The sequence below is a fragment of the Sciurus carolinensis genome, chromosome 2 (genome assembly GCF_902686445.1).
Source record: "Sciurus carolinensis chromosome 2, mSciCar1.2, whole genome shotgun sequence".
Lineage (NCBI taxonomy): Eukaryota > Metazoa > Chordata > Mammalia > Rodentia > Sciuridae > Sciurus > Sciurus carolinensis.
Window position 1 is genome coordinate 155678571 of NC_062214.1, and position 141015 is coordinate 155819585.

The 141015-nt window shown below is 39.0% G+C and overlaps 2 protein-coding genes and 1 long non-coding RNA gene across 3 annotated transcripts; 1 reads left to right on the forward strand and 2 right to left on the reverse strand.

Moving 5' to 3' along the window:
• Nucleotides 1–399: 399 nt before the first annotated feature.
• Atg14 (autophagy related 14) lies at nt 400–45798 on the reverse strand. Its single transcript, XM_047541752.1, has 10 exons — nt 45571–45798; nt 32097–32159; nt 29674–29716; nt 18717–18798; nt 14858–15095; nt 11406–11635; nt 10258–10375; nt 8685–8775; nt 8516–8601; nt 400–3146 (listed from the first exon to the last, which is right to left on the reverse strand). Exons 1-10 carry the CDS (start codon nt 45789–45791, stop codon nt 2840–2842), a joined length of 1479 nt encoding a protein of 492 aa, XP_047397708.1. The 5' UTR covers nt 45792–45798; the 3' UTR covers nt 400–2839.
• A 100-nt stretch (nt 45799–45898) lies between these two features.
• Nucleotides 45899–59331, forward strand: LOC124977742 (uncharacterized). Its single transcript, XR_007107251.1, has 4 exons — nt 45899–46023; nt 46650–46787; nt 52307–52398; nt 59133–59331. It is a non-coding gene; the product is annotated as an uncharacterized LOC124977742 (long non-coding RNA).
• Tbpl2 (TATA-box binding protein like 2) lies at nt 47545–68769 on the reverse strand. Its single transcript, XM_047541518.1, has 7 exons — nt 68719–68769; nt 66293–66738; nt 65681–65768; nt 63560–63651; nt 61318–61485; nt 56677–56771; nt 47545–47621 (listed from the first exon to the last, which is right to left on the reverse strand). Exons 1-7 carry the CDS (start codon nt 68767–68769, stop codon nt 47545–47547), a joined length of 1017 nt encoding a protein of 338 aa, XP_047397474.1.
• Nucleotides 68770–141015: the final 72246 nt, after the last annotated feature.

The window sequence follows — 141015 nt, forward strand, 5'->3', positions numbered from 1 at the left end:
GAAAGCATCAGTGAGTGGGTGGGGACGGGAATCCTCCAAACTACTCAGTCTCTTCTACATTTTTTTCTTGCTGGTCCTATGTGAGTACCTTAGAGGCCCACTCCTTTCCCAGGGGTCTGTTGTAAAAAATCAAATTTTTGCAAGTCGCACACATACTATGGTTACCAAAGAAACTGGTAAGAAAATCAGTTTTCTCAGCTTGCAAAGGATGGATCATTATTAGTACCACCATGATCTATAATGAATGTATCACCAGAACACTTTGCCTTACCTGGCCCACCCACAAAACATATATATATATATTAATATAAATTAATATATAAGCTCCCCAGGTTAGCACTCATTCTTGCTGACCTCAATGTAGCAGTGATTTGAAATTTGAAAACGCCATTAGCAAAGTACTGTTAAAAGATTTATTGCAGTAATACAATAAAAGTTTAGAAAACATTTGTATGACTCAAACTGGTTTGGAAGTCACAGAGCAAAGGGAAATTCCTGCCACATGACACTGAGAGAAGATTCTTAGACACTAGTTCTTTGAACAACATGCCACCAAATGTTTTCCCAAATTACAAGTCCTTAAGTGAGTCCTGTCTACCATACCCGGTGGTGACATACTGTTTTCCCCCTTCGTTTACAGATGTGCAAAAACTTTTAGTTTTATTCCATTACATAAAAATGTCTTTTGCAAGACCATCTAAAGCAGCCTATGTGGTGCCTGTGGGTTTTTAGTAGTATTACCTTGTTTCAATAAATCATTTAAAAATGGAAACATGACCAAATTCTATGGCTTTTTGTTTAAAAAAAAATACCAGCTTTAATTTTTTATAAAGTTGTTTATATATATGATTCTGGCACCTACATGAAAGACTTTAATGAGCAGCAAAAAGAGTAGAAAAAAAGTGGTTGAAATGTACATTTAAGAATATTTACAAGGTGGATCCAGTGCAAAATAATGAAACCCAAAATATTTCAGCAGTGTAAGCCAGTATGTTGGTGTTCAAAACCTTTAAAGGGTTTGATCACTTAACCCAACGTAAAGTGCCTCTAGTTGATATTAATATATCCTATCAATCCCCAGATTTCCCACATCCTTGTTTTGTTCAATTACTCTAGACATGAGTTTATAATCTCTGAATTCTATTCTTTAGCTTCATTTCATTCATGGTTTCTAAATTCATTTGGTATTTGTTCATTCCACCATATCCACTCTATGAATTCCAGAATTGGATGGTAAAATACAAGCCCAAGAATCACAAAGCTGAGCACTTAAAACAGAGAGACCAGCTGTATAAGAACCCTCAAGAGGAAAAAACCTGTTTCCTCACAAGTGGAAAATTCTTAAGAGCCAAGGAACTCCAGACTCCTGAACAGGAGTGAACTCCCTTCTGCAGTTCTACCCAAAACTCCAACAAACACTAAATATACCGATAGCCAAGGCTAGAAATAGCACCTCGGACTTGGAGGCAAAGTATCAACTATAATAATTGCAATGAGAAGCTAGGGCATGGTGAACCTCCCAATGATTTATCTGAGGTACTATCATGCTAATCACACCAAGATATGGTAACAATGTCTAGTAGGAATCTGATAGGATTTTTTGTAGTTACATAAGATTTTTTTTGCAGTTATTAAAAATAAACTACTTACATATTTGTACATAATGCCTCTTTCATTATAGTTTTCTGTAAGATTGTCACTAGGAGAATGACAAAACACCACGTTAGCTGGAAATGATCTCTTGGTGAGGGCAAGTTCTTTATTGAGCTTTCCTCAGGACAGAGAAGAGCAGCACCAGCTACAAGGATGTGCTCTGCATTCTGAGCAAAGGCAGTGCCTTCGAGGCAACACACACACCTTGGAAACAAGCAGGATGGTTTTCCCTGGAAACACTGTGGTGCTACCTACTAAATCCTTCCAGAAACAAACTGAGAATAACAATAGACTTCTTAACTAAGTGGCTTTTAACCTGTGCCTAAATAGGCAGTTAGCTCACACAAGGGAATGAATGGCCTTTATGACTTATTTTCAGTCACAGAAAATAAGTTCCATTTAAAAATGCACATAGCATGGATGGCAGGATTCAATGACCTAGGTAAGAATGAGCTTAATTCCACTCAGACTACAAGAAAATAGTTTAAACATGTTCTAAGACATTATTGCAGCCAGGATTTCTTCTGTTCACGGATGTGGGTCCTGTAGAACAAAAACACCTTAGTTTCTTTGGTGTGGAGGGAAAGAAAAGCAGGAATGTGAAAAGCTACAACAGAGCAGCACAAATTAAATAAACTCCTTTCCCTGAAAAAAAAAAAAAAAAAAAAAAAAACCCTCTATACAAGAACCAAAATCCTTGATCTAAAAGCCAAAGATGACCAAATTATAAAGAAAATATTTCAAATTACCTACAGATTCTCTGCACAAAAACTGATGGCAGAAAAACTCAGTTTTTCTTTCAAGTTCTCATCAGGAATCAATTCCTTGTGGTTCGACTTTAGAAAGTAGTGTCAGGAAAGGTCTCAGCATCACAAGGACCAGCTCACTGACCAGGTCTGTGGGGCCTGGGACCAGACGATGCCCAGAACAACAACTTCAACACACACAACTGACCACGTGCACAGGTCTGGGCAGAAGGACCTTCGTGCCCTCTGTTCTACACCATAAGCATGTCAGTCACTATCACAAGCTACCTGACAAGCAGAAATGCTCCTTTCCCTGCTTAAAACAATGGTTTAACCTCCTTTTGGTTCCAGGCACTATCTTAACTAAACAGACGGGGTTCCCTAGAGTGCAGTGGGAGAGCTTTTGTGGTACAAATCTGGCATGTTTGGCTCCATGCTCATTAACGGTGTCCGGTGTAAGCTTTGAACCAGGAGGTCACTGAGGCTGCAGCAGAGGAGATCATCCCGCCAGCACTGCTGCTTGCGATGGGTGGGGACACCTGGGTGCTCTGGCTCTGGGAGACTTCCACAGGCTGGGAAGGGATATCACAGAACCGGGGGCTTGGCAGGTTCTCCCAGTCTGTGCCCAGATCGGTTTCCTCATCACTTATGTGCTCGTCTCCACTCTCATCTGATTCTCCAGCGACTCCAGGATCCACGAATTCCATGGACTCCTCAAGGTCAGCTCGCACTTCAAAAGGTCCCGACCTACATGCACACAGTGAGGGACCACTTTAAGACAATCACCATTTCCCCAAGATTAGATGTGGTCTTCCCTAAGACCCTCCCCAACCGGACCAGGGGACCCAGAGCCCATCACCATACCCAGTTTCCTAAATTAATACTACACTCGAGGTTGATCTGAAACTGTTTTTGTTTTTGTTTTTTTTTTGGTACCAGCAACTGAATCTAGGGGTGCTTCACGACTGAGCCAGCCCTCTTTTTATACTTTAGAGACTGGGCCTAAGTTGCTTAGGGCCTCACTAAGTTGCTGAGGCTGTACAACTGTTTTCTTTACCTAAATGCCAGCTGCCATCCAAGTAATAAAATCACAATATTCCACTTTTCCTCAATTTTACCTACTATATTTGTGGAGACCCTTGGTTGGAAAGAAAACCCATCCACTGATATAGTCCATGCTGGGGGTCCAAACTATGGTTTCCAGCTTTAAATAAGTGCAGTATACATGGATGACACAATTCTGACAAAAATAGTCACCTGATGTACACTCCGGTATATTATTTAGTGTTATACAAAGGAAACTATACAGACAGTCCCTGCCTTATGGAAGCTCCAAAATATAAAATCTCAAAAAAGCTAAGTGGTGTGGTTGTATACAGGTTAGCAGCTTCTCTGGATTGTTGTCAAGCTCCTGCACACGTGTGAAAATATCAGATCATGATTTTCCAGAGACATTTTGTTAAATAGAATGACAAAAACTATTTAGAACATATTCATCTGCAGTTAGGCCTACTTCTATACTGTATTTCAGGAGAAAATTTTCCCAAAGACCCCTCCCACCACCAGTCCAAGAGCCCTTCCTTAGAGCTCATCCTGCCCCAGCTCTTTGATGCCACACAGTGGGACAGACCTTTCTGCTTCTTGCCTCCTTTCAAATGCCCGTCAGCTCCTGCTTTAGAGGAGCTGGGCAGCCACCCTGTCTCACAATCCCTGGAGCCCATGAAGGGCAGGACCGAGTCCCTGCAGCATCCCACATCTTCCTGCTATTGTCAACAAGCACAGGAGGCCTCAGTTCATTTAAGGGTTTCACTGATAATTACTTAGGGGGAAAAAATAGGTTAACAAAAATGAGAACTATCCAGCCATATTTTGTCTGTGGTTCAAAACTCCAGTGTGGTGTGATAAAATGTTGGTATTTATCTCTAGTGTATTGGCACTAGAGCTGAGCTATACCTTCTGGCTTACTTTCTCCAGAGTCTATAGCCCTTATTCTTGTAAGACAACTTTGCTTCCCAGTCAAAATACAGCAAGAACAGCTAACACTGATGTTTCAGGCAAGTGTTTTTAGGACAAGTATTCATTAAATAGAAGATGTACCGTCTTCTTGGTCTCCTGTGAGTAATTCATAAAAAAGCTCTTCAAAGCAAGTTTTCTAGGTTTTCACTTGCCTGGAAGTCATTTTGCAAGGGGTGAAGGGGGTGATCAGGAGAGGGGTTTCTTAAAACTTTCCCTGGCTGGGCATGGTGGTGCACACATGTAATCCCAGCAACTTGGGAGGCTGGGGCAGGAGGATCACAAGTTTGAGGCCAGCCTCAGCAACTTAACAAGACCCTGTCTCAAAAAATAAAAAGGGCCAGGGTGAGGATGTGCTTAAATGCCCCTGAGTTCAATCTCTGGTATTCAAACACCAAAAAACAAAACACCTTTCCCTCACTATATGAGCACTGAAGCCAGTACCTTAGCTCTGCAGATCTGTTTCTTTAAGGTTCTCCTTACACTCAAACTCCTCTCCTCTCTTCCCTCTTTCTTTGGTAAACAAGTCTCCTAAGCTCTACTCCCAAATATGCCATTGCCCACCCAATCTTTCAGTCTGAGGGTTACTAATCCCTCAGACTGATGTTCTTAGATATCTGAGCCAGTCAACCAATCTCAAAGCACAGGCCAGCTGGGACTTCTCCCCTCTCTACATTCTCAAAGGTCCACCCTAGCTCAGGGCTCACCTGATCACCTCCTACCTGCCTCACCTGGAGAGCTGCCTCCCTCTCATGGCATCTGCCTACTAAAATGTCCACAATCTGAACACCTTTTCGGGCTCCCCTCCCCCCTTGTCACTAGACCTTGCCGTCTAAGGGCCCATGGCACTTGCTGCTGGGGTCAGGCTCACAGCTCCCCTAGGCAGGAGCCCGAATTAACATCCTCCCATAGCGTGCTCCTTCTAGCTTTGGAGCCTTAGCCTGTTCTCTGCTCCTCCTTGATGCTGCCTTATCTAGTCCTGAGGTCCTCTCAGCCTGGGACGGCCACTGTCCCTAGATCCCTTCTTCAAGGGTTCCCCAGGAGCCAGGCAGAAGTGATACAAGGGAGGAAAGGGCCCTTCTTTCAGTTTTCCCTGTGGGAGCCTTGCTAGACTCCAGTTCTCCACCTAGAATCGCCCAGGGCACAGAGTCCACTTGGCATGGAGCAAGTGCTCAACCAAGTACTTAAAGTGATAAACAAATGGAAGATCCATAAAGCAGCCAGTTTGGGACAATTTTGGTTCCAACCAGTAAACTATGTTCCTGAGAAGCCAGAGGAGGAGGACAGAGCCCTTGCCAGGGTCTCTACACAATGCTTCTCCCCATCACTTCTCGGTTAGAGGAGTGTCTGCTGTCTGACATGCCCTGAGCTGCAGATACAGCACACAGGGCCGACCAGTGAAAGAATGAATTCTTCTTCCCTTAACGTCTTAGGAAATAAAGACTGTAAAACTGTTTAACTTGTGTAGTTGAATAATTGCTATAATTTTATTCAAGACCCTGAAGCCAGACTACTCATGTTCTCATGATGCTGCTGCAAAAGGGAATTTTTCTATCAAGTAAGGCAACAAACTGATCTGTTTGGCTTTCTAAAAGCCTCTTATGCAAAACATCTTATTTGAAAATGATGTGTTAATGTCGGCACCACCATGGTAAGGATGAGATCAGGTAAGACCCATTAACTGACAAGTCCAGGGGGAAATTCTGGCAAGAAGTGTTTTCCCCACGGAATGCTTATTAGCTGCAAGGAAGGAAAAACACGGGAACTATACAGTGGGGAACTGGAAAGCATCTTGACGGGATCGAGTGACTCCCCAGTGAGGAGCAGGTGGATGCTGCCTCTGAAGTGATGTCCTGAAGGAGACACCTGCCCAGGCAGGATGGCAGCCTGCAATCTAATTTTGAGGAAACATCAGAAACCCCCGAATGAAAGCTCTATTAAAAAGGAGGTGGGGGACTCTGTTTAATAATAGGTCAATCTGGGTAAAAGGCACATGGGTCTTCACTATTTTTAGTTTTTGCAAGTTTGAATTTATTCTAAGACAAGTTTAATCCTGGATTCAGAATAGGACCCTTGGTTCTGCGGATGTGCATGGAAACAGGAAGTCCCAACAAGGCTCCATTCACATTCCTGTAGGCCTTAATTCTGCCTGGGACTTCAGTAGCTCTACTCCCTGACCACGGGTTCAGACCGTGAACTCAGATGCGACTGTCAGCCAGCTGTGTGTACTTTTGCAGGGTATAGCCCTCTAAATGGAAGAGGTGACTGAAAGGCGGTACCCCACAGGAAATTTTAGACCCTCCAAAGTAACCATGGGTGGAAGTGTGCCTACCTGTTCCTAACTATTCCCATGTTGGATATTATTAGTTCTTTCTGTTTTTCAAACTGATGGTTGAAATATAGAAACATTTTAATTTGCATTTATTTTTTATTTTTTGCAATACTGGGGATTGAACTCAGAGGTGTTCTATACACTGAGCTGTAGACCCAGCCCTTTTTAAAATTTTGAGACAGGGTCTTGTAAGTTGCCCAGGCTGGCCTCCAACTTGTGATTCTCCTTGCTCAGCCTTCTAAATCACAGGGATTATAGGCATGCACCACCTCCCTGGCTAGCATTTGTTTATGCTTAAGTCTGAAAACTTTGTTACATCTCTCTTGTGTAATCCTTTGAATTCTTTGTCTACTTTTCCTATTTCGTTGTTTACCTTGTATTGATCTGTAATCTAGATTTTAATCTATTGCCTATTTCACAGATTGCAAGTGCAATAGACATTTGTCTTTTAACTTTGTTAATGATATCTCTTTTACTAAACCTTTACTTTTTAGTGAACATTTAGTGCAACGTGTTACTCCTTTCCTTTATGTTTTGGGTTTTGTGGCTTGCTTGGGAATTCTCTCCCCACCCTATGATTATAGAACATTGTCCTTTCCAGTTTTTATAAAACTAAGATCTTTTATATCATCTGGAATTTATTTCTGTATATGGAATGTGGTATGAATCCAACTTTTTCCCCACTTGAATATCAACTGGCCCAATACTGTATCTGATTCAACTTGCCACCCCTATTACATATAACCTACGTATACAAAGATCTGTTTGGGAACTCTTCATTCTAATTGCTATACCCTTTTGTATGCTAAAAGTACCTTGTTTTGATTAGCTTTATATTATATTTTGAAAGGGGCCAAGCCCATCCCTCATTCTTTTCCAAATTTCCTTGCAGACTATGATTCCAGCTGAACTTTAGAATCAGCTTATCCAAACTCCATGAAATATCTGTTGAAATGCTGACCAGTTTTCCTTTTGGGGAGAAGTGGCATTTCTGCAATTCTGAGTCTTTCTATTCCCGGAAAATCATAAGGGATTTCACTACCTCGAACCTTCTTTCATTCGGACCCACTCTTCATGCTGCCTAGTGGGCAGTCAGGAAACACATGCTGAGTAAAGAGTTCATAATTTTCCTTAAACACATGTTCAACTCACAATGGAGTTATACCCCAATAAGCCAATAAGCTGAAAATATTGAGTCAAAAATTCATTTAAGACACGTAATCTACCAAACATGATAGCTTAGTCCAGCCTACCTTAAACACTCAGAGCACATAATAGCCTACAATTATGCAAAATCATCTACCACAAATCCTATTTTTCTCTGAGTTCCCTTTCAAAAGTGTAATACTTGTTATATCCTATCTTGACAGAAATGAATGCACATACTGCTGGAGCAAGAAAAAAGGGTGTGAACCCAGAGCAGGGGTAGCAAAGATGAGCCTCATCTATTCCAAGTTCTTCGAAGCCCAGAGACTTGGTCCTTGGAAAGAGCACAAAGTGGCCCTACCCAGGAATATTTGGGTTCTTCCACTGCATTTTGGTGGTACATGTGTTTGATGCCAATTTTCTCTGAAAAATGATTTCAAAAGGACTATAAAAGTTCAAAGATGATTAGCCAGTGTTTCCTTCAGTATAAAACTACACAATTTTTGTCTTTTTTGGAAGACCTGGGAAGAGGAACAGCGAGTACTCTGCCAGTTCACAGGATACCTCTACTTCAATGCAGTCACAAAAACAACACTTGAAGAAAAGGAACATGCGATCTTCTTACCTGCCCAGGTGTTCAGAGTTTGAACTGACCAGGTACATTAAATTCCTGAGGGTATGCAGTGGTTGTAACTGATCTAAATTTACATGCTAGAAAAAGCAAAGAATTGGTTAATATTTTCAATTATGCAACAAATTTTATAAAAACCTAATTTATAGCACATTTTCCATACCTGAGAAAAACAAAGGTAAAGGATATTTGTATTGAGTTTCTTCACTGCTCGAGTAAATTTCTGTTTGCTGAGATTTTCTCCACAAAATTCGCTGTTAAAACAAACAATCTGTATGTGTCAAAATGCATTCTACTGTCATGTATAACTAATTAGAATTAAAAAATAAATTTAAAAAATTTGTAAATTATTTTGAGGAAATTCTATGTTCAAGTGTTCATTTTGAAGAGTTCAATATAGCACATACTGTGTCCTTTGCCTCCTTATTAAATTGCCCTTAACAGAAACTTTAAAGAATAAGCTACTGTCCTTATAGATAGCAATTTCTCTGCATTCACACAAAATTACACATGTGTGGACCCTTTGATCAAGTAATTCCATTTCAGGAATTTATTCTATGCAAATACTTGCATGCTCAGGAAATGACAAATATATGAGATATTCTTTGAAGCAGTAACAGGGCACTGGTAGGATCTTGGTACATACAGAGAAGGAAAACTTGGCAAGTGCCCACCTGATGCAGAGTAACAGCCCAAGGCTTACAGTAGCTCTCCTCTGCCCTCTGCCTTCACTGCTGATAACACTGGTGCCTCCCAGGGCTTTGCACCTGCCACCTCTGCCTGCAGCATTTTTCCTTAGGGGTCCCCATGGCATGTTCCTTTCCTCCCTTAGATGTGCATGTGCCAACACCCCTGCCCACTCAAATGAAGAAAGCCCTTCCTACTGCCATTTCCCCTCTCACCCTGGTTCTCCACGGCACATACCACCATCTCACACACTGTTTATGTCTATGGCTTTCATTAAAATGTAAGCTCTAAGAGGGCAGGGATTATGTTTTTGTCATCAAGGTACCCCCCCGCCATGCCCAAACAGTATCTGGCATACAGTAGGTGTTCAATAATTATGTGTTAAATAAAAACTTACAAATGCAAAACAGTTTGGCATACTATCTTTGTGTTCATGAAGAGATAGTAATAAGAAGTTCATATCTGCTGGAAATGAAATGTGAGAGTAGATTAACTGCAGGATGGGAGGAAGAAGTTAATGGGAACTGGGTAAGCTGTATCTTTAAAATACATAAACATTTTAAACCACAGAAGTTTTTTCTTTTCCAAAAAAAAAAAAAAAAATCAAAAAACTCCCAGCTTGGGGGTTGGGGATATAGCTCAGTTGGTAGAATGCTTGCTTAGCATGTACAAGTTCCTGGGTTCAATCCCCGGCACCACCGAAAAAAAAAAAAAAAAAAACAAAAAAAAAACCTCCTAGCTTTTACAATTTATCCAGTTCTTATTTATGTAGATATGTATATATGAGGATCTCAGTATATCCTGTGACTACCTGATTTTTCCTTTTGTTATTTTTTTCAAGTGGAAGGATTCTCTGTGGTCTTCAGACTTCATGTGTAGTTGTAAACAAATTTGTATACAGAGTTTTTAAATTAATCAGTATTTCTGTCAAACCTCTTCTAGTTTTATAATACTTAAATTCTTGTTTCTTGTTTAATTAGGATAAAAAAAAATACAACAAACTCTAGAGAGCCACAATAAGGATGACATCACCACCTTCAATTACTTGCCTGTTGCACAGCTTTTTGGGAAGATTGACATCAAGTATATGAGACAAAATGTTGACCAGCTGTGTGGCATAACACAAGGCAGCACTGATGGTGTGAGCAGGGTTATTATGCTCCATGTCTAGAGGACAAAAGCAAGAATCATACACAACTTCAATCTCATGGCCAGATAAGTGGTTCACTTGTTTGTTTTTTCCTGAATGGAATGCATCATAAACAATTGAGTATAACAGGCCAGGCATAAATAAAATTAAAGTCTAAACCACTTGGACATGATAATGTATCACCAAAACAATCCCAACTTAAATGTCACCTCAGAGAGGACTTTCCTTCATATACGCCCCTCTGGCCCCATGCTGCTGGCTCACGATGGCACCCACTCAGTGTACAGAGCCGCTGACCATAGATGTTTCCCGTCTTCCCAGAGAGGGGCAAAGGGCCACACCAGTCTTAGTCACCTTTTATCACCAGTGACTGGCACTATGCATGACAAAACCCTCCCTCACTAAATGTGGGCTGAATGACTAAATGAACAATTCTCAACCAAACAGAAGCTGCAGGATTTTTCAAACTATTAGTATATTTCAATTTCCATTCAGGATTATTAAAACAAAACGGTACAAAGTTATAAACTAAAAATGGAACTTAACGAGCTAAATACACTTTTTGAAAATAAGGTTTTTTATATAAATTAAGCAACATTAATCCCCAAAAGGTGAAATATCTAAAAATATACACACTTTCAGACTAGATCAACAAAATCTAGTATAGTCATACAATGGATTATTTTGCCATAAAAAGCAGTCGAGTACTGATATACGTCCTAATCTCATGAATCTTGGGAAAGGAAGCTAAGAGGAAGCAGTCAGACACAAAGGCCTCACGTTCTTTGACTCTGTTTGTGAGCTGTCCAGCACAGGCAGTCTACAGATAGAAAGCAAATCAGTGGTGGCCTAGAGCTGGGGGAGGCGGAAAGGAGAGTGACACCTTCATGCCATGAAATGAGTGTGAGGTGATGAGAATGTTTTAAGACCTAAACAGATTATGGTGCCACAAAGCTGTATGTACTAAATGCCACTAAATTTTTCACTTTAAAAAATTTTACATCAATGAAGATACACACAGGTTTTCAAAGATATTTTGCTTCTCACCAGGCCCCTGTGTTGTCTTCTTCTCTTCCACCCAATTATAGTAGGCAGAGTAGTCCCCGTTGTTAGGGAGGCTAATCCATGGTCCTGTAATGCTAATGCTGGTGTCCCCGTTGTGATCATCGCAGACCCATCTTCCAGAGAGGTAAGTTGTCCTCCGGGCTTCGGCAAGCTTGCTCACAGTGCTGGAGGTCATGGCACTGTCGCTCTCTGAAGACACATCTGCAGGATCTCTAAAATTAATCAGGAGACACGTGGATTTCAAGAGAAGCGGTTTTTGAGGGCAGGCAATACACTTGCCACACACACCAGAATACTGAAAAGTTGCATGTGAGCGCAGGAATTTAACTGAAATACAGGCAAGTATTTATCATCCGAGAGGAAGATCCAAGTGGCCATGGCATGGAAGGTCACACAGTGTGATGAAGACAGTGCCTTAGCTAGGACCCAATATTTGGTTCTCAAAGTATATGGCTCGTGGACCCTTTCCATGCTTAAAAACTCTTAGGATCCCAAGTAAATTTTGCTTATCTGGGTTAGAATATCAATATTTACTGTATTAGACATTAAAACTGAGAAAAGTTTAAATTAATTCATTAAAAAGTAGTAAACCCAGTGACAACAAAACTGATACACACTAGGAAATACTAAAAGCTCAATAAATACTCGCTGAATTAATGGTTGCTTGAATAAATGAATGAACTATAGCTGAAAAAAAAAAACATTACATGAGAGTGATTTTACGTAAAATCTTTTTCAAAACAAAAAATTAGTAAAGTGACATTACTTCACATTTTTGAAAAAAATCTCTTTACTATTCAAGTCTTTCAGTTGTTCTTTCAAGTAAAAATAGTATCCCAGGACAAAAGCAACTCACTCAAGTGCTTTCCTCCAAGTCAACCCTATTTACTCAGTATGCAATAAGAGTGCTTTATGCACACTTCCCATTTCATCCTATTGGACATTAAAAAGATATGCCCTGAAGGGTCAAGATATGGTAACAGTAATAATTTTCACTATTGCATTGAAGACATTAAGTGAAACTATCTGCTTTTTAATAACTGCAAGTATACAGCAGACTCTATAATGTCTATTACTACAGTGTCCCTGCCAGAGGTTTTTACACCCACCATGGCAAATGGCAACATGATGAAAAAGGAAAATATATTAGTATTACTATGAAGATAGTTTTGATAGCACAGACTCCCTGCAAGAGTCTCAGATCTGCAGAGGTCTACAGACTATCTTTTGATAACTGTTGGCCTAAAGGACAGAACAGAAATCAACCATGAGAAGTCACAGCAGGTACAAATGCAATGAGGGGAAAGAATCCAGTGCACTTGGGGAATAGAGCCATTTGGACTGGGTGGTGTGTAAGAGGCAAAAAGGAAGTGCTAAGAGATGCTAGGGGAAAGTAATTAGCCAGCAGCCTGACAAGGGCCTCCTGAGCTAACGTTCTGTCCTTGTGGCCAGCGGCTCTCAATCTTTTTTCCTTCTGCTGTAACACACCACCGCGTTAACTCCTACTGGCTCTCACAGATAAGACTGAGGGCTGGGACACTGCAGCCCATTCTAAGTTATACTTTTTCCTCTTTCTTTTCCATTCAAAGAAGTATAGAGAAATACAAAAGAATAAGAAATTTTGTGAATGGATAACTTCAAAATCATCATAGCTCCATTATATATAACAAACAGTAAAAATAGTATACCTACATAATATGCAGTTTAAAAATGATTACAAACCAGCACAGGCACCGAAGAGGAGAAAGTTCTTCTCCATGTTTTCTCTTCTAGTACCCAATACAGTCATGTGTCACTCAACGAAGGAGATACATTTTGAGAAATGTATCACTAGGCAATTTTGTCACTGTGCAAACATCAAAGACTGTACTGAAACTAAGACAGCACAACATCACTAGGTGACATAATCTTATGGGACCACTGTTGGACATGTGGTCTACTGACTGAAGAGTCATTATGTGATACATGATTATATGCACGTTTTCTTCTTGAAAAAATGTCTACCTTATGGAAAAGTTGCAAGGATTTTAAAGTTTGTCAGTATGCACTTCACTTGACTTCCCAAATTATCAACACAGGAAAATTCAATAATCAAAACTGGGTAATTAACACTGCCACAATACTATGAACTTGTCTAACAGACAATTCAATTATGTAGCTCTGATTACCCTTTGATATTGTTTTGTGGGCCCAGGATCCAATACAGGATCACACACTGCATTCAGTTGTTATTCTCCTAAAATCTGGAACAGGGCCTTAGTCTTTTGTCTATTGTAACATGTTTTAACATTAATCTTGTTGACCCATCAGAATATCAATTGGCATAAGATTCCTAGTTAGGCAGCTTTTCCTTCTTGAAAGCCTGGCCAGCTGTCCTTGTACCAATTTTTAGACAATCCAACTTTTCCTCACTGATCCAAACTGCCCCTATAGAGTTTGCTTCTGAACTTTCTATTCTGCTCTACTTAAAATCTGCCTTTTTATTTTTCTATTTGTTAACTCTTACTAATGACAAAATACTTGGAAGCAAACATCAGACCTCTAGATTTTTAGGAAGCCGGTTATGGCAAGAGACCAAAGGCTAGGCTGAAGTACCAGCAAGAAAGAATACTTTGAAGATTAACAATAGTTCACTGTCAGATTCCAGGCAAAAATCCTGGAGACTGAGTAGCCAAAACAGACAGAATATCCTCAACTGGAAACAGCCTCATGGTTAGCAAGAGCACAGAAAAGCCTTCTAAACCTGCTGATCATCAGCAGCATCTACAGAAGTATTATGAGATGGATTAGGAGACTGGAGGTGTGCTCTCTGGAACCTCAGTTTTCAAAAGCCCATTGGTGACTAGGATGAAGAACCAGTTGGGGGGCCACTGTCCATCCCTGATTCCTGAGTATTCCCATGCACTAGTACCTAAGAGTAAAATAAGAGTATTCAATTGACAACAGTTAATATAATAAATGCCAGTTATCAGGAAAAGGTAAGTCAACATGTGTGCCCACCATCTACGAGAACCCAACACCAGGTGTTTTCCTACATGTCAGTTCATGATTTCTCTGCAAAGTAGGGATTTTTCCATCTCCATTTAAATAAGTAAGGAAATCAGATTTGGATGTTCAAGAATGTGCCTCACAGCAAACCACCAGTGGTCTGGCTGGGAATGCAACTGACACGACCCAGCAGGTGAGTCTTAACCAGGAGGTGAGTCAGCGCATCACTTGGAAGCTCTGAGAGCACACTGAGGGCCGCACCCCTCACTCTGGCTCTCTTCCCAACTTTGCTAAATGTACTGTTTGCTGAAGCAGATAAGAATTAAATTTCATTACCAGGAAAACCAATGACCTTAGAATGATGCTTAATATATGAGGTGCCGCCATGCTTAAAAAGCAGTATTTGGAGCACCTATTCCTAGAGTCAAAAGCCTTGCTCACGGTACCTCATGCCAGTCTTTACTTCATCAATTGGAAAAATGACAGAGGTTAGCTCTAATATATGGGATCGCCGAAGACTTGCCAGACGCTCATAATGACTTCTTAAGTCATTCGTTTTTTTTTCTACCAGGTCACCAAGTTTGCGATTATGCCTCTGAATCTTCTCCTTTTTCTCTTGATGCCTTTGTGCTCGACTATACAGCTTCTGGTTCTTTTCCTTGGTTTTCAGAAGGCCTTCAGAATCTAAGATAAATGAACACCACACAATTAACTCTGCAAATAGTTCCTGTGTGCTGTAGAAACCCCCCCTACAAGCATTAAGTGTCTCTCTGAAGACTTCTGAGCCTAGGTGTTTGGTTGCAGGTATGAGATTTCTAATGGTTTTGCTTTTCCTTACATCCATCTCTTTACCATCTCTGCTCAATGTGAATGTTTTAAAGATTCAGTCTCATGCAGCAAGTTTATCCCTTTTCATGATCTCTACTGAGATTTTACAGGTGTACAAAGGAATCTGTTCAGCTACAGTGCTAAGTCAGACTTCTTTTAGGACAGCTTCAAATCTATTATTATAACCCCTCACGGGTGGCAAGAAATCACCATGGTCACCACATCTGCAAACAGCGCAGATCCACAACACAGAGCTGTCTTTTCCATGTCCCTCAAAATGGCAAAACCCTTTTTTCCTTCTTTTTGGTACTAGAGATTGAACCCAGGAGCATTTTATCAATGGGATACATCTCCAGATCTTTTTAATTTTGAGTCAGGGTCTAAGTTGTCCAGGCTGGACTTGAACTTGTGATCCTCTTGTCTCAGTCCCCTTGATTACAGGCATATGTCACTGAGTCCGGCAAAATATGTAAACATTCTATCATCTACTCTTGTGTCTTTAAATAAGTAACTGACTACAGCATAGATCAACTCAACTCTGCAACTGTTTTACAATTTAACTTCTCTATCTATGCCAGATATCTGTATTATACTGTATCATGAAACTTTAAACTGAAAAATTGTGAAGTAATTCATCAGGCTTTGTAGTTTATAATCTGTGCCCTTTCCTTAGTACCTGTGATACTCCAACAACACAGGTTAAAAACAGACTGTTGGGTAGCAAGGTCTTAATCCATGAGCTAAGACCAAGATCACTTCTGGAAACCACTCCTTCAAAACTTTTCATAAAATTCTGAGAGTATGGCCTAGATGGTGGGAATAAGACCACATGTACCTTCTAAAGAGCAATAGTTCCCTACCCTGGCAGGTAGATACACTACTCAAAATGAGGCCCATGGATCTGGGATGGGCTGCAAACTGTACCAGGCATGGCAAGAGAGCAGGGCTTGCAGCGTAGCTCACTGAGTGCTTGCCTAGCATGTCCTAGGACCTGGGTTCCATCTCTAACACCCACTGGGAATGGGGGTAGGTGGGGAGTACATAAATCCAGAATAAGCATGTAGAATCTTTATTTCTTCAACAGGGTAACACAACATTGCCACGACATTCAAACGTGTGATCATTTTCCTAAGTCTAGGGTGGATCTCAGGATTTTCTCTCTATAATTTCACATGGTCACCAGGTGACTGATGATTCGCTGGGAATGGAAACCATTGTTACAGACTGCATTGCTTTAGAACCATGTTTTTTATTTTCTGTGGTGGGTGTTTTTGTTTTGGGGTTTAGGAACCTGCTAAAAAGAGCTGATCAAAGCTTTCATCTTGCTCATCAGAGAAATGTGCATGCTCAGTACATTCTATACTTAACAAACAGATGGCTGGTGGCAAACCCTATTCTGAACACTATGGGAGGATGGGGAAAAGGGTGGACCATTGTTAAGTAATGAGTTACTGTGCTGCTATCGAACCCAAACCTTTGGGTTCAATACAAAGCCAAATGCAGTGGATCACTGGCTGGCTGTAGTTCTGAGCACCTCTGCCCCATGCTGCCTTGCTTCTCTAGCTTGCAACTCCACACAAGTTCTTTACTAGGACATTTTCAAAGGAAGCTTTTACTCCATTACATACCACTATAAAATACTTGCTTCTGAAAGCAACATAGACAAAAGGGATTCATGAAGCAGGTGACTCATTCTAAACTTTAAAATCTCATCTTCAGAAACATAAGTTTCTAAGAATGTAGGATTTCTAAGAGGACTCAAATTTTGAGATCCACTTAAGAATGAAGTATTTAAATGTAATGTAAAACCAGTACAGATTAAAATATGTAGGAGATTCACTAAAAGGAGGTCAATATTCTGCGCTTCTGGCATGAGCTAATGATTATTGTAAGTGAACACCAAGTTAGACTGAGTTTATTATTAACTATGAAAAGTTAAGGAATATTTGCTCCCATTTGCTTTTTCATTTTGTGATGCTGGGGGTCAAACAAAGAGCAAAGCGTGTGCTCTACCACTAGGCTACATGCTTAGCCCTTAACTTTTTCTTTCTTTTTTGTGTACTGCGTACTGAACCCAGGGGCTGCTACCACTAAACTACTACTAAGCTCCCCAGTTCATCATCATCATCATTATTATGATTACTATTACTACTACTATTATTATTATGGGGATTGAATCCAGAGGTGCTTTTAAAAAAAAAAAATTGTAGTTGTACATGGACAGCATGCCTTTATTTTATTTATTTTTATGTGGTGGCTGAGGATTGAACTTAGTGCCTCACAAGTGCTAGGCAAGCACTCTACCACTGAGCTATAACCTCAGCCCCAGAGGTGCTTTTAACAACTACATCCCTGGACCCTTTTGTTTGAGACAAAGTCTCACTAAGTTACCTAGGGCTGCACTAATTTTCAGAGGCTGGTCTCAAACATGCAATCCTCCCACCTCAGCCTCCCTAGTCACTGGGATTATAAACCTGCCACCCACCACATATGACTTATTTTTAATTTTATTTTAATTCATTAAGTTTATTTATTTTTTTGGTAGTGGGGATTGAAACCAGGGCCACTTAACCACTGAGCCACATCCCCAGCCCTTTTTATTTTGAGACAGGGCCTTGCTAATTTGCTGAGGCTGGCTTTGAACTTGCAATCCTCCCGCCTCTACCTCTGGAGCTGCTGGGATTACGGGCATGTGCCACTGTGCCTGGGGTAGCCCTTCCTTAACTTTAACTGGAAGAATAGCAGGTTATTGAAGGGCTCTAAATGGTATGTTTATATAATTCCTTAAACAAGGAGAAGGAATATGGAGAAGGGAATGAAAGTACAGGTTGAACATACCTGATAGGAAAGTTTGAAATTAAAAATACTCTATAAGAGGCTGGGGTTGTAGCTCAGTGGTGGAGCGTTCGCCTAGCACATGTGAGACACTGGGTTTGATCTTTAGCACCAATGGGGATGAAAGAAAAGAAAAAGGTATTGTGTCCATTAAAAAACAAAACGAAACAAAAAAACTCTACAAATCCAAGACTTTTTGAGTGTCAACTGACACCACAAATGGAAAATTTCATACCTGACCTTGTGAGACAAGTCACAGTCAAAAGTCAGACACCCTAGAAATAATGTATAAAATCATTTCCAAGCTATGCATATAAGGTATATATGCAAAATAAATGAATTTTGTGTTTAGACTTGGGACCCAATCCCAAGATATCTCATTAATGTATATTGTACGTATGTAAATGTATGCTGTATATATACACAAATGTATAATGTAGATATGCAAATATTTTTAAAAAAAATCTGAAATCTGAAACACTTCTGGTTCTAAGCATTATAGATAAGAGATGCTCAATCTGTAAGCTTTTCCAAGTGGATACTGCTCTTACCCTGCTCTCTTTCACCCTCTAGTTTATTAATCCCATGAAATTCCACATAAACCCTTAATTAGGAATGGAGAAAAGGGGGAAAATTACTTACTTTTCTTCATTTCTTCATTTCCTTTACATATAGTTTGTTTCAGCTGTTCAATCCTCATCTTGCAGGACATTATTTTCCATCTCTGAAAAAAAAGCATGTAACATACATAAACATTAATCTCTTATGATTAATATGACAACCTAGGATCACTATTTTCATGCATATATTAGAAAACAATGAAAAGATAAACAAAATTATATCTAGTATAGGTACTATAACTATGGTAGATTACAAAAAAGAAACATTTTTCTGGCTCAATACAAAAGCCACTAAAAGAAAGAAATTCATATAGTTCTTTTGCATGTGTCAATAAGCACAGAAAAATCCACTTCTGTCAGTCATTCTTCTCTTTGTGAAAGAACAGAAGTTTGTGGATGTACCTCCGAGATCTTTAGATATCCTCATATTCTGGAAATCAGCATATTAAAGAATATACTAAAGTTAGGAAGCCACTAGGAAAAATCATTAGTTTGGGATATTATGATCTTATAGCTAATGACTGCTTAATGAGCTTTGGGATGTAAGGCAAGAAAACTTTTATAAAAACTGTAACCTTATCTTTAAAATAGGGTCAATGAAGCCAGGTGTGATGGTGCACATCTGTAATCCCAGAGGCCTAGGAGGCCGAGGCAGGAGGATCGAAAATTCAAAGCCAGGTTCAGCAACTTAGCAAAGCCCTAAGCAACTCAGCAAGACCCTGTCTCTAAATATAATATAATAATGGGTTGGGGATGTGTCCTCCCCTTCCCCCCCCCACCAAAATAAAAAAGAATGGATTCAGAGGAATTGACAAGTTCAGAAATAAATCAGAAATGAGTTATCTTCACTTCTGCTTTGTGTGTGTGTGGTGCTGAGGATCAAACCCAGGTACACATGCTAGGCAAGTACCCTACCATTGAGTTATACCCCTGGCCCAGAGAGATTTTCACTTCTAAAAGGTGGTGGTTTTTAAGAATCAATATTGACTAGAAATTCCAGTCAGAGCAATTAGGCAAGAGAAGGAAATATAAGGGATAAAAATAGACAAGGAAGAAATCAAATTATCACCATTTACAGATGATATGATCTTATACACAGAAGATCCGAAACACTCCACCCAAAGACTGCTATAGCTAATAAACAAATTTGGCAAAGTAGCAGGTTACAAAAGCAACAGCTTTCCTATATACCGACAATGACTCCGCTGAGAAAGAAATGAGAGAGACAATTTCATTCACAAAAGCCACCTCCTGACCCTGCAAAAAAAAAAAAAAAAAAAAAAATCTCAGGAATAAATCAAACCAAGGAGGTGAAAAAAAACCCCAAATAGCCAAAGCAATTCTAAGCCAAAAAAGCAATGCTGGAGGCATCACAATACCTGACTTCAAATTAGTCTACAGAGTTATAGTAACAAAAACTGCATGGAACTGGCATAAAGACAAGACACATGGATCAATGGTACAGAACAGAGACACAAACAAACCCACTCATCTACAGTCATCTGATCTTTGACAAACATGACAAAAATAAATTGGAGAAAAGACAGCCTTTTTAACAAATGGTCCTGAGAAAACTGATTACCTATAGATACAAGAATGAAGCTAAACCCTTATATCTTACCCTGCACAAAAATCAACTCAAAACGGAACAAAGATTCAAAATTAGATCAGAAACAACGCAACTCTTCGAAGAAAACACAGGGTCAACACTCCAGCATATAGGCACAGGCAATGCTTCCTCAACAGGACCCCTAAAGCTCAGGAAATAATGCCAAAAGTTAATAAGTGGGATGGCATCAATTTAAAAGCTTCTGCACAGCAAAGGAAACAATTTGGATTGTGAAGAGAGAACCTACAGAATGGGAGAAAAATCTTTGCTAGCTATTCTTCTGAAAGGATTAATATCTAGAATATATGAAAAACACAAAAAAGCAAATAACCCAATTAATAAATGGGCAATGAATTAAACACTTCTCAAAAGAAATACACCTGGCTAACAAATATATGGAAAAATGTTCAACATCATCAGCAATTAGGGAATGCAAACCAAACCTATACTAAGATTTCACATCAATCAGAATGGCAGTAGTCAAGAATACAAATAATAATAAATGCTGGGGAGAATGTGGAGAAAGAGAGAGACTTTTACACTGTTAGTGGAACTGTAAATTAGTACAACTGCTAAGGAAATCAGTATGGAGGTTCCTCAAAGGACTAGGCATGGAATCACCATATGACCCAGCTATATCACTCCTCAGTATTTATTCTAAAGAACTGAAGTCATCATTCCATAGTGATACATGCATACCCATGTTTATAGCAGCACAATTCACAATAGCCAAACTATGGAACCAGCCTAGGTGTACATCAATGGATGGATAAAGAAAATGTGGTTATATATACACAATGGAGTTTTATTCAGTTATAAATAAAAATGAAATTATGTCATTTGCAGGAACTTGAGAACATTATGTCAAACAAAATTAGCCAAACTCAGAAGGTCAAGAGTCTTCTGTTTTCTTTTATATGTGGAAGCTAGAGAGGAAAAAGGAAAAGAAAGGTGGGGGTTGAGCATCTCCCCAAAGTCAAAGGGAGATCAGTAGAGCAAAGGGACCAGGAGGTGGGAAGTGGGGGAGTGTTGGTTAGTGACACTGGCCAAATTATATTGTTACATTGTGTGCATGTACAAACACGTGCAACAAATCCCATCATTTATAACCAGAATGCACCAATAAAAAATGTGGAAAAATCAATATTGAAGTTTTTGACAGGCAAACTAGAGAAAATTAGAGAATTTAGAAATATTTTTTCCACAGAACAGATTGTTTACTTATAACATTTACAGCATTAGCAAAATTCACCTTTATCATAAATATTCTTTACGTGTAAAAAATCATGCATGTGTAAAAAAAAGTATGCATCATAAAAAAATATTATTGTGTGTGGTGCAGGGGGAAATCAAACATTGCAGAAGGAAGAAAAGAAATGTGATTATTGGCCTGTTTCACCTTCCTTGGTGTAATCCTTGTGTTCACATATGCACATGCTGTGCTAGGACCCAGGGCCTCTTGAATGCTAAACACTCACTCCTCCACTAAGCTTAGCCTTGCCCTAGCTCCTGCGAGGTCAACCAGCTGTCCCGACCTGTGGTGCCCTCTGTAGGGACTGTGCTCTGGATATCTTTTCCTGTCTCTTTTATTTTCTTTCTTTTTTCTCTCCCTCTCTCTCCCTTCTTTCCTTCTTTCTTTCTTTCTCTCCCTCCTCCCGCTCCCCAATCTCCAGCCCCCAATCCCAAGAGGTTATCTCCAAAACTTAAGTTTGATGTGTATTTTTTTCTTTTTAGAGCATATTTATGTTTAAAATACACACACAACAAAAAATAAATAAAATACAACAAACAATCATACTTTAGCTTTGCCTTAAAAATGTCTTAGATATACTTCCATATTGATACATGTAAATTCTTTTTTACAGAATGCATTTTGATTCATTGTACACAAATAGGGTACAACTTTTCATTTCTATGGTTGTGCATGATGTAGATTCATACCATTCATGTAATCATAACATGTACACAGGATAATAATGTCTGTCTCATTCCACCACCTTTCATACCCCTGCCCCATTCTCCCTCTCATTTCCCTCTATGTAATCTGAAGTTCCTCCATTCTTCTCTTACCCCACCCCATTATGCATCTTCATCCACTTATCAGGGAAAACATTCGGCCTTTGGTTTTTTGGGCTTGGCTTATTTCACTTAGCATGATATTCTCCAATTCCATCCATTTATCTGCAAATGCCACAATATTATTATTCTTTATGGCTGAATAATATTTCATTGTGTTGATCACATTTAAAAAAGAAAACTTAAAGATTGACTGACATGGTCAGTATGTATTTATGGGGTTCAGTTAAAATGACCTTTCAATACACAAATACAAAGATCACATTCTTTTTAACAGCTTCCTAGTGCTGTAGCTTTTTACCTCCTACTGATGGATGAACATTTATTCACATATTAACTTTACCATCAAGGATGCAGATAATGCACTTCTTTACCCATAAATCTCTGCCTTTATGTGCATTTCCTTAGGAGGAAAATGGCTGGATATATAACATGTACTCTTTAAAAATCACCACCAAAACTTAACCTAGCAGGCGGCTCTGCCAACTCCGGCTGCAGGCTCTCTTCACGGGGCATCCAAGATGGCGGCCTAGAGGGAGACTGCACCCCCAGTCGCTCCAGAACCCTGGAGTTAAGAAGGGGAGGCATTGAGAGACTCGGACTGAAATAGAGCCACGGGTGAGTCTGCCCACTGGGTAAAGCTCGGTCCGGGTGGCAGGCCCAGATAGAGGTGGCTTATCGGAGCCGGGCAGGGCAGCTAGAGTCATCCACAGGCAGCCCTGCGCACTCCGGCGGTGGGCCCCGCCCACACAGCCAGCTTCTCCAGGTTCTCGGAACGGAACTGGCCCGCTAGTGAGAGCCTTTCTGACCAGAACAAACTCCGAGTCCCGGAGCCCCTGCAGCGCAGCGTACTCCGGCAACGAACCAGCGGAGAGCCGCGATCCGCAAACAGCCTCTGGGATTAGGGCAGGGCAGCCAGAGACCTCTTCAGGCGGCTCTGCCAACTCCGGCTGCAGGCTCTCTTCACGGGGCGATCCAAGATGGTGGCCTAGAGGGAGATTGCACCCCCAGTCGCTCCAGAACCCTGGAGTTAAGAAGGGGAGGCATTGAGAAACTCGGACTGAAATAGAGCCACGGGTGAGTCTGCCCACTGGGTAAAGCTTGGTCCGGGTGGCAGGCCCAGATAGAGGTGGCTTATTGGAGCCGGGCAGGGCAGCTAGAGTCTTCCCAAGGTAGCCTTCCACACTCCGGCAGTGGGCTCCTCCCACACGGCCAGCTGCACGGCGCAGGCCCACAGTGAGAGCATTTCTGCACAGAGCCAGTTCCAAACCGTGGAACCAGTAGGGGGCTAGGGGCAGTTTTCTTCGGATGAGCTGCTTTATCAGATTCCTCCAAGACATCAGGCTACTGAAGGCTGGGAGGTGATACACTGGAAATCTACCGGAACACTATAAGCCAGTAGCGGAAAACTGCAATATCTCAGGGTCCCACTGACAACTGACCAATATGAGAAAACAAGGGAAGAAAATGTCCCAAACAAACCTAGATACTACATCAATAAAACCCAATGACAGCACAGCAGAAGAAATGTCAGAAAGGGAGTTCAGAATGTACGTAATTAAAACGATCAGGGAAGCTAATGAGGAGATGAAAGAGCAAATGCAGGCATTGAAGGAGGAGATGAAAGAGCAAATGCAGGCATTAAATGATCGCACCAATCAACAGTTAAAAGACCAAATACGGGAAGCAAGAGATCATTTCAATAAAGAGTTAGAGATACTGAAAAAAAAACAAACTGAAATACTTGAAATGAAGGAAACAATAAACCAAGTTAAAAACTCCATAGAAAGCATAACTAATAGGATAGAACACCTGGAAGACAGAACCTCAGACATTGAAGACAAATTATTTAATCTTGAAAGCAAAGTTGGCGAAACAGAAAAGATGGTAAGAAATCATGAACAGAATCTACAAGAATTATGGGATATCATGAAAAGGCCAAATTTAAGAATTATTGGGATTGAGGAAGGCTTAGAGAAACAAACCAAAGGAATGAACAATCTATTCAATGAAATAATAACAGAAAATTTCCCAAATCTGAAGAATGAAATGGAAAACCAAGTACAAGAGGCTTATAGAACTCCAAACATACAAAATTACAACAGACCCACACCAAGGCACATTATTATAAAAATACCTAACATACAAAATAAAGACAGAATTTTAAAGGCCGCGAGAGAAAAGAATCAAATTACATTCAGAGGGAAGCCAATAAGAATATCAGCAGATTTTTCAATCCAGACCCTAAAAGCTAGAAGGGCCTGGAACAACATATACCAAGCCCTGAAAGAAAACGGATGCCAACCAAGAATCTTATACCCAGCAAAACTTACCTTCAAATTTGACGATGAAATAAGATCCTTCCATGATAAACAAAAGCTAAAGGAATTTACAAAAAGAAAGCCAGCATTACAGAACATTCTCAGCAAAATATTCCATGAGGAAGAGATGAAAACAACGATGCAAATCAGCAACAGGAGGCGCTAGCCTAAAGGAATAGCCAAATAAAGGAGAAACCAAATCATGTCAAAAACAAATATGAGTCAAATGACTGGGAATACAAATCATATCACAATAATAACCCTGAATGTTAATGGCCTGAATTCATCAATCAAAAGACACAGGCTGGCAGATTGGATTAAAAAGAAAAATCCAACAATATGCTGCCTGCAAGAGACTCACCTCATAGAAAGAGACACCCATAGACTAAAGGTGAAAGGATGGGGAAAAACATACCATGCACACGGACACAGCAAAAAAGCTGGAGTATCCATCCTCATCTCAGATAATATGGACTTCAAACCAAAACTAATCAGAAGGGATAAAGAAGGACATTACATGCTGCTTAAGGGAAGCATAAATCAGCAAGACATAACAATCATAAATATCTATGCCCCGAACATTGGCTCATCCATGTACGTCAAACAAATCCTTCTCAATTACAGAATTCAAATAGACCACAACACAATAATACTAGGCGATTTTAACACACCTCTCTCACCACTGGATAGATCGTCCAAACAAAAATTGAATAAAGAAACTATAGATCTCAACAACACAATCAGCAATTTAGACTTAACGGACATATATAGAATATACCATCCAACAAAGAATGAATACACTTTCTTCTCAGCAGCACATGGATCCTTCTCTAAAATAGACCATATTTTATGCCACAAAGCTACTGTTAGCAAATACAAGAAGATAGAGATACTACCTTGTACTCTATCAGATCATAATGGATTGAAATTAGAAATAAATGACAGAATAAAAAACAGAAACTTCTCCAATACCTGGAGACTAAATAATACACTATTATATGATGAATGGATAACAGAAGACATCAGGAGGGAAATAAAAAAATTCTTAGAAGTAAACGAGAACAAAGACACATCATATCAAAATCTCTGGGACACTATGAAAGCAGTACTTAGAGGAAGATTTATTTCATGGGGTGCATTCAAAAAAGAAGTAGAAATCAACAAATAAACGACTTAACACTACAGCTCAAAGCACTAGAAAAAGAAGAGCAGACCAATACCAAAAGTAGTAGAAGACAGGAAATAGTTAAAATCAGAGCCGAAATCAACGAAATCGAAACAAAAGAAACAATTGGAAAAATTAACAAAATAAATAGTTGGTTCTTTGAAAAAATAAATAAAATTGATAAACCCTTAGCCACACTAACAAAGAGAAAGAGGGAGAAAACTCAAATTACTAAAATTCGGAATGAACAAGGAAACACCACAACAGACACGAGTGAAATACAAAACATAATTAGAAGCTATTTCGAAAATCTATACTCCAACAAAACAGAAAACCTCGAAGACATCAACAAATTTCTAGAGACATATGAACTACCTAAACTGAACGAGGAGGACATACACAACTTAAATAAACCAATTTCAAGCAATGAAATAGAAGAGGTCATCAAAAGCCTACCAACAAAGAAAAGTCCGGGACCAGATGGGTTCTCAGCCGAGTTCTACAAAACCTTTAAAGAAGAGCTCATTCCAATACTTCTCAAACTATTCCATGAAATAGAAGAGGAGGGAACCCTACCAAACTCGTTCTATGAAGCCAATATCACCCTGATACCTAAACCAGACAGAGACACATCGAGGAAAGAAAATTTCAGACCAATATCCTTAATGAATATCGATGCAAAAATTCTCAACAAAATTTTAGCAAATCGCATACAAAAATATATTAAAATGATAGTGCACCACGATCAAGTGGGTTTTATCCCAGGGATGCAAGGTTGGTTCAACATTCGGAAATCAATAAATGTCATTCACCATATCAACAGACTTAAAGTTAAGAATCACATGATTATTTCAATAGATGCAGAAAAAGCATTTGATAAAATACAGCATCCCTTCATGCTCAAAACACTAGAAAAAATTGGGGTAGTGGGAACATTCCTAAACATTATAAAGGCCATCTACGCTAAGCCCATGGCTAATATCATTCTAAATGGTGAAAAACTGAAAGCGTTCCCCCTAAAAACTGGAACAAGGCAGGGATGACCTCTTTCACCGCTTCTATTCAACATCGTCCTTGAGACTCTAGCCAGAGCAATCAGACAAACCAAAGAAATTAAAGGGATACGAATAGGAAAAGAAGAACTCAAACTATCCCTGTTCGCTGATGACATGATTATATATTTAGAGGAACCTGGAAATTCCACCAGAAAACTTTTAGAACTCATAAGTGAATTCAGTAAAGTAGCAGGTTACAAGATCAATGCTCATAAATCCAATGCATTTTTATACATAAGTGATGAATCTTCAGAAAGAGAAATTAGGAAAACTACCCCATTCACAATAGCATCGAAAAAAATAAAATACTTGGGAATCAATCTCACAAAAGAGGTGAAAGACCTCTACAATGAGAACTACAGAACACTAAAGAAAGAAATTCAAGAAAACCTTAGAAGATGGAAAGATCTCCCATGTTCCTGGATAGGCAGAATTAATATCGTCAAAATGGCTATACTACCTAAAGTGCTATACAGATTCAATGCAATTCCAATTAAAATCCCAATGATGTACCTTGCAGAAATAGAGCAAGCAATTATGAAATTCATCTGGAAGAATAAAAAACCTAGAATAGCTAAAGCAATCCTCAGTAGCAAGAGCGAAGCAGGGGGTATTGCAATACCAGATCTTCAACTCTACTACAAAGCAATAGTAACAAAAACGGCATGGTATTGGTACCAAAATAGACAGGTAGATCAATGGTAAAGAATAGAGGACATGGACACAAACCCAAATAAATACAATTTTCTCATACTAGACAAAGGTTCCAACAATATGCAATGGAGAAAAGATAGCCTCTTCAACAAATGGTGCTGGGAAAACTGGAAAACCATATGCAATAGAATGAAATTAAACCCCTATCTCTCACCCTACACAAAACTCAACTCAAAATGGATCAAGGACCTCGGAATCAGACCAGAGACCCTGCATCTTATAGAAGAAAAAGTAGGTCCAAATCTTCAACTTGTTGGCTCAGGATCAGATTTCCTTAACAGGACTCCCATAGCACAAGAAATAAAAGCAAGAATCAACAACTGGGATAGATTCAAACTTAAAAGCTTTCTCTCAGCAAAGGAAACTATCAGAAATGTGAAGAGAGAGCCTACAGAGTGGGAGAATATTTTTGCCAACCATACCTCAGATAGAGCGCTAATTTCCAGAATCTATAAAGAACTCAAAAAACTCTACACGAAGAATACAAATAATCCAATCAACAAATGGGCTAAGGAAATGAACAGACACTTCACAGAAGAAGATGTACACGTAATCAACAGATATATGAAAAAATGTTCAACATCCCTAGTAATAAGGGAAATGCAAATCAAAACTACCCTAAGATTTCATCTCACCCCAATTAGAATGGCGATTATCAAGAATACAAGCAACAATAGGTGTTGGCGAGGATGTGGTGAAAAAGGAACACTCATACATTGCTGGTGGGGTTGCAAATTAGTGCAGCCACTCTGGAAAGCAGTGTGGAGATTCCTCAGAAAGCTTGGAATGGAAACACCATTTGACCCAGCTATCCCACTCCTTGGTCTATACCCAAAGGACTTAAAATCAGCATACTACAGAGATACAGCCACATCAATGTTCATTGCTGCTCAATTCACCATAGCCAGATTGTGGAACCAACCTAGATGCCCTTCAGTTGATGAATGGATAAAGAAACTGTGGCATATTTATACAATGGAATATTACTCCGCAATGAAGAATGATAAAATTATGGCATTTGTAGGCAAATGGTTGAAATTGGAGAATATCATGCTAAGTGAGATAAGCCAATCTCAAAAAACTAAAAGTCGAATGATCTCGCTGATAAGCGGATGAGGACATATAATGGGGGGTGGGAGGGGCTAGCATTAGGTTTAGGGTTAGGTTTAGAGTTAGGCTAAGGACAGCGGCAAGAATGAAGGAAAGAAGGACTGTGTAGAGGGAAAAGAGGGGTGGGAGGGGAAAAATAAAATAAACATCATTACCCTATGTAAATGTAAAAAAAGAAAAAATTAAAAAAAAAAAAAAAAAAAAAAGAGAGGAAGGAAAAAAAAAAAAAAAAAACTTAACCTAAATCAAATGTGCTCAACAGGGGATGGAAGTGTTAAGCATTGTCACTTTTATCAAACTCCTTATTTTCCTATGTTGTACTTGTTTTTCTCAGTTTGTTAATTTTGTTTAGTGTTTTTAAACAGAGCTTTCTAACTTGTGTATGATGCATCCAATTACCTTACCCTATGGCTTATAAAGATCCAATACTTGCCCAGGTTATATAAATACTCTTGCATACTTTAATATTTTTATGGGTTTAAATTTTACATTTTATCATTAATCCACTTGGAGTATGTTTATTATGAATAATTTTCACAAAAAAGAACAGTCCATTGTTTTTGTATTTCTATATCTACTTCACAGTTATCCTTTATGATGGCTCCATAATTATTTGCCCATACTCTGTTTTGGGCATGTAGGTGAAATGTCTGAGACGGCTACACTATAAACATATTCAAAAACAGGACCGCCAACCTTGAGCCTCTCTTTCTCACTCAGTCTACTCCGTTCTACCTTATGGAGTGCTACTCTCACCTCCAATTTGAATAAATCTGTACTTTGTTTAAAAAAAAAAAAAAAAAAAAAAAAAAACTGCCAAAAGTGATCAAAAATAATATAAATTTAAAATTACTTTTAAGTTTCACCAACTTAAAAACATGTGGCCTCAAGTATAAAAAATATTAATATAAATTCTTCTTAGAACTTACCAACTGATCTGTTATCCATTTTCCTTCCATAGCTTTTAATACCCTGTATGGAGAAAAGACAGAACACAATTTCTTAATTTTGTGAAACTTGAAGTGTAAAATCAACTTTTTAGAATAAGCTGGGGCCAGTGGCACATGCCTATAAAACCCAGTGACTCAGGAGGCTGAGGTAGGAAATCACAACTTCCAAGGTCAGCCTCAGAATCAGTGAGACCTTGTTTCAAAACAAAAAATAAAAAGGACTAGGGCCAAGCACAGTGGCCCAGCCTATAATCCCAGAGGCTCAGGAGGCTAAAGCAGGAGAATCTCGAGTTCAAACCCAGCCTCAGTCAAAGCAAGCTGCTAAGCAACCCAGTGAGACCCTGTCTCTAAATAAAATATGAAATAGGGCTGGGGATGTGGCTCAGTGATCGAGTGCCCCTGAGTTCAATCCCCGGTATCCTCCCCAGCAAAAAAAACGGACTGGGGATGTAGCTCCACAGTAAAGTGCCCCTGGATTTTAAGTCCTAGTACCACAAAAATACATAAGGCCTTAGAAATGGCTAGAAATACTAAAGTGGGACTTGGCATTTCAAGTGTTTCCCCAATTCCTTGTTCTCTGCAGTTCTCCTTTTTTTTTTTTCTTTCTGCACTTCTAACACTGCCAAGAGCTTTACTATAGACATCCACAATAAACTTCCATTAAGTTCCTATTCTTCTTTGTCTTCTGTCATAATCAATAATTCCCAGTCATAATTAATAATGGCAGCTATAAAAACAAGTACAATTATAGAATTCATAATCTAAAATATGATGGTTCCTTCCCAAACAGCACAAACCAGCAACTCTAAAATTGTGTCCTATGGAATAAAGTACTCCATGGGAAAAAAAATAAAGTTCCTGTGATCCAGTAATCTAATAAATTTGTTGAGTTAGTTAAATAAATTCAAGCAGGTTTCTCTAATGCAGGATGTTTGTTCACAAATGTATTTATTCAGACATGGCAAACTCTGAGAGGCTCAGACCCCACTTTGGGATTCACTGGCAAAAATACCAACTGTTTTTATCAGTAGAATTAAACCTCCATGTTGGCCTAGTTTAGGAGGTCTTTGGAGAAAACCCCTGAAAGGGACAGTCACATTCTGAGATACTGAGGGTAGGTTTTTAACATCCAAAATGGGTAGGAAAATAATTCAGCCCATAGTAATGAAGTAAAAGTAAGACATCACAGGTTAAAGTTTGATGTTTAAAATCTCTTCAAAGAAGCTGGGCGTGTGGTGGTGCACACCTATAATCCCAGCAACTCAGGAGATTGAGGCAGGAGGCTGGAAAGTTCAAGGCCAGCATGGTCGATTTAATGAAATCCTGTCTCAAAAAGTTAGAAAGGACTGGGGATATAGCTCAGTGGTAGAGTGCCCCTGGGTTCAATCCCTAGTACTGCCAAAAAACTAAAAGTACTAAAAGTCTATTGAAAAGTGGAATAAAATACTTGAAATTGAGGTTGTCTTGAAATACATGGGGCATGTGGAACCATGTTTACCTAATAGCTACTTCCCCAAAGTACTGGAAACAGCTAATCATCAACCTAGTAACATCAGAAAACATTTTAACTCTATTAGCCAAGATAAATGATGGGTAGAGAGAAGAAATTATGTCAAAAAATCTACACTAGGTTGGGTATAGTGGTACATGCCTATAATCCCAGCTACTTGGTAAACTGAGGCAAAGAGGATCACAAGTTCAAGGCCAACCTGGGCAACTCAGATCCTTTCTCAAAATAAAAAAAGGACAGAGAATGTAATTCATTGGTAGAGCACCCCTGGGTTCAATTCCCAGTTTAATAGCAACAATAAAACAAAAAAGAAAGGTTCTATAGGACCATTCTCAAACCTAGGAGGTAAGAGATTCATTAGACTACTCATTAACGTCTCAGATTCCCAGGCTTCACCTCAGACCTACCAAATCAGAATGGCTCAGGATAGGATTCCAAAAATCTGCATTTTTAAAAAATCATTACCTCAAATGACTGAATTCTGATAGAGATGATCTGCAGACCACACTTTGCCCAACACTGAACAGAAAAGGAAAGGTCAACAAAAGCAATAAGATCCTATGGAAGCCACCAGCACCAAATTAAGTCTAAGCAAGACTACTATTGTGAGCCCACTTGCCACATGCCAGTGAGCAAGGCTAGAGGTTTGATTCTTTCATCCACTTACTTACTGAGAGCTTACTGTATGCCAGGCACCAGGTCTGGGGCTGATGTTTTCTAGAAACCTGGTATCTCCTGCTTTACCTTTCTCAGATACACTCCTTTCTCACACTTTAAAAGACTATGCACTAAACTCAGTAAGTTAACCCATATATCTGCATAGTTTAGCAATGAATTAAACCAAGTGGTGATAGACATCCTCCACAAATCAAAAACCAAATTAAAAACTCACTCTTTTTGAAATTCTTCTTGCTTGCTCTTAAGTTGATTTAACCTTTCTTTCTTGTCAATAAACCTGTAAGAAAAAAAATTATTTATTTATTTATTTATAGTTCATTGAGACTATATAGGTTCCTGAGAGTTGATCATTTCTGCAGATTTACGTGATAATGACACAGTTCTAAAAGTAAGAGATCCTCAATGGGCTGCACAAAGATGCTTCCTGGGTTTATAAAATGTTTATAGATTCTTTCTCCCAGCAGGTTAAATTATTTTTCAAAGGATGCACATGAGAACACTAAAATAAATTTGAATTCAAGGAAACTGAGACTTTCATTTTTTTTATTTGTTAATAGTACTGGGCACTGAACCCAGTACATACCTCTGAGCTACATCCCCAGCTCTTTTTAAGTTTTCTATTTTGAGACAGGGTTTTGTTAAGCTGCCCAGACTGGTCTTCAACTTTTTGTTGTTAACAGGATTGAACCCAGGAGCACTTAACCACTGATAAACATCCCTGCACTTTTTTATATTTAGAGACATGGCCTCGCTAAGTTGCTGAGGCTGGCTTTTAGCTTGTGATCCTCATGCCTCAGCTTTCCCAGTAGGTGGGATTATGTGCTACTATGCCCAACTGGCCTTGAACTTTTTTTTTTTTCTTCTTTCTTTCTTTTTTTCTTTTTTTGGTACTAGGGATTGAACTTTTATTTGGCAGGCCTTGAATTTTTGATCCTCCTGCCTCAGTCTCCTAAATTGCTGGGACTTCAGGGATGTGCCACCATGCCTGGCTTGAAGGCTTCCATTACAAAAATAATTTTAATTACATAATTGTTTTCTATAGTCATCCCACAGTGCAACAGCACACCAGAACTTCTTCCTCCTATCTAATTATAATTTAGTACCCACTGGCACCCGCTCTCCATACCTCCTTCCCCGCCTACTTTCTCTGGCTCTTGTAACCACCATTCTATTCGATTTCTACGAACTAATAACCTTTTTAGATTCTACCCATAAGATCATGTGGCACTTTTTTTTTCTGTGTCTAGCTTATTTCACTTAACCCAATAATCTCCAGCTCCATTCATGTTGTTGTGAATGCTTTCTTCCTTTTTAATATAGTTTAAAACTTCTCTCTGCTTGTTTAGCTACAGCCTAAAATTTCTGATATATTTTCATTATCGTTTAGTTTAAAATTCCGAATTTTCCAGCAGATTCCTTCTTTGCCCCATAAGTTATTTGGAAGTGTATTGTTTAGTTTCCAGATATATAGGCTTTTCTTGGTAATTTGTTGTTAAAGTTTTCAAGTTTAACTCAGATGTAGACACAGTGTACTCAGACTTTAATGTTTTGATTAGTGTGTCTCAAGGCGCTGCATATGGTCTGCCTCTGTGAAAGTTCCATGTGTACTGGAAACAATGAGTGTTTCACAGCTACTGGGTACAATGTCTAAATTGTGGGTTAGCTGGCAGTGTCATTCAGATCTTTCACATCTGTGCCGTTCAATATGGTGGCCACCAGCCACATGTGACTACTGAGCCCCTAAATGTGGTTTGCTGCTTAATTAGGACTTGGGGGGATAGAAAGGACAACTAACAGCATGCAACTGATTATGAACTGAGCCAGGAGTGGGTCACTATTTTCAAGGGAACAGGGTAATGACACATGCCACAGTGACAAGGTATTGAGTCCAAAAATAGGCTTTGGCCATCTCCTGAATCCCTAGTATAAATAAAAGCAATTTAGCAGGACCATCACATCCCTAAAAATAATCTGGACAAAGAATCTCTCTAAAATACTAATTCTATAATCCTCACTTTGAAATATACCAAAGACATCTATTTCTTAATGTAAAGGATAAAATGATCTAATTGTGACCCTACCATTTAATAGTCACTGAAAACACATGACATATCAAAAAAGCAAATCAAGTAATATGTGACAGAATTATAAATTTATAATGTGACAATTTAAATCTTCAGTTCCTCGGCTGAACTAACCAACAGGCACCCCCTCTTATTGAGACAGAATGGACACAGAACAGTTCCATCACTGCATAAAGTTCTACTGGATAGCACTGCAATGTCCAAAAGATGGCAACTGCATGAAACAGTATTAGAAAACTCAGAAACTAACGCAGAATGTAGACAAGCCCACAGATTTATAACTGGCTTATCAGGCATTTTCTGTGTGCCTAACAAAGCATCCTCCAGAATATTTCCTAAGAAATCTAATCATGTATTCTTCTGCTATTCTTGTATTCTCAAATATATCACTTGTTACATACTCCTGTTTCCTTGTATCAAAAATGAAAATCTAATGTGGTATTTTATGTCTAAGACAACATGGTGATTTGTGTTCTAATACTCTGAAGGAAATGACAAACTCAAGACTATCCAACCAAGCAAGGGACACACACAAAGGATAAAATCTTGCTCTCAGGACCTATAAAAGTTCTTTTGGGTCTGCTGGAAAAGAGCCACTTTGCACTAAAACCACCTGGGATGAAAGACAACTATGTCCAGCTTTACCCTGAGCTGGCTCATTCTCATGGGCTTTGTTAGAAACACGCACACTCGCGCACGCATACACACCTTAAAAACAAACATACAGATGACAGTAGGAATAACAACAGATAATGATTTCTACTGGATGAAATACTTCCTGAATCATGTTAACCCTCATGAAGGAAATTAAGAAGAGGTGGCACTAACAAAGCTAACCAGCAGATGCTATTATGAAGGTAGCTGGATCCACATGACATGTCAATTGCTCACTCTGTTACACTCATCCATTCTTTGCATTCTCCATCCCACCACTCATGGAAATGGACTCACCTCACCATTCTCTATTTTCAATATGGTTTACAAGAAAGAACTGAGAAGACGGTCACTACGTTCAAACATATTTTATCTTAAATGGTAGGTAGAGAGAGGTGGATTCACATTTTACATACTGTTTTTCAAGTTGGATTTGTCTCAAAATATCTGTACCTTTTTCCATGCCAAAACACACTGATCTATCTTTACCAGACTGCATTTCACTGAATGGATATCATTAAAGTTACATAAACCCTTACCCTTTTGTTTGCTTCTTTCATTATTCTAGTTTTTGTGATGTCTTCTGAAAGAAATCTACCAGTGAACCTGTTCCATGGCATTTACAACACTATTTCCTATAGTTTCTCTTCCAATTAAAAAATACCTTCCACCCGGGTGTGGTGGTGCATGCCTGCAATTCCAGCAAATTGGGAGGCTAAGGCAGGAGTTGTGAAGGTTTGAGGTCAGCCTCAGCAACTTAACAAGACCCTGTCTCAAAATAAAAACTTAAAAGGTCTGGAGATGTAGCTCAGTGGTAAAGTGCCCCTGGGTTCAATCCCCAATAACAAAAACAAAACAACAACAACAACAAAAAAAAAACCCTTCCATATTACATACTAAGTTCCTCCATACTTAGAAGATTTCAGGGTTTTTTAACTCCCCGAAAGTACTCCCTTAAATTGACTTTGTTGTTTCCTAAATTCTTCCATATTTTCATGATTTATTTTTCCCATTAAAAATAAATTACTCCCTTAGGCTGGGATGTAGCTCAAAGTAGAGCACTTGCTTAGCAAGTATGAGGTCCTATGTCTGATCCCACCATCACCCACAAACTACTCCAAATGACTTTCACAGTCCCCAACCCCCCACCCCACCCCACAGTAGAGACTGATGAGAATTAGGAGAGGATGTGGTCCAAGAACCTAGTGGTAAGAGAGAACATACAACCCAGCTCAGGTCTCAAGAGGGAGCTTTCTGGGAGTGAGATCTTTCCAAGTCGAGCTGTAAGTTATAGCTGGCCCTGTTAAGGGAAGGAAGGTATTACAGGCAGAGGGAACTGGGCTTTGAGAAAAAAAAAAAAAATTACTTTTTCCTAAACACCAAAACATTTCAACACACCAAACGGGTAACAGAGATAAAGTGTGCTAATGAGGCAGTGATTAAGACTCTAATTCCACTCTGCTCCCTAGCTACAATCACAGGGACTGAGTGGATCTATCCACAGTTCAGACCACTCACATCAATCTGTCCCATACCACCAGAACAACAGCACTAGGGCATGCACTTTATTAGCACTCCATATTATTAATTCTGTACTAGGAATAATTAGAACTAAAACACCTGCAACTTATTGAGCACTTACTATGTACATCCCAAGCAAAACACCCTTCATAAATGATTCTAATCCCTCTACCGGCCTGCTCAGTCCTTTCACTCATACTAAGACTATATGTGTATAATACTTATCTGAGAGATACTACTAATGTATTTTAAGAAAGGCAAAAATGTCTTGACACATTATATACATGTACTGAAATATCACACTCCATAAACAAGTACAACTACATGTCAAATGGACAAAAATGTATTTTAAAAAATTCCTCTGAGCTAGGCGTGGTAGTGCATGCCTATAATTCCAGGAACTTGGGAGGCTGAGGTAGGATCCCAAGTTCAAGGTCAGCTTAGGTAACTTAAGAACCTGTCTCAAAATAAAATATAAAAAGGTCTGGGGATGCAGCTCAGTCGTAGAGTGCCTCTGGGCTCACTACGCAGTATGGTGGCGGAAGGCAGTGACTTGGGAGAAAAAATGAGGACCTGAAAAAAAAAAAATTCAAAATCTTTGGCACTGTATTGCCTTTGAAGGAATCAAGGAAACAGATCAGAAATGAAAAAAGATTTGTTTGAAGGTGTCAGTCATAATAGCAAAATACTGGCAACAATTTTAATGTTCAGCAGGAATATTATGATGGCCATGAAAATTAAAATATTTTATAGGCAAAGATGAGTATGTTTTAATGACATGCTTTGTTTCAAGAAGCAGAACTACATACATATGGTATGATTCCAAATATATATGAATACACCCAACACTGGAATTATAACAAAATATTAAGTTGTAAAAATCTGAGTAAAATCTATTGCCTTCTCTATGTGCTTCTGTGCAAGTTTTCTATATTAATCATATATACCTTTATAAAAAGGTATTAAAAAAAGAAAAAAAGACACCAAACAATTAAAAAGTACTCATGCTCTACTTCTGAGGATCAACCCCACTATAAAAAAAAAAAAATAGTTCCTCCACTGTATCTAAAGTTCTTGAGACACATCATACCCCGGGTTCTTAAATATGGGGGTGGGGAGAGATTAACTTTCAGATCAGAGGGAGAGAACTTTCCCAGTCCCTGATTTTGGCACAAGTTGTGGTAGAGCATTAAATGACACTTTCTCTGCTTCCTGGACATCACCTCCTGAGCAGTTTTCCTCTGCCATGTCCTTCTGCCATGATGTTCTGTCTCACCTCTAGTCCACAGGTACAGAGTCGACCAACCATGGACTGAACCTCTGAAATCAAGTTATTGAGACTCATTTGAGAGATGCCCTCCCCACACTAGGAGGACAGGAACATCCTTATCTCTGAAGACACAAAGCCACAGAGAAGAATCTGAACAAACAGGTCTTACAATTTCCCCAGTTTATTTCCATTAGAGCATACTCTGTCTCCAATCATATTTCTGACTAACCATTCTTGATCAAGACTAAGCATAAAAATAGACAAATTTAAAAAGAACAGAAATCATGCAGTAAGAGCTGGGCACAGTGGTGCACACCTATCATCCCAGTGATCTGGCAGAGGAGGCAGGAGAACTGCAAGTTCAAGGCTAGCCTCAACAACTACTAAGAAAACAGGATCATAACTCATGAGGGTGTGTAAGGAACAAATAAAAAAAGAATTGGGGAATGTAGTTCAGTGGTGGAGTGCTCTTTCCAGTACAAAAAAAAAGAAAGAAAAACAAAATTAAAAAAGGGAGAAAAATTAGGCAGTAAGCAGAGCTATCTCTACTACCAAGTTATGTGCCAAAGCGGCTTAAAAAATAAATTTAAATAAAGATGGCCAAAGAAGTAAATATTTATTGAAATGGAATACTAATATGTTAACAATTACTCGCCATCAAAGTTTTCTCATTTATTTTTGGTGCTGGGGACTAAACCCAGGGTCTCTCAAATACTAAGCACACACCCTGCCACTGAGCTACACCTAAATCTCTTCATTCTTAAATCCTTAAGGCATACAAAAAACCGATGTTTTTAGGCAAATAAGATATGCAACAAACATGATCCTTATCAGGATATTTCTTTTACTTTATACTAGAAGATTCGGGATATGACAAAATATAGTACAGACATTCTCCACTGGTAAGAAAGGTTAATAAAATAGAAATAAACCACTGTACAGTTTACTCACTTGTAAGAGGAATAATGCTTATATTCAACTTGGCTATAGGGATTAAATACGAGAAATCTGTAAGTATCAGGTTCAGATACTTGACGCATAACATATGCTGGTCTCCCATTTGTCCACTGCAATGAGTTATTTTGTATCTTACTATGTATTAAACGGAACTATAGAATCAGACCATGAGAAGAGACTAAGTGAAACCAGGGTAAGACAGTCCTACTACGTGTTGTTTCTGCACATGGAAAAAGAATGTGTTTTACAAACATCATTACCCTATGTACGTGTATGATTACATGAATGGTGTGATTCTAAATCATGTACAACCAGAGAAATTAAAAGGTGTACTCCATTTGTGTACAATGGATCCAAATGCATTCTGCTGTCATGTATAACTAAATAAATACTTAAAAAAAGAATGTGTTTTAAACAATGCTATTTCATCTTACTCTAAGGCATCCTTTAGAAATGGAAATAGATTCATTTTTGTTTACATGATAGTAAACAGAAAAAAGGGAACATAATTTGTGTAACATTTTTTCATGAAGTGACTGAATGAGTCTAACTCTAGATTTTAAAAAGGAATTTTACAGTTGTAATACAGTAAAATAGATGTGAAAAGACAGATGTGAAAGATGTTCACGTATGTGAGATGCAAAATAAAAACCACCCTTGCAAAACAGTATGTATTGTGTGGTCTCATTCCGGCACAGATAAGAAAACATTGAGGAGTAATCTTACCTAAAACAGAGGTACCTCTATGTTGTAGGACTGAGACTTTGTTTCTATGATGTTTGAACATTGTAAAATTCCAAATGCCATATTCATAAAATTGTGTTTTCTAAAACACATGCGTTTTACATGTTTCATCAATATAAAAATTCAAACTAATCAAATTCAATTACCTTTTGAAGAAAAATAATGCTCCCCCCCACAAAAAAATGTTTTAAAAATTTAATGGGAAGCAAATTGTCACAAAGTTACTATTTCCCAAGTGGAGGACCCACCCAAATGGCCTTCTGGGATTCAGGGTTATACTGTTTATTTGGGGGAGGTCAGTTCTGGAAGAACTCATGAGCATCTGTTCTAGACAGATTTTGTTTTTTAAGAGAACTACATTTTCAGTTCTAAGGCACAACGAATTTACCTGAAAAATATTTTAAAGGATCAAATCTCCCTTACTTAATCACAACACTCAATAAAATCGCACAATAACACCTTTCCTGCAACCCAGATCTCTAAAGCACCCTGCTCCTTTCTGGCAATTTTTAAAAGAAGCCCAGACCTCTGAGATGTGCCACTGGCTGCTCTGCCACACTCGGGTGAGCACTAAGCTTGTAGCAAGTGTCAATTTCATCAACACATCAATTCAGTACTTTCCCTATCAACGGGAAACAGCAAATCCCAGGATTATTTTTATAATCACATTTCATTTTCTGCAAATGCTGTATGGGCTTTGGTGGTTGAAGGAGACTTTAAATTATGAAAACTCTTTTGGGTTATGACAGGCTTTGAAAAAGTGTAGATATGCTGGGCAATGGGGAGAATCTTCTGAATGTTGGGCCTAGGAATAATTAGAACCTAGCAAAGTAACAGATGGCACTACCTGGAGGTAAGCAAACCCTGCCCCAGGAATCTTCTCACCTTGGTAGGGTGCATAGGCTCAGGGCATTGGCTCTCTGGATTCAACCCCAGGCCTTGGCTTACTAGAGCTTATATGACCCTCTGAGATATAGCTCAAGCTGTGTAACAACATGGGGTGTTTTTCTTTCCTGGTATTGTTAAACTCAATTTTAAAATACAATTCAGATTTAGAACTTAAGAATTAGTATAGACCAAGAGTAAGTCAGCCTCCAAAATGCTAAGCCTCACATTTCTATCTTTAAAATAGGATCATAACTCATGAGGGTGTAATAAGGAACAAATGAGCCAGTAAATGTGAAAGCTTTTATAAATTCTAAAAGATATCCAGTGATACTGACTAAAAAAAAAAAAACTGTATTTTCCCTGTAATCCCAGTGGCTCGGGAGGCTGAGGCAGGAGGATTGCAAGCTCAAAGCCAGCCTCAGCAATTTAGCAAGGCCCTAAGCAATTCAATGGGTCGACCCTGGCTCTAAATAAAATATTGAAAAAGGATGAGGATGAGGCTCAGTGGTTAAGCACCCCTGGGTTCAATCCCTGGTACCAAAAACACACACACACCACCTCCACCAAAAAAAAAAAAAAAAAAAAAAAAAAAACACTGTATTTTCTTATTATCAAATCCACATTTATTGGTAGAACTACTACTGAGATGTTGCATGGGATGTGATGAGAACTTTCCTGAAATACATGATCAGACAGCAGTAAGTTAATTACCTCTTTCTAAAGATGAGGAGCCCAGCCACCCTGTAGGGTTTTTTTGCTGAAGCAGCACACAGAATTGAATTCTCAAGACAACAGATTTTTATAGGTCACAGTAAGTGACAACCAAAAAGATACAAGAAGGGGAACAGCAATATTTAAAGGATACTTTCTGAATATTGGCTGAGACCTCTCCTACAGAAAGAACAGCATCAGCACAGAAATTTACAGTAACATCTAAATTTCTTATCATCCTTTATCCTATCTCTCAGTTTGTTTAGTGCCTGAATTTCTGTTTCCTGGCAAAAGTGTAATCACAATACTCGATAGTCCTAAAATGTGTCTTTTTAATCCATACTTGAAAAATTGATGGTTTCTAAACCAGCAGACAGGCTGAGCTTGGTGGCACATGCCTGTAATCCCAGTGGCTCAGGAGGCCAACGCAGGAGAATCACAGGTTTGAAGGCAGCCTCAGTAATCTAGCAAGGCTTTAAGCAACCCAGTGAGTACCTGTCTCAAAATAAAAAAATAAAAAGGGCTAGGGATGTGGTTCAGTGGTCAAGCACCCTTAGGTTCAATCCCTGGTACCAAAAGGAGATGAAAAAAGAAAAAGAAAAAAACAGCATACAGATTTCTCTGGGTTTCCTTAGATCATGTTCTTGGCCCCATTCCTCCAACTATCTTGAACTAGTAACCAATTTCTTCCTAATTTGGGGTGGAAAGATTACTCAATCTACCAGTTATCTATGCTGATAATATCTATTTTGAGTCAGATAAAGGTATAATCCAGAAAATTATACTCCTGTTAAAAGGTCTGTAATTTTAAACTGTCCAGAAGATTATACTGGGGGTAATGACTGATATTCCTTTCCCTTGTTCCCTAAGAGAGCCTAAGTTAAAAAGTGGACAAAAAAGCAGAAAAGAGAATATTATTTTAAGAGTGGGGGCAAGGAGGAAGATAAGGAAGGATGATGTGGGTGAGGATACCAAGTTATGAGGTTATACCACAAAACAAAGTAGTATTAAGTTTGGATATCTTTCCAACCAATCTATATACCAAACTCATACTGTCCACAGAAGTATATAAAGACATACGCTCCCTTCTTGGGAGTCAAAGGAATTATTGTGACATGAATTTATTTGATATTTCATTTTTCGTGAATTGCTAAGTCATTAATACTAGCAGTCAGTGTAAATTCTTGAGAGCAAAGACCCATCTTTCTCCTCTAACTTGCCAGATGTTTTATGCATATAATGGTACCCAATGAGAAAACATTAAAAATTAGTTGGCTATTAGGACAGTGGTTCTGGATCTCAAGAGATTCTTTCATCCTATTAGACACTGAGCAATGTCTGGAAACAAAGAAAACCAAAGCCCTACTCTAAAGGCATGCGGAGTTCAGAAACAGGAGATAGAAGAAGGAAAGCTGCTGAGCAGACCTCTGTGGCAGTCCTTTTACCACTGAACCCCAAACCTCTCTTTTGTAGCTCTAAATTATGAATGGTTGGAGTATTTGCTCTCCATTTTTTCTTCTTGGTCAGGAAAAGAAATCCACTATAATAAATCCCTTTTCTGAATATTTACCTTAATGCTAAAATTTAGCAAAGAATTTACATGTAAGGGTTTTTGTTTTCGCAGTGCTGGGGATTAAACCCAGGGCCTTACACATGCTAGGGAAGCACACTCTACCACTGAGGTACACCCCAAGTCCTAAGTTTTAAAAGTAGTTTTGCTTTCCTTTCTTTGATAATAGTCTATGTGCCATTTCCTGCTGCTGAGAAGTCATGCTTTCATGGAACTACTTTCTGGACGCAGACATTTTTCTCAAAGAATATTATGCATCATGTCTACCAACACACAAGAAATCAACTAAGTGTTACGATGGCAAATGATGGTGAGGATGGAAGTAGAAACTTACCTTATTGAGGAAGGTCAGGGAAGGCCTCACTGAGGAAGTGACATTTAAGTTTGGAGATTAAAGCCAAGGTGCCAGTCAAGAAGAAAAGTGATGTAAGCTGAAGAGACAGCATGTGTTTAAGGATTTTACAGAAGGCTCATGACTGTGGAGCAGCAAATAAGGGGGAGCACGGCAAGCATTTTTTTTTTTTGAGTGCCTAATATTTGCTAGACATTCTGCTACGCCCTTTAAATGCATGCTTTTGTAAAATTATTACCAGACACTTGACACCCAATCATTTTCAAAATGAAAAAGGCATAAGAGGTTAAGAAACTTGGTCAAAATCACATAGCAAGTTGTGGGATTTGGATTTAATTAGATGCAGCATGAATGCAAAACCCCCATTTTTAAACTCAACATTATGGTCAAAGTTAGAGAAGAAAGCAACTGCCAAATCACAGGGGGCTTCATATGCCCTTGCAAGGAGATTGGATTTTATTTTAAATGAAGTGGAATGCCATTGAAAGACTTAAGCAACAGTGGCATTATCTGCTTTACATTTCTACTGAAGCCGCTGTGAGAAGGGGAGGGGGAGTCTTGAGAAAAAGATCGTCAAGTAATAATGATGGAAATAATGGTGGCCTGGATTAGAAATGGACATATTCAAGATATATTCTGGTGTCATACTGAATTAGACAAGCCAATGACTTAGATGTAGGGAATATGAGAAAAGTAGAAGGCTAAGCTAACTTCTGAGCTTCTGGATCAGGATGAAGATACTAAAACAGATTCGTTCAAATCATTTCCTAAATCTTTATTGAGTTATGTGAAGGTAGAACTGTGTACAACAGATAAAGTCTTGCCCACATATAGTTTTATGTCACTGGAGTGGGGTGTGCAGTTAGACAAATTAACCTGTGAACCATCTGATGATGGTAAGTGCTAAGGAATAAAGCAGGTTAAGTAGTAAAGAGGTTACTATTTTAACTGGAGGGTCCGAAAGAGCCTTTCTAATGCATAAGCACAGGTCTAAACAAAGCAAAGAGTCCTGAATATTTTGGGAGAAAAGTTCTTGGCAATCTGAATATGACTGCAAAGGCCCTGAGAAAGAGTTTTCTTGGACTGACAAGGAAACCCCAGTGGTATAAGAAAGCAGGGAAAAAAAGAAAATGATATTAAATCAGAGGAGGAACAGATGATACAGAACTTTGGTTGAGGATTTGGTTTTTACTTTGGGTAAAATGGAAAAGTGCTGACAACTTTAACAAAAGAATAAAGGAATAGCATTACTATGACTACAAGAAGGAAATTAAATAACAGGGCAGTCAAGGATGGAAGTAGAGACATAATGTAGAGGCAATAATCTAGTGGATCAGACCAGGTGATGGGTGAAAGGATCAGATTTAGGACAGGTTTTGAAGAGTAGATAGGGTTTGTTGATGAGATTAAAAATAGTGGATTAACAAAGGAGTCAAAGAGGACTGGAAGATTTTTTTTGGCCTACATAAAGGAAGAATGACATTGCCGTTTACTGAGTTGGTATGAATGATGAGGAACAGATTTATAAATGTAAAACCAGGAGTTCAGTTTGCCATATTAACGTGGGACACTTATTACAAATTTAAACACACATGTTGAATAGGCAGCTGTTTTCTGAATTTGAGAGAGGTCTAGGTTGAAGATATATGACTGGTAAACTCCAGCATCTAGTGGGCATTTAAATCATGGGAATAGATCTAAGAAACAGTATAGATGGAGGGAAGATCCAGAACTAAACCCTTGATAAACTACATCAATTAGACATTTCCATCTCACGCCCAATATTCTTGTAATAAAACTGGTTTAATTTCTAAAACTATCACTTATGACATGGGTGGGTCCTAAAGTCATCCAGTACATCAATGTAAACTAAAAAATGATGTGCAAATCTCCTCAAAAGAGAAAAGAACTCCATCTATGATCACAAGAATACTAGAAACCCAAACCATTCCCAAAGTTAGAGGTTGTAGAGTCCAGTAATTAAATGCATGGGTATGCGAATCCACACTGGGTTTTAATTCTGATCCTTACCCTTATTGTTGGTATGATGTGAGGCAAGGTACTTACTGTGTTGTTTTCTCAGTAATAAATTGGGGATAACTCTGGGTTATTGTAAAAGAATACACTGCTAACTCTTTGAATGTGAAAGTTCAGATATGTTACTGTCACTGAAACTAAAGTGTTTGAAAGAAAGTATGGGAATGGAAGACCTTACAGCTAATCATGCTTTTTCAATTATCATAGCTGAGGGCTTGTGGCTCAGTTTAGATTTCCAAATGAAGCCAAAACACGTTGCTAAATGCAATTTTCTTCTCCAAAGGCTTGCAGTTCCTGATCTGAATTTTAAAAGCCAAAACACTACTCCCAAACCGTAGGCATCCAAAATAATCTTCAGAGATAGGGAGTAGGGAAAGGGAACAACCAGCTATCCTTAGTTCACACGCTGGAGTAAGCTCATCTGATAACAAGGTCCATCTGTGACCCGGACTAACAGGGCCCAAGTATCTCTCAGTTATTTGATTCTCTCCTCATCCCTCCTCTTGAGGATGATGATGATGATGAATGTGCTTCCGAAGACAGAAAAAGGTTAAACCAAGCTTTATGAATGGAGTATAGCAAAGAAATAGGACTCCAACTCTGTGGCAGCAACAGGGGAAGACTTCTACAGAGAACCATCTTCTATTCCTCTTTCCCTAGTACCCAGTAGTACCGTGGGGTCAAACTCTCAGGTGGGTGATGGAGGAACAGCGACCTTCTCTCACCTGACCACCCCCGACTCTGTCCACTGGCAGTCAAGCGCCGGCGCAGAGCCACTACCCCTCCCCCGACGCCCGGCATTAGGGTCAGTACTGGCGGCCCCGGGCCCTAAGCTCCAGCGTTTGATAGCCTGGCCGGAGAGACAGAGAAGAAACAATAGGGCCGTGGCGGCCGCCGTACCTCTCCCGGTCGCGGCCGTCGAAGTAGACGAAATCGCCGCTCTGGACACACTTGGCGCAGGTCAGCCGCCGGCGGGTGGTGTTGCAGAGGGGACACCGCTCGACCGCCACGTACAGCCCCTCGGCGTCGTCCACAGAGTCCACCAGGTCCCGGGCGAGCGGCCGGGGCCCGCAGCCAGGAGTCTCGGGCGCCCGGGCTCCCTTCCCACTGGGAGACGCCATGATGGCCTGAGCGCAGGGCCGGTCACGTGGGATTTTGTTTTCAACCAGGTGCATCCTGGTCGCGGAGGAGGGGCCTGGGAGGCGCGCAGGGCGGGCGTGGGTCGCGACGGACCCCGGCCCCGCCTCGGCTGCCGCTTCGCCAGCCCACCCAGCCGCAGCCGACCTGGCAGCGCGGCAAATTCTACCGCGGGCGAGTCTGCCAAACAAGCATTGACCGCTGGATCAGACCAAGGTTGCCAGCTACTGCCTCAAATTTATGCAAAAAGCAGCAATACGATGCCTTAAGGATTCTGAGGGAAAGGAATGGGAAACGGAACAAGGGAATAATTTTCTTAATGCTTTTCAGTTTGGCTAAAACTACATGAAAAAGTTGGGCGAGGGGTTGGTTCTTGAAGCCAGGTAAAAGTTTGGCTCACCCACCTACTTAATAACCGCGTGATTTGGAGCAAATTCTTTAACCTGTGTTTTTTCTCCTCATAAATGGATACAATTACAGCACCTGCCTAGTGCCGTAAGAATTAAGTAGATACATTTAATAATCTAATAGTTTGCCTATCCTAAACAGTGAAACCAAACTGAACATGCAGATCCAAGTTAGGTGTTTCTGAAAACAATTTTAATAACTTGGCCAATGTCCCTTCCCTACCCCATGTTCTGAAAGAATTTGAACTAGTGAGATGGTTAGGATTTACCTTCCAGTGAGTTTCTGGGGGACGTTAGGTGGTGGGTGAGAAGGTTTGACTGTTTCTAAACTAAAGGGTAGAAAAGAAAAGTAGGTTTGTGGGTCAAATCATCTAGACGGATTCTCAAAGATTATTTCAGTAGAATTTCCATTGACTACTGCCCTGAACTTTCTAGTTGGGAATTCTCTCCAAGTTCCACAAGCAGAGACTCGGAATTGCCTCCTAGGGATGAAAAGATGTTTTGAAGCCATCATCTACATACTCTGCATTCGAGAGACTGAAGTCTATCTTGAAGGACATAATCACTGACCAGGTAGGGTTAGGTTAGCTCCCTGTTAACCGCACATTTCCATCAAATGCTGGTGATTCTACAACCTAATTAGGTCGTCAGTCTGAACCCTTTGCTCCTCCGTCTTCTTACTCTTACCTGGTCTGCTTAAATACAGTTACTATGGAGTCTAAGGAGAAACAAAATTTCTTGTATTGTTTTAAAAATAGCTTACCCTAAGCCTGAATGGTTCCTAAAAGTTTAAGATTTTTAAGTGAATTTTCTCTGCATATTTCAAGCAAAAGGATCTTTCAGGTTTCAGACTTGCCATGTTTTACTTGCATTCTGCAGGATCCTTAGTAGTGCCTTAATGGTCATGATAATCTTTTCAATATTTTAAAAAATATTTCTGTGCTGCTAAATGATATTACAAGTATCTAGTTTATGCAGTTATTTGCAATTTCTATGTATTTTGCTTCATATTCAGAAACCACATGCTAAATGTACTATGTATTTAACAAAAGCAGAAAATTGAATATTAATGATGCTATAATATTCTAATAAGGCCCCAAATCTCTTAAATCCTGATATTGGTTGTTCAGTTTTGAAAAGAAGATGCCAAGAGTCATTTTGAGCAAGAAATTTTCTTCATTTCTTAGGCACGGTTACTCACATAGAATCAATCACCCTGTGATAAGTCAATAATGTACTTGAACATCTACAATTAAAGGTGCAAGAACTCAGCTGTTGCTATGCTGGACTTATGCACATATTCCAATCAGTATAATGTTGAACAACAGACTCAGGTTTTTTTAAAACCTTTTAGAATAGGATAGATGTTTTCAAATGCTTCATAGATTTCAGAACGTTCTTTGGCACCTACAAAGAAAACCAAGTTTATACAATCTTTAATATAAAAATATCAAAATTTTAACATTAAAATTTCATTATGTTATATGCAGTTTCTTTTCATATGTGAAATCTCTTGGAAGTCTCTTCCACTACATGGGTGTCCTCTTTGGCCACACAAAGGCTAAATATGAAATGTATGTCAGGAACACAGTCCCAGAGTGACTTCTTCAGCACTTGTGAGCACTTCATTTGATCTATTCATCTCAAGTTAACATTCTCATTCCCTAATTTGATTAACAGATTTAGACATAGTGGAGCTGTTTTAGAATATTAGTTTTCAGTGTATGGGAAGGAATTGGAAAATTTGTACCACCATCAGAGTCTTAGCTTTCAAGGGATCTTTGATTATCACTACCTAGAAGTTACAGGGATAAAAACATGAATTAGTCTCCACCCTTGAGTAACAGTCACTACTCATCTCACTACCTCCCCTCCACCTTCCGAAGTATATGCACACATGGTGCTGTCATGGCAGCACTTCTCATGTCTGTATGGGGCTTCAGCTAGTCAGGAAACTTCTGACATTTCTGTGGGCAGGAATTCAGGAAAGAAAGTGGTTAATGAAAGTAACAAAAACTTGAGCATAAGGAGAAATGGAAAATAGCCAAAATTGGTACTTCTCTTCCTTTAGCTACAAAGTTGGAGAGACAGTGTCATCATAAGAGAAAGTCAGATAAGTTTTCTGGTTTACAGTACTAATGATGGAATTCCAGAATAGAGCGCTGATAGATTTGAGAAGCAAATAGCAGTCAGGATTCAGAATCAAGGATGAGACTTTTCTTAAGAAAAATTATGGTAAGAATGTAGAGAATTAGTTCTCTGGTACGTTGCTGGTGGAAGTGCAAAATTGTTCAGCTCCTGTGGGGAAGAGTTGGGTGGTTCAAGAAATTAGTTAGGGCCTCGCATGGTGGCACGTACCTGTAATTCCAGTGGTTCAGGAGGTTGAGGCAGAAGGAAGGTGAATTCAAAGCCAGCCTCAGAAACTTTGAGGCACTGAACAACTCAGTGAGACCCTGTCTCTAAAAATACAAAATCGGGCTCGGGATGTGGCTCAATGGTTAAGTGCCCGTGAGTTCAATCCCCAGTAGCAAAAAAAGGAAATTAGGTGTGGTGGTATGTATCTGTAATCCTAGCACTTGGGAGGCTGAGGCAGGAGGATATCAATTTCCAGAACAGCCTCAGCAACTTAGTGAAACCCTGTCTCAAAATTTAAAAATAAGGCTGGGGATGTAGCTCAGTGGTCAATCCCCAGTTCAAAAAAAGAAAGACAACACATGATTCAGCAGTTCTACTCCTGGGTATATATCCCCATACAACTGAAAACTTTCATTACAACACTATTCACACAATAATCAAAAGGTTGGAAATAACCTAAATGCCTATCAATACATGGATAAAAATTTTAACACATACATGTAATAGAACATTAGCCATAAAAATGAATGAAGTACTGACATATGGATTGATGTGCCTCTAAATAAAGCCAGATACAAAAGATCATCTGATTATATCTATATGAAATATAGAAAGTAGGTAAATCCATGGAGACAACTGAGACGTGATTGCAAGCGGTCGGCAGGTGGCTAATAGGGGGAAAGTAAAGACACAGGATTTTGGAACAATGGAAATGTTTTAGAACCATAGAGAGGTGACAGTACATTCACAATGTTCAATTTTGTGAATATATGAAACGCGACTGAACTGTCGACTTTAAAGTGGTTACCTTTATTATGTGAATTCCACCTCAAATTTTTCAAAGATTAAAGAATCAAAGAGAAAGTTCACATAAGCTTAATTTTTTGAGAGTCAAGAGTAAAAAGTTACTTAGTTACTGCCAAGGAGTTTACCATTTATGTCTCCACCCTGAAAGACGTGGGTGTGGAGGGTTGAGAGTTACGATAAGCTCTGTACCAAAAAAACAAGTCTCAGCTGATTTTAGTTTCAGTACTTAAGTTTGGTTTTTATAAAACTAGTGTCTTTAGAAACTAAGTGAGTTGGGGAAGAAGTAAAAGATTACTGTAAAAGAACCTCTTGCCTGTGACTTTATGCACACGTGTCTGGAAAAACCTCCTTAAAGTAGAGTGAAGAATACATATGGCAAACCTAACACATGTCCCCCGACCAATAAGAGCCACCTAAAACCAAAGTTGTCCTTTTTACATTTCACTGAGAAATGCTGTGTTCAGGTGCAACAGTTCAAATAACATTTTTCCCATAACACTTTAAAAAACCATGCCTGAGAGCATTCCATGCAAGCACAAAGAACATACCATCTGGAGTCTCCTGGGAACCAGAAACACCCATCACCAAGAGGGAACCGACACTAAAGTGCTCACTATTTTGTAGCATAGAAAAATGTCTTTAAGGGGCTGGGGAGATAGCTCAGTCGGTAGAGTGCTTGCCTTGTAAGCATAAGGCCCTGGGTTCAGTCTCCAGCACCCCCCAAAAAAAAAGTCTTTAAAAACAAAAGGGCTGTAGGAAAACTGCCTTGTGCAATTTCCTCATTTTATAGATCAAGGAAATGAGGCCCAAGAAATTGAAGTTACATAAATCAAAATAGCAGCTGTGGGAAAAGAGATCATGTATCAGTGTTCCTTCTACTGGTAACTGGATGTTGAGAGGATTTAGTTAATTTAGTCAAGTTTTTGTAGGGGAGACTCTAGGATTAAAGCCAGAGTCTTGGGCATGCCACCTTGGGTACGTTCTACCACAGAGCTATGACTCCAGCCCAGTTTGGTCAAACTTTTGGCAGGGGGTGGGGAAGAGGGGAGGTTTCTGGGTATCAGATCCCAGGCTGAAACATCCTAAGTAAGTGCTTCACCACTGAGCTACATCCCAAGCCCTAGTCAAACATTTCTCACTGAAATACTGGCATCAAAACTTTAAGGGAACTTTAATTTGTTCCATAGTCCCATTCAAATCAAATCCCCAATTTGTAGCACCAGACTAATTATACAACCCTTGCCCTTTAAGCAAATCTTACATTGTTTTTCTGTGGGCAGTAATGCTGCCACTGTGGGGAATAAACACTATTCCTGACTTCAGTGACTGAGGTGGAGAGGCAATTCTGTGGCCTGGTACACTGGAGAAAGAACTGGCTTTGAAATCAAGTAAGGGCTCAAATGCCAACTCTACCACTAAATGACTGACATATCAATATTATTTAACCTCCGAGTTTTAGTTTCTTTACCTATAAAATAGGTACAATAGGCCATATAGAGTTGTAATAAGGGTTATGTGATCCATCGTTTATGGAAGGTCCCTTGGAAGCCAGAACATTTTATAAACCTTAAACCTTTTTGAAGTTGTTCTTGAATATATTTCAAGGTAAGGTAGACTGGGAAGGCTGGTCCAAGTACATAAATTTGTATGTCTCCATCAGGACTTGGTTCCTGCCAGATACTAAGTTACATCCTCAGAACCTAACAGTACAAGTAAGTACCTGGTAGGCACCCCAAAATAAGTATGTCATTTGTCATTTAAGGGTTGTAAGCACATCTTTACCCCTGAGCCAGCCATGTTTTAATCTCTTATACTACTTGGATTTCCAAATGCTATTCTTACCAAGAATAGAACTATCCACCTTATTTTCCCCAAGTGATGCCTCATTTGTGTGCATACAAATCCACACAATTTTAAAATTTTTAAAAAATAGCACTAAGCCCCTCCAAGTAGGAATTCATTTTACAGTACATACCAACTTGTTGGTTGTTTCCTAGTATGATTGACAGGTATGCTCTGTTCCCTCTGACCCACTCATTTATCAGCCCTGTCCTTTTCCTGCTGTTCTCTGACCTATTTCCCAAGAACCACTGAGCTGACTGAGGCTGACCCTCAGTAATAATGACTCAGCTTCTTATTCCTTTATTTTGGAGAGAAATAAGTAAATGTGAACATTTTACTAAATCCTCTTTAGACTTCCTGTTCCCATCAGTGCAAGCCATCATAGCTAAATTCTAGTCTTTTTCAATGTTATGGAAACAACCAGGATAATAGGTGTTTTTTTGGTTTTGTTTTGCTTTTGTACAGGGGATTGAACCTAGGGGCTCTGAGCCACAACCCAAGAACTTTTTATTTTGAGACAGGGTCTTGCTAAGTTGCTTAGGGGCTAAGTTGCTGAGACTGGCTTTGAGCTTGTGATCCTCCTGCCTCAGCCTCCCAAGCTGTTGGGATCACTGCTATGTGCAACCACACTGGCTAGGTTTATCAAAGATACTAACAGCTAATGTTTATACGAGGTGTGAGGTGCCATTTTCTGCTTTCTCTCAACATTTAGGAGGGAGTTTCTAAGGTTACATGCATTACATGTAGGAAAACTAAAGTGGAGAACTTAAACTCATCTGAAGTTATGTGGCTGATAAATGGTAGAGCCTGGATACAAACTGGACAATTGTTCTCCAGAGTCCATCTTGGCCATCACACCTGCTCCCTCTCACCACTAAGTAGTTATCATTCCTTCAGCTGACAATCAGAAAAGAGTCACAGGAAACCACACAGGTGTTATCACAGATAGCTAAAGAACTGGGGACAGGACAGTATGTGAAAATGGTAGGCACTGAAGCTGGCTACTTATGTTCCTATTGTGCTACAGCTTGCATAGCTGTTTGACATTACCGAGGTTATTAAATTTCTCCATTGTCTCCATTTTACAGGAGAGGAAACAGGTATAAAGTTCATCCTCAGAGATAACTAGACCCCATATAAAAGTTGCTAGCACAGTGCTTGCATGAGTGCCCAACACCTGGTAATTATTATACCTGATCTTAGAAGTGAAAGTTGGCTTATTTGCTGTTTGTTGTACATTATTCCAGCAGAACATGGTGATGCTATTGATTTTTCTGTGGGAGAAACCCGGGTCCTTAATGTCACATCAGCCACAGAAAATGAGCAAACCTGGGAAAACAGTGTACTCTCATCCCAGGTACCATTGCTATCTGCAACACAGTATGATGATCAAGAAGGATAGCAGGGTCTTTTTGTTAGAACATTTGGATGTAGACTAGGACATGGTAGCTGCAGCTGTGGCATCTTGGAAGAATTTTACATGGGTTAATTATTTTCTAAGCCAGGTGAGGTGGCACACTCCTGTTATCCCAGCAACTCTGAGGCTAAGAGGAGAATCACAATTTTGAGGCCAGTCTCAGTAATTTAATGAGGCTCTATACAACTTAATGAGACCCTGTCTCCTGTCTCAAAGCTTTGGGGATATAGCTCAGTGGCAAAGCACTCCTGGGTTAAATCCCCAGTAACAACAAAATTCTAAGACCCTGCAAATGATACGTGACACAGTGGTTTCAAGTAGCCACGCATTTGTACACTGGTGTTCTACAATTCTAGGGAAAGACTGGAAATCATTTTCTGCAAACTCAAAGTGAATTTGTAACTTCAACACTTGACCATTTTCTAGGCAAAATATTTATCCTTGTTGGAACCATGCTTTCAAAATATCTCTGCAGAGACTTGACCTTGCTGTGGTATCTGAGGCCACATGTGATCCTCTAGGACTCTGTTGAGCACCCTACCCAAGCACTTCAGCTTCTTCTTAGAGGCAAGTTACAAAGAGACCACCTTGGTCCCTTTCCCTGGATGTCTACTTGCCCTAAATTGGGCTCTTCAGTTTTTAATGCTTTTGCATGCAAGAGGAATCTAGGTACCTACGAGTAATGAATGAGGAACATTTGTCTCTAAGATTGAGGAAGAAGTAGCCTAAGTCTTGTAGCTCTAAGCAAAAGTAATTTAAGACAGTATAGTGTAAACAAAAGACAATATGGCATTAACAGTTACAAACCCAAACAATATTATCCATCACTTTAGTAGTAAGTCATGGATTGACTTTGCTTCCTAATAGAACAGTTTGATTTTCAGTTAAAATATTCATCCCCTCCTTCACAAAAGTGACAATCCACATTTGCAAGGGATGAAAATATTGTGTTAAGTAAGCTGGGTATGGTGGTGTGAAGAATGAGGAAATTTAAGGCTGTGAACTTGTAGAGCCCTTGCCTAGTAGGCATAAGGCCCTGAATTTGATCCCCAAGTACTGAAAAGAAAAAAATTAGAATTGCCTATTTTACTTAACACAAGATTTTTTGTTAAGTAAGCCTGGAGCTCAGGGCCTGGAGCATGTTAAGCAAGCACTCTACCATGGAACTATATCACCTTTTTTTTTTTTTTTTTTTTGGGTAGGGTCCTGCCTAATACCAGAGGTTGGCCTTGAACTTGTGATCCTCCTCCTTCAGCCTCCCAAATAGTTGGGATTATAGGCATGTGCTACCATTACCCAATTTGCTTAACACAAGTTTTAAGAATGTACATTTGTATTGTCTTCAGTTTTATATTAATGACATAACTTATGATTTGAAACTTGCAGCAAATGTGTAAATGAGTTTTTTTAAACTTTAGGTTAAATGGGGAAGCCGATTTATTTTTATTCCTGCCTCGACCTCCCAAGTCACTGGTTTATAGGCATGTGCCATCATGCCTGGCTATGGAAAACTGATCAGAATTGAGAATATTTAAAGAAATTTACAATAGGAACTTTGTATTTGGCAACTTGTACATCTAATGAGATTAATAATGATACACAGAATACATATGAAAGTATACTTCCAAAAGGTCTTGAAAAGTTCGTTCCTATTAAGTAGGGTCCGTATTTGCCTCCATTATCAGTACTATTCAATTTACTTAGCAGACTTTCCCCCTTCCTCTAGAATATACATGCTAGTCACTAGGAGGTTCCAATTACTCCAGACTCTAAATTTGACATCTTCGGAACTGTAGTTTTGCTGTAGTCAAAAGAATCAAGATTCTAAACAGGATTTCCCTGCTTTGAAGGCATATTTCTGAAAGAGCAAACTACAAAACCTTATGAGTTATAAAAAAAAACCTTTTTAAAACAGACATTCCATTCTGCTGGATGCCAGATTGATAACTATCAATTTTTCTTAGTTCAGGTAATACCAAAACCTTGGGGTGGAGGAGTATTGGAAATTTAACCCAGAGGCACTTTACTACTAAGTTACATCCCCAGCCCTTTTTATTTTTTATTGAGACAGGGCCTTACTAAGTTTCTGAGACCGGCCTTGAACTTGTGATCCTCCTGTCTCAGTCTCCTGAGTTGCTGGGATTACAGATATGTGCCACTATGTCTGGCACAAAAATCTTTTTTTAAAAGATGGGGTGAATTTTTTTTTTTGGGGGGGGAAGAGTAACTGCAAGAGGTAATAAGAAACATTAAAAGGGCCAATTCCCCTCACTGCTTCTCTATCAGATAGAGAACACAAGAATTAAAGATGCATGAGGATAAATGCAATAGGATTGCAATAGGCAGAAACAGACCTATATGAAAAAATAAAAGTCACAAAGAATAAGAATATGCAATGTCAAATAGGGTGGTTTTTTGAGAGTGGAATGTGGAACTGAATTTGGCTCATGCTTTACAAATCTGTCATTTCATTTTGGAGAGAAGAGTAAAATACAAAAAAAAAAATAAGATAAAATAGGCAAAACCCAGCAAATTTCAGTGAAATTACATGGAAATTCAAACTTTTCCCTTAAGAATTAAAAAAAATCCTTTATGTAAAAATTGGTAAAAATAAATCAATAGGAGCCTGGCACAGTGGTACATACCTATAATCTAGCAATTCTGGAGGCTGAGGCAGGAGGTTCAAGGTCAACCTCAGCAATTTAGTGAGGCCCTGTCTCAAAAAATTAGATGGGACTGGGGATGTTGCTCAGTGGTAAAGCACCCGAGTTCGACCCCCAGTACCAAAAAAATAATAAATCAACGGAAGAAAGTCACAAATTATCTTTAAGATTATGGTGAATTAATACAAATCCCAAGGCGGGGGGAAAGAAACTTGACAAAAGGGTAAGTCATACACACTATTTTATGATACCTATTGGCTATGTTGAAAAGTAATTGATTTCTATTTCTGATTACTAGTAATGTTAAAATTTCACTTCACTTACATAATTTAAAAAGTTTTCTACTTTTTCATGCTGCTGATGGTTTGGCAAAATATATTTAGATACATTGCTGGATGGAACTATGATATGGAAAATCATTTTATTCCTTTAAAAGAATTTGGCAATTTGTACTAATAACCTTGAAAGCCGTCATTCTTAAAAGTTCCATTTCTGAGTGTCCACATTAATAGTTCTGCACACATTAAAGTAACTAAATGTTTGTGCTATTTATAGGCATCAAAAAAAGCAGCATTCAAGTATCTGACAATGTGATAATTTGATTTAATAATTTGCTAGAATAAGGATCAGGAAATGTAGACCTGCTGGCCAAAGTCAGCCCTCTATTTTTGTTAGTTTGTGAGCTAAGAATGATGGTTATGTTTTTAAGGAGAAGCTGGGTGCAGGGGCCCACACCTGTAATCCTAGATACTTGGGAGACTGAGGCAGAAGGGTTGCAAGTTTGAGACCAGACTGGGCAACTTAGTTACATCCTATCTCTGGACTGGAGATGTAACTCAGTGGTACAGCACTCGCCTATACATAAGTTCTAAGAAATTCACATTATGAGCCCATTACTCTATGTGATTTCCATAGCTGCTTTTGTACTACACTGGCAGAGTTCAGTAATTCAAACAGAGACCCCATGGCCCACAAAGCCTAAATATTTAGTATCTGGTCCCTTACAGAAAAGGTTTGCTGACCTGTCTTAGAACATTGTGCAGTCATTAAAAGCCATCATAAGTATGTAACAAGTTAAGCTATAAATATTAGTAAAAGGTTAATAAAATAAACTGCACGTAGAGATGAAAATATATAGAAATATGTGTGTGGATATGCATACATACACACACCCCAAGATGACACACATGGAAAAAAGTCATTGTTTTAGGAATTGGGACCAATGGGTGATATTGTATTACTTTCTAAATCTCATTTTACCAATATTCTATAGTAGGAAGAATTACCTTATAGGAACAAAGCTATTTAAAAAGGAAAAGCAAAGCATACACATAGCTACTGAATTTTATGAAACTCAGAAAATAATTTTAGAACTTACCCGTCAATACAACTTTCCCAGATACAAAGATAAGCAACACAATTCGTGGTTTTACCATTCTATAAATAAGGCCAGGAAACAGTTCAGGTTCATAACTATTAAGACAAAAATGGAAAATGTTAAAAATAGCACTATTCAGCTACTTTTCCCAAACATTAAAGAGCCAATATATTAAAGCAGTTGTAAATAAGTGCTATTTAAAAATAAAAGCACTTTTAGTTATCTTGATAAAAGTAGTATCCCAAGAATAGGTTTTTTTTTTTTTTTTTTTTTTTTTTGGTGCACATACAGTGCTGGGGATCAAACCCAGGGCCTTGTGCACACTAGGCAAACACCACTGAGCTATACTCCAACCCTGAGTATAGGATGCTTCTGGCTGTCAAGAACAGAATTTTTGGTGACATTTTTTTTTTCACTTGCAAGTCAGCCTAGGTTATTAGAAATTGAAGTAACTTAGGGCATCAGATTTAATGTATTAAAACCTTATTGGTTAAATGTTCTCTACTTTTCAACAAAATCTAACAGTACATGAATAGGATTTTTTGGATTTTCCAAGTTCACTATAATTAAACATTTTAGTATTTAGTCCAGATAGAACCTAAAAATTTATAGACCAGTGGTTTTTCTTTAAACAGTTACTACAAAGAAATATAACTGAACTATCCCAAGTTTGTGAAATTCAGAATTTGTTCCTATAAATAGTGACTCATTCATGTTTACTACCAAATGTAATCTGGATTCTATGGAGCAAAGATGATAGGGCTTAAAAACTGCCTCTCTAAACCCCAAACAGGACAGGTTCCTTAAAGTGGTTTAGAAGCTGCCCATAATGAAGTCAGGCAGTAAGAGGAGGCTGATGAAGTAAAGCTATTCTCAAAACAATGTCTAATGGAAAATAGAAAGAAATCTGAGCAATAATGTACATGAATCTTTGCATTTAAAGGGTAAATCCAGACAAAAAGGAAAAGCTGTTTAGTTCTACAATGAATAAAATCCATAACGGATGTGAAACCTCTTATCAGCACCAGAAAGGTGAGTCACAGTTGTAACGTGAGCCTTGTGTAGGGCACGAAGGTCGCTATGGTGGATCTTTCCTCCACTCTGCCTTGCTACAGAAAACCTGTCAAGATTCCCACTCACTGTCTACTTTCTGGTCCTTGAGAGACCATGATACTAGCCGAGTCCTGAAAACTCCAGAGTTTTGAGGTCCAGGCCAAGAAGATGAAGGCTGGAAGACAGAAGAAAGGTTTTTATTTCATCTTCCAACCGAAGATTAGGACTCTGAGGAGGAAAAAAAGTAAACAAGATCTTGGGATGTAAGGCAATAGCATAATGAACTCCTGATCAGAGATTTACTTTGTTTCATTCTATGAGAGCTGGGGATATAGCTGAGTGGTAGAGCACTAGTCTAGCATGCTCAAGGCCCTAGATTCAACTTTTTGTCTGACTCAACCAAGTCATTCTTCAAGTCTCATCCCCCAGAAGTATTCCTTAACTCCCAGGTACATTAAGTGCCCTGTTCAAGGTTCCATAGCACCCTGGGGGACTTTAACTTTATAGTTATATTGCATTACTCTGCCTTGTCTTCAAGACAGCTCTGTGTGGGCAAGGGACAATGGTTGTATCACTTGCCAGCATTATCCTAGCATCTGCTACATAGTAGTCACCTGGATTTTATTCATTTAACCAGTATTATGAGCATGTCTTTAAATCACTTGAAAAGGGGAAATGCTCACATAGAACTATGAATGATTATGGCATAGAAGATTGAAAGAGAAGATGTTCATCAAAAAGGAAATACTTTGGGTATAGGCCCACTCCTTGGCCTATACCCAAAGGACTTAAAGTCGGCATACTACAGAGATATAGCCACATCAATGTTCACAGTTGCTCAATGCACAATAGCCAGACGGAACCAACCTAGATGCCCTTCAATTGATGAATGGATAAAGAAACTGTGGTATATATATACACAATGGAATATTACTCAGCCATAAAGAATAATAAAATTATGGCATTTGCAGGCAAATGGATGAAATTGGAGAATATCATGCTAAGTGAGATAAGCCAATCTCAAAAAAACAAAGGACAAATGATCTCTCTGATAAGCGGATGATGACACATAACAGGGGGGAGGGGTTAGGGTTAGGGAGGGGGGCAAGAATGGAGGAAGGAAGGACTGTATAGAGGGAAAAGGGGGGTGGAAGGGGTGGGGGGAAGGGAAAAAAATAACAATGAATCAAACAACATTACCCTGTGTAAGTTTATGATTACACAAATGGTATGCCTTTATTCCATGTACAAACAGAAACAGCATGTATCCCATTTGTTTACAATAAAAAAAAAAGGAAATACTTGTATTAGATGCCAATATAAAAATTTGCAGACCTGGGGAATTAAATTTGCTGTTAACAATGTTGATAATTATAACTGATGTGTGCCATGTTTCCTCACAGATCTATGAGCAATGAAAGACTTCTCTGCTGAGAAACAGGTGTTTTTAAGGCCCCAGATGTCAAGAATACACACACTGGAGTTGTAATCTACAAACTGAGAATGAAGGCCAGATGGAGAGCATTTGGTGGGGGCAAGAATGGCACCAGAAATTGTTATAGGAATACAAAGCAAACTTCTCGACCAAATTAAAAAAAGATGTTTAAGATTGTACAACTACCCCTGAAGGAACTGGAATGGTTTTACTTCAAGTAGCCATGCGTCTGATGAATTCTCATCTTGTCCTTCTGGCAGTTTTATCTTTCAGGAGGTAAAAGCACTGATAAGGGACACTCTCACTCTAGACAATCTGTTTTGCAAAGCCATTCTTAGCAAAAAAAAAAAAAAAAAGGAAATGAAGGCAAACAGAAGGAATTACACACATTTAGATCCCTAAATGACCACAAAAGGGAGTGCAAAGTCCAGTGTAGACTTGCACTTTAGAATTCAGGCAGAGCTACCTCATGTGTGCAGCAAAAGTTGGTTCTGAGATAAGCTGACTGGAGGACCATGAGTTGAGTGTCTGGAAAATAAGATGGCTAAGTTTTGAGATACTCTTAAAGTTTATGGCACATACCTATAACCTCAATTGCTTTGGGGGACTGAGGCAGAAAGATTGCAAGTTCAAAGTCAGCTCTAGCAACTTAGTAAGACCCTGTCTCAATATACAAAAAGCTAAAAATGGAGATATAGCTCAGTGGTAGAGCACTTGCCTAGCAAGCAAGGGACCCTGGGTTGGATCCCCAGCACCATGAGGTGGGCAAGGGGACCCAAACAGTTTTACAGGGTTACTTGACTCTAAATTATCCCAAAATTGAAGAAGGAAAAGGATACCTAAAAAGGAAATATATTTTGCATGGGAAAGGGAAGGAGCTTCCTTTTTGAAAAAAAAAAAAAAATGGTATGCATCATAGGTGATCAATACGCACACATTTAAAAAATTATAAACACTGCCCAATGCTAAATCTCGACGTGAACTACTAATTAAAAAAAGCCATTTTTTAAACTTCCGTTAAGATCATGTCTAAAAGGAAAACTAACGAAGGTTAAGAAAACCATGACTTCCAACATCCTCACCCACTCTATTAAACAGTGATTATTCATTGGCAAAAAGAAGGTAAAAATGTTAGAATGAAAGGACTTAATTTCAAGCTCAACTAAGAATTTAAAAGCATTTATGAGTCTAAGCCAGGTCAGATGCCTTGGCCCAGGTGCATATCCTAAGGAGTGGAGGGATTTGACATTGGTCTGTCAACTCCCAGCATTGCTCTGAGGGCCAAAGCAGGTGGTGTCAGGGAGAAAAACATGACTGTTCAACAGAAGTTAGGTTTGAAGACATGAAGGCTGAAGACTTCCTTGGGAGTAGAATACAGTAAAGACACCATTGTGATGGAGGCTACAGCTATGCTCCCCAAAAGAGTCACCCCCAAAATAGACAACTAGGTATGATTGCTTTTTGTAGAATATGCTACTTTTTTTTTTCCATTTTTCTCTCCCTTTCTCCCATCACCAGCTGTCAGCCCCTTCCTACTTGCCTAACCTGTATTGTACCCCTTCATTTCTTGCTGTTGTCAAAGTCATGTGTGCCTGTTTAATAAGCCTGTCAATCAGTGGGTTTCAACGCAAGAACTTCTGATCAGCAATACTGGCATTGCCTGTGAGCTTTTTAGGACTGAAAACCAAAGTCTCTGGTGATGTAGCCCCGCCAGGAATGTAGACTCTAATAAGCTGTCCAGGTGATCACTATGCAATTGAAGCATGAGAACCACTTTTTCAAAGGACTGAACTCACATGATGATCCATGTGGACTCAGACACAACATCTGAACCCTCTCACCTACTGTATTGCTCCCTTCTTTGGTAATTGTTTTTTCTAATACTTAATATGCCAGGTGCAGTGGTGCACACCTGTAATCCCAGCAACTTGGGAGGCTAAGGGAGGAGGATTGCAAGCTCAAAGCCAGCCCCAGCAAATTAGTGAGGCCCTGTATCAAAATTAAAAACAAAGTGGCCCAGTGGTTAAGCACTCCTGGGTTCAATCCCTGGTACCAAAAGCAAACAAAAAAAACCGTAGATAAGCAGCCCACAAGGAAACATCAATATCTTAGTAAGTGCAAAGCTCAGCTCTATAACCCCCGTCATGCCATACCTACTGAACTGTTGATGGGTTAGCACCAAACCCTCTAGCCTGATGGAAAACCTCACATCGCAGCTTCCAACCATGTTCTGAATTTTAAAATCAAGGAATCTAGCAGGGAACCCAAGCTTCTGCACCACACGAGCATACTTTCTTGCTGCTAGCCGAGATTGCTCTTCACTGGGAAGAGACAAATATGATTAAAGACATCTTGACACCATGTCCCCTTTAGCATTTGTGTTGTATTCACATAATTCTTATTTTTGCTCTTTGTACCATGTTTACCTTTCAGTATATGCTGTGTAACTAAGCTGTGAGAAGGACCTATCTCCCATAATTCTGTTCCTAGTATCTTGTCAAAGGTCTGATACAATGTACAGTTGTTCAACTGAACCATAAATTGTCTTAATTCTTCACCTGTCCTATCTAAGGTATTTTTAGTTGTGTTATTTGATAAAATTAATGATTCCACTGGTTCTCCTCAGTGTATGTTCTCAGATCAGCAGCACCTGAAAACATGTTGGAAAGGTCAAGTTCCTGGTTCCACCTGAGACATGCAGACACTCTTGCATGGGGACCAACGCTGGTATTAATAAGCCCTTTAAGTGCTTATGATGTTCAAAGTTTGAGAACCACCCATCTGGTCTAAAATTTATGGTGTGCACCATTTATAAGGACAAAACACCAAAACAAAAACAAAAACAGCAAATACAGAGAAAGATTATGTGCCAATTGAGTGATACAGACTTGGGTCTTTATGGAATGAAATGCTAAAAACTTAATATTTAAACCTGCCCAATTTTGCTCAGACCGTTAATGAACCTACAATTTAGTTGCCTACTCTCCAACCAGTCCAACATAACATGTGAACATCCTCCAACTCAATATACATGTATACAGCTAATGCAGTCTACTTTGACTTTAAAACATTATTAGATTTTTAATTTGGTTTCCCCTGTTTTAAACAGTGCTAAAATGAACATCCTTGCAAATCTCTTGCATATGTCCAATAAAATTTTTTAAATGGAGATTTCTGGGACTAGGGATCCTTAGATCAATTGAAGAGAAAGTCAAGAATTTTATTCAGATACATGTAAAAAATTTAAAATATAAAAACAGGTGGGGAAAAATGGAGTCAGAATGTATGTGGGCACTAATGGTTTGAAAAGTCATTTTATACTGATAAAATTCTAGGTCTGCTCCATAAAACACAATAGTAATCTGAGAAAAAAAACAAAGAAAATGCAAATATAGTTATTAAAAAGTCGGGCACAGTGGCACACATCAATAATTCCAGCAACTCAGGTGGCAGAGGGAGGAGGATCACAAGTTCAAGGCCAGGCTCCGCAACTTAAGACCCTGCCTCAAATTTTAAAATAAAGACTTGGAATATAGCTCAGTAGTAAGGCAACTCTTGGGTCAATCCCAAGTACAAAAATAAGCTATTAACAAAAGACAAACATAGAATATTGGGCAAAACACATACTAAGCAATTTAACATGCTTATGAAATGTTATTCAATCTGACTAGTGAATCGAGTAAATGTTATATTAAAACGTAACTTTTTGTCTATCAGTTTAGCAAATGTGAACATTTATAGCCAGCATTCATAGGCAAAAACCAATGTTTGCACATCTCTAGGTGAGGAGAAATTGGTACAACCTTCCAGGAAGACAACTTCCTAGGCATCTTCCAACAAATATAGGGAAAAGCAGCCCTTCCACTAGGCTTTATGGTGAAAGAATATGTATCAGCCTGGGGCTTCCTCTGCAGGAGATCCAGAAAGAAACCTGTCAGAGATACCTCCTAAGCTAATGCTTAAGAAATGTTCAGTTAGAAAGTTCTACCCATTTATCTGCAATGAGAAAAGTCCACAGTGATGACTTACCCAGGCTTATAATATGCTTTGTCATTACTATATTTTAAATACTTCTTAAAAATAAATTGTAATAGCCAGTTACAGGGGACTTAACTTGGTTTAATGGGTAGACTAATGTGTAACATAACTCAGTATTATTAGACTGAGTGCTTTTAACTCACAATTTGGCATTTTCATGGTGTTAACTATTCAGCAAAGAAAAATATATGTGCTTCCCACAGCTTCTAATACTGGGAATCAGACCCAGGGCCTTGTACATGCAAGGCAGGCACTAGCAATGAGCCAACTCCTGAGTCCAACTTATTATACTAATGCTATACTTGTTTTACATACTAAGTTGTTTGTCCGATAACAGTGGAGAGTGGTTCTTCATACCTTTTGGCTCCTGTGCAGACCATTTTTCCAGAGCTAAATATGAGGGCTGTTGTCCTGGGCTCTCGGATCCTCATTATAACTGCAGCAAACCTCTATACATAGAACCAAGAGGAGAATTAGCCCATTAGGAGTTAGTACTAGCTCATTTGAAAACCTGGGATGGATAAGAAAACAATCTTGAAGAAACACATTGAATGGAAAAAAATGGTTTATTAACTGTTAACAGAAATGATTGAGAATCTAATATACTTTTAAAAAACAGGTACAAATAGTGACAGCTAAAATTGAGTGCCTATTATGTTTCAGGTTCTGTGCTATGAACTTTACAGGTTATCTCTCATTAATCCTCATGACAGGACTGAGTCCATTATTATCCTTGGTGAATAAAGAAACTAAATGCTTACTTCCAACATTACACAGGAAATATGTTTAGGATATAAAACCACAACTAATTGGACTGTTACACTGATGTAATCCCCTCCAAAGAATTTTGGAGAAAGTTCAAGTACAGTTTGTTATAGACTTGTCAAGACTCCAGAGTATCCAGGTAACCAAAATACAGACCAGAATATATAATGACAGGCGTGAAGATGAAGGAAAAAGCTGCTTTGTGAAGTTCTTGCCTTCCATAGTTCTTTAAGCTGGCAAACCCTCCAGGTGAGGCTGATGCAGTTGAGTATTAAAACACATTGGTCCTCCATATTTACATTTCATTAAATGACCTGTCCCTCCTCCTGGCCATACACAGACACTCTTTCCCAACTCTCCTCTCCCCATTTAGTTGGGAATAAAACTGGAGTAGATACTATGCAAGACTCTCTGGGTTGGGACTACTACTCCACATGATCACTGATCATTTCAAGGTCAGACAATTTCAAATTTAAAGTGTTAACATAGTAAAAGAAACCTGAGTCTACACTGCACAGATCAAGTCCTATTAATATTTTTCAGGTGTTTACTGAAAGGTAACAGCCTTACCATTCACTTTGCTAAATTTCTAAGGCAGCTAAGTGCTAAGCTAGAATTTCTTGGGGCGTCAAATACAAGTTCTGACAGAAGCCCTCTAAAAAATGAGGGGAGGGCTGAGGATCGTAGGGAATGTAGGCAAGATGCTGACTTTTTCAATCATGTGATTAATCACTGCTGCAGCCATAGTAACTCCAGCTCACTGTTTCCATCCTAATCATAGCCAGCAATATGAACTAAAAGGAAAACAATATTGTTTGGGGGTAACACTTAGGTAACATTAAATTTAGATGTCAGCAACAATACTGCAACAGCAAAAAGAAAGTTAATCCAGAAATAGTTGCAAGGACTCTGGGTTCCTACTAATGTGGTCTTTTTCATTTGAATAAATCTTCTACCTAAGCCAGTGAACTTTTTCTCAGTAGAAACTGGGTATTCCTTATCTTTTTTACTCCTAGGTACAGAGCCTGGAAAAAAATTATTGGTGAATGTTGATAGGCTTAACAAATCCAATTCTCCTAGGTAAACAGGTCATTGAAAAAATCATGCCTGCCCTTGGTAAGGCACAAAGAATAGAGCTTAATAAACTTGGGCAGGTTTATTTCTTATATTAGCAAATAGAAGCTTGAACTTTAATTTAGCTTTCTCAAATAAGATATTGTAAATGGAAAAATGAGTGTCAGCTAGATGAGACAACATTTACAATGTATTTCCAGAAACAATGACATTTTAAGAAATCTGAAAATAGACTGAAAAATATTTTTGAATGACAAAAGATTTTTTAGAAACTACTCAATTACTATTTTATTCGGCACGGAGAATATGATGTCAATGATTTTATGGTACTGGGGATTGAACTCAGGGTGCTCTACCACTAAGCTGCATCCCCAGCCCTTTTTGAGACAGTCTCATTGAATTGCCCAGGCTGGCCTAACCTGTGATCCTCCTGCCTCAGCCTCTAGAGTAGCTGGGAGTACAGGCATGCACCACCAGAAATTATTTTTTATAACTTTCAAATAGTTAAACATTGAGTTGCAGAAGCTTTTCATTTGTTTTTTTCCTCATTAAAAAAAAAAAAGGAATGAGTTATAATTGTATGAAGGAAAGCAAATCCAGAGAAAAGCTACTGGTTGAAATAATACTCAGAAATCGTACCTTTGGGTTGTATTCTGCATTTTTGGCATGCAAAGCTATTTTCTTCAGATCCAGTCTACAGGCCAGGTTTACAGTGGAAACTATGTTCCTGAAGAAATAACTTAGAAAATTATATCAGATATAAAGAATAAAAATGAAACAACTGATTACATTTTGTAAGTTATACCACAGCAACTTCCTAGGGGGAGAATTCTTCTCAATGTGAAATATGTAGTAGCATGGTCCCTAACAAATTTTACAATCCCAAAGTGAAGTAGTAATAACTTTTTCTAAAATTTCATCACTAAAGTTTTAAATTTCATATCTGTGCCTGAAACAAACCACAATTCCAAAATGATTTGTAAATCAATTTTACTTCTTCATAGCTAACTCTTACAATTTAACAGCAGTATCTTAGTGTAAACAGCACAAATCTTTAAAAATGTCTTAATTCTTAACCTCCTCTTAAGATAAAGAATTGATATTTTACAAGTAACCAAACTGCCTAAAGCCATAATCCATTAGGGAATGATTAATAATGAAGTCTGAAATTATCATCACGAAATTGTTGTCATCACATTCAGGAATATAAAATGCATACCCAGAAGCATCAATTTAAAAACAAACACTTACTGTATTTGAGGCACAATTCCAGAACATTCTGAAAGAGGTGTCATTGGAGTCATGGGAGTTATGGATGACAGAGACAAGGTGTCAGAGTTTGGTTTCTCAGGTGAGACCTGGACTGAGTCAGTACCACCAGGTTGCAGAAATGAATGGGAATTTGATAAACTGCTGTTTTTTACCCTCAGCTGTTCGCTGGGTAATGGCAATCTATTTTGTTGAGTTTTACAATTTTCTTCAGTTTGACATTTGCTTTTAATGACAGTCTGGTCTTTATTTTCTTGGGTAAGTTCATCTGGTAGGAAGCTAAGATCCACAGATGAGAAATCACCAGATGTTTCTCTGACTTCAAGATGTGAACTAAATACAATCTCTGGATTGGATGAATTACGTAGGTACCCCTCATAAGGTACAACTGGGCTGAACAGGGGAGACACGGGTAGAGCAAGGTCATCCTAGGCAGTTCCCAAAACAGACAAAACACAACAGACAAAACAGCATGTTACACACCAAAGGGATATCACTGTGACAGGCAGGTAATATGTTCAGCCTAAGAGGCAGCTCAAGATGGCTTCTGTTCATGCCCTGCCTCTTTCTGTAAAGTACCATTAAGATTCTGTTATAGGCAGCTCCATGACTAATCCTAGCAACTTGGGAGGCTGAGGCAGGAAAATTACATGTTTAAGGCCAGTCTTGCAACTTAGTTAGATCCCATCTCAAAACTTAAAAAAGGGATTGAGGATATAGCTCAGTGGTGAAGCACTCTGATTCAATTCCCAGTCCAAAAAAAAAAAAAAAAAAAATGTATTACAGGTTACAAAATAGAAAAGTATATCTTTTTTTTAAATTTTTTTTTTGAAAAGTATATCTTAAAATGCAGAAAGTATCACAAAATGTTTTTAAAACTTGAGTTAAAGATCTTGAAGTGTTTTTGGTGGTTGTTTTTTTGGGAGAGTACGGGGGATTGAACCCAGGAGTACTTTGAAACTAAGCTACATCCCCAGCCCTTTTTTATTTTGAAACAATGTCTCACGAATTTCTTAGAGCCTCACTAAGCTGCTAAATCTGACCTTGAATTTGTGATCCTCCTGCCTCAGCCTCACAAGTTATTGAAATTACAGGTGTGAGCTACCGCACCCAAGTTGCCACTCTTTAAATCCAATTTGTAATAGAGGCAATTGAGCGACCATGTTCTAAATTGTGTATACGTAATAGATTCACTGACCTCTTATTATAAACTTCAGTTGATTTAACTGAATTTTAAATTCATATTTTAGAAAATATGAAGATATAGTCTTAATTGCTAATTAAGACTCATTAACACTAATCAGTGTTTTTTCTAGTCAAAGGACAAATAAGAGAACATTCTAGTTATGTAATTTACAATAGGAAAAGTTACTAAAGTTGAAATGTTAAGAATATTTCCAGCCCAAGGAAGCTGCTCCATTACCATTACCCAGCAACTGAGGGAATAGGGTGCACCTGAGGGCAGCAGCTGATGTAAAATTCATGGTTTTATTATTGAAAAAAATGTTACCTTGCTAGCTGCATTACCACCTGCTTTACACAAGGCAGAGACCTGGGATCTAGATTTTGAGCCCTGCTTACAGAACTGAATGGTCACACGTTTCATCCTCTGGGTGACCAAGCTCCCTCGACTAACATACAACGTGTGGCTGGATCCTATCTAACTGCTCTATTATTACAAGACCAGCAGATGGCAGGGGAGACTTGTTTCAAGAACTCAGAAACATGAAGTTTTTCTCTTGAAACAAAGATTTCTGACCATTATTTCATTTAAATTATATAATCAGCCCCTATCTCTCCCCATCCCAACTTCCACCCTAAGAAAAGTGGTAAAAAAATGGGTCCAATTCCTCACCATGGTTTCCTCACTTGAGACTAGGACTTCAGAACCAGCTTGGGCAATACAGCAAGACCCTGTCTATTAAGGATCAACAGAAAGTAGTCACAGTTGCTTACGATTCACGTTTTTGCAAAACCCATAACCAACAACTCCTCCGGGAGATTTTCTTGAGCTTATCTTTAGCATCAAAAGCTGCCATACCGTAAAGTAAAGTACAGCATCAGTGCTGCCGGAATAGGGCAGAGACCCGAGATAGCCAGAAAAATCTACAGGAAGTAAAGGGAACTCCGGGCGTGTTTCTTCACTACTGGGACCAGGTCATCTAACTGGGGACTCAGTATATGGCTCTGAATTTCACACTCGTACATTCCGGTTCTAGTTGTCGTCCATTATTTCACCTCGTCGACGCTTCTAGCATTCAGCTGAATGGCATGGATAATTAAGCCCACCTCTTAAGGTGGGGATGAATTTTTTAAGAGATAATCAAGGCAAAGCGCTAGGCACAGCTCCTTGGCGCTCAGCAGTAGGGCGAGGGCTCTGACCCTGGCACAGTAGTTTCCAGGCTCACCTGGGCGGCGCAGCGGTCCAGGTAGAGTTCCAGGTAAGTGTTGCCCTCCATGGGCGGAGGTCCCACTGTCGAGGACTGAGAGCGGGCGGAAAACAGATGCCGGAGCGAGCCGTGGGCGTGGGGCGCAGAGGCCATTTATCAGCCCCGCGGTGGCACGCGGCGAGGCGGGGCTGGGCGGGGGCCCGTCCGTGCTCCCCAGGCGGCGCCAATGAAGTGATGAGCGGGATGCAGAACTCACCTGGCCCGCTGCGCCCTGGGAAGGGACTGCAGGGGGCCGGCCGCACCGCGCGGGAGGAAGGGGCGCCTCGCCGCGTGCCAGCGCCGCACCCGGCTCACAGCTGACAGCGCCTGGTCCGCCAATTTCATTTCCTTCAGTACTTGCAAAGGTTTTCTTTGCAAAGATTTTCTTGGTTTTTCAGAACCTTTCCTTCCAGGGCTCTCCCCTGCTGTATGCTGTGTTAAATGCTTTTCGTTTTCTTTTCTTTCTTTTTTCTTTTTTTTTTTTTTTTTTTTTTTTTTTTTTTTTTTTTTTTTCCTTCGCAGAGCAGTGGAATGTGAGGCACCTAACCTAGCAGTAGTATTTTTTATGTTACTACTTTTCACCTTCAAATCCCAGGTGGGTCTCCTCCAATCACAGAATTTACCGAAACCACACACAGAAAGAACTATGTTGTTTTAATTAGGGATAATGCAGTTCAAGAAGATAAAGCTAAAATCAAACATTCAAAGAAGTTTTCTTTTTCTGAAAATCATTATTTTAATTTTGAATGTCTCAGCTTTCATAAGAACTTAATTGTGCAGGTTCTATAAATCAATACTTCTTATGTAAGAGATTTCAAAATGTCCTTGGAGACATACATAAAATGGTCTTTCTTACTTGTTATACTTTGAGAGCAGTAATTTTTATCACTTATCTTTGTGTCTCTGTACGGAACTCATCAAGTTTGCTCAACCAAACTTGATGGGTGAAAGATACTGTCCTAAAAAAGGAGCATGGGGATACATTATAGTAGAGACAGGTGGCTCTAGGAATCAGATCACAAAAGAAATCCTCTAGAATTCCTAATCAAGAATAAAGGAAACATTTTGAGAAATGGCATGTAATTTAATCTAGTGGTTTATGTTAAGTGAGATAGTCTACAAAAAGTATTTAGCACAGGATCTACCCAATAGCTCAATAACCATTGGCTCTTAATTTTGTTTTTTGACTATTGGGCTGAACTATGTCCCCTGAAAATCATGACTGAAGCCCTAATCCAGTATGACTGGTGTCTTTTTAAGAAAAATAAGTCTAAACCGGGCATGGTGGCACATGTCTGTAATCCCAGAGACTCAGGAGGCTGAAGCAGGAGGACCACAAGTTTAAGGTCAGTTTTGGCAATTTAGGGGGATTCTGTCTCAAAAAAAAATCCCCCCCCCCCAAAAAAAGAAGGAAGAAGAGCAAGTCTGGACACCAAGACAACAGGATTGTGCATGTACAGAGAGAAGGGCCATGTCAGGTTAACACAACCAGAGTCAGCTGTCTGCAAACAGAAGGGAGAGGCCTCAGAAGAAACCAAACCTGCAGATATTTTGTTCGTGGACTTCCAAATTCCAGGACTGTGAGGAAATCGATTTCTGTTGTTTAAGCCACCCAGTCTCTGATATTTCTTTATGATAGCCCAAGCAAACTAAAACAGACTGACAGTGTGTCTCATCACGAGGCAGAATGCTGAAATGGCCTGCTCAAAACCTGCTCCTGGTGTACACACATCTCCCAGTTACTCAAACACTAATCTGAGTACTACTGTGATCTAGTAGTGTAATTAAGGTTCAGAGCCTATTGACATTAAGAAAGAGACCACCCTGGCCAAGCTTACCTAATCAGGTGAGCCCTTAGAAGAAACTGGAGGTAGACTTGCTATGAGGCAGATTCTTCAGTGCTGGCTTTGAAGATGGATGGGACCTTGTTGCAAGGAATGTGGGTGACCTCTAGGACCTTAGAGTGACCCACATTTGACAGAAAGGAAACAGGGACTTCAGTTGTATAACTGCAAGGAACTGAATTTGGCCATCAGTAATGCATAAACTTGGAAGTAGATTCTTCCCAGAGCTGTTGGAAAGGCCAATCTTTGATTTTAGCCTGGTGAGGCTCCAAGCAGTGAACTTGGCTATGCTGTCTCCAGACTTGGACTAATATCACTGTGAATTTATAAACTGGTGATATCTTCAAATGCTAAGTGTGTAATAATTTGTTGCTCAGCAATAGCAAATAACTACATCATAAAGTTTGGACAATAAGTTGAGACAAATTTGCAGTGACGTGCAGTGCAAATGACAAAGCAAAAGAATGAGATGTTAACAGCAAGCAAACTTGGGTGAAAACTTGGCTTGTGAGTGTTCCTTCTATTTTAATTTTTGTAACTTTTTGCAAATTTGATTATTTCTGAGTAAAAATTTTCAAAATAAAAGATTAGCAATTGGCAGTTGTTTGTCAAGAGTTAATTTATCCAAAACCTAATAATTTGTTCTTTTTCTGGGAATCTAAGATTGATATGATTCGATTGAATAATAGTTAATTGCTAGCATTCATGAAACTCTTACTATGTCCCAAGTACTATTCTAAATACTTCACATACATGAACTCACTTAAATTTTGCAACAAACTGGGGACTGAAGTACTCTTTTATTCCCATTTCACAGTTGAGTATACTGAGGCACAGAGAGGTTAAGTAACATGTCCCAAGTTATACAACTCCTAATCAGGATATATGATTCTGGAGCCACATACTATGTATTGTTTTTCAAGTTAGGACTATGCTTGTTATCTCTTTTGATTCTGATTTATTTTAGCTTCAAAATTTATAATACTTTGTACTCTGACACAAATGAGAAAAACAAAAAAACTTACCCCCCAAATTAATTAATTCTTTCTTAACGTACTATTATAAAGATTTAAATAAATTGAATGTGAGTATGTGAAAACTTTTACCAAGGACTTGCATGTCTTATTACTTTTTTTTGCTTTTCTTTCATTTATTGCTTTTTGTCTATGTATAGGGGTGGCACTGAACCCAGGGACACTTAAATACTGAGCCACATCCCCAGTCCTTTTTTTATTTTTATAAATATTTTTTAATTGTAGATGGACACAATGCTTTTATTTAATTTATTTATTTATATGTGGTGCTGAGCATCAAACCCAGTGCCTCACACATGCTAGGCAAGTGCTCTGCCACTGAGCTACAACCCCAGATCCTTTTTTATTTTTTATTTTGAGACAGGGTCTCCCTAAGTTGCTTAGGGCCTTGCTAAGTTGCTAAGGCTGACTTTGAATTTGTGATCCTCCTGCCTCAGCCTCCTGAGTTGCTAGAATTACAGGTACATCACTGAGTCCAGCTCATTTATTGTTGTTAATATCTTTAAGAGAATAATGTTAACTTAGGTTTGCCATGTCTATGGTCACGAAGGGGCTTTAGAAGTTGACTCTGTGGAAAATGTGCCTTTAACTCCTAAGAAGACCCATCCCTCAAGATAGAAAATATTAGAATGAGCACATATCACACATTAAATATAATTTCCATATAAATAGGAGTTGAATTGCTTGTGATGAATTGATAGTTCATATCAATTTAATCACATTAATTTCAGCTTTGTAATTAAAATAAGCCTTTTTGAAGTCAATAGCTTTTCTGCAGATCTCAATTAATTGTAAAAAGCTTCCTGGGGGGCTGGGGATATAGCTCAGTTGGTAGAGTGCTTGCCTTGCAAGCACAAGGCCCTGGGTTCAATCCCCAACACCACAAAAAACAAACAAACAAACAAACAAAAAAATAAAAGATTCCTGGCTCCTGGGTCCTGGGCCCTGGGCCTCGGGCCTCGGCCTCTCAAATGCAGTCACCACTGTTGGGGTTTGAGATTCTACAGCAAGAAAAATGGAGAAGGTTGATCAACAGGTGCAAAGCTACAGTTAGGTAGGAGGAATAAATTCTGTTGTTCTATTGCACAGTAGAGTGACTATAGCTAACAGTAATGTAGTTTATATCTAGTATATATGTCAAAATCCTATAAGAAAGGATTTTTAATGTTTCATCAGAAGAAATGTAAAATGATGTATTACACAAATCTGTACAATTATGTGTTATTTAAAAATTAAGCAAAGGAAAATGGAGATGGAAATTGTGTTGAAGGAATGTTCAGAAACAGTTTCGCTAGGGGGCGCTCTCTCCTTTCCATGAAGGCACTATCTTCTGGTTAGGGGAGCAAAAGGTTTGGGGGTCAGTTCACCAAGAAATGCGTACATCCCCTAGGTTTTTTTTTTTCCTCCTTTTTTATTTTTATTTTTTTTTTTGAGATGGATATTTCTTTACGGCAGAAGATCAGAGGATAGTTCCCAAAATAAGTAGGATTAGTTACTGTATCAGTCAATGCAAATATCTTTGTGCATTTTATACAAGGAGTTTCAATTTATAGTGGCTAAATGAAGTGCTTGTAGAGTGATCTGCATTCACAGTACCTTGATAGGTGTTAAATGTGAGGGGCAATTTTGCTACCTAGGACTTAAGTCAAAAGCAAGAATTTGCATAAATGTGATTAGGATTCCCGAGGCCATGTTAGGAGAGAACATTTTTTAATCCGGTGGCAATTTTGTTCGCTGTAGCTTCTCTTTTTCCTAGGAGCCATGGACATGGTTGTGATTAATGTCTACATTGAGCTGTCAGTTTCCGGACAGGGATTTTATAACACAAGAATATGGAGGTGGATTTTAGCATTGCTTGAAGGTCTTTTCTAGATCAAAATTTGATGAATTCTTGTCCTTTCAGTAATCATTTGAAATCAAAATAGCCCCCAGTAATTCATCCTTCCCCTTTCTGGTGGATATGGAGCTTAAACGTCAGCATCTGGGGAGGGGCTGTAGTCAAGGAACGGCTGCACTCTGCACAAAGCCCTGGCTTCGTCCCATATCTTGGCTCCCCAGTTCAGTCCTTGAAATAGCACCATAGTTCCTCCCTAATAATGCCACAGCCTTCCCCCACCATGTGGTGCTACTCTACACTGGCCCTAACGACTTGCTGTGTTTTAGTTTTCCCAGGAAAACGACTCCATTTCTTGTAAAATTAGGGGCAAGAATCAAAATTTCACAAGTTCCTTTTTCTTCTTTGGCTAATCTTTATTTCTTTCTGTGTGAATATCTCCAGTAAGAGATTTTTCTACAATAGAGAATGCATGATTCTATTAGTATACTACAGTGACCCAGCCACATCAATGTTTATAGCAGCTCAATTCATAATATCTAAACTATGGAACCAACCTATATGTCCTTCAACAGATGAATGGTTAAAGAAAATGTGGTACATATACATAATGGAATATTACTGAGCCTTAAAGAAGAATGAAATTATGGCATTTGTAGGTAAATGGATGAAAGTAGAGAATATCATGCTAAGTGAAATAAGCCAATCCCCCCAAAATTCAAAGACTGAATTTTTTCTCTGATAAGCAGATGCTGATCCATAGTAGTGTTTGGGGGTAGGGAAAAATGAAGGAACTTCGGATTGTGCAGAGGGGAATGAGGGGGGATAGGGCACTGGAGATGGGAAGGACAGTAGAATGAGACAGACATTATTACCCTATAAACATGCTTGATTACACTACTGGTATGACTCAGTACCATGTACAGTCAGAGGAATGAGAAGTTATGCTCCATTTGTGTACAATGTGTCAAAATTCATTCTCCTGTCATGTACAACTGCATAACATGAACAACATAATTTTAGTTATTTAAAAATAACTAAAAGTACATGATCTTAAAAACATAGCTGAAAAGTGTCATTTATAAGCCCAGTTTGGGCAAATGTTACATGGAAACGGAACCACTTCAATCAGCACTGATTCTGGGCAGAAGAGAGTTGCTTTACAATTTCCCAAATTGAGCACATCCAGGAAATTATGATTGATCCCAGACAGTGCCTACCTGCGCGGGCCATGCCCAGCAGTACAAACAGATTAGGTTTTACAACATTTGCTTGCAAAATTATGAATAACGATTTCAACTCCTGTCTTCCCAATGAACTTCATTTCTTATTGTATCATGACAAAAATGAATATCTGTGGAAATAGATCAGTGGTAGAGCACTTGCCCAGAATGTGTGAGGCTCTGGGTTCAATCTCCAGCACTTCAAAACAACAACAAAAAGTGGGCATGGTGGTGCATGCCTGTAATCTCAATTACTCAGGAGGCTGAGGCAGGAGGATCACAAGTTAAAGGCCAGCTTCAGCAATGAAATGAACCCCTGTCTCAAATAAATAAATAAATAAATGGGGATGTAGTGGTAGAGCACCCCTGGATTCAATCCCCAGTACTCCACCCCCCGAAAACAGTAAGAGAAAAAAACCTTTATACAGGCCTACATTTGCATGCCATATAATTAGAAAAAAAAGTTGGGAGCTACTCTCCAACATAGTCCCCCTCACCTCAAGAATTAATATTTAAAAATTTAGTTCTGAGGGGCCGGGGAGATAGCTAAGTCGGTAGAGTGCTTGCCTTGTAAGCACAAGGCCCTGGGTTCAATCCCCAGTATCCCCCCACAAAAAAAAATTTAGTTCTGAGCCAGATGTGGTGATGTACACCCATAATCCCAGAGACTTGGAAATCTGAGGCAGGAGGATCACAAGTTTGAGGTCAGCCATGTAACTTATCGAGACCCTCAACATTTTAGCAAGACCCTGTCTCAAAAAATAAAAAGGGCTTGGGGTGTAGCTCAGTGATAAAGAGCCCCTGGGTTCAATTCTCAGTACCAAAAAGAAAAAAAAGGTTCTGATAGACATTCTCTAGAAACTTGACTCACGCTTATATTTATTATACCAAATCAAATAAACTTCTGAGATTGCAGCTGTTTGTTCATTTGTGAAGGGTCTGCCCCAAAGTTTCTACCCTGGGAAATGCAGGAAGAATGTTCTTTTCACTTCTGGGGTTGTGGAGAGAGAAAATCTGCATTTCCTGTGGTGTAGACTGGGAGGGAGTGGAGTACTGTGTTCAAGAGTCTGGATTTGGAAGTTAGACCTCAGTTTGAATCCTTGTATAATAGCTCATAAGAATTGTGATCATCAGCAGGTTATTTGACATGTGTAAGCCTCAACATTCTCTCCTGTGACATGCTGCTAATAACGATCTCTCTTAGAGCTGTAGCAAAGAATAATCAGTGCAGCACCCAGGACAGGGCCTGGTATGGAGTAGGGACTCAACCAACAGAGGTGAACTTAGTAGGATTATCTGCAGTTAAGTGGGAGTAACTAGCCCTCAATTCTAACAGCAAAAAATCTTTTAGAAAACTTCAGAGTGAACCCTCTATCTAGAGCTTTGTCCCTCTAGAAGGTAACTTCACAAAACAGCTCATGGGCTTACGTAGAGGAAGATGGTAGTGTGCAAGGAGGAGGAGGGCCACCACAAAAGGCTCCTGCCACTCCTGAGAGGCCCTCGAGAGGCAGCAACCTTCATCAGGAAGCCCAGGGTAGAAGTGAGTCAGCACACCTACCCATTTCCCGAATGGAGGCTCCCTACCATCACTGAGTCACTCTTCCCTTAAACCAGGAGCCTGCCCCTCCCCCCTCACTTCCATTCAGTTTCAGAACCATGTCAGTGTTAAGAGGTACAAAGCAAATACAATATTATTACCCTGATGACAAATCAGCAAATGATGTTCTTTAGGAAAAGGATTTCTGCTTTGGGTATGCCGTTCTTACTCAGAAGGGCACTTGGAGGGGTCAGTCTCCAAGTTGTGCTTCTTGTAAGTCAAAGGTTGAAATTGTTGGTAAGAACCATCTTAAAAGTGACCAGGAAATATGTAAAACTGATCCCACCATTATGTACAACTATAATGCACCAATATCCCACCCTTGTTCCCACCCATAAAAATGGGGTCCTATTTAGAAAAAGATATATCCCATGCTTGTATAATTTTATCAAAATGGATTCTACTGTCATGTATAACTAAGAAGAACCAATTAAATAAAGAATATCATATATGTAAAAAAAAAAAAAAGTAACCGGGAGAGGACTCTGCATCTTTGGAGAAGATTGGGCACTTTTCACTGCTGATGAAGCATTGGATGGAGACGTCACACCCTCCATGACATTTCCAAACATGTCTCTATGCTGACTTATTTCAAGATGACTTACTTGTTTACTCATCCATTATTCTATGCCAGACACTCTTTAGATCCACAGAGATGCCTGTTTTTAAGGAACTTGCCATAAAGTAAGGAAGATGAATGACAAGAAAGATAACAATAGCATGAACTGATGATTTGCTACATTAAAGCACTGTACCAAGTTCCTTTTATTTTTATTTCACCAAAATGATGCTATGAATAGATGTCATTATCATCTCAGCTTCAAAGAGCAGGAAACTGAGACCTATGGAAGTTAGCCAGTTCACCTGAAGATAAGCTTTGTGTACAAACACACAAGACCACAGAATGAATTCAGCTAAGTGTGTTGGCAGGGTGTAGACAGGATTACTCCAGATTACTTCCTGGAGCTAGATGTCAGGGAACACTTCCCAATAAAGCAAGGTCTTCAAGGGTGTCCAAAAGACATGTCTACCCCAAACCTGGGAATGTGATCTTATTTGGAAAAAGGGATTTTGTAGATATATTAAGATTCTCAAGATGATATCACTCTGCATTTAGGGTGGGCCCTAAGTTCAATTTCAGATGTCTTTATATGAGAAAGGCAGGGGAGATTTGAGACACTGAAAAGCAGAAGGAAAAGGACCATGTGAAGACAGAGGTAGAAAGTGGTAGTCCCAAACCAAGGTGCCCAGAGCCACCAAAACCTGGGGGAGAGGCAGGGAACAGAATTCCCCTCAGAAATTCTAGAGAGAGCCAACACCTTGATTTTGGACTTGTGGCCTCCAGAATTGTGAGAGAATAGGCCTCTGTTTTTTTCAAGCCACCCCCTGTGTGGTAATTTGTTGTGGCAAATACCAAGAGTATGTGGGGGTGGTGGGAAACCACAGCTGAAGCAGAGACACTGAAATGGGAAAATGTGAGGATCTGTGTGTGGTAGGCATTGAATTGTCCAAAGCACATGGACTGGGACAAGCAAAGGGTAGTTTAAACTGTGGGTTCTGCTAGGCAGGATTTTGAATGTTAGGTTAGGAAATTGAGATTTTATTTGATGAACATTGAAGCACTCGATGAGTTGTATATTTAGAAAATTAAGGTGTCCCTGAGCTAGGAGGAGATAATACGAGTCTGAATTAGGGCAGGGACAGTGGGAAATGAAGAGAAGGGAAGGAGAGAAAAAATCTTGCAGGAATCCAAGAGACCTGGCAATCAATAGATTCTCAGTCTGATTTGCTAACTGGCTTGATTCATATTTTACCTGTCATCATTTGCGTGGTTTTGTCTTCCAGGCTGCATAACACCCACACTTTAAATGAGCTACCCCAAGTCATTTGGCTGCCTGTCAAGTTGGATTATTCACTTATTCCTGCTTCCTGGTAGTCAGTCTGTGCTGTACACTGAGAACTTTTCCTGAATCTTAGGAGCGTTTCTTTTGCCACCTCTGCCCCTGTTCCTCCCGCACGCAGTCAACCTATGCAAACTCTTTCGTTCTCCACACTGACCTTGCCTTGGCACCCATCCTGCCAGAGCTGGGAGCAGGAGGCAGGGTTTCAGGGCTGCTGCACTGGCCTCATTCCAGCATCTTATTATAGATCCTGTCTTAACATTTCACGCGAGATGCAGTGTAGAGGTGGTGACACCTTCAACAGATGCAAGGCTCAGAGCTATGTGAGAAGCTGGATGTCACCAATACCCTGGAGACCTTTACTGTGGTCTGTGACTTGCAGCCTCATCAGCATCATACTCTGTTGGTTTGTTTCCCTAAATCACACTGACCCTTTCGATTTGACTTTAATATGAAACTAATGGAAGGAAGTGAGGAGGAAGCGCTGTGTTTTTACCCAGGACTTAATGCCAAATATTGTACAAGATGCTTTGCATATGTTATCTTATTTATTCTTTATCTCAGAAGTATGAAGTGGGTGCTTTTAGCCTCATTTTGCAGAAGAGGAAATGGAAGCTCAAAGCAATCAAGTTAGTGCACAAGGTCACACAGGGAGTAGAGCTGCCAATATCTAATCTTGGGGCTTTCCCAGATGCCCCCTTGCCTCTGGGAAAAAGAGATTATTTGTTTCAGGGCTACTAAGGCAGCAGAATTCAGTTTTTGGCACATGTGCAGGATTTGCTTGGCATATGAGGTTTTTCACTTTGTGCCATGATCTTGTTCAATCACGTCTCCTGTGGTCCCCTCTCTAGGGCAGGCACTAACTCAGCACTTCCTGGACAACAGCTTCAAAGCTGTTTGAGGACTTTCCAGGTTGATGAACTTGTGCCATTTCCCCAAGGCACAAAAATGTGTTTTAGAATCTGGTGGTAGTTTCCTGGTTGCATCTTAGGTTTGGTTGTATTGGAAAGAGTGGATAAAATGGATTCTCATATGTAACCTTGATCTCTACACTGGTCTTGGGAAAGGAAATGGCTTTGATACAGTGCACTGGGTGGAATTGCCTGCAAAGCTCCTGCTATTGAGACCTCAGTTCACACCCTCTAATCTCCAACCCAATATCCTCAGTACCCAAGCCCACTGTCCTGCCAGCCATTGTCCAGGCTGTTTTTGGCCCTGCTTCCTTATGCTAGATCCCAGAGTGCATTTCTCCCTCATTCTGTAACCCCAAATCTCAACTTTGGGCATGGCTCAGCTCCAGCTCACTTCCTCCACTAAGCCTCTTCTGACCAGCTTTCCTTTTCCGAATTCCTGCAGCTAGTTTGCTCATGTGGTGGTTGACCCAGCTCTCTGATTCAGTACCTGTGCATTACCTCTTTGACTATAGCCTATCAGATCAAGGAATGTAGTCTTTCTCAGACACCATGGTGTCTGGGAGAATGCTCAGCACACAATAAGGGTGTTGATGATTGATTGAGTTCCACCTTTTGGATCTGTGCTTTCAGAAAAGGGAGTGAAATTAAAGACCGTCATTCAGTAAACAATAAAATCACATAAACTCCCTTAGGGAAGTACATCAACATTCATAGAGAGTATTTCTGGTAGTGAACTTACTGGTGGATTTCCTCTCTGAATTTTTGGTGTTTCCCTAATTTTCTGCAACGAACACTTGCGTTTTACTTTTTAACCAAAAGGGGGTATTTTAAAATAATACATATTAGCTTTATAGGAAAGAAGGATAGTGCCTTTTTTTTTTGCATCAGGGATTGAACTAAAGCGTGCTTAACCACTGAGCCACATCCCCAGTCCTTTTTTGTATTTTATTTAGAGACAGGGTCTCACTGAGTTGCTTAGGGCCTCACTCAGTTGCTAAGACTGGCTTTGAACTCATGATTCTCTTGCCTCAGCCTCCTGAGCCACTGGGATTAAAGGCATGTACTACCATGCCCAACTGGATAGTGCCTTTTTTCTATCCTATTTCCATCTTTCTGATACGCATAGAGATAAGATTTTTTAATTTACCCCATGTTTCAAAATCAGAAATCTCTTGTGAGCCCTCCTACCAACTTTCTGGGCAACTCTCAGAAACTCATTTCTTTGGCATCTCCATATGTAAACCTGGGCAAGTGATAAGGGAATTATCATCTGCCAGCTTCTGGAGCGACTGGGCATCTGATGAGGAAATGTTGCAAAATCACTTTAAAACCATCTGGTCAGAAGTCATAGACCCAAGTTACTTGGCTGTGCATGCTCTGGATTTATGTGCAGCCCCAGTCTCTGCAATTCAGTTTGGCAAAGCACTTTTGTTGGTAACTCAACTCCTTCTTTACAATTTATTAGCCTCAAAATTGTTGTCTTTAAAAAATATTTGAAAATATATGTGATTTCTGATGAAACGTGTTCTACCTGGAGAACTACGTACAGGGTAGCAGAATAGTCCTGGCTGAGGAGAATGTCAGACTCACCGTCTCTTGCTAGGGTACTTGATTGGCCAAGATGCTTAGTCTCTCTGAACTTTAGCCTATCTATCTATAAAAATGAAGATTTTAAGAGCCCGAAGAGAGACTAGGACTTTTAGCACAGTGACTAGCCATGATCAAGGGCTCAGTAAGTTGTAGATATATTTCTAGACCATAGATTATCTTACTAAAATGTAATGCTTTCCTCACTCCATGCTTTAAAAAAAAAAATCTGCATTATTTTCCCCACTGTGTCTAAAATAAAATACAAATTCCTGAGCACAGAATTCTCTCTCCCTATCTCTCTCTCTCTCCTTCTTCAGTTTCCAAAGGACATTTCCAGGCTCTGAAAATGCTGCTTCATTGCTCCTACAGCTGGGAGTGTCACTTCTCTCCCTCGGTTTCAGGTGACCCCTTTTGTGTGAAGCTCTCCTTGACCTCCCAACACACAGCCAATCACAGCTTTTCTTATGAAGGCCCATACCATGTCTCTTTAGCCCAGTTCAGCCTGCATTTCATTTAACCTTGTCCTATATTTCATTGTTGACACTTCCCTCTGGGTTGCACACTCCCTGAGTAGAAGGGGTTGATGGAGTGAGTGCCTAACATGGGACAGTCAGGCTTTTGTAAAGTTGGCAGAGCTTAGTATAATTCCCATCTGATAGGAATCAGCAGAGCTCCAGTGTAAGCAGCAGCTTGCTGATACAGGGGAGGGTTGAGAAGAGTAGGTCTCTGTTCCTTTCTTCTTCCTGCCTCTCAGTCAGCAGCAGAGACAGGGTGCCTAGGTCTCACGATGATTGGCTAGTTTCCTTTAGCAGCTCCTTTGCTGGAGAGGAAATGGAAATCATTCCTGATTTAAGTGCAAACACTGCATCAGAGGCAGACCTGGGCCCCTTTTCTTAAGAGTCTGCAGGCATCAAACCCAGCTCATTTCTTATCCCTTCCCCTTCCCTCAAAAGCCTGCAGAGCAGCGAAATCATTATCGCTGCACAGAGAATAATGAGCATGAGGCCAAGGACAGAGCAGCCTGGATTGTTGCAGGAGCTTCTTTCTTCAGGGATGAGCCAGTGACCATTTTGCCTTCAATGACTCACTACTTATACTACTCCCCGATAGTGAACCGGAGATCCCCACTTAATTTTATAAGTAGAATGAGCCAGATGTTGGCCTCCAGATGTTTCCAACTTTTTCGGCTTGATGTGCTCAATTGATCCTTTATGATTTAGTAAAAATGGTCTCAAATCCCCATCCCTTATGTGGCAGGAGCCCAGATACTTTTCCAAGGAATCTAAGGAAGGATCCTCTGTTCCCTCTGTCACTAGTCTCTTCTTCAGCTGTTTCTTAGTCTCCACTCCGCGTTATACCTCCTTCTGCTTATCTTGTTCTTTCTCCATAACCTGTCTACCTAATGGGCTCCCATATGAACCCCAGTCTTCAGAGTGCCATCGTTCAAGAATGTGTGTGTGGTATAGACTATAATAAAGATTTGGGCAATGGAGTGTGAGAGTGTGTGTGTGAGTGTGTGTGTGTGTGTGTGAGTGTGTGTGTGTGTGTGTGTGTGTGTGTGTGTGTGTTATTTTCCTAGGGTTGCTGTAATGAAGTCATGCAAATTGAGTAACTTAAACAACAGAAATTCATTGTCTTACAGTTCTAGAAGCCAAAAGTCTAAGGTCGAGGTGCCAGTAGGGCTGTGCTCCCTCTGAGGGCACAAAGGGTCTGTTCCAGCCCTCTCTAGTTTCTGGTGACTTGACTTTGGTAGCATCAGTCCCATCTTCACATGGCATTCTCCATGTGTGTGCCCATATGTCCTCTTTTTATAAGGACAGCAGCCATATTGGATTAGGGGTTCGCCCTACGCAGAATGATCTCATCTTAGTTCACCACATCTGCAACAACCTTACTTCCAAGTAAGGATACATTCTGAGGTACTGGGGACTGAGACTTTGACATATGCATCTCAAGAGGACACAATTCAACCCATAATACTGTGTCTTTGTGTGTGTTTTAGGATTAGAAATGTTATATTACAGACTAAAAGGGCAAAACACTTGCAACTGTACTTTTTTGTGTGGTACCAGGGATTGAACTCAAGGGCACTCAACCACTAAGCCACATCCCTAGCCCTATTTTGTATTTTATTTAGAGACAGGATCTCCCTGAGTTGCTTAGTCCCTCACTAAGTTGCTGAAGCTGACTTTGAACTCACAATCCTCCTGCTTCAGCCTCCTGCATTGCACAAATGTACATTCTTTGCAGCCTTTCTGTTCCCTGGGGGAACATCTGTGGATGCACCTTCCCCAAGGTCTCCTGCCATGTTGCTGGACCCCTTTTGACCCTCTTCTTGAACACTTTTCTCCTTCCTCCTGGTTCATTCAGCTCCAATTCCAAAATTACTGTGCATTTTTGATACAAAAAAAGTCAAACTATTTTCTTCTTCTTGCAAACCATCCTGGCTTAGCCTAGATGGCCACCTTAATAACTAAAACACCCTTTGGAGATGCTTTTAAGAAGACAGTCCTCTGGCTTAGGAGAAATTATGTTATCAGATCTGATAGTAACACTTTTTTTCCTGCTCCCTGTATTGGTAAGTAACAAGTAAAATTAATTATTAATCTAAATATTTTGTGAACTAGTATGTATTTATTTCTGGGTACACTTAAAAACAATGTTGCCTGAACAAATACAGAAAAAAAAAAAAAACAAAAAAAACAAAACCCAGAAATGATAGAGTACAAGTTGTGCCTTGTACACCAAGGATGTACTGCTTATCACCCTCCTTGTACTGGAAGACATGCTAATGACTATGGCATGCTTCTCTATCAGGCAGGACATGACTTCAGAACATTTCTCTATAGTCAACTCAAGCTGTCATTATGAGCCCATTAGAGTTGACATGAGGGATGAAACCAATTCACCACAACTATTCTAGATGTTCTATGGGGGGAAGGTTTATGATTCTAGTGATTGTGTTTATTTGAGTTCATTAACAGTTGCCAGTTTGAGGAAATGAATAGGATGTAGAGAATGTGATTTCTGTATAAGTCAGAGCAGGCTGGGTTACGCTGTAATAACAAATGATCCCCATCTTAGTAGCTAATATCAACAAGAATTTATCTCTTGCTTTTAACACCTATCCTTTCAGGATCAGCTGAACCTCTGCTCTGTGTTACCTTTATTCAGGGTCCTGAGTTGACAAAGCAGCCGTTTTCTCTGATAATTATTGGTTTTGTGACAGAAGGAAATGATACATGGGTGAATCAAGAGTTGACTCTGAAAGTTTCTGCTCTTTGGTGACCCAACTCACTTCCACTCATATTTCACTAGCCCAGAGTAATGTCAATGAGGTGGGTAAGATAATTCTTCAGGAAGGGACATCAAAAAAATTAATTCAGTTTATATAATGTACTGACTTTTAAATTATCGTTCTTAAATATCTGAGAAATGAAGTAAAAGAAAATGGAGATCTTTCTATTTGTTAATTTTAAGGGCTATTCTTTTCTCTTTTCTTTTCACTATATATGGCAGACTTATTATGCCATTAAAAGAATAGAAATACATATTTGACATGATTAACATCAGAACCTTTATTATTCAGTGTCTTTTCCACAGAAGGAATGTAATTAGCTTTAACAGGGGACTGCCTAATGGTCAAAATGAAGTATATTAATGCTTAGTGGTTAAATTCTGACCCTAATTATCTAACACAACAGTGCTGTTTTTTGCTTATCTTCAAGATAAACCTAACTGAATTAACCTATGAAACATATTCCTTTTAAGCTTTTTAAAGTATGTTGTACTCTTATACATACTTTTAGTAGGCAAATAACCTTTTCATATTGAAATACATTAAAGTTGATATTTAAAAAATGATCACACCCTGTGATAATTACTTCATTCCACTAATGTAAGAATTTCAGCATGTGACATACAAAGTAGAATTGTTAAAGTGCATTTGGAAGAATGTTCGTTAGTCTAGCCAAACATGAACAGATATTACACTAAAAAATATTCAGTAACTAAAGTGTTCAGGGAGCACTCAGTTAAACATGGTCAACAGGTGATTTGATGCAAGACATGTCCAAGTCTTAATAATGCATTATTAGAGCATAACCCTGAGGGGAATGCTGACTCAGCATTTAATCTGTGTGTGGCAGGGACCCCCATTTTGCTTCAGCTTTCCAGACCCATGGTCATCACTTAGACTCTGTCATCACCAGTCATGCCCTACGTCACCAATTCAAGAACTCCCTTTCTGGCTGCATCCCAGTCCTGCCAACCAGCTTTGATCAGTTCTGTGACAGTTGACTTTTTCTCCTCATGGAAACACCAGTCCTTCGAGCCTTCTGTCCCTTCTCATCCATCAGCCATCTGCTCTCTTTACTTCCCCATTTGGTCCACTTTAGTTTGCATGACACATCATTTTAGTTAACTTGGCCAATTATCCAAAGGCCCTTTCTAGTCTCTTTTACTTGTACTCCTTTGTCAAGGCTCAGCTGTGGATGGATCCATCTTTCTGGTTCCATTTAGGCCTGTTAGAGAAAGCCACATGGTCAAATAGGCCCTTACTATCTGAAGACCTTACTATATTTTCCCACTCCATTTACTTCTTACTCTCCTATTTCCTGTGCTGAGTATTTCAAATCATTTCCACTTTCTGGATTCTATAACCACCTCTCCCACTCCTTCTCTGTGCTGTGGTTCTCTTAGTTCCTTTACAGAATCAATTTGTGCCTGGTGCTCCCGCACCTACAAGTCTCCTATAGCTGTTTCCATTCTAGATTCCTATTTCTGTTGGGATAAGAGAAATATTTCATCCCCATCTAAGGCAACTGTACTTGGGCTTTGACCTGTGTACCCTTCCAGATTTTCAAGGACCTTACACTATTGATGATACCTTATCTTCTTTCCTTCCTTTCTTTTTTCCTTTTTTTTTGGGGGGGGGTATAGGAATTGAACCCAGGAGTGCTCTACCACTGAGCCATATCCCTAATCCTTTTTACTCTTTATTTTGAGACAATGTCTCCCTAAGTTACTGAGACTGGTCTCCAACTTGCGATCTTCCTGCATCAGCCTCCTGAGTAGCTGGGATTACAAGTGTGCACCACTGTGCCTGGCATCCCCTGTTTTGTGAACTCAATCTAACCCTTCAACTACTCTTTCTTATCATCCATTAGCTTTCAGACATGCTTAAAACTTTTCCCATTACAAAAGGGAAGAAGAAAGGAAGGGAAAAAGAAGGATGAAAGAAGAGAAAAACTCACCTATATCATTTCATTCTGTTCTAGCTCATCTTTTTGTTGTTATTGTTGCTGTTATTGGGGATTGAACCCAGGGTGCTTTACCACTGAGCTACATTTGCAGTCCTTTTTCACTTTTTTTAAAGTTGGAGTCAGGATCTTGCCAAGTTACCGAGGCTGGTTTTAAAATTGCAGTTCTCCTGCCTCAGCCTCCTGAGTTGCTGGGTTGACAGGTATGTGTCACTGCACTGGGCTAATCCATCCTTTTCACATGCAAATCCTTATCATCTCCATTTCCTCTTCTCCCACTCATTCCTATCTAGTTAGAAAAAAAAAATTGTTGGGAAGTAACAAATATATATTTACCATATGTAATACGGTAAAGTGTACTAATCTTAAATGTTCATACAACTCAATGAAGGTTCACATATGCATCTTAGGTAGATACTACCTAAGTCAAGATGAAGCATTTCCAAGAATAAAAAGTAACAATATTCTAATGTTCCATAACTTTATATTTTCACTTAATAATACATCCAGAAGATAACTTCATAGAAGTACATCAAGACCTTCATTTCTTTTCAACTTCACAGTGCTTTATTATACAGATGTACATCATTTATCAATATTCTGCTGATGGACACTAGACTGATCTAGTCTTTTGCTGTTGCAAACAGTGCTTCAATGAATAGTCTTGTACAGATGTTGTTTTGTGTTTCTGTCAATGTATATTGGATACATATTCTTAAAAGTGGAATTACTGAGGGGGCAAGAATGGAGGAAGGAAGGACTGTATAGAGGGAAAAGAGGGGTGGGAGGGGTGGGGGGAAGGGGATAAATAACAGAATGAATCAAACAACATTACCCTATGTAAATTTATGATTACACAAATGGTATGCCTTTACTCCATGTACAGAGAAACAACATGTATCCCATTTGTTTACAATAAAAAAAAAAAAGAAAAAAAGTTATCTGGTAAAAAAAAAAAAAGTGGAATTACTGGGGTAAAGATTGAACACATATGTAATTTGTCCATATATTGTCTAATTCCTCTCCATAGAGGTTGTACTATTTTCCATTCCCACCAGCCCTCCAGAAGAGTATCTGTTTCCCACATACTTGCTGATAACATAAGCTGATAAATTTAATTTTATGTACATGCATGTTTTTCTTTTTCTTTTCTTTCAGTTTAATTGAAATAGAATTGACATGCAATCTACTGTCACAATTTAATTCACCATATGGATACAAAAATGAAACTATCACTTATGAATAAGATAAAGAATACATCCAATGACCCTCTCACCTCACCTCCTGCATGGGCAAGGAAAAGTGTTCCTGTTGGAGGGATAGGTTGGCTATGAAATAATAGATAAAAAAAATTATTTATCATATTTATTATAATCATAAAAAAAGGAGAATTATCTTTTGAATCAGGGGCATAACTGATTGAGCTGTCCATAAGGGTGTGGCTCTAACAAAATGGAGGAGCCCACATTTTCTTTATTTGTAGTGGTACAGATCAAAGGGGGACTGGTAGTAGCTTCTTCCGTGAGAAACAGGATGGGGTGGAGTTAAACAAGCCATTTGGCTCTAGCGGATCATTCTCACATCCAGGGCCTGCAAACTCCAGTGATGAACCAATCTGCAGGGAAACCACGTACTCCAGGCAATATGGAACAATATTTCACAATTGTCAGTTCCTGAGAGCCAGATTTTCGTGTCTAATAGCTCAACCAAGCTTGGTTTTATTTGCAGGCCATGGATGGCACCCCGTACGACCCCAAAAATATCTTTATGCTCCTTCGTAAATCTACCCTTCCCTCCACATTTCTGTCCCCCAAAACATGGGAAGTCTCAAAAATTTTACTTTTCATATGTCCTTTCTCAAGGTCTCAAGGGATACCTACCAATGTGACAGAGTATATTAAAAGGGAAGAAAATAGGATCGCAAACCTTGGAGAGAGAAGACAACTGCCATCAGGACAGCGAAGGGAATTCCCAGCCTTAAGACCTGGTGCATGCAATCTAGGCCCCTGGCACCAGCAAGGAGTGCTGTGATCCCAGAGACTTGGAAGACAGGAGGGGGATCAGGAGTCGAGGCCTGGGCAACATAGTGAGACCCCCATCTCAAAAAAAAACCCACAGTATATGAAAAATAAAATCAAATTACAGTGATCCTTTACCTTGCACATTTTTATATAGGGCATATTTGTAATAGCTAACCTTGAAATTTGTCTACACATTAAAGACTATCAATAAGGGCTGTGATAGAATAAAGAAGAAATAGGCATTTTCCAGGTGTCTTGAATTTAAAGCTGGATGTAGTAACTGTTTAGGTTTTGAGAGTTCATAGAAAGAGTGAGTGTATTTATGTTTGCATAGGGATTTAATTTTGTCAAATGAGAATACTTTAGAGATTATAATTGTGTGCAGAGAAGTTGACTTTGGACAGTAAAGGGGTGGGTATAATAATAATCACATTTCCTATCCAACACTGAGCACTTACTGTGTTACTTCATTCAATTCTCACAACAGCACTGCAAGAATGGTTCTGTTATTATCTCTGTTTATGGATGAATCTCAGGCTTCTACAACTTAAGTAACTTGATCACAGTTACAAATCATTGGCATCTTGATGTTTGGTGTACAGGGCCTGCTATTGCTGGGATGTGGTTTGTCCCCCAAGGTTCAATGTACAGGAAGCTTCATCCCCAGCACGGTCATGTGAGAGGTGGTGGAACTTTTAAGAGGTGGGTCTGGTGGGAGGTGATCAGGCCATGGGGAGACACCTCCTTAGGAAGGATTAATTATAGTTCTTATAGGATCCCACTTAGTTACCTTCAGAATTGGTTGTTGTAAAAAGAATCTCTTTGACTTCCTGTCTTACCATGTGATCTCTTCCTCTACTGCTTTTTTGTTTGTTTGTTTTGTATATGGGATGAAATAATATAAATTCAAAACTTTCAGGTAAGGGTTAGCTCTATCACTCATTTTTTTAAAAAAAGTTTATATGAATGTCCAGTCAAAACTAACAATGTATTTCCTTTGAAATGTTGTCTATATGAATTTCCAAGTAGACCACAGGGCCATATACTATCTTGGAATGTCCTCAGAATACTCTGTCACTGACCTCCCCCTCTTGCATATACTTCTACCATCATGCTAATCTGCCACATTGTGATACAGCTCAGGGGTTGCCACCAGAGGCTGAACAGATGGAGTCTGTTTAGGGATTGGACTTTCAAAACTATGAGCTAAATAAACCTCTTTTCTCTCTAAAGTACCCATCTCTGGGCATTTTGTTCTAACAATAAAACAGACTAATTCAGGGCTTATGTTCTTGATTTCTCTAGACTATATTTCCTTATGCTATAAAGGAGATATGTCCGTCTTCTATGTTGCGTAGCAGCTGAATCTTCTTATTGTTTGGAAAATTCTCTTCCACAGGATCCAGGTAGGACACAGAGTTTACTTGCCTCTACAAAAGCTGAAAATACAGATGCTCACTTCCTAGTTTCCCTGGCACTTTGGGTGTGGACATGTACTCTAAACTCATCAATCAGGTACACTCTCTGAGGGGTCACTGCAGCAAGTTCAAGTTTCAGGATGATTAGGTGCAGCAATGACAGTGGTGGCCTCCAGGGTCTGGTGCCAGGGATTGGGGTTATAAGCTGCAGCTTTAGTACTTGACAAGGGCAATAGACTGATCCTCTGTAGACCAGTCTTACAGCGTTATTTTGAATGTTCTTGGCTAGATAACCTGTACGGTTATATTTACCTAGCTAAGCGCAGTGGCACATGTCTTTAATCCCAGAAACTCAGAAGACTGAGGCAGGAGGATTGCAAGTTTGTAGGCCAGCCTTGGCAACTTAGTAAGACACTGTTTCAAATAAAAAGGGTTAGGGATGTAGTAGCTCAGTGATAGACTACCCCTGGGTTCAATGCCCAGTACCTCCAAAAGAAGTGGGGGCTATATTTACCTAGCTTTCTAAACAACTCTGTGAGGTACCCATATATTCTGATTTGTAGCAATAGCTCTAATTTTTTTTTGGTAAAAATTAATTTTAATGGCCTCATAATATTCCACAGATATATATGCACTATTCTCCTACTTTTTAAAAATTTGTTCTTTTTAGATATACATGAGAGTAGGATATATTTTGACATTAAACATACATGGAGTACAATTTATCCTAATTAGGATAACATTCTTGTGCTTGAACATGATGTGAAGTTTCACTGGTTGTATATTCACATATGAACATAGGAAAGTTATGACTGATTCATTCTGTCTTTCCTATTCCCATCTCCCTCCCTTCCTTTCATTTCCCTTTGTCTAATCCAATGAACTTCTATTCTTCTCTGTTATTATGAGTCAGCATCCACGTATCAGAGAGAACATTTGGCCTTTGGTTTTTTGAGACTGGCTTATTTCACTTAGGATAATAATCTCCAATTCCATCGATTTACCAGCAAATGCCATAATTTAATTCTTCTTTATGGTTGAGCAATATCCCATTGTGTATATATGCCACATTTTCTTTATCAATTCATCTGTTGAAGGGCACCCAGTTTGGTTCCATAGTTTAGACATTGTGAATTATGCTGCTATAAACATAGATGTGGCTGCACCACTGTAGTATGCTGATTTTAAGTCCTTTGGGTACAGACTGAGGAGTGGGCTAACTGAGTCAAATGGTGGTTCCATTCCAAGTTTTCTGAGGAATCTCCATACTGCTTTCCAGAGTGGTCACACCAATTTGCAGTCCCACCAGCAATGTATGAGTGAATCTTTTTCCCCACATTCTTACCAATATTTATTGTTGCTTGTTAATAATTGCCATTCTGACTAGAGTGAGATGAAATCTCAGTGTAGTTTTAATTTTCATTTCTCTAATTGCTAGTGATGTTGAACATTTTTTTCATGTTCGTTGACCATTCATATTTCTTCTTCTGTGAAGTGCCTGTTCAATTCCTTTGTCCATTTATTGATTAAATTATTTGTCCTTTTGGTGTTAAGTTTAGTGAGTTCTTTATATATCTTGGAGATTAATGATCTATCTGAGGTGCAGGTAGATGATTAAACCCAGGGATTTGTGCATGTGGCAAGTACTCTACCAAAGGAGCTATATGCCCAGCCCATAGCAAAGATTTTTCTCCCATTCGGTAGGGTCTTTCTTCATGTTCTTGATTATTTCCTCTGCTGTGAAGAAGCTTTTTAGTTTGATTCCATTCCATTTGTTAATTCTTGATTTTACTTCTTGTGCTTTAGGAAGTTGATTCCTAAGCCAACATGATGGAAAGTTGGTCCTACTTTTTCTTCTAATGGACAGAGGGTCTTTGGTCTAATACCTAGGTCCTTGATTCACTTTGAGTTGAGTTTTGTGCAGGTAGAGATATAGGGGTCTAATTTCATTTTATTACATATGGATTTCCAGTTTTCCCAGCACCATTTGTTGAAGAGGCTATCTTTTCTCCAATGTATGTTTATGGTGCCTTTGTCTAGTATGAGATAATTGTATTTATGTGTGTTTGTCTCTGTGTCTTCTGTTCCTTTGGTCTTTGTGTCTGTTTTGGTGCCAATATCATGCCATTTTTGTTACTATGGCTCTGTGGTATAATTTAAGGTCTGGTATTGTGATGCCTCCAGCTTCATTTTTCTTGCTGAGGATTGCTTTGACTATTCTGGGCTTCTTATTTTTCCAAATGAATTTCATGACTGCTTTTTCTATTTCTATGAAGAAAATCATTGGTATTTAATAAGAATTGCATTAAATCTATACAGCACTTTTGGTAGTTATGACCATTTTGACAATATTAAATCTGCCTATCCAAGAACATGAGAAATCATTTCATCTTCTAAGGTGTTCTTCAATGTCTTTCTTTAGTGTTCTATAGTTTTCATTGTAGAGGTCTTTCACCTCTTTTGTTAGATTTATTCCCAAGTATTTTATATTTTTGAGGCTATTGTGAATGGAGTAGTTTTCCTAATTTCTCTTTCAGTTGATTCATCTTTGGTGTATAGGAACATGATTTGTGGGTGTTAATTTTATATCCTGCTACTTTGCTGAATTCATGTATGAGTTCTAGAAGTATTCTGGTGAAGTTTTTTGGGTCTTCTAAACATAGAATCATGTCATCAGCATATAGGAATAGTTTGAGTTCTTCTTTTCCTTTTTGTATTCCTTTAATTTCTTTCTCCTGTCTAATTGCTCTGGTTTGAGTTTCAAGGACTATGTTGAATAGAAATGGTGACAGAGGGCATCCTTGTCCTGTTCCAGGTTTTAGAGGGAAAGTGTTCAATCTTTCTCCATTTAGAATAACATTGGCCTTGAATTTAACACATACAGCTTTTACAATGTTGAGGTATATTACTACTATCCTTCATTTTTCTCGTGTTTTTTGAACATGAATGGATGAATAACTCTCATAGTTGTTTAACCTTTTTTTTCTTTTTTAAAAACAGCTTTATTAAGGTTCAATGATAGAGAACTACACATATTTCATGTGTATAACCTGATAAGTTTGGACATTTGCAGACACCCATGATACCATCACCATAATCAAAATCATAGACATATCCATCATCTCTCAAGGTCTCCCCTGTGTCTGTCACTTCTGGGTGTGTGCATGGGAAGAACACTTAATGTAGAACCTATCCTCTTAACAAAATTTGAAGCACATGATACTGTATTGTTAATCCCCCCACCCCAGTGCTAGGGATTGAACCCAGGGCCTTATGCATGTTAGGCAAGTGCTCTATCACTGAGCCACATCCCCAGTCCCATGTCATTGATGTTTAGCCTTATTCCTAAAATAAAATATTTGCTTACACATATATAGTTCATAGCATTTTTTGTTCCTGTATCAACTACATTTCATATAATAATAGAGGACAGTGAGATGTGAGTGGTGGAACATGAGGTTAAGAATATAAAAAGGGCCCATTGTGCTGACCCCCACATGCTTTCATTTTATTTTGTACCAGGGATTGAACCCAGGGGCATTTAACCTCTGAGCCACATCTCCAGTCTTCTTTTTTTTATATTATTTTTTAAAATTTATTTTTATTGTAAACAAATGGGATACATGATGTTTCTGTTTGTACATGGAGTAATGGCATACCATTTGTGTAATCATACATTTACATAGGGTAATGGTGTTTGATTCATTCTGTTATTTTTTTCTTTGCCCTACCCCTCCCACCCCTCTTTTCCCTCTATACAGTCCCTCCTTCCTCCATTCTTGCCCCTCTCCCACTCCCTCATTATGTGTCATCATCCACTGATCAGCGAGATCATTCGTCCTTTGGTTTTTTGAGATTGGCTTATCTCACTTAGCATGATATTCTCCAATTTCATCCATTTGCCTGCAAATGCCAAAATTTTGTTATTCTTTATAGCTGAGTAATATTCCATTGTATATATATGCCACAGTTTCTTTATCCATTCATCAATTGAAGGACATCTAGGTTGGTTCCACAATCTGGCTATTGTGAATTGAGCAGCTATGAACATTGATGTGGCCGTATCTCTGTAGTATGCTGATTTTAAGTCCTTTGGGTATAGGCCGAGGAGTGGGATAGCTGGGTCAAATGATGGGTCCATTCCAAGTTTTCTAAGGAATCTCCACACTGCTTTCCAGAGTGGCTGCACTAATTTGCAGCCCCACCAGCAATGTATGAGTGTACTTTTCCCCCACATCCTTGCCAACACCTATTGTTGCTTGTATTCTTGATAATCACCATTCTAATTGGGGTGAGATGGAATCTTAGGGTGGTTTTGATTTGCATTTCTCTTATTACTAGAGATGTTGAACATTTTTTCATATATCTGTTAATTGCTTGTAAATCTTCTTCTGTGAAGTGTCTGTTCATTTCCTTTGCCCATTTGTTGATTGGATTATTTGTATTCTTGGTGTAGAGTTTTTTGAGTTCTTTATAGATTCTAGAAATTAGTGCTCTATCTGAAGTATGAGTGGCAAAGATTTTCTCCCACTCTGCAGGTTCTCTTTTTACATTGCTGATAGTTTCCTTTGCTGAGAGAAAGTTTTTAGTTTGAATCTATCCCAGTTATTGATTCTTGCTTTTATTTCTTGTGCTATGGGAGTCCTGTTAAGGAAGTCTGATCCTAAGCCAACATTTTGAAGATTTGGACCTACTTTTTCTTCTGTAAGATGCAGGGTCTCTGGTCTGATTTCAAGGTCCTTGATCCATTGTGAGTTGATTTTTGTGCAGGGTGAGAGATAGGGGTTTAGTTTCATTCTGTTACATATGAATTTCAGTTTTCCCAGCACCATTTGTTGAAGAGGCTACCTTTTCTCCATTGCATATTTTTGGCCCCTTTGTCTAGTATGAGAAAATCATTTTTACTTGGGTTTGTGTCCATGTCCTGTATTCTGTACCTTTGATCTACCTGTCTATTTTGGTACCAATACCATGCCGTTTTTGTTACTATTACTTTGTAGTATAGTTGGAGTTCTGGTATTGCGATACCCCCTGTTTCATTCTTCCTGCTAAGGATTGCTTTAGCTATTCTGAGTTTCCTATTCTTCCAGATGAATTTCATAATTGCTTGCTCTATTTCTGTAAGGTACATCATTGGGATTTTAATTGGAATTGCATTGAATCTGTATAGCACTTTTGGTAGTATGGCCATTTTGACAATATTAATTCTTCCTATCCAAGAACTTGGGAGATCTTTCCATCTTCTAAGGTCTTCCTCAATTTCTTCTTCAATGTTTTGTAGTTTTCATAGTAGAGTTCTTTACCTCTTTGGTTAGATTGATTCCCAAGCATTTTTTTTTTTTTGAGGCTATTGCAAATGGAGTTGTTTTCCTCATTTCCCTTTCAGATGTTTCATTGCTTTCATATAAAAATGCTTTAGATTTACGTGTGTTGATTTTATAGCCTGCTATTTTGCTGAATTCATTGATGAGGTCTAGAAGTTTTCTGGAGGAGTTTTTTGGATCCTCTAAATATAGAATCATGTCATCAGCAAATAGTGACAGCTTAAGTTCCTCTTTCCTATTCGTATCCCTTTAATTTCTTTAGTCTGCCTAATTGCTCTGGCTAGAGTTTCCAGGACAATGTTGAATAGAGTGGTGAAAGAGGACATCCCTGTCTTGTTCCCATTTTTAAAGGGAATGGTTTCAGTTTTTCTCCATTAAGAATGATGTTGGCTGTGGATTTAGCATAAACAGCCTTTACAATGTTCAGGTATGTTCCTACTATCCCTATTTTTTCTAGTGTTTTGAGCATGAAGGGGTGTTGTATTTTGTCGAATGCTTTTTCTGCATCAATTGAAATAACCATATGATTCTTATCCTTAAATCTATTGACATGATGGATTACATTTATTGATTTACGGATGTTAAACCATCCTTGCATTCCAGGGATAAACCCCACTTGATCGTGGTGCACAATTTTCTTAATATGTTTTTGGATACGGTTTGCCAATATTTTGTTAAGGATCTTTGCACCTGTATTCATCAAGGATATTGGTCTAGAATTTTCTTTCCTTGATGTGTCTTTGCCTTGTTTGGGTATGAGGGTGATATTAGCTTCATAGAATGAGTTTGGTAGGGTACCCTCCTTTTCTATTTCATTCTCCAGTCTTTTTTAACATTTTTTTTTTCTTTTGAGACAGGGTCTTGTTAAATTGCTTAGGGCCTCACTAAGTTGCTCAGGTTGGCCTCAAACTTGTGATCTTCCTGCCTCAGTCTCACAAGTTGCTGGGATACAGGCTATCTGCAGGAGAAATGCAGGCCTCGAGATACTGGTAAGAACACGAATTTCCCTGTGGAGGGGTGGGGAGCTTTTGTGACCTTTACATAGACCAGATCCTGTAACTCAGGGGATAAGGATAATTCCCTCTAACCATAAAATCTTTAAGAACAGGAAGCGTGTGCTGCCACACCCAGCACTTTTTTCTGTTTTGCTTTGTGTGAACTTTTTGCTTTTCTCTGCCTGGATTGTTTTTTTCCCTTCATTGGGATGTGTCTTGGTTTTTGGTCCTTCGACCTCAGTTTTTCCTGGAACATTCTGGTCTATTGTCTTGAAATCTCAGTCTTTATTTTGGAAGCGTTCTTCTATAATTAAAAAAAAAAAGTTTCTTAAAAATTCTTGTGTTTTCTTCCTCTGTCTTTGGTACTCTATAAAGGAATAACAACCATGTTATATATTAGATCTCTTTTGACTTTTACCTCTCTCATTTTCTCTAACATTTTTTATATTGTTGTCCTTTTTCAACTCTCTCTGGGGCTTTAAAAATTCCTGTCCTCTATGTCCTTTACTATATTTTAAGTAGCATTTTATACTTTTATTTCCCTTTAGTATTTTTTCATAATGTTTTTCCCTTTAGTGTTTTTTCATAATGTTTCCTTTCCACTTTATCTTCCCAAGATCTGCTGGCTTGCCTTTTACTGCCCACTGCTTTTGAACTTTTCTGTTTCCTTGGGTAATTCCTCTTCTGTATGCATTCTTTTATCTGTATTTTCATTACATCTTTTTACTACTCTTCTTTTTCTCCTCTTCCTCGTCCTCCTCTTCCTTCTTTTCCTTCTTCCTCCTCCCCCTGGCTCTCCTCTGGCATACATGCATAGGACCTGGACAGGTTTATTTCTGGACAGGGGAAGATGAGTAGGGGGAGAAGGTGAAGAGTGAAGTTGAGCAGTCTGTAGCTTCCTGTCACTGCTATTTCTTCTTTCCTAAGGGTTAACATACTTTTTGTGTTTGGCATCCAGGAGCTTGGTATGGTGTACAGTAAAACACCTTAAACTACTTCTGGAAAATCCCTCAACTCACTTTCTCTCTCAGCTGTTAAGACCAGGTTATAGGCAATACAGATCAGTGCTATTGCCATCTCTTCCTTAGCTTGCCCTCCTCCTTTATAGTGCAGAACTGGTTTCTCCTTAGGGGCACCCATGTACGAACTCCACTTGGGTGCAACCATCTTGAATTGTAACCACCATGATTGCCCCCAAGTAACCCAAGTGGTTTTCCCTGCCTAGTTTCCCAACATAAATAGACACAATCATTACATGAGCCCATGGAGCTTTAAAATTGGACCCTAATGCCAGGAATGTGTCTTTTTTTTTTTTTTTTTTCAAGATAGGGTCTTGTTAACTTGCCCAGGCAGAACTCAAACTTGATGATCCTCTTACCTAAGCTCCCCAAGTTAACTGGGATTACACAAAGGTGCTACCACACCCAGTGTGCCTCTCTTTGATATTAACTTGCGATAAACCAGGTACGTTCCAGCTTGATTGGAGTCAATTTTGTCCTGACCATTTTATATACACTATTCCTTTTGACCCTAATTGATAGGATCAACCTGGTCTTAATGCCACCCAGGATGATGATTTTGTCAGTAACTTCCCAATAAATTTCACTCTGCAATCCTGAATGTCTGCTTCTTTCTTCAGTCTCACAGAACTGTGGGACCAGTTTTCATACACTAGGATTGGGTTGTTCTGGAACAAACTACTTCTTTCATGGTTTCCTTATGTCCCTGGATCTTGATACTTTATTCAGACACTCTTTGGAACTGTCACTTCTTCTCAGAAATACATGTATTGTATTGTATTGAAGTCTAAGACTCTCCATGTTCACCATCTTTCCTGTTCAAATGTGAAAGTTCTTGGCAAGTATTCCTGATGGTGGTTGTTTGTCGCTGCAGCATCTCCCTGTTTCATTGAGAATGGGATTAGGAATTCAGGAGTGGCTTACCTGGGTGGTTCTAAATCAGGGACTCTCATGAGGTTGCCTAATAAGGCTTAAGTGGGACTCACAATTCCCTATCAATCTCTCTCTCTCTCTCATAGTTGTTAACATGTCTTAGTTCTTTGCTGGCTTTTGACTGGGGGGTCTCAGTTCTCCACTATCATAGAATTGGGCCTCTTCATAGAATTGCTCACACATTGCAACTTTCCACCCAGAGTATGAGGAGAGAGGGAAAGGGAGAGAAAGACAGAAAAGAGAGAGAGAGAAAGAGAGAGAGAGAGAGAGAGAGAGAGAGAGAGAGAGAGAGAGAGAAGAGAGAGAACCAAGAACATTCAAAATAGAAATTGCATTTTTTATAACCTAATTTGAAAGTGACACGTTATGGTTTAGATAGGAGGCTCCCCCAAAAGTTCACGTGTGAAACATGCAAGAAAGGTGAAATGATTGGGTTATGAGAGCCTTAACCTAATCAATGCATTAATTCCCTGATAGGGATTAACTGGGTGGTAACTGTAGGCAGGTAGGATGTAGCTGGAGGAGGTGGGTCCCTTTGACTTTGTTGAACACAGTTCTCTCTCTGCTTCCTGGTACCTTGTCCCCAGCTGCTTTCCTCTGCCACACACTTCTGCTATGATGTTCTGCCTCACCTCAGGCTCTAAGAAATGGAGTCAGTCTGTGAAATCATGAACCCCAAAATAATCTTTTCCTCCTTAAAATTGTTCTTGTCAGGTCTTCTGGTCACAGCACTGAAAAAACTGACTAAAATAGGACAATACCATCACTTCTGCTATATTCTATTCATGCCACCAGCCCCAGGAGGTAGGGATCTTGGGCTATCATAAGCATATATTTGTGTGTATATGTGTCTGTAAATATGAATATATAATATGTATTATACTCATACACACAAATTAACAAGGAGGATATTTGTAATGATTCTAAAAAAACTCCTGTTTTAGGAGAAAAGGTATACAGATTTATTAACGTGCAAAAGAAGGAAAAAAATCATAGCACAGGAGAAAATCACAGGACTGAGATTACTCAGGAGACCACCATAATTCAGAAACTTAAATATTTCTTTTTCTATAGGATAGAGGGAGAATAGGGAATTTCAGGGGAAAGGCAAATGACTTTTAGGGGAACTCCGTGGGTTTAGAGAACAAACAAAGGCCTGGGACAAATTCTAATTTGACTCACAGTAACCCAGGTGTGCTTAACACTGAACTATATCTCCAATCCCTTTTAAATTTATTATTTTGAAACAGGGTCTCACTAAGTTGCCTAAGCTGACCTCAGACTTGCAATTCTGTTTCAGTTTTCCAAGTCACAAGGATTACAGGTATGTGTCACCCCACCTGACAGTAAGCAGATGATTCTCTTTGGGACTGAAACAGAGGACAATGGAGTATGGCAACGTTCTGTCCGGGAGTACTGATAGACTCGAGTCTTTTTTGCTGTGATATGAGTTTAGTTCATGAAAGCTCAGAAAAGAGACTATAGGTAATTATTTCTTTTTTGCCAGGTCTGAATTTTGAGCAGATAAGGGAACTTTTCAGAAAACTTCCCCCTGAGCTGGGAGAGGAAGAAACCAGGGAAGGTCAGAGGGACCTTGATTCTGAGGCAGGTTCTAAGGCCTTTTAATTTCTTTAGATCAAATTTCTCAGTATACCATTTTGTGGATGTCATTCTCTGATCTCCAACAGTAGTCTCTTGTGTTTTTTTCTCTTTCATTCAATATAATGTTTTATAAATCCCCCCATATTTTGTGTATACTGCTAATCTGTTCCTTAGTGCTAGAAAGTGTCCTTTGTATGGGAACCCATTACCAATCATTATATTATGTGCGACATTCCATGTCTGACTTCTTTCCACTTTTTGAAGCTTGAAGAATGAACTTGAGATTCCAAATAGGATGGAGACAGTAAGATCTTGGCAGCATCCCAAATGTACTATTTTGTGGCCCATGGAGTGGTCTGCAGTGACATATGCTGAGTTGGAATGAGGGTGCCAATGAGCTATATGAACTAGGACCACAGGAGGTACCATCAGGGCCTCTGGCTATATGTACTTATGTCTCTGGAAAGGACTAGTCTTGACCCCACCTTCAAGCTATTACTGATGTTGAAATTCTTGTTTTTGCTGAACATGATAACAGTTTGCTTTCTTTTTTATGTCTGTTTTCTGTTTTTTTTTTTTTTTTTTTTTTTTTTGTGGTGCTGAGAATTGAACCCAGATCCTCACTTGGCAAGCACTCTACCACTGAGCTACACTGTCAGCCCCTGCCTTTCACTTTCTTGAGTTTTATTGTGGTTCTTGAACCAAACCTGTAGTACTGTTTCTTTCTTAGGGGTGGGATGTGGGCATGAGAATTCATTTTACTCAGTAATTAATAGATCAAGTAGATGGAATTTTTGTAAAGAAAAAAAAAGATTCAGATAATTTCGAAGACAATCTCTGACATTCAAAATGAACTCTTAGACAATTGAATAACATGAACATTTATTTATTCTATGAAATTCGTTGTACTCTTAATTTCAGAAGATTGTTGTAACTATTGGTATTAATCAGCAAAAATACTTTGTGAATTCTTACATTAAATATTTAGCCAATGTAAAGTAATTGAATTTTCCTGCAATCTGTGTGTTGTGTTGCAGATGTTAGTCAGCAGAGTTCACTAAGTTTGCCTCTATTTTTCTACTTAATCTTATATAACATGACTGAGTTGGAATAATCCTTTCTCTCCCAGCATTCCAAGAGTAACTGAATCTGGGAACACAATCTTTACCACAGAGTTTCAGAGTAATGTGTTTAATTCATACAAAATGTGAATTCAGCCCTTTTCTCTCACTGCTCTGCATGCTTCCAGAGTTGGTATCTTGTGACAATTGGCCTATTAGCATATGATACTTGACAAATCCTCTCACAAATCTTCACTGTGCCCCTCTGATGTTCTTGCTGGGATCCCTGGCTTGTTCTTTTCTTTTGTGATCAAGAAATGTTTTCTCCCTTAGGTGTCCAGGAATTGCAATTGCAATTCTTGTTGAACTGTCCGTTTCCTCCTCTGAGTTCTGGTTTACTTCCAGGGGAATCATCTTCCAGCCTTTTCCCAGGGCCCTGTGTTTCCAGCAGCCCTCCCGTCTTTCCTGTGTGGCATCATGCTAAAGGTGCATTGGAGCTCGGCCCCCTCAACCGGGCCCTACAGAACTATCACGTATCTTGAGAAGTTGATTCAACATTTTCAGCTCAATTTTCTCATCTGTTAACTGGGAATGGTGATTTTTATCTTGCAAGTACTATAAGCTGAGAATGGAATTAAATGTTGAGCATAGTGCTTGGAACACAGAACTCAGTACATGTAAGTTTCATGATCTCAATCCCCAAGGTCAATTTTCTGTGTATCACAGAAATACATCTTTGAAGTTTTTATTATAATCTCTACCAATTATCTATTGACATTACCCACTTGGGGAGAGGGTGTGTTTTTAGATTGTGATGTTTAAATACCCTCTTGAGACCTCTGGGAGCATAAATGGGGCACATAATGGTGATGGCTTGCATCTCTAATTGCTCTTAATGTACACATAGCCTCCCTCTGAGTTCACATCAAGTCCTTGTGAAATTCTTAGTTATTACTGTGGTAGTGCCTCCTGCTTCAAAAACCCTCAAACATGAATTGCTATTTCAATCCTATAACTCATAATTCCAGATGAGGACGTTTTCTTTATGATTATTTCACAGAAGTGCACAAGGCATCTTGTGGACTCATTGGATTGCTTTTCAGGGTTTGGCCCGCTCTCAAATATTTTAGAAAAAAAAATGTTAAAAGATTGCTTATTAATGAAAAATAATATTGAAAAATTATGATAATCATTTCAGATTTGTAAGAGGGCTGGTACTGTAGCAACTTTTGTACAGACAGTGTAATCATGGGCAATTTGAGCTGTAGGCTACATTAGTTTCTTTTCTTTTTTTTTTTTTTAATTTATTCTTTTTGGGTATACATGCCTGTTTTAGTCAGCTTTTTTTTGCTGCTGTGACTGAATTATCAGATCAGCACAACCATAGAGGAGGAAGAGTTTATTTGAGGGCTCATGGTTTCAGAGGTCTTAGTCTATAGACTCTATTCCTCAGGGCTAGAGGAGAGGCAGAATATCATAATGGAAGAACACTGGCTGAGAGACTCCACTCTCCAGAAACAAAATATATACCCCAAAGTCACACCCCAATTCCAATCTCCTCCAGCCACACCCTACCACTTCAGTTACTACTCAGTTAATCCCTATCAGGGTATTAAATTGCTGATTGGGTTAACACTCTTACAACTCCATCATTTCTCATCTGAACCTTCTTGCATTGTCTCACACATGAGCTTTTGGGGGACACCTCACATCAGAACCATAACAATGACTGTAGAGTGTTTTGACATATTATACACACATGGATTATGACTTATTCTAATTAGGACATTAGTTTCTTTTCTACTATTTATTTCTCCACAATTAGAAAACTCAAATTTTTAATTATAGGTTGCCAAGAATAGCAATAGGTATTGGCTTTTCTTTAAGATAATTCTAGCTGGTATTTGGAACACTTGGACCCCCTATTTTTGAACAATGATACCCACCCCCAACACACACAGCACTTGCAATCAGCCTTTGCTATTCCTCTTGCAAGAGGCAAAATCTATTCCATCCTCTCTCCTGTGTATTAGTTTTCTATTGCTGCATAGTGAATGACCACAGACTGAAGCTTAAAATAACACAAATCTATTTACCCACAGTTTCTTTAAGCCAATGGTAAGCAGGTTGTGACTGGGTCTCTGCTCAAGGTCTCCCATGGCTGAAATCAGGGTCATCCAGCTGCATCCTCATCTAAAGACTCAAGGATTCAGCACTCTGTTTCCTAACTCCCTCAGGTTGTTGGCAGGATTCATTCCTTCCCGTTTTAGGACTGAAGTCTTCACTATTTTGCTAGCTGTTGGCCAGGGACCACTTTTAGCTCTTAGAAACCACTCTCAGTTCCTTGCCACGGACCTCTCTTCCCATCTCAGCAATGCAGAACCTCTCTCTCACTGAATCCCTCTCATGCTTTACAAGTCTCTGATTTACCCTTTGGTTAGCACCCAGAGAAGACTCTGCTTCTAAAGGGTTCATTGACTTGGGTAAGAGCCACCTGTATTATATCTCTATCTTCAGGTCATTGATTAGTAATCAATTACACTCTGCCGTGTAACATAACCATGCAAGTAACATCAGGCTGCATCCACTGTGACAGTCACCTTAGAATGTGCTTCTACACTAAATCTGGACTGGTCTATGATTTGCTTTGTACAGAGGAATGGGGCTCTTGGCTTTGCAAAGACTTCTGTTTAACCTTTTAAAAAGGCTTCATCATACTCTTAGAAATTTCAAGGTTGCTATGTGGAGGAGAACCAGGTGTGCTAGTGCAACGCAGCGGTGCTGCCAGCCAACGGTCAGAACCAGCTGCCAGTCATGCGATTAAGGCCATTCTCAGATGGTCCAGCCATCCTAATCAACACTGATGTGGCCAAGAGCCACACTGTCTGGGCTGATCGCTATTTTAATTGTAGAATTGTAAGCAAACAAATGATTGTGGTTGCTTGAAGCCACTAAAGTTTGGAGTTTTTATCATACAAACATACCTAGGTAGTTTTAAGGTTCTAACATATCCTAAGACTATAGCATCTCCTACCTAACTATTCAAATTTGAACATTTTTGGTTAAGAGAGAAGGTAAGTGGATTCTTCATTCATTCTTTGATCACAGGGAACTCTGGAAATAATTGATTCACTGTTGCAGCTTTTGAAAATGATTTAAAATATCATGAATAGTATACCAAAGATCTATATCCTAGATGTCTGGAGAATCTTAAGAGTTAATGAGGTGCTAAGTGAGATAAGCCAATCTCAAAAAACCAAAGGACGAATGATCTCACTGATAAGCAGATGATGACACATATAGGGGGTGGGAAGGGGGCAAGAATGGAGGAAGGAGGGACTCTATAGAGGGTTAAGAGGGGTGGGAGGGGTGGGGGGGAAATAACAGTGTCAGGGTCTTAACCCCCCCTGCCCTTCTCGACCAGCGGCAAGGGAAGGGGACACTCCCCAACAAGGTCAGATCAGGATAGGTAAGGCCGACTGACCGCCCGCTCCCAGCCCTCCAGGTGAGGACAATCAGAAGTGTCAGGGAGACCCGTCACAACAGGAACTCGTTTATTGAGGAAGTCGCACAGCTTTTATGTAGGGTGGGGGCTAGGCGGGAACCAGTCAGCTCAAAGGTCAGCAAGGCAGGGGGGTTCACGCAGGCGAGAGTCCCGTTGGACTATATGGCAAGCACAAGCTGATCACGTTTGCGGAACTGTTGTTAACCAATCCCTGACGGTGGTCCGGTTTATCGCCATGAACCTTTGAAACCGCCTTTGAGCCTTGATCTTGCTCACTCTCCAGGGAGTAAGGCGGCAGCCTGAGTTAGTTAACGTGTCATTAGTCCCAACAGTGGGAGGGGTGGGGGGGAAATAACAGAATGAATCAAAAACTATTACCCTAGGTAAATGTATGATTACACAAATGGTATGCCTCTACTTCATGTACAGAGAAACAAGATGTATCCCATTTGTTTACAATAAAAATGAATTTTAAAAAAAGAGTTAATGGGGATTTAAGACCTTAGTGATTGAATCAATGGTACAAGATTCAGCTTTTAGTTTGTTTGTTGTATGTGGTACTGGGGATTGAACCCAGGGGCACTTTACCACTGAGTTGCATCCCCAGCCCTTTAACATGGTCTCATTAAGTTGCCCAGACTGGTCTTGAACTTGTGATGCTCCTGCCTCAGTCTCCTAAGTCACTAGAATTACAGGTGTGCACCATGGTACCAGCTATAATTCAGTCTTCTAAAGATGTATTGATACGTAACCCTCAATACTAAAAATCTAGATAGTTGGGGATAAAGTTTCACTTCAGGTAGGCTTCAGACACACCTTATGTTCTTCCTAAGATTTTTCTGGATGTCACTCAACCTTTAGCCATAGTCTACGTTAGCCACAAAGTCATCCAGTTCCACTGTGGCCCATGTGATCTGCCACCTGCGTCTAAGTGGCCTTTCCCTGGGGATGTTGGGTTGTTCCCCTGCCTGCTATCTTGCATTCAGATTAACCATCCACCTGCCTGGGAGTTCTGGCTCCTCCGTCACTGCTGGACCTGGGACTAATGCCATACCACTGGGTGTATGTAATGGTTAATTTGAAAAGTCAACTTGAGTGGATTAAGAGATGCCGATGATTAAGAGGCTTCTGGGTGTGTCAGTGAGACTGTGTCTAGGAATGATTGGAATATGAGATAGGACACATATTCCAAATTTTACTCCACCAAATGGGATGGAATAAAAACTGGAAGAACAAGGAAGTAGATACAGATGCAAGTTCGGCTCTTCTTGAACAGGTTCTTGATCACTGCTTTGATTGTCTGAGGATATCAAACTCTCACTTCTTCACTCTTCCAAAGCAGACTCTGTCAGTGATTCTCCAGGTAGTTTCCAGAAGCCTTGGTCTCAGACTGGGATAGCACTGTTGATCCTTCTTGTTCTGGGGTTTCTACATCTTGGACTGTGCAGCTGCTGGTTCTTCCAGCTCTCCAGCTACAGATGGCCATTGTGGACTATCCAGCTTTGATTGTGTAAACCAATCTAATAAATTCCCTTTTATAATCATACATCCTCTTGATTCTGTTCTTCTAGAGAACCCTGACTAATACAGCATAGATCTGCCTTCCCAAGAGGTTACAAAGGGACTTGTATTAGTCAGGGTTTTTCAAAGAAACGGAACCTACAGGGGATCTCTATATCCAGATCTGTATCTATATCTATCTTTATGTCTATCATCTATCTAGAGAGGTTTATTTTAAGGAATTGGTTCATGCAATTATGGAATTTTGGTGGGTCCAGAATCTGATAGGGCAGGCCAGTTGACTAGAGACTCAGGTGGAGCTACAACTGAATACAAAGGTATCTGCTGTAGAACTCCCTCACCCAGGCCTTCAACTGATTGAATGAGACCCACTATGTTATAGAGGATAATCTATTTTACTCAAAGTTCAGTGATTTCAATGTTAATCTAATAAAAACTCATGCTCACAGAATAATGTTTGACCAAATATCTGGGCACTGTGCCCCCTACCACCAACAAGTTGACACATGAAATTAACCATTCCAGGATTGAATAATGCCATCTGGAAGTGTAGAGGACATAGTTACCTACAGGAGGAACTTTGTCCAGTGGGAAAGAGGAGGCTAGAGAGAGAAGCCAGATAAATACCCTCTCCTTTCTTCCTCCCGTAGACTATACCTTGAGGTCTTTCTGGAGACACCTGAATGCCTGAACATGAATCATATTTTTATTTTTTACAGTACTTGGGATTGAACCCAGGGCCTTGTGTGTGCTAGGCAGCACTCTACTACTGAGCTATAGCCCCAGCCCCGGAGTATAAACTCTTGATGAATGGATTTCTTTATGACTGGATTTCTTTATGACTCATTATGAAGTAGCACTCAGCTCAGGCCTTGCTCTGATCCTATTTGTCCCTGATTCACTTGCTCTGGGCTTTCATTTCCCAAGAAAGCATCTGTACTTAATCCTTGTCTTAGGCTCTGTTTTCTAGGGAATTTGAGCTAAGCAAAGGGCTTTTGGTACGTTAAAGAAAACACTACTGAGATACCCAGTTTGAGTGACAATTGCAATCTTAAAACTGGTCTTGTTGGCATTACCAATAGGATTTAATAAATACATGTAAATTAACACTTTATATATTGGAAATAGTTGAAATATTAAAAAGAAACCTCACATTAATACCTATCCTGTCAACAACTCATGCACTTCAGTATGGAAAAGTACAGCCTTAAAGTTACTGTTCATTTCTTTATACAAATGCTAAAAATTGTACAGTTGTTAAATAGTAAGTAAATGAATGGTGATGGTGGGAGCCAGGCTTCACACTGTTGGCGTGGGAGTTTGCGGAGGAGCAACGGGAAGAGGGTGGGGTGATCCGTGTAGTACTGGATTAGAATAGGAGACAGCATGGTGAATTCATATATAGCCTAATATAGATATAGGTAGTTACATATAGAAATAGAGATTTGTGGATACACCGGTTAGTATGCACACATACATTTCCTTGCTCTGCAAATTGAGTAGACTTAAAGGCAATGACAACCCAGTAATAATGAGCACATATAGTTTCCAGATAGCTTTATTTTTTCTTCCCTTAGGAAAGATTGAACCCAAGGGCTCTTTACCACTAAACTACACCCCCAGCCCTTTTTATGTTCATTTTTTAATTCTAAGATGGTTCTTGCTAAATTCCCAGGCTGGCTGTAAACTTGAAATCTTCCTTCCTCAGCCTCCTGAGTCACTAGGTGTGTACCACCATGCCACACCCCAGATCTTGGTTTCTAATACCATTTTTTCGTTAAGAGGAACCAGGGCTTCTTGGAGAAATGTCCAATTCTAGGAGTAGGGCAGAAAATATACAAGATGAGGCTAGAATATCTTGTAGTATAGAAAGTTAGGATGAACTAAACATACACATTGATGTGAGTATGTCAAAGTGACACAGGGACCAACTGAAAGAGCTCCCAATGGCCAAAGCTGGAACTATTGATCAACAAAATAAAGAAACATTGCAAGATAACTCAAAGGATGAAATGAGTATCCAAATATATACTGAGAAAAATAAGTAACTGAATAAATAAACAAGGAAACAGATAAATCTTTGCAAAAGAGTTCCAAATCTGTATAGATGTTCTGCCCTCAAAAAGATGGAGGATAACCCACTCCTAAGTGTACACAGTGATTTCCTTTGAAGGAATACAATATAGAAAAAGGGAAAAATATAGTAGCTTGCCAGTAGAGAAACCTAAGAACACTACTTCAGTCAGGTAGTCAAATTCAACATTAACAGGAAGTCATGGGAATAGTATGAGTCTTGTCCAATATGATAAAAGTGACTCTTTGCTTCTGTGGTATTCCTCCTAAAACCCATAAGCTCAGTCTATTCAGGAGGAAAACATCAGGCAAATACCAAGTGAAGAAAAATCTGTTCAGTGTACCTCAAAACCATCAAGGTTATCAAAAACAAGAAAATCCAAAACTGTTTCAGCCAAGAGGAGCTTGAGGAGATTTAGCCATTAAATGTAATGCAGGGTCCTGGATGGGATCCTGGAATATAAAAAGGACACTAGGTAAAAACTAAGGAAATCTTAGTATGGATTTAATAATAATGCATAAATATTGGTTCATTACTAGAAATAAATATACCATACTAATGTAAGATGTTAATAATAAAGGAAATGAAAACTCTGTTAGGGTTTAGGAGATCTCTCTATAACCTCATGATTTTTCCATAAACTTAATCTATTCTAAAAATAAAATTTATTATAAAAACATGTGCCTGAAATTTCATCAGACTTATACATTTCACAATTTCTTTTCACACTGAACAGTTGACCATCTATTCTGTATGGTGTCCAGTGGCATTCAGGTGTGGCATCTGTTATTTGAAGACCATTCTTGTGACATACTTACCCAGTGCTGTCAGTGTTGATCTCAGCATAGTTTTTCCTGCTGAAAGACTATGGGTGGCTAAGTGAGTGATAAGCTTGGATTTTTAGGAGTAAGGAGAACAAAGTCATTTGGCACTTCTCACTCACATATCAAGTCATGATGTGCCAAGAACTGATTTATGCCCTAGGAGTTTTCTCTGCCTTCTCTGTGAATGTGATTCTTATCATTTGCTTTGTAATAGCTGTGCAGCAACGTCATGACATGTACCCACTTTTAATAAGACTCATAAGAATGAGTGATAGTCATTGTTTCAGTCTAGCAGCAAATTTCATTGCTTTCATATTGAGGAACATTATTTTCTGTTTGTTTTGGGATAGAGTAGGTGATTGGTTCATTAGAGTGGTCTCTATGCTTTGAATCTCACACAAAGGATTCAGTCGTATCACACTGCTATTTGACAATATTTTGAGGCAGACAATACACAGAAAGTTAGAGAATAGACTGATGAATGCATAGCATTCAGTTTCAAAGATTCATATTTTCTGTTCATACTCTTCATCTTTGTGGGAAATTATAATATTCAAAGTTTATTTGTCTCAATATGAACAGGCTCACATCTTTGCTGTGGATTCCTATTCACTTTTTTTTTCTTTCGTCCTAGGAATCAGACCCAGGCCATTGAACATGCCAGGCAAGTGCTCTCACTGGGCCACATCCCCAGCCTGCTTCTGTTCACTTTTTATTTTTGAGTTGTTCTCAATTATAGTGTTTATATTGTAGCTTTTATTACTGCTTTTACACTTCAATGAACCACTTTTAAGTTTCTGTTTCATTTTTGTGATTTGTACATAAAATGTGACACAGAGTAATTTCAAAAAACGCATACTCAACACATCTACATAAGCACCATTTAAAGGGTATTAAAATATGCTTTCTGAGATAAATTATGCCACATTAATTGAACATAAGCTCAGGCGAACTAAATAGAAGTAGTCCTTGTAACATATTTACAACCTTAAGAATGTAATGATTATTATGCATGAAATGGGATTCATAAGGACATCATATTTAATTATATGAATACATCTCATTTGTAAATATTTATATAATGGCTTATTAAGTTTTGCCCAAGGTTTTAAAGTATGATAAATTTTAGATACCAAAGGGTCTAGACCATCATGAGAAATTTTAAAATAAGTGTTCAAGAATCAATAAAACCTCTACAAAGATGAATATGTTCTTTATCTGCAATGTTCAATACAGTAACCACTAGCCCTATGTGGCTACTCCACTTGAAATATGGCTATTGTGACTGAATTTCTCATTTTATTTAGTGTTGATTAACTTAAATTTAAGTAGGAAGGATAGATAGCACAGGAGTAGGTGGGTCTTAAGCCCTTCACTCACATCAATAGTCTGGATAGGCTGGGAAACAAAGGATTGGAGAGAACTATAACATGGATTCCCCAAATCTTTGGATTCCTACCAAAGAGCAGAACTAGTGGGTGGATACCTTCGCCCAGGCCAACGGAATAAGCTCTGTTCAGAAATCTAAAGGATGAGTCAGGGTCTGGCAAGTTGCTGACTTGCAAATGAAAGTGTACTGGAACCAGGACAGTTTGAGTGTTTCCCAGCCAAGAAGTGTGTGTGTGTGTGTGTGTGTGTGTGTGTGTGTGTGTGTATGAGGCAGGGTGGGGGGGAGGTGTGTTGTACCTACCCCCAGACACTGTCCAATAGGGAGTCCTAGAGTGGTGATTAGGGCCTTGCAGAGAAACTCAGAAGGTATCACCAGGTTTCCAGGGGCTATAGGAATAAGGGACTAGGAATTAATTAGGACAAAAAAGTTACAAGCAAGAGATCTCTGATTGGGAAGTCTCCAAAGAAATCATGAAAGTCACCTGCAAAAGAAAGAATCAGCTTTAAACGTCTGCCAGGATCAGTCTTCAAGGTCATTTTAGGCCAGTCAGGGAAAAAGTTTCCTGACTTCCTGCTACCCACACCTTCCTGCCTAAAGGATCAGACAAGATTAGCAAGGCAAGAGGGAGTGTATGAGCCCAGAAGCTTATTTTCCACTAAAGCTATCTGGTCTCTCTTTCTTTCTTTTTGCAGTACTAGGGATTGAACCTAGTGTGCTAAATTGTACACTAAACTAAACATTAAGCTACATGCCAACCTGTTCGGATATTTCAACTCATAGTAGTGATCTTTATTTCCTAAGAGTCATCAGAAAAGTCATGAGACTTCATGAATTTCATCCAAAGGCAGAGGAAGAGCCAGCCCCATCTAATAAATTTAAAGGGAGTGTGAAAAGCAAAGTAAGTAGATTAGTGATTAAGCTCACAAATCCAGTATTTTAGGTGTATATAAATAAATATATATGTATGAACAAAACTGTTTCATTCATTTTTCCACTGAAATTGACCACCAGAGAACCACTGGGTACAACAGGGTATTAGACATTGCTAGGGTCCCACCCAGATCCCCATTACTAGCCTATTGGATTCATCTACCTTATCTATGGATGCTAAAATTCTGGGAAAGGTTTACCTTACTCATAGAAAGGGAGGCAAGCCAGGCACAGTGGCGAATGCCTATATTCATTCACAGCTGTTCTAGAAGCTAATGGGGGAGAAACACTGGAGCCCACAAGTGTGGGTGGGCTTCAAACCACTGCTGTTTGCCCCCTTCTCTAGAGAAACACTCTTGGTTGAAGATATCCACCTGGTCTACAGAAGTGAGGGAGGTTGTTAGTCACTCCCCCTGGTCCAGCCAGCAACTGACTGAAGTGAGGAAGGAAGCTCAGTCCTCGTATCTCAAGGCGGCTCTGACTCTGCCATGGAGAGCTTTCCAGAACTCCCAAGGGTGTCAGCTTGAAGTCGACTCCAGCTGAAACTCTAGCTTTGTCTAGCTTCTCTCCTGTCCTGCCCTGCCACTCTTCCCCCCACAAGGTTTCTTCTGAGAGCGCTGCTCAAGGGATGACTCACTTGTCCCATCTCTGGCTCTGCTGGGTAATCAGACCCAGGACTGTAGGTGACCTCCGGGAGTGTGCTGTAGGATCCTCTTTAATAGTATATTTTATGTTCCTTCTTTTCATTGATTTGCATAGAAGTTCCCAGGTTTTTTAAATTCATGTACCTGTAAAGTTCAAAGAGAATTGGGGGTCCAATGTGAGGCCACCAAATTTTAGCTTTGCAAATAAAAATTAAGAAAAACAAAGGCAACAGACATCTCCCTGTGACAGGCACCTTTGGCAGAACATTGAAATCTCATGCTCTTTTTCTTTGCTTTCAAAATCCCAGCTTTGTGTCGGGGTCTTGTAGTCAGGCACTTCAGCTTGCACTGGGTTCCTCTCCTGCAGCAAGTTGGGAAAGTGGGGAATCCTACCCCTGTGACCAAGGACTTAGAGTTTAGGTGTGAGCCTTGACTTAGTTTTGGCCAATGAAATATAATACAGGACTTCTGGGGAACATTTATCTTACCTGTAAAAACAGAGGCAAACCTGGTATTGCAGTGCCCACCTGTAGACCCAGCTACTTGGGACGCTGATGTCGGAAGATTACCGGAGCCCACACATTTGAGACCAGCCTGGGCAACACGATGAGGACCTGTCTCAAAACAACAACAAACAAACAAGGAAAAACAACAAAGAGGAGACACAAGAAGAAAAGATGTTCTTTAGGGGGAAGGTCCAGTTTGAAGATCTTTAGGGTTTGAAGTTACTACAATTTTGAGGACTTCTTTAAGAAATTATCTGACCTTCCCCCAGTTTACAAAGGTGTATATGACCAAGTGAGCGCATTGCTAGGGTTTACTCATCCCTTCCCTCTGCTAGGGTCTTGGAAGGAGTCTGTATCAGTGAAAGCTTCTGAAGTTTAAAAATTCCTTGCTTTCATGGTAAATCAACATGGCCCATGGTAGCCTTTCTGCTTTTGAATGTTGTTATCTTCTTGTGACAACTGGAACTGTGGCAACCATCTTGGGAACATGAGGACAGTTGGCTTACGGGGACAAGACAACATGCTGATTGCAGAGTAAAGGTGACAGGAACCTTCTTGGATTCACTGAGCACCTGAAATTTTCAAACTTAACCCTTCTAAGTGCAGACGTCTTGTATGTGAAATGATAGAGATGTTTAAGCCACTTTTTTGGAGGAGGCTACCAGGGATTCCACTCAGGGGCATTTGACCACGGAGTCACATCCCCAGCCTTATTTTGTATTTTATGTGGAGACAGGGTCTCACTGAGTTGCTGAGCACCTTGCTTTTACTGAGGCTGGCTTTGAACTCTCAGTCCTCTGGGATTACAGGTGTGCCCCACCGTGACTGGTGTCTAAGCCACTTTTAATAACTTGTAGGCAAAGGCATCCAAACAAAAACTACCATCCACTCCCTCCATTCATTTTCTCTCTCTCTCTCTCTCTCTCTCTCTCTCTCTCTCTCTCTCTCTCTCACACACACACACACACACACACACACACACACACAAACCCTAAATATGTGGAATGGAGATAATCTCAGAATATAGGATGATCCTTTATGATAAATTAAATCAGTTTTATGAAAAACTTCATTTGTTGACTTAGTTTTTCTTATTGCTTGCACATTCAAAGGCAATTCTACCATGGTATTTGGGAAGTACTGGTCTAGATTAGTGCTATTCAAAGTACAGTCCATAGGTTTATGGATTTGGCTCAGAGGTAGAGTGCTTGCCTAGCATGTGTGAAGCTCTGGGTTTGATCCCCAATACTGCAAGAGGAAAACAGCAAAGTGTAGTCCATGGAGTAGTGCCAATCCAGGAGCTATTCCTTACAGATCTATAATAAGTATGGAAATTGAGAGGAGAATTAAACTTTTTATAACATTTAGAGATTTGATAGTAATTTTATATGTTGAATATAATAATTAAAAACTGGAGGGCTGTGTACTTTGTATATCTTTAAGTTTTTTCCCTAATATTAAAGAATTTTAAAAATAACTAAATTATAAAGTAGTATAGAGAATTTCCCTATACCTGCACCCAGTTTCCCTTATTATTAACATTTTATATTAGCATAGTACTTGTTAAAATTAATGAATCAATATCGATACATTATTATTAATGGAGTACATACTTTATTCAGATATTCTGTTAGTCAGATTTTTGTCTCTGTGACCAAAATACCTGACAAGAACAACTGAGAGGATGAAAAGTTTGGGGTTTCCAGGTTTAGTCCATGCTCTGCAGACTCCATTACTCTGGATCCGAGGTGAGTGCAGAACATCAAGGCAGAAGGGCATGGAGGAGGAAAGCTGCTCAGCTCATGACAGCCAGAAAGCGGGGTGTGGGGGAAGCAACAAAGGGGACAAGATACAATCCCCAAGGACACACCCCCAGCAACCCACCTCCTCCAGCCACACCCTATCTACCCACAGTTACCGACCAGTATAGTACGTCTTCCAAATTATTAATCCATCAGATGGATTAATCCACAGATTAGATTATAGCTCTCATAATCTAATCACCCATTCCTGACCATTGCTGCAGGGACACAGGAGCTTTTGTGGGATACCTTCTATTTAAACCATAACAGATATCCTTAGTGTTTATCCAATGTGATTTTTCTGTTTCAGAATCCCAATCAGAACATCATATCACACTTATTTTCATGCCTTAGGCTCCTCTTGGCAGTGGTGTTTTCTCAGACTGTCCTTGTTTTCAGAGGTCTTGACAGTGTTGAGGAGTCAGGTATTTTGTAGAGTGCCCTTTAATTGCAATTTGCCTGATGCGTTTCTCATGATTAGTATGTCTTTTGTTCTGTTTTGTTTTGGTACTGGGACTCTTTACCACATCCCCAGCCCTTTTTATTTTATTTTGAGACTGGATCTCACTAAGTTGACCAGGCTGGTCTCAAACCTGTGATCTTCCTGCTTCAGCCTCCTGAGTTGCTGGGATTCCAGGTGTGTGCCACCGAACCTGGATGTTTTTGTTGTTATTGTTCATATATATATATATAAACTATATATATATATAAATATATAATATAATATTTATAAATATATATAAACTATATATAAATATATATAAATATATAAATATATAAATATATAGTTTTATAAATATATAAAACTATATATATATAAATATTATAAATATATAATATTTATAAATATATATAAACTATATATATATAGTATATATATATAAACAATACATATATTAGTTGTAGGTGGTTGTTTATATATATATATATATATATGTATTATGTATATATCTTAGTTATATGTGGACACAATACCTTTATTTTATTTTTATGTGGTGCTGAGGACCAAACCCAAGGCCTCACATGTGCTAGGTCAGTGCTCTACCACTGAGTCACAACCCCAGCCCCAAACTGGGCAATTTTAAAATTTCATTTTCTAGTATGTAATTCATCTTCGTTGTATTTTATAAACATATTGGTCTGCAATAGATTAGGAAAAAACTGTTCTTAGAGTACAGGTAGTTTGAGAAGTCCTCTTCCAAACCACTATTGTTCCATCCCTGGCATGTTAAATTCTCAATGTCTCCTAATAAAACCACTGGTTTTGTCTTTGGATATAGTTCTATTTTCTGAATTCAAGTATTAGTCATGGGGCTCTTAATTTGAAACTTTAAGGAAAAGTAAATTACCTTTTAAAAATATTCTGTGTTTGGTTACCCAAAGTATGTTAGTAAAGCCTTGATATCATACAACACATTTGTAAGAATGCACAAACTCTCAACTCTGAAGCAAATGCATTGTTTACAATCAAGATCTTTATCCAAGGGGTTTCAGAACATTTAAGACAGAAATATGAGGAATATTATGTGCACCAAACAGACATAGTAATTATTCACTATGTTTTGGTTCATTTTGCCTAATTGTTGTTTTTTTTTTTTCTTCTCTCTCTCTCTCTCTCTCTTTTGTATCAAGGATTGAACCCAGGGATGCTTAACCACTGAGCCACCTACCCAGCCTTTTTAAATTTTTTATTTACATACAGGGTCTCCCTAAATTGCTTAGAACCTTGCTAAGTTGCTGAGGTTGGCTTTGAACTCACTATCCTCCTTCCTCAGTCTCTGGAGCCCCTGGGATTACAGGCATGGGCCATGGCGCCCAGCTCTTTTTCTTCTCTCTTAATTCCAATATAGCAAACATCTTGATCATGGGGAGTCAAACTTTTTTTCATTATACCACATTCCTCAGTGGGTTTTCAGTGCTTCTTCATTTTTTTTTTTTTTTAAATGTCTTCTCTGATACACTTATTTTGATGATATAAGGAGTCCCCCACACCTTGTTTCTTTTGGGATTCTCTCTTTGATCCGTGAGTCAGCAGCCTTGCTGTAATGAGCCTGCCTTGGGCTTTGATGATAAAAGCTTCATTTGTTGTGTTTCCGCTCTGGAACTTGATTCTTCCAGCTGCAAGGTTTGTGTTAAACGGTGCGTACAAACCATTGTATGCCACTTCCTTTTGTTTATTTGTGTAATTCATTAAAGTATAGTCAATGTTTTCTTTGTTTAGTGTCATCACCTTTAATTTTTGGTTTAGAGCTCTGTTTTACTTTTGAAGCTTTGACTTTGTTTTGAAAAGCAAGTTTTCGCTTCTTTTCTCACTCCTTATAATAGATACAGATGTGAACTTGAATTCATTTTTGGTGGTCCTTCAATAAGTCAATTGAGTTGCTATGGAGGTTTTCAACAACAATTTTCCTTTAGCCTTTTAAATTCCATTTTAAGGTTGTGGTAAGATGGTCCTTGACCTCTCCTTGATCTCTACAATAACAGCTGTCACCACATAAGGCACGAGGCTGTCATTCATGCAGCAATGTGCAAGATTCTGCTGCCTTGACATGCCACACCTGCTTGAAAGGAAACTGTTCCTGTTTCCTGTGGGAAATGCAGGTGTATTTCTAAATGCCCTGGGGGAGTCTTTTATTTATTTTTTTTGGCTTAGAACAATTTAATTTCCTTGCTACAATTTTGGTTGTATTCATTCCTACTCTAATCTCTTAACTTTCAGATGTTTATAGTGATTGATTTTGAAATTTCCTTCATTTTAAACACCTCAAATTTATATATTCTTCTGTCAGTGGTATTTGCTAGTGAAGTTCTTTTCTTGCTCATTTGTTTGCTCTCTAGCTCATTTATTAATACATTCAATGAACCTTTATGGAGAAGCTACCATGGGAAAATGTTAGAATGAGGTATTAGGGATAGAGGGGCAAAGGCAGATAGAATCATTAATCTTAAACTTCGATTTAAGCTGGGTGTGATGGCCACACCTATAATCCCAGCTACTCAGCAGATTGAGGCAGGAGGATCACAAGTTCCAGTGCAGCCTGGGCACCTTAATGAAACCCTGTCTCAAAATAAAAACAAAAAGAACTGGGGATGTAGTTTAGTTGTAAAACATCCCTGGGTTCAATCTCTAGCACTAAAAATAAATAAATAAATAAATAAATAAATAAATAAATAAATAAATAAAATTTAAAAAGAGAGAGAAATAAACTGGTTTAGTTTGGAAAAAAGATGTTAAATACAATCACATGCTGCACAGGAATGTTTCAATGACAGACCACATAAACAACAGTATACACAGTAGCATAGGTGGTAGTGAGCTGTACCATCTAGATTTGTGTAAGTACACTTTATGGGGTTCTTACAATGACAAAAACATCTAATGCATTTCTTAGAACATATCTTCATGGTTAAGTGGTGCATGACTGTACATATACAAATGCATAATTAAAAATGAATTGTGATTGATACTATAAAGAATAAGCACAACTAAAATTACCTTAGTTTGGGTATTGGGAGTTGTGGGGTAGGCAAAGTTCTCCTTGGAGAAGTGACTGTTAGACTGAGGCCTGAGAGCTAAGGGGAATTGACCAGACCAGATGGTGAGAAAGAACTTTCTGCAGTGAGTCCCTACACTGGGTAGATTTGACTCTTTTGGCTTTTGCTTGAGCCTGGAGCAATTTCCTCATTCAAATAATACTGGGAATCTGCCATGTGCCAGGCAGAGATAAAAACTTGTATGTGGAAAGAATTGTGTATTAAATATTCCTTAATAACTTAGGGGAATAGTTTTATTTTTATGATTCTGGAACATAGAGTTTATTTCCTCTTTTTATTTCAGTTGTTGATTAAGAAAATACTTAAAAGCATTATAGATAGAGGGATAGATTATAAGTATTGGCAAGAAAAATCATAATCTTGGAATTATTGATAACTGTTTTTGGGTTTCAGGTTCTTTGTCATGAATATGACAAGCTGGACTAAACATTCTTCAAATCTTCCCTTAGTTTTAGTCAATACTAACTTTGGCATTTACCTCTGAGAAATCATTCTGGCAGCATTATTACTTGAAATGTTTTGCTTAAAATATAGAAAAGAATTACTTCTGTGAATATAGTTTTAAATTATAGGAAGACATTGGTAAAATCTCATTTTAATTTAGCTGTCAGTAAATTTCTTATTGTTATTCATTCCTACTTCTATTCACCAACCATACCGCTGCTTGGAAACTTGTGCTTGAGGAAAACTGAACTGCTAAGTGTGTATCCAGGCAGGTGTAATCAGTTATGTAGTTAATTAGGTATATAAATTTCGTTTTGAATCCCTTGCTGCTTAAGCCCTGAGATTTAAAACTGTTATTTGGAACTGGAAAGCCAAATTTAGTGCCAGGCATTAGATTTTTTTTTCCCTTTCCTGCTCAGTTGCAGAAAATTATAAAATACTAAAATCTCAGCCTAGTAATATAGTTATAAAATGCTCTATATTTTATGTAATCCATTGTGTATGTGTACACATATATTGTTAAATGTATTATAGTTCTGGTCACATAGCATTGGCCTGGCTGTTCCCTCATCAAATTAATTAATGAGCATTTCAAATGAGCCATACATTTATCCAAGGAGTAATTTTGGCAGGAAGATGACTTGGATGAACTCTCTTGTTTGTCTTCCTCTAAAGAGAAGATTAGTCTTAGAGTCCTGGCTACATTTCTGTAATGCATCCCTGTGGACCCCACCTGCCATTTGAATAGAGTGGGAAGTTTCCTTACTCACTGAGAACCAAATCTCTATTATTCTCATGATTCAAGGGAAAACCTAAAAACTATTTAGGTGGGGAATGGGCTTGGGGTCCAATAAGTCAGGATTGAAATACTGTTTTCATTAATTATTTATTATTTAATCTTCAGTTTCCTTGTCTGGAAATGTGGCAATAATTCTGTAACCCATGTGGAAGTGGGCTGTGTTGAATTGCCCTATACTTACTTAAGATCCAGCTTAGCAAATTGATGTTTCTGGAAAAAAATACACCAAAATCTGCATTGAAAACTAATGAAGACCTTGACTGGAGATTACCCAGGGAAAAACAAGGCAATTGCATTTCACCACACACAAGCAAGTTTCTCTCTCTTTTTCATGAGGGTGACCTCAAATATAGCCAGGCACTGAGCCATATCTGCAGCCCCCAAATAAGTCTCTAAAACTTTTCCCCAGATTTTAGAACCTATGTCAGTTTTCATATGTAATTAATTAGGGTCGTACCAAGGTATTATAATAAAAAGTCCTCAAATGCTGTGGTTTATAAGAAAAAAATCTCTCTTTCTCTCTCTCTCTCTCTCTCTCTCTCTCTCTCTCTCTCTCTCTCTCTCTCTCTCTCTTTCTTTCTCACTCACTCACAAAAGCTAGGCTATTAATGATCCTGGTCAGTGGGACAGCTCTGCTCCAAGAACCCAGGTTCTTTCTGAAGCATTGCTCTGCATTGATATCATTTGCATAGTAAAAGCAAATGGATTCCAGATGAAGAAAAAGGAAGGAAGAGAGTTCAACAGGATGAAAATAATTAAAATATTAATTAAATATTTAAAATAATTAAAATAATTAAATATTTAAATAAAATAATTAAATTATTAATTAAATCATTAAATGCATTACAATTTTAGTCAGAAACAAAACCCTAGTGACAAATTGAAAATGCAGCATATTGCCAATTTTTGTTCTCATTCCTCTTTTGATTTCTGACTGAAGCATGACCACTTTTATCATGCTGCATAGGTAAATGGGCTTCAGGACACACTATCCTGACATATGGTACATGAGCATTTGGGAAAAAATCCTGGATTGGACAGAAATGGCACAACTGGGTGCCTAAGGCCCCGACTCATAAATCCACATTTCACTTCTGCTAACTTTCACTGGTGGCAACTTACTCACATGACTGAACCTAGTATTGGCAGCTTGCACATTGGCTACAATCCTTTACTCTGCCCTGTATCCAAGCAATGCGATTTTGTAACTTCTCCTATTCTCCTCCTAGAATATCTGGCTTGGATCCATGTTTTGTTTTTGCCAGTAGGAGGTAGCAGAAGTGATGGTGTGTCAGGTCAGAGCCAAGACATTAAGAGTTCTTTTATTTTCTCTCTTGGAAACCAGCTATCATGTGAAGAAGTGGACAAATCCAATTAGCCCACAAAAAGATGAGAGACCATGTAGAGCAGAGCTGAGCCATCCCAGCAGAGCCTAGCTGGGATTGTTCCCATAGATCTGTGAGCTAAATGAGTGCTAGTTTGTTGCAAGTTGGGTTTCCTGGGAAGCAGATGCTGAGATGGAGTCAGGAATGGAAAATAACCAAAAAAGGAAAAAGGAAAGAAGCAGGGTTTGGCCCTAGGGTCATCAGGGCAACAAGTCTCTGTCAGCCGGAGTTCCAAAGCAATGAGTGCCCATTAGAGGGTATAGGAGAGAACAAGTAATATCTTTCTTTCTCATCGCTAGGGTCATGACTGAGGCATCAATAACAAAAGACCAATTAACAAGAGAAAAGCCTACAAATGTATTTAATTTAAGTTTTACACTATACAGGAGCCTTTGGAAATGAAGACCCAAAGAAATAGGAAAATGTGTGTTTTTATGCTAAGTTTGATGAAGCAACAGATAGTTACAGAGATGTATGATTAGACAAAGCAGGTATGATCTAGTGTTAATAAGCTGGGGGGACTTAGCAAGGTCTGTTTGTTCAGATCCTTCTCTGGGGCCCTGAGTCTTCAGAGATAACAATATTCCTATCCTTCTAGCATAGGGAGGGTAGCTTTTCCATGAAGGTCTTATGATTTACTTCAGAGAAAGCAGAGAAGTCTTTCATGACAGTCTTTGGGGGAGAAGCTGAGAGAAGGATCAAGAACTCTTCCAGCTTCTGCTATTTCCCCAAATGCCCAGGTATAATATCATTAGTGCGTGCTGAAGCCCATTAAGGAATCCTGGATAGAAATGGCTAGGCCTTTATACCATTGCTAGTGGCGAGTAGCTGCTCCATGGCAAGAATGACCTCAGTTTGAAAACTGTCAGTTGGCTCTGCTTCTTGCTATCTAGCAATGAGTCTTCTCTGAAGAGGAATCTGAGTGGTGCATCTTCGTGTATAGTATATTATCATTTTAACTCACTGATAGGGTTATTTGTTATGCAGCAAAAAACTAACTGCTTCCCATAACTGTAAGGGAGGTTGGTAAATATAATTGAGCTGCGATATCTTTAAAAAAAAAAAAGTGTGGATATAGGTGTGTATGTGTAGGTGATTCCAAGTCTCTCTTGCAGCCAGAGCACGATGCCTATCAATCAGAGAATGTACCCTAGACTATGAAATGAGAGTAATGATGTGAAGAAGGAGCTCTGTAGAATACTGTCTGGTAGCTATTTGCAGATACAAAGCAATGTCTTCAGCAGTAACATCCAAGATCTAGGGTCAGAGGCTGGAGGTGCAAGTTGACTTTGCCCACTTAAAACACCAGTGTTTTTTCCCTATATCATCACTGTACAAGTTGAGATCCCTTATCTGAAATGCTTGGGACCCGAAGTGTTTGGGATTTAGAATTTTTCTATTTTGGATTATCTGCTTGTATATAATGAGACAGCTTGGGGATGAGACGCAAGTCTAAACGTGACATTCATTTAATGTTTCACATTTGCCTTATATGCAGAGTCTGCACATAATTGTGTGCAATAGTTTTGGTATGCCTATAGTTTGATTGTAACCTGTCATATGAGTTCAGAGGTAGAATTTTTCACTCATGATGTCATGTCAGTCCTCAAAAAAATTCTGATTTTTGGATTTCCAGATTAGGGATACCTAAATTATAGGTTTCTGGTGCAGTTTATGGTCTCTGTTAGATTCCATCAGATATCTTTTCTGTAGATTTTCTCTTCTGCTTTAATCAGAGTAGTTTTCTTTTCCTTATAGCTGAGACCTTCACATAAATACAATACTTGACTTTTTCATTTTAGCCCACACAAGTGGGAAGCAGGAAACATTCCTTTGCACTTTGGATGAATTCTTACACCTGGGGAGGCTATGGAAGGAAGAATGAAATTGTGTGAGAATCTCGATGGAAGGCATTTTCCTCCATTGGGTCAGATTACTTGAGTTCGCATCTCCTGCCATTCCTTTGCTGGATGACCTTGGACAATTCTCAGTTTCCAAAATATCACTTATAATACATGCACCTGTGGTTGTCGTGAGGCTGTGTGACAGCACACGTTAAGGGGGGTTTTTAAATTGTGAAGTACTTAACAAGTGTAAGTTATTTTTAAATATCAAAAATCTAACAAGCTCTCGCTCCAAACCTGATACACTAATTCCCCACTTGGGACAGTCTGAATAGTAATTAGAGTCAGTTGACGAGGTTGTACACATTCTTCACATAATTTGAGCTTGTTCCAACTTGTTTGTAGAATTAATTGGTAGCATTTGCTGTGCCAATGCACCTTTGAAATTTTCCTCTTGCTGTTTAAGTAGTAGGAGTCACCCAGCTGAATGACTCGTATTTTTAAAAATTTGCAAATAAATAAGTCTTATCATTTGGGAAAATAAAAGGAAATAATTGTAATATGGAAAAAAATCATAACTTTTATGATTACTTATGTAATTCACAGGTTGATCTTAGCATTTTTCCATTTTTAGTCTGAAACTTCAGAGCTTGGTTTAGAGATTTAGATAAGGAGTAGGGAACCAATCTAGGAGAGAGTTGGCCGAAGGAAAAAATCACAGAAATATTCTTGATATTCTTTGAAAAACATTGTTTGGTCTGTATATACTGTATATTTATTACCAGGGAATTGAAAGCAAATAGGAAAGAAACTTCCAAATTCAATTATCACTACTTTGGTAACTTAGTGATTATTTGTTTATTTTGCATGTAATTATCCATTGCTGTGTAACATCACACCCCAAAATATACTTAATGATATATTTTATGATGCATACAGTTCTGTGTGCAAGGGATTCATACAGGAGATTATGCAATGACTTTTTCTGCTCCATGATGTTGGGAGCCACCTGGGGAGAGAACTACACGGGAACTACAAGCTGGGGACTTGAGTCATCTGAACTGGGATGATGTAAAGGCTGGTCTCAACTGGCATTCTTGTCTGGACTCTGGACCATCTACATTTGGTCTCCCCGGTGTTTTGAGTTTCTTACAGTATGGTGGCTGAGTTTGGAGAAGAGTTGTTCCAGGGTGAAAACTTGGAGAGAGCATTAAAAAGGGACCACACAGAAGCCACATGATTTTTTAATGAGCTAACTTAAGACTACACAAGCGTTACTTCTCTTGAACTCTACTGGTCAAGTGGTTGGAAGCTTACCCACCTTCAAAGGCAAGGGACCTAGGCCCATCATTCAATGGAAGAAATAATTTGAGGGCCAAGTTTATTTTTTTAAATTTTTTATTTTAATTTATTTATTTTTTATTCAAACCAATTTTTTTATTGTAAACAAATGGGATACATGTTGTTTCTCTGTTTGTACATGGAGTAAAGGCGGAGGACCAAGTTTAAAACACACATCTTATAAAACTTTTTTGTATGTCCTTCAAAATACACACATACATATACTTTAGATATATTTTTTAGACAAAAATATCATGCTGTGTTAAACACAATTTTATATGATAAGAAAGCTCTCTTGCTGACTTTCCAGAACATTTAAATTCTGAGACGTTGTATACAATGATCTTAAAATGATCATCAAGGTATCTTAGAGTTTCTTTTTTTCTAATTTTTTAGTTGTAGATGGACACAATACCTTCATCTTATTTATTTATTTTTCTGTGGTGCTGAGGATCAAAACCAGTGCCTCACAGGTGCCAGGCAAGCACTCTACCACTGAGCCACAACCCCAGCCCCTCTCAGAGTTTCTTGAAGGATAATTCAGTCAAAAAATAAAATTTTGGAAAGATGATATTCATCAAGAGTTACAAAACATAGGTTTAAACAAGTGATAACTTTTCTAATTTTAAAATTATTATTTGATTTCAACATTTTGAGGCCTGCTGCCAGTCCTAATGTGAAAAATTGAATTAAATAAAGCATTATTTCACCTTAGGTATTTCTTAAGATAACATTAATTCCATGTAGCGAAATCATGGCCTGACTTTTTTGTGGTCAGAAATAGGTCATCGGGAGGGTTCCTCAAACATTGCAGTGCATGAGATCACCTGGGATTTGCACATGCAGACTGATCAGAAGGTGTAGGCTCAGTCCAGCATCTGCATTTCTAACATGCTCCAGGGTTAAGCTGCAGACTCCTTAGCAGATCATTTTTTGAGTGGCAAGAGTTAGAAGAGGGGGAAGAACCAAGTGGGAAAACACCCTACTGAGCCTGTAGGCTTTAACTATTTTTTTAATTATAGAAGAAACACATAATCACTATGTAAAATTTATGTGTTGCAAAAACATAACCTCTTTCATGACTACTATCATTTTCAGAATGGAAAATAGTATTAACTAACATTAATGTGTTGAACTTTTTGTCATTTCCATGTGTTATCTGATTTAACCCATAGACAACCATATGAGAGAAATAATATTGTTATTTTTATTTCACAAAGGAATGAAAACTTAGTGGGATTAACTCACTCATCATTACAGTTAGAAGTTGGCAGAGGTAGGATTCAAACCCTAACTTTGGGGGCCTTCATGATGATGCATAGGGTGAGATTGCCTAGTTCATTAATTTTCTTCCTTATGTATGCTAACATTAATTACAATCCCAATTTTAAAACATGGGGTTATACCAGGCATACTCTCTTTATCCATTCATGTTTCATGCAAGTAGTTTATTTGGGGAAGAATTTCAGGAAACTGGTGTGGGAAGACTACAGAGCAAATTAGGGAAGGAAGCAAAACCAATACAATGGTGAGTTACCACTCTGGGCAACTGGGCTCAATCCACTGGAGAACCTCTAAGGAATCAGGTAGAATGTGCTTCTGAAATGTCCATCTGAGACATGCCTTGTCCATTGGCTCTCAGCACTCATTGGTTAAGGGAGGTGCTACCTCCTTTGCATTTTCAGTATTGAACCTGTACCAGCACAGTGTATGGAGTAGGCACCCGAGAGGCCCCAGCAACAGCGAGTGAAAGATGCTCACTACAGCCATGGAAAGGTGCACACCAGCCCATAACTGGTAATGCATCCACATAATTAAAATTTTAAGTCAAAAATCGTACATATGTCTTTCTGATGACCTCTAGTCACTCTTCCCCAGGGACAATTTTTATTATTTTCTTAATGAAGCATTATAATTATATATAGTGATATCCATTAGCCATATGGGTACTTACACATAACATAATTTGATCAGTCTCCTTCCCCAGAACCTTCCCTCCTGTCTCCCCCAATCTACTTGCTCTACTCTACTTATCTCCCTTTATTATTATTATTTTAATTGGTACATTATCATTATATGTATAAGTGGTATTCATTGTGGTATATTTGTACAGGGACATAGTGTAATTTGGTAGATTTCCTTCTTCAGTACTTCCTCATGTCCCACTCCCCACCTCCCTCTCAATCCCCTTCCTCTATTCTATTGGTCTCCCCCCTATTCTTGTGAGATCCCCTAGAGGGAACTTTTATTTGTACTTTCCTGTACATCTTTTTCCAAATGTATCCCATGTATATGCTTAGGAAAATGTCTAAATATTTTCCTTTTCTTTAAACCACTGAAGACGTATGGTACTACACACTGTCTATTGGACCATGCTTTTGAAGATTTCTATCTATGGCTGGATACACAGCAGTAATCCCAGTAACATGGGAGCCTGAGGAAGGAGGATCACAAATTCAAGGTCAGACCCTGCAATTTAGTAAGACTGTCTCAAGGGCTGAGCTTGTGGCTCAGTGGTAGAGCGCTTGCCTAACCTGTGTGAGGCACTGGGTTCAATTCTCAGTACCGCATATAAATAAATAAATAGTTCTATGGACAACTAAAACAATATTTTAAAAAAGATTGTCTCAAAATAAAAGGTAAGAAAGAAAGGACTGGGTATGTAGCTTAGTGATAGCACACCCCTAGGTTCACTCCCTAGTACTGAGAGGGGGAGATAAACAAGATGTCTTTTTATGCATCTTTTTTTTCTTTTGTGGTACTGGAGATTGAACCATGGGTGGTCTACCACTCAACTACCTTCCTCAGCCTTATTTATTTATTTACTTTAGATTTTGAAATAGGGTCTCACTAAGTTGCCTAGGCCATCCGTGAACTGGTGATCCTCCTACCTCAACCTGCCAAGTAGCTGGGATTACAGGTTTACACCACTATGTCTGGCTCTGTCTATACATCTTGATAATTACATATGTGTGTGTTTAGAACTTCCTATTCTTTGGAATGATTGCATAGTATTTCATTTGTGAGTGTACCCAAATTTACTTAACCAGTCATTCCACTAGTGACAGATATTTTCAGTATTTTTAAAGTAAATTTTATTGAGGTATATACATATACAGTGAAACTCACCCTTCTAAGTGGGTAGTTCTGTGAATTTTGGTAAATATTACATAGTCATGTAATTATAATCCAGATATAGAACAGTCTCACCAATCCAAGCTTCTGAATAGACCTTTGCAGACAGGTCCTTATGCTTAACTCTAACCCCTGGCCTCCACTGATCTGCTTTCTGTCCCTATAATTTGCCTTTTCCAAAAAGTCATATAAGCAGACTTATGCAGATGAACCTTTTGGGGTCTGATTTCTTTCACTGAGCACAATGCATTTAATATTTGTATATGTTGTTGCATGTATGAGTGGTTGGTTTCTTTTTTATTACTGAGTGATATTCCATTATATGGATATACCAGTTTATTTCTACATTGACCAATTGTAAGACATTGGGCAGTTCCCAATTTGGGCAATGACAAATCTCATATTATTGAGCACTGGTTTTCATATGACATAAATTTTTATTTCTCTTGGGTAAGCAATATTTTTATTTCTCAGACTAGGACTACTGGGTTGTGGGGTGAGTACATGTTAACCTTAATAAGCAATGTCAAACTGTTTTCCAAAGTGATTATTCCACTTTTGTTTTCCCAATAGTGTTATGTGCATCCACCTCAGCACTTGGCACCGTCTTTTTATTTTAGCCATTCTGATAGGCATGTGCAGTTTTTGTCTATGCTAAACAGTGCTACAATGCATATCCTTATACACATATCCTTTGTAGCTAGGTGTGAATACACTTGTAAGGTACAGTCTTAGAACTAGAACTGAAGATCAAAGAGTGTGAAGGTAATCTGATTAGATGTTGTCAAACAGCCTCTGAGAAGGCAGTGCCAATTTCCCACCTACCCATGAGGTATGGGATGCCAGTTTTCTCACATCTCACCATAGTGTGCTATTCAGTTTTAGTGCCTGTTTCTACTGAAACTTTAGATGATTGCTGTGTGAGTAGCTATCTCATAGGGTTGTTGGGGACAACCTAACATGAAGCTACTAGGGCAAGGCCTCCTCAAGAGTAACACTGGATATTGATTATTGTCTGATGGCCACTCCTAATGATGTCATCATCTCATTGTTTGCTTCCCTATCTGAGTTCTTCATCAGTATATTTAAGAGTGCTTTTCTTTGACTGGGGTTGTAGCTCAGTGGTAGAGCACTTGCCTAGCACATGCGAGACACTGGGTTTGATCCTCAGCACCACATTAAAACAAATAAAAATAAATAAAATAAAGGTATTGTATCCATCTATAACTAAAAGTATTTTTTTAAAAAGTGCTTTTCTCTAAAGAGCTCAAATGTTTCACCTATGGAATTTAGTTAATCCCCATAAATCTCCTCACATGCTGGCCAGAAATTCAGGCACTATGCCTTTAGTTTTTTTGTTTCCTATAAATAAACTGTTTATAATAGTTTTACATTCTCAGCGAAGTTTAGCAAAAGTACAGAGTTAGCACTCTCCCCACCCCGTAACTTTCCCTATTGACATCCCTCATCAGAATGATATATTTGATATAATTGATTAACCTACATTGACACCCATTATCGCCCAAAGTTCATAGTTTACATTAGGGTTTACTGTTAGCGTTGTAAATTCCAAGGGTTTTGATTGATGTACAATGACATGTTTCCAACATTGTAAAATCATACAGAATAGTTCACTATTCTAAAAAATCCTTTGGGTTCTGCCTATACATCCCACCCCCTAATCTCTGACAGCCACTGATCTTTTTACTGCCTCCAGTAAAAAGACATGATTCTATAGCTTTTCATAAAATGTACTATAGTTGGAATCATAGTATATAACATTTTCAGATTGGCTTCTTTCTTTTAGTAATATGTATCCAAGTTTCTTCCATGTCCTTTCATGTCTTGCTCATTTCTTTTTTTCTCTTTCTTTCTTTCTTGAGAATGCCTTCATTTTAGTTATTCATTTTTATGTGGTGCTTAGGATCGAACCCAGTGCCTCACACATGATAGGCAAGCACTCTGCCACTGAGCCACAGCTCCAGCCCAACTCATTTCTTTGTAAAGCTAAATAATATCCCATTGTTTGGATATACCTCAGTTTATGTACACATTCCCCTGCTGTGCTAGCCAGTTTTCCATTACTGTTAGAAATGCCTGAAATAATCAACTTAAAAAGAGAAAGATTTATTTTCACTCACTGTTTTGTAAGTTTCAGTCCATAGTTGATTGACTCTGTTGCTTTTAGGACTGTGATGAGGTAGCATGTCATCACAGAAGCTTTTGGCATATATGAAACTGCTCACCTCATGGTACCCAGAAAGCAAGAGAAAGCATGCAGGAGTAAGCAAGAAACCAGCTTTATACAGTACTCTTTAAGGAAACTCCCTAATGACCTAAAGCCTCCCACTAGGCCCCACCTCTTAAAGGTTCCACCACCTCCTAAGTTTTTAGCATGTTGGTCTTTGGGGGACACATCCAAACCACAGCACTTACTTCAGGACATTTTGGTTGCTTTCAAGTTTTGGGAATTATGAATATAAATGTTATAAACATCTGTGTGCAAGTTTTTGTGTAGACTTAAGTTTCAATTCAATTGGGCAAATACAAAGGAGTTTGGTTGTGGATTATATGTTAAGAGTGTCAAACTATCTTCCAAAGTGGCTATACCATTTTGCATTCCCACCAGCAATAAATAAGAGTTCTAATAAACATGCAATAAATAAGATGTTCCACATCCTTGTCAGAATTTTGTGCTATCAGTATCTTGGATTTTGACCATTCTGATAGTATGCAGTGGTATCTCACTGTTGTTTTAATTTGCAATTTCCTGATGACATATAATATTGAGTGTGTTTTCATTTGCTTACTTGTCATCTCTGTATCTTCTTTGAAAATGTGTCCACTGAAGTCTTTTGTCCGTTTTTAAATCAGATTGTGTTCTCTTATAAATTTTTAAGTGTTCTTTGTATATTTTAGATAACAGTCCTTTAGTAGATACTCTCAAATGCTTCCTCCTAGTCCGTGGCTTGTCTTCTCATTCTCTTGACTCTAAATATTTCCACCCTGTTCCTTTTTTTTCATAACGGTGCATTTTTATTTCATTATTTTTCACATCAGGCTCCATTCTGAGTGTGTTGCTTCCTTGGCAGACAAACCCTGGACATAGACTGGCAGATTTATATAACTACTTTAAATAATACTTGTAGATATTCTTTACTTAGGGCTTTGAAAAACAAGAAGATTAATTGAAAAGATTGAATCCAGACTTTGAATGAATTATGTACAGATATAGCTTAGGTATAACTCTATACTGTGCGTAGAGTTATAATAATTTGCAGTCAAATTAAATGTTACTCTTCAGTTTCTCTTCAATGTGGAATACTGATCTCTAGCTCAAATTGTATGGTTTTCCTTTTTTTTTTTTATTTTTTGGGTCCTGGGAGTTGAACTCAGGGGCACTTGATCACTGAGCCACATCCCCAGCCGTATTTTGTATTTTATTTAGGGACAGGATCTCACTGAGTTGCTTAGTGTCTCACTTTTGCTGAGGCTGGCTTTGACCTTGCAATCCTCTTGCCTCAGCCTCCAGAGCCACTGGGATTACAGGTGTGTGCCATTGCACCCAACAAATGATATGGTTTTGATCATTTTTTAAAATCTCCTTCAGGGACTAAGATTATAGGGACTTTGTTTTGTTCACCATAGTAAGCCCAAAAGAACATCAGGCACATTTTAGGCTATGTATTCTTATGTGATGAATAAATCAAATAAATTTGTGAATAAATGACTCTGAGGTCTTTTATCTTCACCTGTTGATGAGACCCCAAGGCAGCTGTGACTGAAGAAAGTGTATCTGCATTGATTCTGGGCTATTCTCTGCTTATCCTCAGACCTGCCCGTGTATCTTGAACCCAGGGATGACTGCATTACTTTCCCCTGCCAAGAACGGAAATCCTAATTGCAAGGAATCCTCAGTTCTATCTGAAATTGCTCAAAGTGCGATTTTAAAGGAGTGTATCCAAGAACAGTATTTTTATGGCTGTAGTTATAAAACATGTGATTCTAATTCTGCAAAATCCTGCCACAGCTGCCAGGAAATGCCCCCCGAATGCTGCCATCAAGTGCCTTCTGTAAGTGCTGTGGCAGCTGGAAGGGTTTCCAGAGGAAGAGAACAGCTTCTAATCTCAGGCTGCCTGGAAGACTTTCCATGCTACTCCCTCTGCTCAGGAGATTCCCTCTCCATGGCCACCCTGGCTGTCATAACTGGTTACGTGGAAAATAAGACATTAGCTTGCTGGAATTGCTATTTACCTATGCTGGGCATATATATTATATATTAGGCAGTCACGTGGTAGAATATGCTCAATACATGCTAATAGATTGATTGTCTCATTAACATAACAGGATTAATAATTAGGAAATGTGTTTCTAAAAATTTACACTATAATAAGATATAAAAATGGTACATGAAAAGGTGCTCAACATCACTAATAATCAGCGAAATGAGAATCAAAACCACATTGAGATACCACTTCACACCCACAAGGATGGTTGCTACTTAAAAGGAAAAGAACTGTTGGCCAGGATGTGGGCCAGTTGGAAACCTTGTATGTTGCTGGTAGGAATGCAAAATGGTATGGCCTCTGTTGAAAACAGAATGGTGGTTTCCTGAAAACTAGAATTACCATATGACACAGGAATTCTACTTCTGTGTATGCATCCGTAATAACTGAAGGTAGGAACTCAAATATTTGGGTATCATAGGAGGATTATTCACAATAGTTAAAAGGTATAATCTGTAGATGTTCAGAGACGGGTTTGCTGAGGGTGAGGACAAACGGATGCCTACCCTACTTAGCCTTACCCAGTGCGCTTACCCAGGCATCCGAGATGGAGCTCTGAAGGCATGGATCTAATTTTATTTAGGGTTGCACAGGACATATGTAGACACATTATCCAATCAGGTTAACACGCTTGTTAAAGTATAACAGAGTCAGCCTATAGGTGAACTATGCGTCGAGGGTCCAGACAGTGTAAACAAACCAAGCATGCCTAAGCAATTCTGCCCAGCAACAGGTCTGAGACAAAGGACTGGGGGAATGGCAAGCTCCTGCACACAGCATGAGGCAAGGCAGTGCAGGTGAGCTCACATCACAGCTTTCTGTGATGGATGACAGAACGGGGCCTCCCCTCAGCTCAAACTCAGCCTCAACAGCTACAAAGACCTTCATTCCATGGCAAGTCTTTACCATTACCTCAGTTTCTCTGTTCAGACTGTTTGGCTTACTTAGACCATGGTGTCAGTGACTGCTGTCAGATAAGCTTGAGGAATGTTCCCTAAAATAATCAACTAAAATGTCCATTGAGGGAGTATAAACAAAATGTAGTAAATACATACAATATAGAATGTTATTCAGCCTTAGGAAGGAATAAGTCTACCATGTGACTGCCTACGTTACCATGCTTACTATCCCCATTCTGGTACCATGCTATGATGTGGCTTCATCCTTAAGACACTATGCTAAGTGAAATAAGTCAATTACAAAAGAACAAATATTGTATGATTCCACTCATATGAGGTACCTAGAATAGTCAATTGTCTCAATTCATAGAGAGACAAAGTAGGATAGTGGTTACCAGGGCTTGGGGCAAGGGACAATGAGGATATACTGTTTAATTGTGCAGTCTCAGTTTGGGGTGATTAAAGCTTTGGAAATACCCCTGTCCAGTGGTGATGTCTACAGAACAGTATTTATGTACTTAATGTCACTGAACTATACTCTTACAAATGTAAAATATTAAATTTAATTTTGTATAAAGTTTACCAGAATAAAAAAAATCAAAAAGTACAAGTACTACAAAAAATACACAGTAACTGAACTGATCCACCATAAGTACTGACCTTCAAGATGGTCCACGGCCTTTGAGCACAAGGAATAGATTATTTCAAACCATTCCTGAGATTGAACACGAAGATCTTTGTTAAACACTGATGTACACCCAGGATGGGGATCCTCGGGCACATACCTAATTTTTACATTTTGATATGAGCATTTCATTTTGCATTTGCTGGTACACAGTAAATGAAGCAAGCAGAAGCCAGTTGACTTCCAGAGAGAAAGCTTGAAAATCACAACTGAGAGTCTGTCCTTCCTTCCACCCTATGGCCTTCTCTCACTGAAGTTCACCAAATCAGCCTTGACATGCTGTTCTAGCACCTCCATCCCCGGAGGACATGCACTCCAAAAAGGAGAGAAGCATAGGAGCCTAGACATACCCTGGAAATTCACCAGAAGTCATTGTGATCCTTCTATGCTTTTTTTTTTTCAGGGTCTCTTATCCCAATCAATGGAATACAGGGCAATTGAGTCCAACCATCATCTTAAAAACACCTTACTGTATATATGCTATTATCTGTGAAACTTTCCGATTTTTCGTTGTGATGATAGTTTAAGAGCTGGCATTAATTCGGAGCTTACTACATGTCAGGCATTGGACCAAACGCTTTCTATTTCTTACCTCATTTTAACTGCGTGACAACCCTTCCAAAGGAGCTACTACTTTTACCTGCATTTTGCAGGCAGGGAGGTCCTAAAAAGTTAAGTTCCTAAGTTCACACATCTGAAAAGTGACAAAGCCAGAATTCATATCCAGGTCTTTTAAAGTCTATTGTCTGCATCCTCAACTGCTAAGTCATGCTTTTTGTTATAAAAGAAGAATTTATTTGCATTAATAATCTGATAGATGAAGAAAGAAGAGGTAGGATTTTAGTAGTTTACATGATGTAAAAGGGCTGTTTTTGTAGGTCAGATCAGTGAAATACTGACAATTTCATAGAGTTCAATCTGATAATTCATAGCTAAGCAACTGAGGGATTTTCTCTTTCATACCCTGTACATGGTAATCTACATAAAGTTATGGATTGCTGTTAAATTTTAGCCTCATCCTGAAAACAAAGGTGTGCCTTGATACTTGGGTTGGAACTCTGGGATCACCTTTTTCCATATAGACTTTACAGAAGAGGAAGTCCCCAAGGGACAACACAGATCTCCACTCTGTTGGCCGTTTATGGGCCACAAAAGCACACCCTCCATACTGTGCTGCGATGAGACTCCAGGTTTTCACTGTCTCCTCTCTAAAAAGTAAATCCGCTGGGCACAGTGGTACATGCCTATAATCCCAGTGGCTTGGAAGGCTGATGCAAGAGGATCATGAGTTCAAAACCAGTCTCAGCAAAATTGAGGTGCTAAGCAACTCAGTGAGACACTGTCTCTAAATCAGATACAAAATAGGGCAGGGAATGTGGCTCAGAGGTTGAGTGACCCTGAGTTTAATCCCTGATACCACTCCTACCCCAAAAGAGAATAAATCCTTGAATTATTTGCAGTATGGAAAGTTGCTTCTGAATATCTCTCTATTTCACTATCCTATAGTTGCAATTTCAATTTTAGTACATGTGTACATATAGTGTTAATATTGACTAAGAAAAACTATTTATTTTAAAGCAGTACTTTATTCCTTTTCATTTATATAAAAATAGCTTAAGCAGGGCATAGTGGTGCCTGCCTGTAATTCCAGCAGCTCAGGAGGCTGAAGCAGGAAGATCACAAATTCAAGACCAGCCTAGGCAACTCAGTGAGGCCCTAAGCAACTTAGCAAGACCCTGTCTTAAAATAAAAAGTGGAGGAAGGGGCTGGGAGAAGGAAAGATAATAGAATGAGACAAACATCATTACCCATTACATGTATGATTACACAAATGGTATGACTACTTCATGTACTATTGCTTACCATGGGGGCTCGTGTAATGGGGGTTGAAGGGCGCAGTGTCAATAACCACACAGACACGGGGAGCCAGGTAAGAGCAGGCGAGCTTGTAGCTGCTGACTCGTTTATTGCGGAAGCTTCTTTTTCTTTTATTGAGTACCTATCCAATCAGTGCGTCAATCAGCAGTCTCACCACTCGAAGCCACCAATCATTTAGTCTCCTAGAACCACCAATCATTTGAGGTTTTTTTTTTTTTTTTTTTTTGCGGTGCTGGGGATTGAACCCAGGGCCTTGTGCTTACAAGGAAAGCACTCTACCAACTGAGCTATCTCCCCAGCCCAATTTGAGGGGATTTGTATTTTGACCAATGGAGATATATTTCTTATTCTATATGACTCCACAATGTACAACCAGAGAAACGATAGATGTACCCCATTTGTGTACAATGAATCAAAATTTTTTAAAAAAAGGGCTGTGGATCAGTGGTAAAGCTCCCCTGGGTTAAATACCAGTACCCAAAAAATTAAAAATAAAGAAAATAGAAATAAAAATAGCGTAAAGTAAGTCCTTACAAAAAAACTGGAATTTTTTAAGGGGAGGAAATTTGAACACATGCTGCAACATAGGTAAACATTGATGATACTATGCCAAGTGAAATAAACTACACAGAAAGACAAAAATCACGTGGTTTCACTTCTATGAAGTATCTAGAGTAATCAGACTCAGAAAAAGCAGAGTGATGGTTGCTAAGAACTGGGGACAAAGGGGAAACGGGTAGTTGTTCAAGTATAGATTTTCAGTTTTGCAAAATGAAAAAGTTCTGAAAATTAGTTGGACAACAATATGAATATACTTAATTCTACTGAGGTATATGCTTAAAAATGGTTAAGATGGTATATTTTCTATGCATTTGATCACAATTTTAGAAAGACTGAAGTTTAAATATGTCCATCTTTCCCAGAATTTCTCAGTATTACATGGGAAGATATATAAATGGTCTATTAAAATTATTTTAGAACTTAAATGCAAAAGTAAAGAGCTTCTGGGGCTGGGGCTTTGGCTCAGTGGTAGAGTGCTCACCTAGCATGTGTGAGGTCCTGGGTTCGATCCTCAGCACCACATTAAAAAAAAAAGGTATTGTGTCCACCTACAAGTAAAAAATATTAAAAAAAAAAAAAAAGTGAAGGACTTCTGCAGGTTGCGGTGACACACACTTGGAATCCCAGCTACCTGGGAGAATGAGTCAGGAGGATTTCAAGTTGAGGACAGCCTCAACAACTTAGTGAGACCCTGCCTTAAAATAAAAAAATAAATAAAGGACTGGGGTTGTAGCTCAGTGGTAAAGAACCTCTGGATTCAATCCCCAGTAAAAAAGAAAAGAAAAAATGAAGACCTACTGATATCCTTTTTTAAAGGAAAAAATATGTTTTAAGTACTGCCTCATCAATGAGTGTTCATTATTGAGTTAGATCATAACTCATTTGAGGTTGTAATCAACAGCCAATAACAGAAAGCCTTATTAAAACTGGCTTTGTTGGGTGAATGTTGCTGAGAAATCCAATCCACATATAGAAAAATATAGGTTGTAGCAACTGCTCCTGTAATGAAATAATGCTGGGTATATTTTAGAAATTAGCATTTATAGTCCTTATTTTAAATATATACTTAGCTATGTCCTGGTCATTGGATATGAGGTGTTTGACAACTCTTAGTTAAGTTTTTCTCAACTAACATAGAGAAAATATCTCATTTTTCACTAGGTCTGCAATATGGCACTTAGGGAGATACTGTTATGAGTAATCACACTATTAGGAGTTTAGGGACATCAAGATGGCAGAAGCAGGATATAAGAAAAATGGCCTGGAATATAAGATGGGGAGATGGGTCATGTGTCCCTGTTTACCCTAAGTCCCATTATCATGAGGGCTCCTGCCACTGAGGTTCAGTATTTTAGTTAGGAGAAAATAAAGTGACCAATGGGAACAAATGGGGCAGGGTCTTCAGTCAGGTCCAGGCAGGGAGGCGATGGCTTCACAGCCCCATATGTAAAACAAGAGTCCTCCAGGCCTCAGGCGCTCCTTCCCCTCCCACTCTGCGTACTCTGCTTTTTTAAATTTTTATTGTAAACAAATGGGATACATGTTGTTTCTCTGTTTGTATATGGAGTCAAGGCATACCATTTGTGTAATCATAAATTTACATAGGGTAATGTTGTTTGATTCATTCTGCTATTTTTCCCTTCCCCCCACCCCTCCCACCCCTCTTTTCCCTCTATACAGTCCTTCCTTCCTCCATTCTTGCCCCTCTCCCTAACCCTAACTCTAACCCTAACACTAACCCCTCCCACCCCCATTATGTGTCATCATCCACTTATCAGCGAGATCATTTGTCCTTTGGTTTTTTGAGATTGGCTTATCTCACTTAGCATGATATTCTCCAATTTTCATTCATTTACCTGCAATTGCCATAATTTTATCATTCTTTATGGCTGAGTAATATTCCATTGTATATATATACCACAGTTTCTTTATCCATTCATCAATTGAAGGGCATCTAGATTGGTTCCACAGTCTGGCTATTGTGAATTGAGCAGTTATGAACATTGTTGTGGCTGTATCTCTGTAGTATGCTGATTTTAAGTCCTTTGGGTATAGACCAAGGAGTGGGATAGCTGGGTCAAATGGTGGTCCTATTCCAAGTTTTCTAAGGAATCTCCACACTGCTTTCCAGAGTTGCTGCACTAATTTGCAGCCCCACCAGCAATGTATGAGTGTACCTTTTTCCCACATCCTCGCCAACACCTGTTGTTGCTTGTATTCTTGATAATCGCCATTCTAATTAGGGTGCATACTCTGCTTTGTGGCGTGTACTTTCTCTACTTTATGAGCGTTAAATTCACCTTCAATAAATCTGTGCTTTGTTACTTCTGTGTGTCCTGATCAATTCTTTGCTTAGGCTGCTGAAAATCTGACCCTCAGCTGGACTGGTATCAACAGAGTATCTAATTCTTCTAGAGAGGTAACTATCTATCCATACAAATAATTTATATCTCAGTTTAGGATTAGACAAAGAACTAGGGTTTCTACGTAAAATACAAGGAAATTTGAATTTCAGATAAACGATGAATAATTTTTTAGTATGACTGCAGTAATAAATGGGACATATTTATACCAAAAAAACTCCATTGTTTGTTTGAAATTCAATTTTAACTAGGTATGTTTTATTTGCATTTGTGAACTCAGGCAATCCTACACTGAACACTTTGGATTCTGACAAAATAATTAATTCATAATAATATGTATAAGAAAATAGTCTTAAAGTGAAAAAATAAGAAATGAGGGCTAGGGAGATAGCTCAGCTGGTAGAGTGCTTGCCTCGCAAGCACAAGGCCCTGAGTTCCATCCCCAGTACTGCAAAAAAAAAAAAAAAAAGAAAAAAAAAAGAAAAAAGAAAAGAAATGAAGACTTCTGCTCTGACAATATGGTGGACATAGGTCTGTCTGAAAACGGAACGATTGTAGACAGAACTATTGTCTTTTTTTTTAACTTTTTTAGTTGTCAATGGATCTTTTATTTTATTTATTTATATGTGGTGCTGAGTATCAAACCCAGGGACTCACACATGCGAGGCAATTGCTCTACCACTGAACCACAGCTCCAGCCCCAGAACTATGGTCTTATACCAACCACAAATGCTAGTTAAACTATAAAATATATTTTTCAAATGATCACTGAGCTGGCAAGAATATAAACAATTTTAGCAGCCAGAGGCAAGGAGAAAGTGAGAATTCGAGTGGTAAGGAGAGCAGTTTTCACTCCAAGGACAATAGCTGAATCCTGGGGACCTTGAGCTTCAGATTTGACAACCTTACAGGCATGGGGCCTATGAAACCAGGACCCGCCAGGGGTAGAGAGTTTAATAAGAGCTGCTTGCAGAGGTCTTGGACCAAAAAGAACTACGTTCTCATTTTAAGGGTAAACCAGTCATACCTGACAAAAGGGGACAGTAAAGAAACTTGTCTGTCTCCAACTTGATGCCAGATAGAAGAGGAGAAAAAAAAAACCACCCTCCTCCCTGAGAATTCACATCCACAAGTCAGTTTTCATGTGATTTTGCAGCTCAAATTTATACTACCTGCATATCCTGAAAACTTCAAGTCAAAACTGTTTCAGGTGACGGTGGCTGCTAAGTACATCAAGTGCCTGGAAGAAGCAAATGCAAACCCTCTCTCAAGAAACCAATTTTTAGATGTCATTTTGATCAGCATTAAACAAACAAACAAACAAACAAACAATTTTCAACCTAAATATTAAAGAATATGCACTGAGAAACTCCAAGTAATATAAATTTGTTATGAAATAAAAATCACAAAACGTACAGGAGACAGAACACCACACCAAGAACCAGCAGAAACAACAGACTAAGAGCAGTAGATCTGTAAATATTTCAGGTTTTAGCAGACATGGATTCTGTTCTATTTCATTCCATTCTCATTTTAAGAAATAAACATTTAAAGAAATTCATGTTTGACTTGACAAGAAGGCAGTGATCCAGGTGTGATGTCTGCGTAACACGCGTGCATATGTGTTCGGGTGTCATTAGTTGTTAGAATAAATCAATAGTAGGGGATCCAGTGCAGTGGGGCATCTGCTAGTCCAAAAGTCCAAGTTCAGGCATTCTGCTGCCTGGGGGTGGGAGCGGGATGCAGAATTCTGAATAAAGGCAGTTAGCAGAATTATTCTGGGCTTTCATCATCCTAAGGGTCCAGAGAGGTTTGCTTTATCACAGGAAGTCAGTAGTATCCCAGGGCACAGTAACTAGGCACAGACCAAGGGGAGAATCCAGTCTGGTGTAGCACAGTGTTTGAGGAGGTCTGCAAAACCCAGACTTGAAGTTTGGGCCCTGATTTCCAAGTGCTAAAGAAAATTGAAACAGGAGGGAGGCCCTCTTCCTTTTTCCATCCTCCCTTTCCAACACTCACCCTTCTAGATTGGAAGCAGTTTTATTTGTGTTTTCTACTGGTGGATCTGCATTCATACATCTTCAGATTGCAGAAATTGTCCCTGCCATTTCAGTGATATGCTAGGTACTAATTCATGCCTCAATAAGATTGTAAGTCAGTTGCGAAACCAAATGAACCATGATGCTTTTGTTTGGCTTTGTTTTTTAAAGCAGACTCTTCCCCTAGGCAACAACCGTGTGGCAAAATAAATTCTTTTAATGCTATTTACAGATAGGCTTGCATAAATCATTACCAACCTAAAGAAAGTTTTGATGGAAAAAAAATATTTTCACCAGAGGTTGTATATTTTCTGTGGAGTGATAGCTTCTACAACAAAGTATGAAATACTTCTTTCTTTCATTTTTAAACTCAGAGAGCCTCAAGAATCATCCATTTATTCACTCAATATTTATTATATGCCTTTTCTATGTCAGGCCCTGGGCTGGTGATAAAGTGGTGAATTAGATGTGGTTCCAGACTTAGAAGAACATATTGCTAGTAGAGGGAGAGAACTGTGGAAAAAAAGAGGTAACAATAATACAAAGAAGCAATTTGAATGAAATGTTTTAAGAGATGAATGAATAAGAGCTAATAATTACTTCCAAATTATAGTACTCTCTATATGAGGATCCAATCAATAATCAAAGTAAATATCAATGATCAAATGTAACCCTCATGATAGGCATATGAGATGGATGCTATTAACACAGATGGAAAAAAAATGGAACTCAGAGAAGTTTAAAGATTTGCCCAAGTCAGTAAGTGGTGGAGATGGGATTCGAACCAGTGACCTGTGGCAGTGGAGAGAAGGTCAGTGTGAAGATGACCCTTGGAAAACAATTAGGTGTTTCTTGATAGTGATGAAGAAGAGATAGGATGAAGATAGGGCAGTTCTGGAAAGAGAGAAGAGGGTGCAAATGATGAGAGCATCCATGGGACCTGTCAGGGAGGCAGGGTTGGTTCTGAGGAATGGAGCCCTGGGTGAGGCGTGGTGTAGAGAGCCGAAGGGAAGCTGGAGAAGGAGGTGCGCAGGAGCACTGGGGGTCTCCAGGGTCTTATTGAGGAGTGGCAGCCTAGTTCCATGGATGGAAGGCACTTTATCAGGGGAGTGACAGAATCGTATTTGCATTTCAGAAAAATTCCTCAGGCAGTGGTATAGATTAGAGAAAGGGAGACAGGAAGCTATTTGTCTCCGTGGCTTAGGAGACTAGGAAAATAATGTCTCTCCTGAGGATACAGCCTAGAGAAACTCTCGAACATCTGCTCAAAAAGAGCAATACTGTATTGTTTGTGTTAGCAAAACCCCTAAGTGTCCTTCAGCGGAGAATAAATCAATAAGTTGTAGTATAGTCCCACAGTGGAATACCATAGGGTGGTTAAAATGAATAAATCAGGGCAACATGAGTCAACAGGAAGAAAAAATTAAAATGAAAATAAAATTAAGTGAATGAAGCAGCTTGCAGAGGAGATATACAATATGATTTCACTTTAGGAAAGTTTAAAACCCTACAAAGCAATGCTTTAAATTGTTTACAGCTACATGAATGTCCATAACATACACAAGATAGGTAATGGCAAACTCATGAGAGAACCCTTACATGCAAAATTTAAAGGTATTTTATTTAAAGAAATGAAAATGTATATATATATATATATATATATTTATGAGCATATTGAAATGAATATATATTCAATGAATATATATACTCAATGAATATATATATTTGTGATGGGCTGACAGATCTGGCTCCATGAGAATGCTATAGGCCAGACTCTAAGGGAAATGACTAAACAGACGCCATTTTGCTCTGAGACTCCATGTTATGTAGGAAATAAGATTCTCCCAGGGGAACACCCCGCCCCTGTACCCATCATCCTCAGTTACTTAGCGTGACATGTTTAGCAATATAAAATGACAATTCTTATGTAATGAAAAATTGCTCTCTTTTGATCTTTATTGCTCTTAACCAATGTACCATGTAAACGGTAATTGTGTGAATGTTAGTAACTATTCCTAGTTTGTACCTAGGTAAAGGGTCATTTTGACCCACTTCCCCCTCTGTTGATGATCTCATGATGTTAGTTTGTAATTTCAAATCATAGCAACAGACACTTATGATTGATGTGGGTTTTGGTATAAGAACCCCTACAACCCTATGGTCGGGGCTGTTCTCCCAATAGCCATTTTTTGGGGGGCATTGTGTGAGACAGTCAGCCAGCCGGCTTAATAAAGACTCTCAAATTTGGACTTCTCAGTGGTGATTGGTCTGTTCTTAAGTTGCGCCCCATAAAAT

Coding starts and splice junctions, on each gene's coding strand:
- Tbpl2 (XM_047541518.1), bottom strand. CDS start 68,769: ATGGAGGGCAACACTTACCTGGAACTCTACCTGGACCGCTGCGCCGCC. Junction 63,652..65,680: donor ATGCAGAATACAACCCAAAG/GTACGATTTCTG, acceptor TTCTATGTATAG/AGGTTTGCTGCAGTTATAAT. Junction 61,486..63,559: donor GTCTGCACAGGAGCCAAAAG/GTATGAAGAACC, acceptor GTCTCTTCCCAG/TGAAGAGCAATCTCGGCTAG.
- Atg14 (XM_047541752.1), bottom strand. CDS start 45,791: ATGGCGTCTCCCAGTGGGAAGGGAGCCCGGGCGCCCGAGACTCCTGGC. Junction 29,717..32,096: donor CAAGAAGAATTTCAAAAAGA/GTGAGTTTTTAA, acceptor TTCTCCATACAG/GGTATTAAAAGCTATGGAAG. Junction 3,147..8,515: donor AACTCTGAACACCTGGGCAG/GTAAGAAGATCG, acceptor GTGTGCATGTAG/GTCGGGACCTTTTGAAGTGC.